The sequence below is a fragment of the Centroberyx affinis genome, unplaced genomic scaffold (genome assembly GCF_046629955.1).
Source record: "Centroberyx affinis isolate AG114_WGS23_722 - 3 ecotype Tasmania unplaced genomic scaffold, CSIRO-AGI_Caff_v1 ptg000233l_1, whole genome shotgun sequence".
Classification (NCBI taxonomy): domain Eukaryota; kingdom Metazoa; phylum Chordata; class Actinopteri; order Beryciformes; family Berycidae; genus Centroberyx; species Centroberyx affinis.
Window position 1 is genome coordinate 144,146 of NW_027278918.1, and position 107,647 is coordinate 251,792.

At 41.4% G+C, this 107,647-nt stretch overlaps 1 protein-coding gene and 1 pseudogene across 1 annotated transcript; one reads left to right on the forward strand and one right to left on the reverse strand.

The window, feature by feature from the left end:
- Positions 1–416: 416 nt before the first annotated feature.
- Positions 417–28,702, forward strand: LOC139664167 (E3 ubiquitin-protein ligase CBL-like; annotated as a pseudogene).
- Positions 28,703–36,679: 7,977 nt separating this feature from the next.
- Positions 36,680–102,071, reverse strand: mcama (melanoma cell adhesion molecule a). Its single transcript, XM_071542941.1, has 16 exons — positions 101,986–102,071; positions 59,339–59,469; positions 56,395–56,623; positions 55,001–55,071; positions 52,882–52,969; positions 51,846–52,025; positions 50,975–51,102; positions 49,610–49,754; positions 49,299–49,414; positions 47,263–47,404; positions 45,942–46,072; positions 45,008–45,149; positions 43,718–43,753; positions 40,305–40,434; positions 38,055–38,172; positions 36,680–36,910 (listed from the first exon to the last, which is right to left on the reverse strand). The coding sequence occupies exons 1-16, from the start codon at positions 102,047–102,049 to the stop codon at positions 36,890–36,892; spliced, it is 1,872 nt and encodes a 623-aa protein (XP_071399042.1). The 5' UTR covers positions 102,050–102,071; the 3' UTR covers positions 36,680–36,889.
- Between the last annotated feature and the right edge of the window lie 5,576 nt (positions 102,072–107,647).

Below are 107,647 nucleotides of genomic sequence, written 5' to 3' on the forward strand. Positions count from 1 at the left end.
CCACGCTATGACGTCTGCTAAACTCGTCACGACGTTAAAGCCCAGAGCTGCGTCAAGTCAGCTAGAATGAGATCGGAAATGTGACAACACGACCTTCAAAATAAAATCTCGTCACGGGAGGATGGAAATAATTCGTGTGCAGATAACAACAAAACGCGTATAAAAATAATATAATATACAATAATTAAGCCCATGCAAGATTTCATATATACAGGGCTGCCAAATATATACAAATAAATTCATATTACTCGCGTTCGTCAAGCAGGGTTTTATTTTGAAGGTTGTGACCGGATGCACTTTTTCATTCCAGCTGGCTTGACACTGGTAGAAGCAGCCAGCTATACAACCTGTGTGTTGATCGCTCGGTTTAGTTTATTAACACCCCAGAGTTTATTACAAGCCGTGTTCACTTCGTCGGGGCTCACATTTGACGTCGCCGGGAGGACACGGCTAGCTGACAGCGGACAACGACAACAACACAACGACGATGACCGGGCCGTGTGTAGTTTGCGACGCAAAGAAAACGAGAGAGGCTTTTCAAATTTAGCCTGTTAGCTAGCCGCATCGCGTACAGTGCACACACAAGCCTTTTTGTTCTGTTCTCGGACGCAAGGGCTCGCATGATAATTTGTCACAAGAATTAAACACAGGGAAGGTGCAAACACGGCGGTTGTCTGTGTTGAAATACGTGCCCGGAATAATCCCCTGGTTGTCGTCCCCCCAGCCCCGGGGCTGACCCCCGGTCGGCGATTGAAGCATGGCAGGAAATCCGAGGAGGGGCGCCGGTCTGATCGGCTTGATGAAGGACGCCTTTCAGCCCCACCAGCAGCCTCTCCAGCCTCACCAACCTGCCGTGGTCGATAAGAAAATGGTGGAGAAATGCTGGAAACTCATGGATAAGGTAAAGCACCCCGTGTCCATATTTTAATAAACATGTTGGGGTTTTTTTGTCAAATAACACGTCGAGCGGAAAATTCACAAGCGAATTTTCTTTTAGTTTTAAAGCAGAACATGTTATTCAGTGTCTCTGTCGCCTGTTCATTGCCAACGGAGTTGGGCGGAAATCTGTCATGGTGACAGTTTTATCAGTCAGTTAATTTACACTATATAGTATGTACTATACCAGGGGTTCTCAACATGGGGTCCGGGGACCACCAAGGGTCTTTGAGGGGGTTCCAGGGGGTCCCCAGCAAATTGATGAACTAAACTTAAGCATTATTACATTTACAAGTTAACACAATTGGAGAATATAGAAGAATGACTGTTTTGATCATAGTTTCTCTGTTTTCTCTCTACCTATAATTTACAGATAGTCATGGGATTCTGGACAAAATCATATCTAAGAATAAAAATATTCTCAGATTTGGGTCCGGGAGACAAAATCTCATCAAATAGTGGTCTGTGGCTCTAATGTGGACTAAATTAGAGGTCCTTGATATGAAAACGTTTGAGAATCACTGTACTATACTGTAGAGCATTGGATCCATGTGGAAGGATATTTTTTCATTCATTTAGTATTGAATTGTACAACTGTCTACACTTTACGTGGAGAGATAAGCAGTGAGGGTGAAACCTAGTATTACAATAGTGACATTTCTAGTGAATTACATTACAGTGACATTCAGCTCTTCCTCGTTTTGCTGGGGACCCCCTGATTCTTCCCCGAGGACCCCTGGGTGTCCTTGAACCCCACTTTGAGAACCACTGATGTAGAAGATATGTTAGATTGTGAGATGCCTCCGCTCCCAGGAAGAGTTCTATGTGGGTTCAGTCATAGACGAAAAGAAACCAACAAGAGCTTGTCCACTGACAACATAGGAAGAAATATATATATATAAAAAAAACTGATGCAACATAAGGACTGACATTTATTTAGATAAGGTGAAAAAATGACAAAAAAAAAGTGCACAACAGGAAATGTTGGGTCAGTAGACCATCAGAGTGTGAGTTTTCTGTTTGCATTTTTTTTATTTTATTTTTTTATTGGTGTGTGAGTTCTTGTTGGTTTCTATTTGGACGTTAGAAGAATCACGCGAATCCTATTTTAGGTTAAAGGAAACATCCACCCTAAAACACTTTTAACACTGTTTAGTGTTAAAAGTATTTTTGGCAGTGTATCCTGCATTCCTTGGTCCATCTTGTTCTTTGCTGGCGTATTTGGCCAAATGTAGACGACATGAAAGAAGAAGTAACGTCTGCACACTCGCTCCATGCCACAAAAGTTTAATAGTGACGACGTTTCGATCCTACTCGGGTCTTCGTCAGGTCAAAATGTTTGAAAAATGGAAACAGGGGCGGTCTTACCATTAGGCAAAGGTAGGCGACTGCCTTGGGCCCCGGTAGCCAGAGGGCCCCCAAAAAAAGACAAGAATAGAACTAATGTAAACTAATTTTTAATCAATATAAAATAAATGTACTTTTTGTTGCAATAAATTATTTCAATCTTCAGTCATGGTCACCCACTCTAATCAGTCAGGCTATAGTGGGTTATTCCACGTCTAGTGCGATTTTGCTACTTGTCTACTATTTTGTTACTATTTCGATACTTGAGCAAATTTTTCTTGCCACTGCATCAGTAGCTGAGAGAGAAGTAACACCCAAAACAAAAAAAAGCAAGCTACACAAATGTTGCAGAAAAACAACAAAAAGTGCCCTTGCATGCATAGTTTTCTCAGCCCCAACTTGATGGTAATATGTAGAAAGGATGGATTAAAAAGGGAGAGGGTTGGGATTCAGGGGGCCCCATGCTTGCCTTTGCCTAGGGCCCCCAAATCACTAAGTCCGCCCCTGAATGGAAACCACACCCATATTTATACATCATGCACATCCATAGGCTGACAAGCTCTATGATGGCAGGTGGGGTTAACCCTCCAAACCGCCCAGGGTGATAAACCTCTAAAAATAATTAGCAATTCAATAAAGTACATAGAAAACAGATACATAGAGAGAAAAAACAGTAGTAAAAAAGCCATACTTCAAAAATATCAAGCATACATGTATATCTTTATATATAAGCATAAACATGATATCAGATACAACATCCCATATATCAAAATCTACATCACCTACATTCAAAAATATTGTATTAAGTTAGAGGAAAAGAAGAAATCTTAAATTCATGTAAGAAATTGGGTCTTAACACCCTTCTATAAAAAGTCAGCTAGATTAGGGCTGGGCGATAATTCAATATTGTCGTTTATCATCTTTCAGTGGAATCATATCGTGATGATATGAAGATATTTTAATATCATGACACATTTCTGCAGTCTAAATTGATGATGACAAGCAAATTTTACTTAAAAACTCTCATAAAATGAGGTATGGTAGGAATATTATTTGAATATTTCTTTTTTGTTCGACATCACACCTAACATTACCATTCAGTTCAATGAGATGAACATTAATTTGATTATTTAACGTGATATTGCATACATGCACCATATTGTGATATATATATTGATATCAAGAAAAATCCTTATGATTATTGTAATATTGATTTCAACCATATCGCCCAGCCCTAATATGTAATATGTTATTGGTAATATTCAAACAGAAGTGACAAAAACACGAGCTTTCGTCACCAACTACACATGAACAACTTGATCACACTTAAAGAAATGTGATTAATATGATTCCATGTTCTGGCTGGTCTCTATGAATGGGCAGTAAAGTTATTGCCAGTAAAATCAGGAGAACTACATATATGTTACTGTGAATACTCTTACTCCCACAAAGAGCAGAATAGCACTAACATAATCAGTCTGGTATTTACATGGGTCCTGCCTTACTACTTATTGTCATAACGGCATTCCAGTTGAGGGTCTAGGCTAAACGCGCTCTCTGGCACCCCGTGTTTCCCCCCCATCCAGGTGGTGCGCCTGTGCCAGAACCCCAAGGTGGCGCTGAAGAACAGCCCCCCCTACATCCTGGACCTGCTGCCGGACACCTACCAGCACCTCCGCACCGTCCTGTCCCGGTACGAGGGCAAGATGGAGATCCTCGGGGAGAACGAGTACTTCCGCGTGGTGATGGAGAACCTGACCAACAAGATCAAGCAGACCATGAGCCTGTTCAAGGAGGCCAAAGAGAGGATGTTCGAGGAGAACTCGCAGCCGAGGTAGGCCTCATAGCGCGAGCGTAGGCTTGGGCCGATACTCGAATGTTCCGATATTTCACGAATATCGTGATATATCCCCCTATATCGAATTAAACGTCTTTTCCACTGAGAAACTCCGCTAGTGCATACTCTTGTTCTTGTTTAATTGTTGTTATTGAGTCGCAGTCCCTGATTGGCCCGGTTACATCATCAAATACGACTCAGTCCCTGATTGGCCCGGTTACGTCATCAAATACGAGTCAGTCCCTGATTGGCCCGGTTACGTCATCAAATACGACAGTCCCTGATTGGCCCGGTTACGTCATCAATACGACAGTCCCTGATTGGCCCGGTTACGTCATCAAATACGACAGTCCCTGATTGGCCCGGTTACGTCATCAAATACGAGTCAGTCCCTGATTGGCCCGGTTACGTCATCAAATACGACAGTCCCTGATTGGCCCGGTTACGTCATCAAATACGAGTCAGTCCCTGATTGGCCCGGTTACGTCATCAAATACGAGTCAGTCCCTGATTGGCCCGGTTACGTCATCAAATACGACTCAGTCCCTGATTGGCCCGGTTACGTCAGCAAATACGACGCAGTCCCTGATTGGCCCGGTTACGTTGTAATTTCAGGAAATCGATGTGGGCGGCTAGAAGGCCAGACTGATCCGTGGAGCGAAACAGAATGTGAGGTCACGTGATCAGGATGGTCTTACCAGGCTAGCTTTTCATCTTATAAACCTAATATAGTGTACTAGTGGTAGGATAGTAAAAAAACAAAAATAATCATACTTGAAATGAAAAATTTGTCTTTTTAATTCAAGTGGGTTCCCTTTTCCACAATCAGCCTGTTTTTCTGGAAGTAGCAGGAACGAGCAAATTACACTAAATGGCCGTGGTTTCAAAGAATTCTTTGAACAGAAAGTTCAAAGTTACTTTCAAAAAACGTAATAGTGTCTCAGTGATTCCAAACCTTTGAACGGTAGTGTAAATGTAACACTGTCAACAGGTATTTGTTATTAATTAGGGTAAAGGTAGGGTAAATAGGAAAGTTGAAAGCATCACTGGCAAAGTGTGCAACCAAAAGAAATGAAATGACAGTTGATGACAAAAGTAATTTTAGCACAAATCTATTGTTATTAGAACTTAGAGCAGTGGTTCTCAACCTTTTTCATATCAAGGACCCCTGATTTAGGCCACATTAGGGCCACGGACCCCCATTTGATGCGATTTTGTCCCTCGGACCCAAATCTGAGAATATTTTTTTTGTTCGATATGATTTTGTCCAGAACTCCATGACTATCTGTATTGTAGGGAGAGAGATAACAGTGAAACTATGATCAAAACAGTCAGTCTCCTACATTCTATAATTGTTCTTGTAAATTAAATAATGAAGTTTAACGCTTCATCAATTTGCTGGGGACCCCCCGGGATGCCCTCAAGGACCCCCGGTGGTCCCCGGACCCCACGTTGAGAACCACTGCCTTAGAGGATACCTCATGGTTATGTAAACTGAAATCTAGCCACAAACTTCCCTTCCCTGCAACTTCAGCGGAACCCTGCAGACTCTCTCTATTTCACTCCGTTTGACCCTCCATTTCAGAAAGAGATGAGTTTTTTTCCCCCCACCAAACAGTCCCGTGGCGTTCAGGCGCTTCGCTCCTGCGTCCATAACGGTCGTGTGCATCTTCACCGCCACGGACGCCGCACGGCCTCGGTCCCACACAGAATAGAAATGGCCGAAAGCGTCTCAGCTCGTGCGATCGACATTTCATCAAATTGTGTAATCGCAGCAGCAGCAGTAAAAATCGAGCAGAAACCCCGCTGCAGAAAGCCATGCACATGCACAGAAAGCATCACGGTGTGTCCATATATCGTCCCTATATTTACTATATATTCAATATATGTTGAATACAGCATATTCATTCTCTTATTGTTCTCATCAACGTCGCAACTTCCTATTAACACCGTCTTGAGAGACTTGACAGATGCTGGCCTGTCAGTGTTTAGAATCTTTTTTTTGTGGTTTCTTAAAAAGAACATCAGCATATGTTGGAGATAAGGCTTCGAAGAAATCACCCCACACCTCAGTGTTAAAAGTTCCATCCGTCTAGCGAAGTGTATCTAATGACATCTGGCAAGAGTACACTAGCAATGTGAAAGGAAGAAATAGCACAAATGTATGGTAAAGGCACGATACACTGTTGCAATCAGATCCACTTCCTCTTTTTCTCAGAAAGCCATTGCTAAGCTAAAGTCCATCCTTCCTGATTGCATATTTATCTGTGAAAGTCTGATTTTTATCAACCATTTCCTCATAGATGCTCTGCATCACGACTGTTGCAGGGTTAGTAAATCTCCCCGTTGTCAGGTCATTGCTAAGTTTAGTGCTGTTAGTTGCACTGGTAAAGTTTCCATTGCATGAGTATCTCAAGTTGATTATGGGGTGAGCGATTGTATTCTGGGTATTAATCAGATGCCAAGGTCTTACCAGGGAAATACCGGTATTACACACAAGGTTTTAATGTCAAATGCCAAGCACCTGAAAATGTGAATAAATATGGTATGGCCCTGGTATGATATGTATATGCTATGCATATGATGTAGTGTGTTATAGCCTATGTATAGTATGGTATATGACATGAGATGGTATGTACTGTAAAGCCCTTTGAGACATGCTTGTGATAAAGGGCTAGGCTATATAAATAAGCTTGACTTGAAATTAACTTTAGCTAAGCATGTTGGACTTTTCTGCATTATTTGCTGTAATCCGCCTTCTCTATTGTTTATAGCAGTCAGAAAACTTGAAGAAATAGCTGAATTTGAGCATGAGTCCAGATTGCGGTTTGCCTTAAGTTAATTTCAACTTTCCCAGTATGAGGAACTGCTGACTGTCTCATGTCGACATCTGTCTCCTTCTACCCACATTACCCTGCATCTCTGGGTAGTTTTCTGTATTTGGTTTCTCAGTCCCAGCAAGCTGCACCACAGTTCTCTTGGAAGATAACCGAGACTCGCATTTTCAGGTGTTTCATTGCAGTTATTTGGTGCCACCCAAGTTCCAATGGCATTGTTTTCACCTGGCCAAACGAACCCAACTGAAGGAGTAAATGCTCTAGAGTTGGAATAAACTGTTCCAAACATGCTTGACCTGAAGGCGCCCTAACGCCTCTTACATAACCGTCTCTGCATACATTTGATGTACGTCATTGTTGACGCAAGGATGGACCCTGTAGTCAAAACTACAGTGAAAGTGAAACTACAGTAAATAACACTTTAATAAGTGGAACAATCCCCTTCGAGGTGTAGGCTAATTAAGCTGATTTGCATCAGGTGGTGCATGGCCCATTTGTCATCCATTCTAATCAGAATGACTCAGATGTCTCAGAACTGTTCATTTTTCCTCAAATACATTCTTTAAGCAGCCATATGAATAAAGTAGTTCACAAGAAATAAAGGTTCAGTTAAGGTCCAGAGTAGCCACTTTTTATTGGGACAATCTTTTCAGATAGGAGCTTCTCTGGAAGTAATTGTAATAATAATTTAAATAATAATAATTTCAAAAGCAGAATTATGTGTGGGGGGTTGCTGGGTTAGCCACCAAGAACTTATACACAACTAAAAAATCAAGCTATTTATTTATTGAACCCATTATAAATGTTTTGTGGTATATCTTCAGTGGTGGAAAATCACATGTGGGTATAGAACTGAAATACATATTTCAGGTTCTAGTTATCGATCAGGTTATCGATCATCGATTTCCACCTATCTATGATAGATAGGACAATATTTTTTTTATCATGAAAGAATTTCATAAGGATGACAAAATGTTGTACACATTAACCATATACAATCATGCTTAAATTGTAAAAGATACAAGAGTATATGTCCCTGAAGATACACAAAAAATATTTTTAATACATCCTGTATCCATAGTTGCGTCAATACCTTGGTGATTATGTGTCCTATATGTTCTGTGTAATTACCACAATACAAATCACATTATTAATTCTTTAGTGCCTCAAATACACTCAAAAGTTTTGTCCCCCAAGATGATGGGAATTTTGGAGCTCATTTGGACCCCTTTATCTTTACAAGTATGTAGAATATCATAACAAAGTTCATCTTAATTCATTTGAGTACAAAGGATCGTGTGAAAACGACGTGAGGGCAATTTGAGACCTTTAATGACTCATAAACCCAGAAGGGTTTTATAACACATAATTTACAATATCCCTACATTTGTTTGTCCTTCTCTCCAGACCTCGCTGCGTTCTCAGTCCCTTCCTGTTCTTCCTGTCTCATTATTGGCTTCCTGGCTGTTGGTTCAGTTCTGTATCTGTCAGTGAACTTTGACTTTGACCACCACTGTTCCTCTTTGCTGAAGCGGCTTGTCTGTGTTTGTGACCAGTCCTATTTGGCCTCCCTGTAACTATATCAGTTGTCTCATGTTGCTTTGAAAACTCGCATATAGAATAGTGGTAATGGTCAGGGGCCGGATTCACAAAACCCTCTTAAGAAAAAAAATCTCCTCAAGTGCCATTTTTTTCTTAACTTTAGTCTTAAGAAAAAAAATAGGAAAAAATGCTATTCTCAAAAACAGTTCTTACATATTTTCTTAACTTTCTTCTTATGTTTCTTCCTAAGAAAAAACTTAGGAATAAATGGTATTCTTGAAATGAAAGAATCTCAAATTCTCAAATTTGTTCTTGATTTTTTTCTTAACTTTAAGACTACCCTTCACCTGTCTTAAAATTCCTATTCCTTCAACAAATCTATTCTGCCAAAACGGCATTGAAAAACCGTTGCACAAACGGTTCAAACTTTAGTCCTGCCCACAAAGGCGCTGATTGGCTCGACTGTTTCTCCGAGCGACAACAAGCCATTGCAAAAGGGATATTTTTGTCAAAACTGACCGACATTCTTGGTTAAGTCGGTAAATCTGCGGGCTAACCATGGGTGTAGAGGCTAACTGGATCAGCATCAGTGTAACTGAAGTAACATCAGAGCGGCCGAATACATCAGTCACTAGTGATTGGTTCGGGGAAAATCAACCCCTCCACACAGAAAACGGCTAGTGTGGAGGCAATCTCAGACTGAATAATGGAGTGGTAACGAAATAGGCTATTTGCAAAATAAACTTTATGATGAAGTAGTATCTGTGATGACCCAGTATGTAGCATAAGGTGAGTAAGTTCATGCACATCACTGAGGTACTGGGTAGTAAATTACCACCAGGTAAATGCAGGTACATTCTGAAAAGCTGCTTTTCCACCGCATGGTACCGGCTCGACTCGACTCGACTCTACTCGCCTTTTTTGGTTTTCCATTGGGCAAGTACCAGGTACCAGGTTCCATATTACCTGGTACCCGGTACTTTTTGTGGTAGCACCTCCGTCGAGGTCCCAAGCGAGCTGAGGCGATACCAAAAGGTGACGTGAAAACACTGCAGACTGCTGATTGGTCAGAGAGAATCGTCGTCATTGCGCGACATGGGACATCCCGCACAAACCCGCCATATTTAAGTAGCCAAGCTACTGTAGCGGCCGCAATTTTTTAACTTAACTTTTTGCTGCACATGGCTACCAAAGGACATTCCAACAGTGTAGGGAAAAGTAAAAAAAAAAAAAGCTATCAGGGACCACAACGAGAGGCTCAGTGGAGGCGAGTTGAGCCGGGACCATGCGGTGGAAAAGCGGCTATAGAATGCAAATTCTTTCAGCCCCAGTAAGCAGAGAAAGAGTAGAGCAACACCTGGGCCACTGAGGTGCCTGCCATACTTTGAGGTCTGTCTGACCCAGTTATCTGGCAAGGCCACCCGTCTAACTTCCTAAAAAAGAACCTACGCACAGAGTTTTGCAAATGATTTGTTGCGTTGTGGCAGATTTGCATGTTTCTTAGACTTGTTGCACGTTGAAGCCGTGACCTTCTCTGCCACGTTTCCTCCGTACGCTCAGGTGCTTGGAGATCCTGTATAGCTTCTTCGTTTGATTCTTTATCAAGATAAAAAAATAAAATAAAATCAAGGCCCTGGCCCAAGATTTCCTTGTGTTTTGTTGGAAAAATGGAGCTGTAGTATACTGTCCTTTTTTTAATTTCACTATTCTTTTAAATTTCTCTAGTGGCAATATTCTGATAGAAGCCTCTTAATGAATACAAAGAAAACACTGCTACCATTGTATTGAAATGAATTTGTGACATCAGTGTCAGTTCTATGCCTATCTGTAAACAGTCTCTGTGAATTTGTTGTAATTGATGGTTTTTTTTGTCCCTTTTAGTGTTGTCCAAACTCTGAAGAGGTGAATTATCTCTTGTAAGGTCTATGTAAGGTCATATCCGAGTGATATGACTTTTGGGAAGTATCCGATCTTGGTCCGGGTTTATAATGGCCCTTTATTGATTTGCATTCCATCTCTCCCTCTTCTCCTCCCCAGACGAAACCTGACCAAGCTGTCTCTGATCTTCAGCCACATGCTGGCTGAGCTAAAAGCCATCTTCCCCAACGGCCTGTTCCAGGGCGATAACTTCAGGATCACCAAAGCCGACGCCGCCGAATTCTGGAGGAGGTCCTTCGGGGACAAGTGAGTTTCTGTTTCACCCCCTCTCCCAAAGACACGGCCACTGCTACTCTGTTGTACACTCAAAGAATAAACACAAAGGCAGCGAGAGAGAGAAATGAATCGCCGTGATTAATTAAAGCTGTACTAGACAAAGTTTTTATAAATTTTGTAGTGGCTGTCTTTGCCCTTCGGCTTCAGGTTAGTTCTTGCAAACTTCACTACTGATTTTGATATTCATAGGTTTAAGGACCAAGCCCACTGCAATGCACATATAAGACTGAGCAGATGTCCTTTATCTATGACTACCTGTATTTGTGAATAATGATGGATGGTTAGGGCCCTATAACATCAGTTGTTTTTTTTTTGTGATCATATGTGTGTAAATCAAAGCAATGGTGGTTATCATCCACAACAACCCAGAACTCCAGTTAGGAACCGGAAACATGAAACAAGAAAATAACTTTTTTTTTTCAAATCGCAGGAGGCGCAATATTTGTTAAAGGTGAAATGTGTCAAAATAGCATTTTAAATGAAATATTGTGGTGCTGCAGAGATGTCCTGGCCTACACATCATATTCTACAGACTTAAGAAAACATCTTTGTTTGGTACAGATCCCCACAAAAATCACACCGTAATCATTTTAATATGTTTTACAATGAAAATGAGAATAATGATGTAAAAATGATCATTCCCTCCGATATTGCAAATCGTATCGCAATTGCAATATCAGTCAAAATAATCGCAATTAGATATTTTTTCAAAATCGTTCAGCCCTAGCAGAACGTCAGACTCCGCACACACTTCTTTCTTCGGGTGGATCTTTGACTTCACGTGATAGTCGCAAGTATCTTTGCATTTCCGGCTGATGAAGTCTGCAGAACAGTCGATAGATTTCGTAGATATTATTTGGGAATTGCTCTACTCTACATTTCGGAGTAAGTGCCATGCCTCTCATTTTTGTAGATGCTGTAAGTGTTGTTTCCTCTGACATTTTCCCCTCTTCCTCTTCGCCTGTGTGCACGCTGATGCACACATAGTACATGCACGTCAGTACGCGCTCAAGCGTGAGTATCCCACACAAGTTTCTGAAATCCTCAACATAATGAGGTAAATATTGCAGTTTTGGACCCACAGTGCAATTTAGCATTTTATGTAAATTTTTGAGGCCTTGAATTTCACCAAAAAAAAGATCTTGAAAGTCAGTGAAAAGAATTTATGATCCGTGGACCGTGATATGCTAAATGAACAACCGCAGTGGAAGAAGTAGTGGTTTCCGGTGACACATGCCAACAAGCATCTTAGCGCCCAACTTGTTTCTACTGGCTGCCGATTCCAGTTGACTGACCCCAGCTGCTAAGTACCTCTGTGTGACAGCTGGGTTGCAGTTGATCTTGGTCCTGGCTAAACGGAGGCTGAAATTGCTGAAATACCTCTCTTCATCCAAGTTCCGCAAGGGCAAAACCAGATAATTTTCCTCGTCTCGTGTTCTCGAACCTTCTTAAAAGGATGCATGTGCCATCTTCTTTTCAGCCTCGTGTTTTAGCGGCAAGTGAGTAGATATAAAAGTAGACATTCTTCTACAAGGACTATTTTTTGGCATCCCCCCCTACCCCAGGACCATAGTGCCGTGGAGGACCTTCCGTCAGGCTCTCCATGAATTCCACCCCATCAGCTCCGGGCTGGAGGCCATGGCCCTCAAGTCCACCATCGACCTCACCTGCAACGACTACATCTCTGTCTTTGAGTTTGACATCTTCACCAGGCTCTTCCAGGTAAGGCCTACAACAGCAGAGTATATGAGCCCAATGTAAGATTTTAAAAAGCACTAAAAATGTCTCATTAGTTATTAGACAGGGTTCCTACGCAGGTCTGGAAAGTCTGGAAAAGTATTAAAAATGAATTTGATCATTTCCAGGTCTTGAATAGTTTGGGAATTTTTAAAAATGTCTGGAAAAGTATGGAAAATGTTGCGGTTCAGGTCCTATACACACATAATTCTAGCTTTTATGTTGTTGTGGAGCCACTTTGAGTCCACAGTTTTTGTTGATGTGAAGAATAATGTTCAGATAGAGGGACGCTCTTATTACCCAGCCGCTGTCAGCATGCATTATATCAAATACCCACCAAAATCAAATCCGGTCAAGAACATAGGGTCTGGGAAAAATATGGAATTTTAAAATGGAAACCGTGTAGGAACCCTGCCAATCATCTCACATATAGTGATATTTGTCTCTGTGAAGAACAATCTTCATCTATACAGTGATATGACCTAGTTAGCAGGGGCAAGATGTCTATCTGCGTAAATCATATTGAACACCAGACAAAATCTTCAAAACAAATCCAGGCTTGGAAAAAGTATGGAATTTTTGAATTGAAAATGTGTAGGAACCCTGATTAGAGCTCTTAAAAAGGTTTAAAATGTAACTTGGAGAAACCTGTGGTCACCCTGTTTATGGGTGGCAGTTTTGTTTTTGTTTTCTCTCACGAATAAAAAGAGATATTTTTTTGTCTTCATTTAGATTTTGCTTAAAATATTCTTTGTACCATGAACCCACTATTGCATACTGAATGAACTGTGAATAAATTAGGTAGCATTTAACACCGACCCATATATGACAAAACAGAACGGAGTCGAATAAAGTTCTACCAGAATTTAACCTCCACTCAGTAAACACCAGTAACTCACTTTATGTAAAGAGTCATTTCCCGACTCCCGGGTCTGTCTCCGAACACGACGTTCACTTTGCCACACATTGTTGGCTAGGAACAGGGCAGTCGTACCACAGCGTGGGTGGTTAATTCCAGCCTTGGCTACCTTTTTTTTATTTTTTTTTTATTCCACTGGAGCACATGAGAACATGCAGCAGCAGAGGTGGAGTTTGGTCATTATTAAGGGCGTGGCGACCACAGCGGCTGCTGCTGCAACCCCCACCGACTGGCCCCCGGCTCTCCAGTGTTCACCAGTCAAATGAACCACAATGATATCATCAGATGAGTTGTGTTCCTCTGGAGATGCCGCATTAGAGTAGACCTTATAGTACAGCACATTATGAGGTGCGTTTCAGATAGGAGATGTTAGGGTATTTGATGAATTCTGTGGAGAAGCCGAGCAATATCAGGGAATTTTGCAACTGGGTCACTTTACAGGAATATACCCAAGTGCATAAACTTTTTCGGTAACACTTTACAATAAGGGTCACTAAGTAAAGGGTTAGTTAATGCTTAATAAGCATTAACTAACCCTTAATTAACAGTTAACTAATGTGTAATTTACTAATGGTGTTCATGTTAACTAAGGTATTCATTTATACATTATTCAATAGTTTATAAAGATGACTAATGTATAAATGAATACCTTAGTTAACATGAACACCATTAGTAAATGATTACCAGACACATTGGTTAACAGTTAATTAAGGGTTAGTTAATGCTTATTAAACATTTACTAACCCTTAACTTAGTGACCCTTATTGTAAAGTGTTACCCCTTTTTCTTTTCCTATTTTCCTATTTGAGTAGTTATTTTATTTTGGCTACACCCTCCTCATCTGTCATTCATCCAGTTTGAGGAGGGTAGAGTAAGATGGCTGATGTGTACCTTGGACACTTAAGCGTGTGTGTGTGTGTGTGTGTGTGTGTGTATGTGTAGCCCTGGTCCTCTCTCCTAAGGAACTGGAACAGTCTGGCAGTCACGCACTCCGGCTACATGGCCTTCCTCACCTACGACGAGGTCAAGGCCCGGCTGCACAGGTTCATCCACAAGCCTGGCAGGTGAGACACGAACATGCCCTTAACAACCACAGTTACCCATAGCAGAAATGTCCCAACATGTGCACATCAAATGTCTGATTAAATCTGATGGAACTGAGCCTGTCGATTACTTTTTTTTACCTCCAGTTCAGTTCACTAGAGCAGTGATTCTCAACCTTTTTCATATCAAGGACCGCTAATTTAGTCCACATTTGGGCCATGGACCCCCGTTTGATGAGATTCTGTCTCTCGGAACCCAAATCTGAGAATATTTTTATTGTTGGATATGATTTTGTCTCGAATTCCATGACTGTTGGTTTCCACATTGTTACGCATTACTAGTTACACCACGCGTTACACCACGCATTACACCACCACACACAGAAGTCTGCATTGTTTACACTGAATCTACCTAATGAAGAGGAATGGAAATACTAAAGTCAAAATGCTTATTTGTAATGTGAATTTTGTTGCACTTCACAAGTACATGGTGAAACTTTATCCATTGTATAAGTGAGTGACCAAGTTCTAACTTGACATACAGTACCTGATTGTGAATTTTTTGAACCTTTTTTGAACTTTTTTGAACACTTCTTGTGACTTTACTTTCGGACAGCGTGTGTGTCTTTTAGAGCAGTGGTTCTCAACGTGGGGTCCGGGGACCACCAGGGGTCCTTGATGGGGGTTCCAGGGGGTCCCCAGCAAACTGATGAATCGTTTACAAGAAGTTAACACAATTAGTGAATGTAGCAGAATGACTGTTTTGATCATAGTTTCTCTGTTATCTCTCTACCTACAATACAGATAGTCATTGAATTCTGGACAAAATCATATCTAACAATAAAAATATTCTCAGATTTGCGTCTGAGAGACAGAATCTCATCAAACGGGGGTCTGTGGCGCTAATGTGGACTAAATTAGACGTCCTGGATATGAAAAAGGTTGAGAATCACTGCTTTAGAGGGATGCTCCAAGGTTCAAATCCCTAATTGCACTCAGTGCACCGTGGAGATTGATGTGCTGTAACGTTCTCAGTGTCCGCTCTTGGCTGAGCTTCCTGTCTCCCTCTCAGCTACATCTTCAGGCTGAGCTGCACTCGGCTGGGCCAGTGGGCGATCGGCTACGTGACGGCCGACGGGAACATCCTGCAGACCATCCCCCATAACAAGCCACTCTTCCAGGCCCTCATCGACGGATACAGAGAGGGATTGTGAGTCGCGCTCCACACACCGTTTCAATGTATAGAGTTGTATTCCAGACAGGGAGTCAGGGAGTTTGATCAATTCTCTGGGGAAGTCTGGGGATTTACAAGCTTTGCTAGCTTTACAAGAATATGCTAGAATGTATTTTACAACTTTTTGACACTGGTGTAGAAGGTACAATAGGTCTTACATTCAATAAGAGGGTTCCAACCCCTTAAAGGAACCATTCACCCTAAAACTCTTAAACTCTTACATCTATTGCCGATGCGCCTTTACATTCCTGGGTCCATTATGTGGTTTGGTGGTGTATTTTTCTTATGTCCCTGGAGAACTGGCCAAAAGTAAATGACGTTCTTTCTAGAGCCACACTCCCTGTATGATCGTTGACCACCGTAGAAGAGGAAGAGAGAGCAATATCTCCACCAACAGTAGCCTCAATAGACCAGAACGCAATGCGTCCGCAAGACATGTTGCATTTTGCGTAGGAGGTGTGGGACCATGATCATAGACAAGCCCCAATTGGTCAGGATCTAGCTTTATTTAGACGCCCATACACCCACCTTTCTCGAAAAGCAAGTTCACGCCCCGTCTCTGGGGGTTTTTTCGAACGGCTTTCTGAGAAATGAAGCATAGACGAGGCAGGTTGAGGGAAAGTGGGTTCACCAAAAAAGTAAATTACAACACTTCATCACAAAATAACTCCCGGAATGCATTGCACATCACAGATTGGTGATATATAGCAGTGTAAGAGGATCTGAGGGGGGATTTTTCCTTTTAAAGACAACAGTCGGGAACATTACAGCATATAGTTTCACTGTATCTCCACAACTGTAGTGGAAACTGGACTGTTTACTCCTTTAGAACAACATTAACAAACCAGGAAGGAAGAATGTTTTCAGGAAAGAGTCATGGAAAAGTCATGCAATTTTACATTATGTCCATGGTGGGTACTCTGCATATATTATAGTGATATTTATCGAGGTGTGTGTGTGTGTGTGTGTGTGCGTGCGTGCATGTGTTTATTGTTTGTTTATTTGGATCCCCATTAGTTGTTACCAAGGTAACAGCTACTCTTCCTGGGGTCCACGTTAAGAACATAAATGTATACACATGCTTTCACATACATGCATACATTAATACAATTACAGCAATAATCTGGTCCACCTCACCCCACCCCACCCCAATTAAAACAGTATAAACATTACAAAAACCTAATACAATTTTATCAAAACCACGTGAAACTCTCTCTCTATAGTCTACATCTCTCTCTATATGTATACATATAAATGCATACACACACACACTTATATACACATACATACATACACACACACGCATACATACTATATAACAAGCAGTATGACCATGTTTACCAAATACTTTGAGCTACCAATTTAACAAATTTGACAGATTTAACAAAACCAAAGTTTTTTATTTATTTTTTTTTATTTTGCGGGCCTGTACCCAAGAATAACCTCTTTAGTTCCTTTTTAAAACTTTCTTTACTCATTGCTTGAGTAATAAAGTATGGTAAACTATTCCAATGAGAGATGGCTTTATACATAACAGTTTTTTTCATTGCATTGGTTCTAGGTTGAGGAATTGTAACATGACCCCTCCTCACTTGTCTTAATGTGTGATCTCTAGCTACTTGTTCCCAGACGGTCGTGCTCAGAACCCGGACCTGACGGGGCTTTGTGAACCCTCTCCACAGGACCACATCAAAGTTACTCAGGTTTGGCATCCTCCTTTTTACCGTCCCAAAATTCTATTGCTGTCCACTGTTAAGCCACAGTTAAGCTTACGAGACGAGACTCATTCTTATCAGCATATGTTGTGGAAATGAAATGAACCTGAATTGTCATGGCAGTACGCTTCACCTCGCATTATTTTGCAGGGAAAGCTCTGTATTCTCTGAAGTATTTTTCTTTAAATTGTATGAGGCAGTGCAAAAAAAATGATTTGACCAGTAGATGTTAGAAATACTACCAATTATGATCTGCATATAAACGGTCTCTATCTCCTCCTCCTTCACCCCTGTAGGAGCAGTATGAGCTGTACTGCGAGATGGGCTCCACCTTTCAGCTCTGCAAGATCTGCGCAGAGAACGACAAGGACGTGAAGATCGAGCCCTGCAGCCACCTCATGTGCACCTCCTGCCTGACCGCCTGGCAGGTAAGGCCACCGGTCGACCCTCTGTAAACTCGGGAAAAAGTTTTTGAAAAAATGAACAGATGACCGTGAAATTCATCAGCATGCCTCAGCTCTCTGGGTCTCTATGATATCTACGTAATGACCAATGTCATGTCTTAACCCAAAACATGCCAATTTTGAGTCCTTGAATTTGACCAAACAAGGCCTTGAAAGTCATTGAAAAGTCCTTGAAATGTTATGTGAGTGTGGGATAGGGCTGAACGATTTAGAAAAAATATCTAATTGCGATTATTTTGACTGATATTGCAATTGCGATATGATTTGCGATATTAGAGGGAATGATCATTTTTACATCATTATTCTCATTTTCATTGAAAAAACGTATTAAAATGATTATGGTGTGATTTTTGCGGGGATCTGTACTAAACAAAGATGTTTTCTTAAGTCTGTAGAATATGATGTGTAGGCCAGGACATCTCTGCAGCACCACAATATTTCATTTAAAATGGTATTTTGACACATTTCACCTTTAACAAATATTACGCCTCCTGCGATTTGAAAATTGCAGTAGGCCATATTGCGATTTCGATAAAATTTTGAGTTTCAACAATGCTATCCTCTTCTCTGAAAACGGCCTTATCCTGCTCTATTAATGCGTCCGTTTTGCTCCCTCTGTCAGGAGTCAGAGGGCCAAGGCTGCCCGTTTTGCCGCTGTGAGATTAAAGGCACGGAGCCCATTGTGGTGGACCCCTTCCACCCCAAGGCCAGCGGGGCTTCCTTCGCCGGCTTCCAGGGGCCCAGCAGGGCCGAGGCCGCCGGCAACGACGAGGAAGAGGACGACCGCCTGGAGGACCAGCACCTCGTCATGAGCAGGCTGGCCTGCACCAAGGTAGGAGTACAGGGCTTCTTATACATTCTCATGTCAAGGATCCCCAAACAGACCCAGATCGGGACAAACAGAGGTGCCAAGTGCTCAAAAATATCACAAACTTGGTAGATGTCAGGTGTTCTTAAAGGAAAAATATTGAGATTAGTGCCAGAACTAAGCCTTGTATGGATTCCGAAGGACCCACATAGGAAGATTTTAGCTGAATTGTAGAATTGTGAATTAGAGAAATTACACTATTCCTCATTTTACTGGGGATCCCCTGGAACCTCCCCAAGGACCTCTGGGGGGTCCCGGTACCCCCACTTTGAGAACCAGTGTTCCATCAGCATTGCTTTTGTGTGCACGTGCATGTGCAGGTGGAGCGCCCGCCATCTCCGGTGTCCCCGCTGCCTCCGGTGCCCCCCCGGCTGGACCTCCTGCAGCAGAGACCCCCCAGCTCTATCGGGGCGCTGGGCCAGGGAGCCACAGCCAAGGCAAGTGTGTGTGTGTGTGCTTGTGCGTCTGTGCTTGTGAGAACCTGTTTGAGTTTTACACCCTCAGAGTCGGGAATAAAAGATAGAGTTAAGAGTAGGATTAGGATTAGGTTTAGATAGTGAAATGGTTAAAGTTAGTAGGCTTGAAACTCTACAAAATGCTAACATTCTGTGCAAGAAAATGCATTCTTTTGAGCTGGATAACAGACAAAGTTCCATCTAAAACATATTGGCATAAGGTCATACTTGAATATGTATCATTGGACTATTTGACATGCATGTTACATCGCAAAGACAATGTATTTCATAGAACATGGGAGCCTTTTATGTCATATATTGGTTTAGATATCTCTGCTATTCTTACAATAGGGTTTATGTAGTATGGACCTGTGTGATACCTGCTATTTAGCTATTTGTTATTTTTGTTTTTATTTTATGTAATTCCTGAGTCACTTGCCTGTCTGAATGTGTGATTCTGTGAGCCGAGATGTTCTGTTTTGTTTTGATTTTGTCCCTCTTTTAATTGTTGTTTTTGTTGATGTGTTTTGCTTCAACGCAATCATAATGTTTTCTGAATCAAAAATCAATAAACACATATATATATATATATATATATATATAAAAAAAAATAAAAAAAAGCTCAAACCAGATTTGGATGCGATATTGCTTTCCATCTGGGTATAATAGCATTTTTATCCAATGAAGGAATAATTTTGTATAACTTTGCTATTTACATTTTACACTTTATAATATATTGTTAGTAAAGTTCTGGTATAGATTGTTTAAATAGGGATTTGTATGATGCCTTTAGCGCATATTCTATTAGGCTACAATCAAGGTCTGATACCTCAAGTTTTTTTTTTTTTTTTTTTTTTTTATTGAAATACACTGTATAGTCTTATATATGTAAACATTGACATGATGTGTTGTTACGTTATTTTGTATTTGTAATATTTATAATAATCAAGGTAATTTTGGGCGCAAAACAAAAAAAAAAAAGTTAGTAGGCTTGGGCCATTACTCGATATTACCGACATCGCGGGAAATATTGCGATATTTCCCACCATATCGAATATCCAGTTTTCCCACCTCTCCACCTATATTCTGCAGTAACACCACCCTCCACCTCTCCCCCAGATGCCGGCCCCTCACAGGGACAAGCCTCTGCCGCTGCCTCCGGCCCTGAGAGAGCTGCCCCCTCCCCCTCCTCCGGAGCGCCCCTCCCTGGCCGGCCAGGACTCCAGGCTCCAGAGGAGACCCCTGCCCTCCACCCCCGACCAGCCCGCCTGGGCCGCCAACTACATGGTCCCGCGGCCGGTAGCCAAGGCCCCGTCGGCCCTGGCCTCCGCCTCCCAGAGCAATGGGAATGGCGGCGGCGAGGGAGGCAAACCCCCGGTGGCCACCAACGCCGTCTACTGCCTGGCCGCAAGGTAGGAGGCTCTGTGCCCCGGGACGTTTAGAGGAGGGGAAGTGAGCAGTATGAAGGGACACGAAGTGGAAGAGCAAATGGCTTGATTGATGCGTTCAAAACAGCTTTGGGTAACACTTGAGAAGTGGAGCTGTCACATTATGAGAATTTTTGACGTTGATACCAGTACTAAGTTGAAAGAGATACTTCTATCAGTCTTTATCAAACTAAAGATAAATGACTCCTCTCAAGATGATATCTGCAGAGCCATGTTTACATTGATTAATGGAGGGCACTAATACAGTTATAATCTTCTTTTCTTGCTTTTCAACTATCATGAAACCTGCCCCTTTGTTTTGTTTCCCTATTCAAAAGTGGAAGTTGGCGTAGTGTTAAGATAATACTTGAAAGTACTTGTAAGATACCGTATTTCCTCTAATATTGGCCCAGGCCTTTATTTACCTCAACTGCAGAGAGTACCAGGCCTTTATTGGAGGCAGGCTTATATCAGAGACAGGCCTTTATTTCTAATTCCCTCTGATAAGTATATTTGCTCATATTTTAGTACGAAGCCTCCTTGTTTTCTGATCTGCTTCTGTTGGGGTTCGTTAGGTAGCCGTTTTTTTGTTACTGCAATGCATTACCGATAATTACGGTAATCGACGACGGCACGCTCCGGAGACTTCTGCCGGCCGAGCCGTCTTGTGGCATACTGCCATCTTGTGGCACTTGTACGTTACTACAAACTACAGTTACATTATATAACAGGCACCAGGAGTTTACCGGTATCCACCGTTGTTTTTTCCTTTGTTTTTTTCCCCGGCCTGTATTTGGGGCCGGCCTTTATTTGTTCGTGTCGACCACGGCCCCGGACATTATCAGAGACACGGCTTTTAATTGACTACCGGCCACTATTAGAGGAAATACGGTAATACATTTTGACGCTTCATTAAAGAGTAAATCAACACTAAATCACATAGTGCAGAAAACTCTCAGCATGCTGCCACAAGCATGTTGCCACACCCCAATTAGTGATGTCACAGCAGGTGTTTGGCATCATCTGTCAAAGGCGAAATACCTGACATCATTTGACATCACTGACTGGGGTGTGACCAGAGGTTGCAGCCCATAATGAGCAGTGCAGCAGCAGCTTTCTGCCCCATGGGACTTAGCATTGATTTATTCTTTAATGGAGAGCATTATAATGTTCTATAAAGCGGTTTCCCCTTGCAACCATAGGCTGCAGTATCACAATACTTCTCCCTTCAGTTATTTTCTCCTCAACAAAACTGTGACAGGAGTTTGGCAATATGGTTGCAATTAAATGATATTATTATCTCATTATCATCCCGGGTTTTAAATGAGTTTGTGCCCCCATGATGATCTAACTGCTGTTTCAGAGGTCTGGGGGGAAGCACTGAATGAAAGTTATTAAATATCAGCTCAGCCCTCAGCAAATCCAGTCCAAAAATATCTATCAGTATCTACTTTCAGTGACTCAAATCAGATGATAACGTATTTCCGTCCATCTATATCTTCCGTTTGTGACTGACCCACTCAACTGTCAAAACACCATTTCATATAGCCAAAATACAAACTACTGCTCCCTCAACAGTGGTCCCAGGCTGCTTTAACTGGTGCTTATATGTTTTTTTGGGGAATAAAAATAATTACAAAGAAAGAAAAATGGAGACGTTCTGTTCGGGACGTCCTCTGATTATCTCCACTCTCAAACACGGTATGCTTAAAAACGTATGTGCATCTTTCTTTCTGTTGTTACTCGAATGTGAGACGTCACGTCGCCGTTGAGATCTGGATCTGGATTAGACTGTCTGATTAATAAATCATAAATGAAAAAAAAAACAAAAAACTGCCTCTCTGTGTGTGCAGACCCCTCCCAGCTCCGGCGGCGTCGGCTGGCGAGAAGCCTTCGTCCGACTGCGAGGAGAACGAGTACATGAGCCCCACCTCCCTCCCGGCCTCCGGCGCCCCCTGGGTCGTAGCGGGGTCCCTGGTGCCCCCCCCGCCGGCCCAGGCCAGCCACCACAACGACATCGGGTAAGTAGCACCACCGGCTCCTCGTCCTCGTCTGGAATGTTCTTGGAAAATCACTATGACAAATTCCAGGGTCTGCCAAGTTATGGAGTATGGGAAAGCTATTGCCGCTCATTCCTGATGCACATAGAACTATGCGTTAAATCATGTTGTAGATCCACTGCCAGTTCACGTATTATGGTGTTAGTTTTTGTGAAAAATTCTTTTCTTCAGGGTGTCAGAAAAAAGTCTGAAAGTCTTAAAATACATTATCTAAATTTAAAGCCTTAGAAACTGTTAGAATGTCTTAAATCCAGTTATTATAGATCTTACTGTTTTCACCATGTGATGACAGGTTTCTTTCCGCTGCATGTCCACTCTGAGATGAATCCAGAACAGGGTTAGTAGTGCAACATGCATCCTATTTGCTTCACTAAACACTATTTTCTTGTTATAGTTTCAAAGTTCAGGAATTCTGAAAGGGAAACTGTGTAGAAACCCTGAGTGCTTGAATATGCAGCAAAAAATTAGGGCTGCAACTAATGATTATTTTCATTGTCGATTAATCTGTCGATTATTTTCTCGATTAATCCATTAGTTGTTTGGTCTATAAAATGTCAGAAAATGGTGAAAAATGTGGATCAGTGTTTCCCAAAGCCCAAGATGACGTCCTCAAATGTCTTGTTTTGTCCACAACCCAAAGATATTCAGTTTACTGTCATAGAGGAGGAAAGAAACCAGAAAATATTCACATTTAAGAAGCTGGAATCAGAGAATTTTGACTTATTTTTCTTAAAAAATTACTCAAACAGATTAATCGATTATCAAAATAGTTGGCAATTAATTTAATAGTTGACAACTAATCGATTAATCATTGCAGCTCTATAGAAAATTCCTTTTTCCAGTGTTTTACATTTGAGAATTCAAACTTACTCAAAGAGCGCTCAGTCAGAGAATATATGAACATGAGCAGTTCTCTCCCCATAGATAGACATGAAAATTAAGATCAAATATGTGATATTAACTAAATGGATGTGGAGCTTCTTAGGTTTTTGAAAGGTCAGGATGCGTTTAGGCCCAATAGTGTATAATCTGATTTTACTTTTCAGGAATTACAGTAAAATTTTCTGATTATTTGTAGAATATTGATATGAATTTCCTAAATTACACTACCAGTCAAAAGTTTGGACACACCAAATTTTTCTTTATTCTTACTATGTTCCACATTTTAGAATAACAGTAGTCATCAAAACTATTAAATGTCACAAATGGAATTATGCAGTGACCAAAAAATTGTTAAACAAATCAAAACTATCTTATATTTTAGATTCTTTAAAGTAGCCGCCCTTTGCCTTGACGGAAAGGCAAAGGCTTTGGAAAGAAATTCATACATAGGATCAACTTCACTATTTATATTTGTCTAAGAAACACATTTAAGCAGAAGCCTTAAGGTCAAAATGGAAAAACATAAGAGAATGAAAAACATGGTACATTCAATCAGGTGGGCCCTTTTTCATTATCTTAAAGCCATTTTGATCTAGGCAAAGGGCGGCTACTTTAAAATATAAGATATAAGATCTAAAATATAAGATAGTTTGGATTTGTTTAACACTTTTTTGCTCGCTGCATAATTCCATTTGTGTTATTTCATAGTTGTGATGTCTTTACTGTTATTCTAAAATGTGGAAAATAGTAAAAATAAAGAAAAATATGGTGTGTCCAAACTTTTGACTGGCAGTGTAGATTACCAACAACAACATATCTTTGGAATTGGTATTTGGAATAGCGATACTATATGTGAATATGTTCCTCAATTACCATGTTGCTTATGCAGGCTGTTAATTTCCTTATCTAAACGTTTGTCCACCAGGGGGCTCTGCAGCCTTAGCTTTTTCTCTCCACTTCCCCCATGCACTCATCACACTTCCTCTATTACAAACCTAAAAACTCCCTAGTTTCACTCCCTAGTTTTCTGCTCCTTTCTCCCTCTCCCCTCTAGTCACTAGCTTATAGGAAACGAGACAAAGGCAAATTGAGACAGCTTGTCTCACAGATGAAATGTTTGTGGAAACTGAATACATGTGTTATGAGAATCCCCATACCAAGCAAGAATCAATCAAAAAAAAAAAAAAAAAGACAGAAAACAGAAAGAGCTGCACTAACTTGAAAATGGAGAAATCAACTATGGAGATGTTAGGTGCTGTCTTCTTCTTTCTGCTTTTTTAATTCAAGGAATTTCTTTCAAAAGGTATAAAAACGCTGCTAAGCAAAGAATGACAAATCACCTTGCAACAATAAGAAGACTTTATAAAAGTAGGTGTATGGAAACAGTATGTAACAACAGCTGATGTACAGGAAATAAAGAAATAAAGTAAATGCCATGAATTTGATTTGAATCTGAAATATGTTGCATTACATTACTTCAATTCCACTCGTTTAATAAAGGACAGGGTTAATACAATATGAAAAACAGGCTTTATTTTCATCACATCTGCTTTAGAAAACACAGTTGAACATAATTTCCCCAAACATATAATTTGCTTCCTCTTATATTGCTTATTTTGTTTCAGAGCTTTCATGGAAGTGGGCTGTTTTTGTTTTATTTTGGTTGTTAAATTGGTCTTAAATTCAATTCCAGGGAGCATCGAAAAGGTCAAAAAAAAAATCTCTATTTGAATTTGAGTTTTTTTGCCTTTATGGTGTGGATTCGGTTTTGTGTAGCAACCAGACAAAAAAAGTTATTCTGTTCTTCCTCTCTTCCTTCCTCCCAGCGGTGAGGCGGGCGACGGGGACTTCGAGGACCCCCAGGTCTACGAGTCCATGTGTAACATCCAGGCTCAGGCTGGCACAGCAGAGGCGGCACAGGCCTCAGAGTCAGGTAACACATGCACCAGTCTGTCTTTGTCAAAGGGGAAATGCAAGGTGTACAGGTGTGTTAACTCAGTGATTCTCAACCTTTTTCATATCAAGGACCCGTAATTTAGTCCACATTAGAACCACGGACCCCCATTTGATGAGATTTTGTCTCATCTGAGAATATTTTTATTGTCAGATATGATTTTATCCAGAATTCCATCACTATCTGTATTGTAGGTAGAGAGATAACAGAAACTATGATCAAAACAGTCATTCTTCTACATTCTCTAATTGTGTTAACTTCTTGTAAATGAAATAATAGTGAAGTTTAACAATTCATCAATTTGCTGGGGACCCCCTGGAACCCCCTCAAGGACCCCTGGTGGTCCCCGGACCCCACGTTGAGAACCACTGGTGCCACATTTTATTACCCCCGCACATTTGTCACTGTCAAACTGATCGACTGACCTCTTAATAGTCAAGTCAAATTTATTCATAGAGGACATGTCATACGCACGATGCAACTCAAAGCTTTGCAAACATGATTGTAAAGCACAGGAGGGGCAGTGAATGGAAGGCAATCAGATCACTGTGCCTGTGTTCCATCTCTGCGACTGGTTAAAGCAGGGCTCTCACTACAGGATTTTAGTCCCAATTTTGGCCAGATTGGCAGCCCCAGACACATTATTTGAGATTGGGAGAAAACTGGCACATTGTGAGAGGCGATCTTGACGTTTTGTCAGGACAGTGGCTCTCACACTGTGAGCAGGTCAAGCACTCAGTGTCTTAGAGTGTCGGTCAACCCATCCAGGACTTCCAGATTTTATCAAAAAAAGTTAGATTTTCCCAGTACAGGTGCCTAGCAACAGCCAATGAAAAGTTTAGCTGGCATGGGAACGATATGTTGGAAACAATTCGCTGGTAGATGGGCCATTTGGGCAATTTAATATTATTATCCCCTGTTGTTGTTATTATTATTAATAGCACTTATGTTAAGATGTTGGCTAGTATTTTATGCATCTATGCATTAAAACAATGGAGAGGAAATTAAATGAAAAAATGAAATAAAATGAATTTTAAAGCATCTCAAACGAATAGTTATAGAACACCAAGTTGTGACAGCCAGAATGGTGTTATGCAATCAAGATATGTGAAAATCTAGCAAGTCTGAACTTCACCACTGGCCTGCGTGAGGTTTTCATAAACATATCTGTAAAAACAGGAATAAGAAATGAAACTTTATTTGTACAGCACATTTCAAAAGCAAAGTTACTAAGTGCTTCACAGTCAGCAAAATGAAAGGTGAATGCATAATGAAGACGTGGTCAATAAGGAAATTGTACACCTGTAGCATACATGACTGATTTTTTATGAATTTTTGAAGTTTTAAACTTTGGATTGTCACATTTTTGTATTGCAATATATTGAATTTCGATATATCGTGCCATCCCTATAAGCACTGTAGTAGTGGGAAGTATGGGAAAGAATGTGGATTACTTACATTTGGATTTACTTACAATCAGTATCAGTTCCTAACTTAAATATGGATGACACAACATGAAATATATGCTATATATTCACTATATATTCTTTCTTTATTTTTCAGAGCACCCTCACCACTCGGCTGTAGTTTCCCAGGTCAAGCTGGAGGAGGATGAGTTGGAGGATGTGTATGAGTATGACTACCCCAGACCGGTGGTGCCTCCCGCCCCCACCAGAAGAACCCTCTCAGATATCACCGGCACCTCGGCAGCTTTCAACAATCTCAACATGGACGGCTCAATAGAAGACTGTACGTACCGCAGGGATCCGGTCCACATTCTGGTTTTTAACTCAGGCACTTCATACCAACATTCAAAGCAATACACTCAGTTTTTGGTCAATTGTCCCGTTGGCCCACTTCCCCTGTGATAAGAACATTGACACCAAAATGGCTATTAAATGCCTTACTCTGACACTCTGACTCAGCATACACTATGTTTAGTGATAGTAGGCTCCATGCTAACGCTTTAGCATACACTATGTTGAGTGACAGTAGGCTCCAAGCTAACGCTTTAGCATACACTATGTTGAATGACAGTAGGCTCCATGCTAAGGCTTTAGCATACACTATGTTGAGTGACAGTAGGCTCCATGCTAACGCTTTAGCATACACTATGTTGAGTGACAGTAGGCTCCATGCTAACGCTTTAGCATACACTATGGTGAGTGACAGTAGGCTCCATGCTAACGCTTCAGCATACACTATGTTGAGTGATAGTAGGCTCCACACTAATGCTTTAGCATACACTATGGTGAGTGACAGTAGGCTCCATGCTAACGCTTCAGCATACACTATGTTGAGTGATAGTAGCTCCATGCTTAGCATACACAATGTTGAGTGATAGTAGGCTCCACGCTAACGCTTTAGCATACACTATGTTGAGTGATAGTAGCTCCATGCTAACACTTTAGCATACACTATGTGATAATAGGTCACCAGCATTATCTAAAATATGAGAAAATGAGAACTTGTAGCAGCTCTAAAGCTACGTGATGAGTTATCTTTAATAATATGTGGCTAAGTCTATAATAAAAATATAATTAAATATATATAACTTACACTAAAAACCACTAAAAACTTATTTATTTCCTAAAGGTCAGTCTTTGGATAATGCTAGTGGCCTACCACCAACATAGTGCTTATCAAACTGCCTATTAGAGTCCATCACTCAACATAGTGTATGCTAAAGTGTTAGCATGGAGCACCATGATTTTTGTGTCTGTAAGTTCTCATCACTTAACAGTTCCAACAGGGCAATCTCCCCAAAACTTTGTGTATCCCTCTAAGTCTCTTGAATCAGACGGTTCCTCCTGCTTGTTGTAGTAAACCGTGTCTCCTCCCTCTTCGTTCCCAGCCATGTTTGCTGCGGGCCTCGACCCCGAACACCCTCCCAAGCCTCTCCCGCGGCGGGCCAACTCCGACCGGCGGCACCGGCCCTTTAACCCGGAGGGTCGCGGCCCGTCGCCGAGCCTCCCGGGTCCCTCCTCCTCCTCCTCTTCCTCCTCTTCCGCCTCCGCCTCCGCCTCCGCCTCCACCCCCGGCCCCTCCCAGCCCTCCGCGGGCCCCGGCAGCCTGGCCATGAGCGGCGAGATCGAATGTCTGATGTCCCAGGGCTACTCCATCCAGGACATCCAGAAAGCCCTGATGATCGCCCAGAACAACCTGGAGACGGCCAAGAACATCCTGCGCGAGTTCGTCTCCGTCCCCTCCACGGCGCACATCGCCACGTAGTCTCTCCCCCCCCCCCCCCCCCCCACCCCTCTCCCGCCCCTCTCCGTCTCGTCTCCCTCTCTCTACACACTGTGCCATTATAACGGATAGCATTTATCTAAGCACTTTTCCTGAAGGTCCAGAAGTACCGCCAAACGGCTTTTACTTCGGGGGAGTAAACGCCACGTTCACGTCATATCGGAAGACGCGGCAGAACGGGACGGGATCTCATTACCGCAAACTCGAACTTCCGCATCCAAAATCGTTATTTATGAATTTAGGAATCGACAGTAAACGGACTCTTTCAGCGTGAATATAACGGATCCGTTTTTGAGTTTTCTTACCCCTCGAGACCGCCGACGTTGGCGGATTCGATATCGGAAGCCTGCAAAGAAATCCCACATCCTATTCGCAATCACCATTAGAAAGCTGAGCGTAGGCTTGGGCGATACCCCCCCCCCCCCCCCCGATTTTATATCGCGATACAGTCTCGCCAAAATATCGCGATATGTGATATTATCGCGTCCCCCTGGGTTTTTTTTTTTGGGGCGGTAGTATACATCCAATTTTTCGGTATCGCGCGGAATATCGCGGTGTCCGATAATAGCGGTTATCGGCCCAAGCCTAGCTGACCGGAACGTTCCCCCCCCCCCCTAGTCGGCAGCTCGTATTTCCGGTAAAATCCGATGTGACGTGAACGCAGCATAAGCGGAGTGTCTTAAGGGAGATTTGAAGCCTTTAATGTGAGCTCTATGTAGCCAAGCTTGTACTTTTTAAGGTCGACTCGTGCCGTGGCTAAGTGTCTCCTCAGTCCGAGCGCATTCTTTTTTTTTTTTTTTTTATTAAGCTAGATGTTTGACGACTTAAAATATTACGAGGCGGGGGGGGGGGGCCTGTCGATTTGGATAGTTGTTGTTTTTTTTTTTTGTTTTTTTTTTACGACTTCAGTTTTGCGCTTCACAGGCTTCGTGGCAAAATCGTGGCGTACGAACGTGTAGCTACACAAGCAAGGTTCGGAAAAAAAACCTAGCGGTCGGTTCTGTGGTCCGTGCTCACGCTGATGAACGTGAATGTTAAGTTGCATTGCAGTATCGCAGTATCGCACATTTCACTGTAGCTCGCTCTGTCTAGATGAAGTGACGGTGTTTGACAAGTTTAACAGATCCCCATTCAGCGGTTCTAGAATGAAATAACAAGTCTGAATAACGTGTAATTACTCCCATAACATGTCGTGCTGTGTGTAGTGCTAACAACGGCTGAATTGTCCCGATTTTTTTTTTTTTTTTTTCTCCACTCATATTTTTTGTCTTTTTTTTTTTTTTTATGATTTTACCGCCACCGTTCAAGCCTGGTTTATTCTGTGAATAGCTTCTATATATATTACGTTATAGTTTCTTACTAAAGAACGACAGAACTTAAATATGTCCGATTAGGTTTCTTCTCTCTGGGAGTCCGTGTGTTTTGTCGTTTATTTTGGATTAGCGTCACACATGTCCCTGAAAAAAAAAACTGCTTCTCGGGAGTTATAACTGAGAAATCTGAAGGTATTTACTTTGAGCTCAAAACCAACAATAAACTAGGTTGTGTCTTGTCATGTGGACTCAGGTACTCAAACATACTAAAGACTGCGGTATGCGCAGTAAGAAGCCAAGGTTGTTATGTGAAGAGTCAACAGATGTCGGGAGATATGTAGGGCTGACATGTTAAAGCCGCACTAGGCAGTTTGGCACAGGAGGGGCGGGGGGGTGGAGAGGTTCAGCTTTCTCTGGACGGACTCGCTGCTGTTTAGGAGAATGAAATGATTCTAAATTCCAGCAAGATTGGATTTTTTTTTTGCTCATGTTTTCCATTCATGTAATGTTAATTGTGACTGTGAAATCAGATTTGCCGGACCTCTCAGGCTCATTGACTCCCATTCAATTCCAAACGGCATAGAAAACAACTGTGGAGACTTCTAATTCAGTAGGTAAAGGTAATCCATCGCTGTGAATTTGCATTTTGCAAAGTCGCATCAAGCTAATGCTAAAAACTGTTACATTTGAAACTAGAAGGGCACTCGGAGAGCGCAGACCTCCGCCAAGGTTCGTGCTATTATTGCTCGTTCGTGAGTCGGATCCGGATCCGCTCCAAAATTTAATGGGTTCCTCCTTGGCCCATGCTACACCCTTCCACCAAGTTTCATGAAAATCGGGCCAGTAGTTTTTCCGTAATCCTGCTGACAGACAAACAAACAAACAAACAAACCGAAAACAGAACACGGCCGAAGTTTCTTGTTCCACCACATGTCCGACTTCTGCTTTTTATTTATACATTATTTAATAGTTTATAAAGATGACTATTAAATAATGTATAAATGAATACCTTAGTTATCATGAACACCATTAGTAAATGATTACCAGACACATTAGTTAACTGTTAATTAAGGGTTAGTTCATGCTCAATAAGCATTAACTTAGTGACCCTTATTGTCAAGTGTTACCCAGAAATTCTAGCTAAATCTTGACACAATTTACTTTAAAAAAACAACTAAAGGGAAACATATCATATACGATAATGTGATTAAAAACGTAAAAGTAAAGGGAATGCAGGAAATGAGCAAAAAAATTCATCATGCTGGAATGGTCCTGGAAGTTTTGATTTGTCACTACTTCTGTGCAGAGAACTGAATTTGGGCAAACAGTGGGAATCGACTCTTACTTCCCCCCCTAGTGCAGCTTTAATCCCACAAACCAAACTCTTTTAAAACACAAAGCGTCGTTTTTTTTCTATCCCTAAGACGCTATATATAGAGAATACCCCGTCAGTCCCTCCCCCCCTCCCCCCCCTTGGCTTCGTTTTCACTCGACCTCAACGGTACTGTTTGAACTTTGTAATACATACAGTAACTCCTTGACCATGAAAGTGCCACTCCATGCGAGAAATAAGACTTGAAGCTGACGGTCCTCGGACGTCACGTTGAATCACCGCTCCTGTCGCACATCACTTTACTGTCCCGAAACCCCCTCCGAATACGCAGAAGTTACTGGTGAACTGTAGCACAGCTGGTGTGTCGCTTGACGAGATCCATCGAAAAATTCTATGTACGATATAAATCATTGTTAACCTAGCCTTTTAAAAACATAAATAACTTGCCTACTAAAAAAAAAAGCTTTATTTCATTACCTTGTTATTGCATGTGTAAATAAGACTTTATTTATTGTTTTTTTTTTTTTTTTTTTTTTTTAATATCCTCAGCATTCATTGTGTTGCCATGTTTTCATGCCTAAGCCATTAAGATTTTCAATTAAACAGTATTTTCTTTAACATTTGATCTGTGTGTTTCATTGACAAATGACACTATAGGCTGTCATATATCCAAGTGAAAGGGAATCCACGCTTAAGAAGTCTGGGAAAGTCTCATTATCTAAATTTAAGGCATTAAAAAGTATGTAAAATGTCTTGGATTGGAGTAATACAGAACAGTGTTAATGCAATATGATGAACCGGTTTCATTTTGATTGCGTCTGCTTTAATAAACACAGTCGGACATGATTTCTCTGAACATTTAATTTCTAATGTCCTTTTTCTTATACTGCACCTTTACTGTTTCATGTAAATTGATATAATCGATTGGTAGATTGTCGCGCTTATCAGCTAGCTGTTATAAGTAATGAGAAAACAGATGCGAAAGTCATCCATGTGTTGTAGACCATTGGCTCCCATGCTACATGCTAACACTTTATCGTACACTATGTTGAGTGATAGTAGGCTCCATGCTAACACTTTAGCATACACTGTCGAGTGATTGTAGGCTCCATGCTAACGCTTTAACGTACACTATGTCGAGTGATAGTAGGCTTCATGCTAACGCTTTAGCATACACTATGTCGAGTGATAGTAGGCTCCATGCTAACACTTTAGCATACACTATGTCGAGTGATAGTAGGCTCCATGCTAACACTTTAGAATGCCATACACTATGACGACTAATAGTAGGCTACATGCTAACTGCAGCATACACTACACATACACTATCCAATAGAGTTCTAGATCCCCTTTCTTGCCTTCTGGCACCTGACTGAAAGATCTCTGAAAACAATTAGGTGCCTAGGCCATTTGATATTTAACCCTAGCCTTCCCCATTTTGATCTCCAGCCTAACCCTCCATAGCAATGGATGCGTACAATTTCCATACGGACGATAAAATTACTTGGAAAAGCTATAGAATACATTGCTAGGCTACAACTGTGAGAATGGCACGTTTATTTTCACGGCAACATGAAAAGAAAATGGAATGGTCTGCTCAAAACACAAACATTAGTCACTATTGATTGTGACTAGGTTTAGTAGTGACTATGTGATTAAAAGACACAAAGGAAGAATCCTCTTTGCTTTTTCTTAATAACATCCAGCTAAGAAACGTAAGAAATCTGCTTTTTATCATCTTTTAAAACGTGGCCTGAATGCATGTGGAGAACATCGAGCAGAACGAAGCGTGTTTTTTTAATGACTACAGCTCGACATGACTGATGCTCTGTTGGGTTTACCGACATCAAAAATACATTAACCCCAGTTTAGTCCACGTCTCCGCTGCCTGCCGCTCACCAGAACAAAGAGAACTCACATCTTCTGGGGGGGTTCAAAACAAACACTTCATCGGCTTCCCGGGAAAAAGTTCAGTCGATTTTAAAATCCTCCTCCTGTTCGTCTCCCGGCTCCCTCAGCGGCCTGGTATCCCTGCTTATTGGGCTTGTCTTTACATACCCGAGTAAGGCCTTTCATCATAGTCTTTTAGTTAACCAGCAAATCCCATAGAGAATTATCTTTCAGCGTTTATGATCCCGGCTGAGAACTTTCAACATATAATCTGTGACAGTCCCATGTAATTAAATGTTTGTTTTTGCTGCTATCGCCGATTGATGTAACGCAATAGTGATTCAACCTATAGCCGGTTTATGAAAGCTTTTCCATTTGCTGTTCTAAAACACCCGGGATCAGATGCAGGAAGTGATGGGTTGTACGTTTCCAGGGTTGTTTGGAATAAATAGAAGAAGAAGAACTGGGTCAGTGATTCTCAACCTTTTTCATATCAAGGAGCCTAATTTAGTCCACATTAGAGCCACGGACCCCCATTTGATGCAATTTTGTCTCTCGGACCCAAATCTGAGAATATGTTTTATTATTGTTAGATATGATTTTGTCCAGAATTCCATGACTATCTGTATTGTAGGTAGAGAGATAACAGAGAAACTATGTTCAGAATAGTCATTCTTCTACATTCTCTAACTGTGTTAACTTCTTGTAAATGTAATAATGCTGAATTTTAACAATAAATCAGTTTGCTGGGGACCCCCTGGAACCCCCTCAAGGACCCCTGGTGGTCCCCGGACCCCACGTTGAGAACCACTGAACAGACTAAAGAGAAGAGAAACTCAAAACACGCATCAACAGAAAATCCAAGCTCCGCCCACACCGTTTGATTGACAGGTGATCTCTGCAGAAAACACCACAGCGATGAGCGCTTGGCACCAAAGACGGAGAGAAAATTGCAGATTATCGCTTTAGCCTTTAAATTTCATGATCTTCTCTTTCTTTTTTATTGATGCAGTCACCTTAAGGTGCGGTTGCCCGTTTGGCGACGTGCTAAATCCAATAAAGGGTGATTGATTTGTTTTTGCGGGGAGAAGCTATGGGATAATGGTGGATGTGGATTCAATGCACGAGTCTGTTTTCTGTCCTTCCTCCTCCCACCTTCCAGGCCCTCGGTGGAAATCTGAGCTACTGTACAACTCATTCCCCAGATCCTGCTGACAGCGGTTTGGAAAGCGGCCTTCCTCCTCTCTTCCTCTTAACGCAGACCATATTGAGCTCCGGCAGAACGTCAGGAGAACATTTTGGAGTCGTTATGGCTTATACGTATTAGTCGGGGGGGCCCGGAGCCCAAAAGCAATAGAAAGCTCGTCCAACGGCACATCACATTTCGACACTAAACACCCCCGAAAAGAAATTATTCTCACTTCAAATGAAACATTTTTTTTTTATTTGGCATTATTTTCTTGCAAAAAAATTAGAAAAATGCAAGCATCAAAGAATCACATGTACAGTACTTAATTTATACAAAAAAAAAAAAAAAAATAGAACACAAAATTGAACTGTGCAGGTCCACGCTTGTCTTCCTGTTGGTGAAAAATCCAGAGCCATTAAAAAAAAAAAAAAAAAAAAAAAAAATCTGTCATATTAAATTAAAAAGATGGGGTGCAGATTTATGGATGGAGCCAGAAATGTTTTGAGCTGCACGTAGAAAAATGGTTTGCTTTTTTGGCTTTGTGCAGTCAGGCTGTTCCATATTAAATCTGCTCCAGTTTCAGTTTTCTTTGCTAGGTGGTCCTGTCTTTGTTACAGCTAAACACGTGTGAACTCCACAACACATATTTCCAAACGAAAAACAAAAAAAAGTCGCACAGTCTTTTCTCGATTCGCGAGCTAATGCTGCGTTCGTGTCGCATCGAAAGAAGCGGAAGAACGACATGGAGTTGATTTTTTTTAGAGTGAATAACCGATAATTTCGATTTTTACCACCTTGGACTGTCAAAAGTGGGACAAAAAAAAAAAAAAAACACCAGGAGGGAGACATGAGCGGTTTATCCCAGTCGGACGCTCATATTTACGATAAATCTGACGTGACCTGAACGCAGCATTATGTCTACTATGTGACATGGATCTGGAGAACAGAAAACAGGTTTCACACTGCACAAAGTAGAAATTTCTTACTTGAAGACATACCTGGATATTTCTGAACACAGTGAAAAGAAAAAAAAAAAAAACACTCAGAAAAACATCACTACTTTGTTAATGTGGCAAGTCATTGGGCAATTGAGCAACAAAATGCATCTTTTCACATAACCTACATAGTAAGCGATCAAACGGATCATATACACAAAATTGGCCTTGAGGCCTCCCTCGCCCCTCGACCCCGGGACACAAAGGAAATAATACACAGAGCAAACCAGAGAAAATCAAATTCAGTGTATGATGCATTCTCAAAACAAAACAAAAAAAAAATACAAGTTTCAACAGGCACTGCAGATTACTAACAGATGGCCTTTTTGCCTTCAGTAACAGTCCAAGGCCACCACTAGCCGTTCTTTACACTACACTTATTTACACACAGTACAAGAGCTTGACAGTAGTTTGCAGAAGAAGGCCTACAGTATGTCTGATTGCTCCGTTAGTAAGCTTTTTCACTCCACCGATTACGAAAAGAAATGAGGATGGTTTCAGATTTTATGCGACTTTCTCCACTTCCGTGTATCGCCCTCAGCTGAATACGACAAAGTCCAGGCTAGCTCTCTGGAGGTTGGAGAAAGTCATTCTGGGAAATGTAGGAAATCGCGAATTAAAGTAGAAGTAGACGAGGCGTGTTGAGGGGAAAGTGGATACGACAAAAAAAAAAAAAACGTAAAATATTGTCAAAAAACGACAAAAAAACGTCAAAAAAAATCGTAAAATAACTCGTGGAATGCATTGAAACCGTTGATGATATGGAACAGTGGGAGAGGATCTGAAGGTGGGATTTCTCCTTTAAGACTCAGTGGAGATGAGAGGAACTTTTGGCCTCAGAAAACATCGGACCTATGAACGCGGAAAACGTAAAATCCTCCGAAGCTCCGAAAAACCAGATCCTACCGTGAAATGTCACTATGAAAATCTGCGTGCCGAAGTATCTTAAATAACAAAATATATATAATATATACACTTTTATAAAGTTTATGATGCAGATAAGACGTGTCATCATACGCACACTCAAAAAACAGCAAACAGCTAAATAGATTTTGGGGGGGGGGGGGATAGTAAAAAAAAAAAAACGGAAGAAACAATGCAGTAGAACGATTCAAACATCCTCCAAAATCTGTACATACACACTTTGCCTGTGTGTGTGTGTGTGTGTGTGTGTGTGTGTGTGTGTGTGTGTGTGTATGGGGTGTTCACGTGCATGTATTCCTGCGTATGTATGTGTTTCCTGTGTAAATTTGGCCAAAATCTGGTGAATACTGCTAAATAGAAAAGGGAGAAATGTCCAGACTGTGAAGTGACGTTATGGGTCGGGTTCCACAGGGTTCCTCCGGGTTCCTCTGGGTTCCTCTGGGTTCCCCCGGGGTCCGACACACACACACACACTGACTGGCCTGTCTTGGTCCGGGCCCGTCACGGCTCAGTCTGCTGCACGGCTCACTTCTGCAGCTCCATGTACTTTACTCGATGGAGGAGGGGTGGAGGGGGGGGAAAAGAGGAGGAGATCACTATAACACCAGTTCCAGTTCATAAATGAGTAAATTGGTCTTGGCAAAGAGTAAAGAAAGCTTTTTATTTCAGAGCAAAACAGCATCACATCAAGCTGTTATGACTAAACTTGAGAAATCAGCAGTGATCTACAATGAATTAACCTGTGGGCTGCATACTGTTTGGTCAAGTGATTTATGATGTAAATTAAGCCACAATTGGTATTAAATATGAATTTTTAGAGCATTCACTTGCATCATGATAAAGAATTCACATTTTTATTTTCTTTTATTTTTATTTTTTATTGTTTTTAATTGATAGTTTTACAAACTATCAAAAGAGTCTTTTTCTAACTATGGTTTAGATACTCATTTTCTTGGAAAAAAAATAGGGAAAAGGCTCAGGAAAAGAACGGCCACACTGAAAGCTGATTGGTTCACGTTTTGTACCTCAGCGCCTACTCTGAAAGCTGATTGGTTTCCGTTTTGTACCTCAGCAACCAGACTGAAAGCTGATTGGTTCTCGTCTTGTACCTCAGCGACCAGACTGAAAGCTGATTGGTTCTCGTCTTGTACCTCAGCGACCAGACTGAAAGCTGATTGGTTCTTGTTTTGTACCTCAGCGGCTGCACTGAAATCTGATTGGTTCTCGTTTAGTTCTTAAGTGACCAGACTGAAAGCTGATTGGTTCTCGTTTTGTACCTCAGCGGCTACACTGAAAGCTGATTGGTTCTTGTTTTGTACCTCAGCACCTACTCTGAAAGCTGATTGGTTCTGGTTCTCGTTTTGTACCTCAGCAACCGCACTGAAAGCTGATTGGTTCTCATTTTGTACCTCAGCGACCGCACTGAAAGCTGATTGGTTCTCATTTTGTACCTCAGCGACCGCACTGAAAGCTGATTGGTTCTCGTTTTGTACCTCAGCGACCACGCTGAAAGCTGATTGGTTCGAAGTGACAGCTATTCTTCCTGCAATCCAAAATACATTTATTCCAAATTCCCCCCAAAAAAATGTGTTTCGAGTTAGTGAATGTGTGTGAAAGAAAAAAAAAAAGAAAAAACTGTCTCTTTTTCTATTGTGCCACATTGACTTGACACATTGACAGCCATAGTTACCTGGTCATTGGGGCCCTTCTTGTCTCCATTGACGCCCTTGAGGAGGACCGCTTCCTCCGTCTTCGTGTTGCTCTTCATCTCCACCACGATGTCATCTTTGGTGGTCTTCTCTTTGGTGCTGCAGACACAGGAGGATTAGGGCCGGCACATGTGGAACTGGACAGAACTAAAACAGGTGAGCAGATAGGTGCAGTGGGGCTGGGTGTTTAAATGTAACACTGGTCCAAGAGCTGTTTTTGGTGAACTATTCATTATTTATCGTGAATCTGTACATCGCATTTGCTTTTCTAAATATAATCACGCCATATTCAGTTGATCTTCTCAAAAACCCTTCGGTTGATAGACAACTCTCCGAACCAGTAATCCCTTAAAATACCCTTACATTTACATGAATTCACCCCTTAACTCATGCAAAATCCCCCTAAAATGAGTTAAGGGAGTTATTAATGGAGGAGACCCCATCAAAACTCTGTTAAACACCCCTTAGTGTTTGACTGCTTACTTTCTAATTTAATGTAAAATTCAGGGATACAGGGACTTTATATTAACTCATCAATAACCCTGTAAACCCTGCACAAAAGGCATAAAGAATCCCTTAATTTCTAGTGTCTCCACGAACCAACCCATGAATAAATCCCTTATAAACCCATAATGCTAACCTTACTTTTTAAAGTTGTTATTTTTAATGGATAATGAATGTTTATTTAATGGGAAATTAAGGACATTTCAGGAATGATTTCAGGTTTGGTTTCATAGTGAAAACTGAGTCCATTATTTTGAATTTGAATACCTTTTTAGCTCAATGTTCTTATTACTTTGGAAGCGAAACAACACGATAGCTTAAATGTGAAGGTATTTCTCACTATGTTGAATGAAGAGAACTGCAGCCTTTTCGTACATGATGTGCTTTTGCACTTGACCTTAGGAAAAAAAAAAGTTATTGTTCAGCCATAAATTGTTTTCAGACAATCAGGAACCACAGGCCATTAGATTTGGCTGAAGGGAAATGTGTAACTGTATATCATAAAGCACATCCAGCTAAAATGTTGTGGTCTGTTGTGTATGCTGCGCTCACATTTAAAACAAAGGAAACAATTCAACTATGGAGTGTTTTCTCATATATCAAGTTAATAGATGACAGAAAATGACATTTTGGGATGATACATATTGCCCTTTTGTCCCTCTTAATAGAGGCTTTGACTGAAATATCACTGGCTAGTCATAAATCACGAGAAACCTCTGGATAATGTCTTGAACTTGATGAACTGCTGTAGGATTAAGGCACAGCCAGTCTAACAGAGGGTCAACAGAATATGAGCACCAAAGATACCTGAGACTGTAAACCACTTGAAAACCAGAAACAGGGACTCTAAGAATAAGAGATGCAGTCTTTTCCATGCGGACAGCACAACAAAATATCTTTGAGTTCAATCCATTTCACTGTCCAGCAGAGTATCTACAGGGTGAACAATGCCAAATGTGATTATTTGAGACCTTTTTAATGCTACTTGGAATTGAGTTTTAGACCAGTGATTCTCTTTTTCATATCAAGGACCCCTAATTTAGTCCACATTACAGCCACAGACCTCCATTTGATGAGATTTTGTCTCTCGGACCCAAATCTGAGAACATTTTTTTATTGTTAGATATGATTTTGTCCAGAATCCCATGACTATCTGTACTGTAGGTAGAGACATAACAGTGAAACTATGATCAGAACAGTCATTCTTCTACATTCTCTGACTGTGTTCACTTCTGGTAAATGAAATAATGCTGAATTCTAACAATTCATTAATTTGCCGGGGACCGCCTGGAATCCCCTCAAGGACCCCTGGTGGTCCCCGGACCCCACGTTGAGAACCACTGTTTTAGACCAATTTACAAATCAAAGTAAGAATCGAATCGTTTCTTACTGAACACCGCTAATTAAAGTTTTGAAACTATAGATGGGCAGAATAAGAAAAAGGACACCAGGAAATGTATTGTTCAGGGACATGAAGTCCAGTTGTGTTTAGTAAAGAATATAGGATAGGAATTGTACTTCTAACACTGTTCTGCATGAATCTAAGAGTGGACATGTAGCACAAAGAAAAAATAAGACCTTGAATAAGTGGATTTAAGACACTTTTTAAGGCCTTAAGACCCATTTTCAGGCTTTTTTAAGGACTTCGAAGGTTCAAATCTGTTTCCATCACCATCCTCACATCACACGCCTACTATCAGAACCCAGTCGGAGGGCACGCTACTCACATCTCCTGCTTCCCCGAGCGTCCGCAGGGGATCTTCCCCTTCTTGTGGAGGAAGTAGAGGACGCTGCCCAGGATGGCCAGCAGCAGGATGCACAGTATGATCACCACGATGATCACCCCGCTGCCCTCGGCTGCACTCGCAACGGACACAGGGAGACAGAGAGGGTGACCCGGCGTTAATTATAGCGTTAATAACAGTATTCCTCAGTATTCCACAGGTGCTGCAAAGATTTCATCTTGTCCAGGCTGCTCACGTCTGCAGGTAAAAGTTACGTTTCAAAATGGCACTTTCCTTTCAAACCACACTGCTTTCGGTGATTTACAGTCATGTTTTCGGTCCAGATCTACTAATGTGGACGCAGTGCAGGAAACAATTGGGGCTGCAATTAGTCCTGCATGAGCAAGGTATTTACTAAGTCTAGACAAATGAACACAGGACAGATCATTCATTAGAACTGTGAACCTGCAAATATAAGGCCAACCAAAACCAACCAAAGCCTCAATAGCTCATAGATTAGCTGTTTATTGTCTCTACCATGGATGGGTGGGCTAGTTTTTCTTTTTTATTAATGCTGTTACCCAAGAGCACAAATGATAATAAAAAAAAAATATAAACCCAAATTGGTGTAACCTAAAAGTCAAAGGTTAGTGTGTGTATTATTTTCCGACAGTCAAAACATCCCAAACCTAACACTGTAATTGTTTCTGATTCCAAACTGACGTTTATTGCAACAATGTTATTTACTGGCCTATTAAAAAGTGAAGTAAGTTTAGACTATTTCCTTGAAACTTCCCTGAGCAAGAAGCTGACACCTTCCACCTAAGGAGCACCTTCAACCTCCGCCCCAGCACCCCAAGGTGCAACACAGAGCGCTTTAGTCTTTAGCCATCAGACTGTACAATGCTTCCTATCCAAGCTGAGGCAGGGTGCACTGTCTATATCGGTGATTCTCAACCTTTTTCATATTTAGGACCCCTAATTTACTCCACATTAGAGCCACAGACCCCCATTTGATGAGATTTTGTCTCTCAGACCCAAATCTGTGAATATTTTTATTGCTAGATATGATTTTGTCCAGAATTCCATGACTGTCTGTATTGTAGGTAGAGAAATAACAGAGAAACTATGATCAAACTGGTCATTCTTCTACATTCTGTAATTGTGTTAACTTCTTGTAAATGAAATAACGCTGAAGTTTAACAATTCATTTGCTGGGGACCCTCTGGAACCCCTCCAAGGAACCCAGGTGGTCCCCGGACCCCAGGTTGAGAACCACTGGTCTATATAACTATCCTGGACCACCTATGCTCTGGACTAATCTATACACCAGCGTACACAGTTTCCCATCTGTACCCATGTCTTTTCATCCTCTGTATATGGGTCAGAACATATCTCTGGCCACATTCATGTACATATGCTACCTCTATCAATAAATATGTTCCGATAATGAACATCAATAATCACTTTTTCTGTACATGGTGTTTGCTTCTGGAGTTTTGATATGGTGAACAGCCAGTGATGCATCCCTTGCCTTTGAAGACAAATTTGAAGACATGCTATTCCTAGTTCTTAAATCTGGTGTTTTACTACATCTGTTTCTGTGTGTTTTAAGACAGTGGTTCTCAACGTGGGGTCCGGGGACCACCAGGGGTCCTTGAGGGGGTTCCAGGGGGTCCCCAGCAAATTGATGAATTGTTAAACTTCAGCATTGTTTCATTTACAAGAAGTGAACACAAGTAGAGAATGTAGAAGAACGACTGTTTTGATCATAGTTTCTCTGTTATCTCTCTACCTACAATAGAGATAGTCATGGAATTCTGGACAAAATCATATCTAACAATAAAAAATATTCTCAGATTTGGGTCCGAGAGACAAAATCTCATCAAATGGGGGTCTGTGGCTCTAATGTGGACTAAAAAACCTTTTTCCTTGATATGAAAAAGGTTGAGAATCACTGTTTTAAGACATCATCCACTATGTTGATAAGTCACATCCACTGCCAATTTCAGGGGCAAACGCCCTGTGCACTGTGTCAGTAGATAAGATATTTGCATCAACTAATTGACTAGCAACCATAAGCAGATCTGTTCCATTTGAGCGATTCCGACTAATGCTTTTGATAACGACATACGAGTCTATTTTACATAAGTAGACAGTGGATGAGTTATCAGTAATGTTAAGATTCATTTGGAAAGGAAAATAGCAAATTAGGCTTATTCACATTCATAGACCGCAGTGTTTTTCTTCAAAATATCACCATAATAAACTTTCACGACAGCATCTCTCCATTATACTTGAGGCTGTGGCATTTTGCATTTTGATCATTCCACTGAGCTGTATTTACACAGCATGGCCTAAGTCTCGAGGTGATATCACTCAATTCCCTTTCATTAAAATCTGAACGGCTCCCAAAACGAACGAGTTTGTGCAAGGCTGCTGTTTACAGTTTTGCGACACTGGTGGGTATTATACAAATAATAAATCAGATTTTTTTCGGGGGGGGGGGGTGAAGTACTGCTTTTAAGACCGAGGACTGAATACCAATGCATGCAAAAAAAAAAAACCTCAGTAAATGTTTGGGAAAGCAAAGCAAGCATTTATTTATTTTTCTGTAGATGTATTCAAGTTGGGGTTTTTTTTGTTTTGTTTTTTTTGGCCGTCCCACATTTACCAGCGGTCGTGAAATGTGCTTTATGTATCCTTTTTTATTCCCCACAGGCCAGTGAAGGTTTTACTGGGATGGAGTGACTACTTTCACAGTGAGAAAAAGTCAAGATAAATTCCCCTTTGTCCCCTCCGTAATAATGCTCGTCTCCATACCCGGTGCAAATTGCCCTGCTATATAAAAAAAAAAAAAAAAAAAAAAAAAAAAATACACAGTAAAAGGCTAACATTTGTCTGGGAGAGTCAATAAAACAGAGACTCGTTTTTCACCATAATAACTTCACGTTTTTGCTTGTTTTTTGGGGGTTTCGTAACACAAAAAAAAAAAAAAAAAAGAAACTGGGGCGAGCAAATAATGTGTTTACCAGTGGAGAACATTGGGTGAGCATCTTTAACTATGGGAGCTGTGGTCTTGCTCCGTTTCGCTGGTGTTTTGATTTGCACTCCCCCCCCCCCCCCCCCCATCAAACGGAATATTTAATATACCCAAAGGCTATCCAGAAGAGCTGCCAGTGAGCCAAAGACACGGCGCTTATATATGAAAAAGCGTGAATAATTCAAATCGCCCCTTCATTGTCACAGACAGAACTTAAACAAAGAGGTGAAAGTTGAGGCAGAAAAAAAAAGGAGTTCTTTCTCGAAGTGTGTGGAATGAACTGATGTGAAAGTCAAAGGGGGGGCAAGAAGGGGAGAAGAGGTTGCTTAAGTAAAAAAAAAGAGACAGCGGCGTCGGAGGGCAACGGTCTTACCGGGAGAGAAGGGAGCTGCTGAGGTGACCATGGGAACTGCGAACAAGTAGAACAACACTTAGAAAACGGGAGCGCTTCCATGTCCACAAACACTAACCCAGATATAGACATAATATCTCATTTGATATCCGTGGATGGAGAAATCCTCCACATTCCCGTATGCCTCTAGAACTGTGAGGGGAGCAGCGTTTACTCTGTATGTCTAGTAGGGGATTTTGCAGCATATGTGTTCACATACACATAGCTTAGGGATGGGATGATATGCTTATCTCACACTATGATTCGATATGCGATTCACGATTCGATACGACCACGATACGATGTAATACATAAAAGTTCAGTGACAACAAAGTCTGACTGTGCAGAATTATTAGTTAGTTAGTTAGTTAGTTAGATGGCGTTGGCTCGCTAGAATGTAAACAACGATTTAAAAATGTCATTACAAAGTGCAAATAATATAACTTCCAGCAGAATAAAACGGAGCTAATATCGCGATTCATTTTTCTGCCCCGCGATACGTATTGTCGTACGCTTGCATTTAGATATATCGTCCCATCCCTAGTATAGCTATATTCACAAACTAACTTTTGTCCACCGGCCACAGTGGCTGGCAAATCCCAAAATTCACCAAACACTTTTTCGCTATGAAAGGCCGATTCTGGACACGCTCTTTGATACGGGTTCTAGGCTTCTAGCACAGTGGTTCTCAACGTGGGGTCCGGGGGACCACCAGGGGTCCTGGAGGGGGGATCCAGGGGGTCCCAAGCAAATTGATGACATGTTCGTCTTCAGCATTATTTCATTTGCAAGAAGTGAACACAATTAGAGGATGTAGAAGATTTGGGTCATCAAATGGGGTCCGTGGCCCAAATGTGGACTGAATTTGGGGTCCTTGATATGAAAAAGGTTGAGAATCACTGTTCTAGCACAAATTTGAGAAGATTTCCCGTCAAAAGGCACGTGACAAATCATACAAAAATCATTTGCGATGGTAAAAATTGAATTTCGCATCAAAGACTGTGTGTGTGGATTTGGGTCAAGAGTGTCCAGAATTGGCCATCTGTATGCTCCAGAACATTATATTCACACATTGTAGGATACAGTAGGACCTCTCAATCTCAAGCTCAATAACCCAAGTCAAACTTTACAGCCTCGGTCAAAACGTGTCCGGTGACAGGTGGCTGGCGGTAACCTCTGACCCCCGAATCTGGGTTCCCGCCCCAAACCCCCGAGTCTATAATCCAGTGCAGATGGGCTTTCCCCTCTAAAAAGTGAGAGAACGGCTCTTACTGGCTTTGATGCTGAAAGCCTTGATCTCGGTGCCCATGTCGTTGGACGCGTTGCACAGGGCGCTGATGTCCGAGGTTACTTTGACTGACACCACGCTGTGAGCTGTGTGTTCGTTTGCCTTGCTCACCACCTCGTGCCAGCTCTGTGGAGACACACACACACACACACACACACACACACACACTTATTCCCAGCACACACCCTGCATATTGCTGTCGTTTCAGATAACTGCCTCTTCAGTTTTCACATCTCTCTCTCTCATCTCTCTGTTATATTCTGCATACACTAATGATATTTTCGTAACAGTTCAACTATTATATGTTATTATGGAAATTCTTTAAACATAATTAGACAAAACATTTAACAAAACAAAAACAAAAAAATACAATAAATATCAAATAAGACATACAAAATCAGGAGATCATACTCCAAGCTGAGCATGAAAATTATAGAACAGTATTAAAGTATTAATTAATTACATATTGTATACATACAAACATTTTTATATTTTCATTTTGTTATGTTTTGTCTATCCATATATTTATGAATGACACATATTTATACATACCTATATGTACACACTGCACATGTTGTAGTTTATTAAGTAAGCAGTTGCAACTACTGATAACATCTGTAGGCAACAACTCTATTTACCAACCCTCACCATCATTTATAACCAATACTTGCTTACAATACTACTTTTGTTAGGTTATGGTTCTGTTTCAACTATAAAGGTCTTGAATAGCAACAAATGTATGCTTAATTATGTCATCAAGTGTCATTTTATTGCTTTAATTGCCACATTTACTGTATCTGCTCTGACACCATCATCTTGACCCTCCCCCCCAATCTTAACATCCACAGCTCAAAACACAATCTGAGACTAGGGTCTGAGTTAATAATGACTAATAGAAGTGAGTCTGGCTGTTGGTACCTGGCTGCCGACGATGTTCCAGGAGATGCTGGGCAGTGGATGACCGTGGGCCTCACAGCTCAGGTTGACCAGCCTGCCTGCTGCCTCCTCCAGCTCCACCTCCCGGTCCTCATCGTTCAGCTGCGGGGCACCTGGACCACGGACACACTCAGTGTTTAGAATAGGGGAAGGATCTACAGAAGGATCTACAGAAAACAGCATTCCATCCCCCCTACTTGAGATTCCATAGATTCACCCTGCTGCCCCAAATGAAACTCTGGTGTCAGGTATGATCATTGGTGGGAATGGTGTACTGTATTCATTTTATTGGGGGTGTTTTTGTGTCCCACATTTACCAGCAGATATGGAATGTACATTATGTATCTAGTTAACTTTCCATAGACTATTAATGGCATGAAGTACCGTAAAACTTCAATTAACAACCCGGGCTTTTATTTGCTTCAAACACTGAACTCAACCAGCGTCTATATGGGACAGGCCTTTAATTCCTTTCGCACAAAACTCTTGCTCAGCAAAGATGGGAAATAGGATCAAATTGTTTATTTAAACCGGTATGAATATTACTTGTATAAAAATTAGGCTATCGAATGACATATCAATTACGAGTCATTCATTTGATCTCGCTCCGAGAGAAAGTGCATCTAGGCCAGCCTCATGCACTGAGAGAGAGAGAGAGAGAGAGAGAGAGACCCTTATCAAAATACTGGTAGCCTACTTTAGAAAGGATGGAAGCCGAAAAAAGTTTATGGCAGCGAGAGGTTGTACTTTTCATTTGTGCCGCCATGGCGATCAGCAAATGTGACTGACGTTTGAATGCAAGTAAAAAAAATAAAAAAAAAATAAAAAAAAAGTAAAAAAATTTGCAGCATCAATGCCGTTTAATTGGGACTCAGCTTTTCTTTTTTTTTTGATCAGGGTCTTTTTATTGTAATTTTTCACATTATATCATAGATCCAAACAGGTCCAACAGAAAAAGAAAAAGAAACTTAATCGAATCCCCCACCCACCACCCCCCAAATACCAGACAAACACATATAAACACTACACATAGCCAGACATCCACAAAAGGAAAATAAATAACACAAATAGAATGAAATGACAGAAAAAATGGTTACATTATCATGCTGTCAGCCTCCATATCCTCTGGGACTCGGCTTTTAATTGAAGTTTTACGGTAACTAAACTTCTACTGGACAACTGGCGGTGAGTAGATAATGACCGAATTTCCATTTTGCGGTGAACTGTTAATGCCAAAGAGTATGTTATTTGGAAGTACATTATGGGCACTGCAAATAAAACCAGAAGCTGGTGAGTGGCTGACCTTGGACGATGATGTGCACGGAGCCACTGGTGCGCAGGCCGGGCAGAGAGGGAACGGTCACCTCACACACGTACTCTCCTGTCGTGTCATAGGTGGCGTCCCGCAGGAGCAGCGTGTTCCCCTTGCCCACCTGCTTCCCTTTCTACACACACACACACACACACACACACACAAGCACACACACAAATTGTATTGTACCTATTGACTGATTCTTTGTCTTTGTCTATATACAAAATGAGACTCAAAAGTGCTTTGTTATTTATAGCAGCCTATATTATTCTAGTTTTTACAATGTGATTAAGCATGTATAAGATATGCATGCGAATTGATACTTTTATTTTGTATCATTATTTTTTTCTATTTCATTTTATAGATATATATATTTTTTCTCTTTTTTAGGTGAGGTTTTTAGATAAGCCCATAGAGTTTCTATCTCACCTGCACATGTAATTTTATTTTTTGTCTGGTTTTTTTCTGTTTCAAAAAATGTGCAAATAAACATAAACATAAACATAAACATAAATGACTACAAACTACGCACACAATACTAAAAAGATATACTGTATATTGGATATTGTTTGTGTCAGTTCAGTAATTATACTGCATATCATATTGATAAAGTGGGAAGTCCTGTATCGTATCATATCGTTTAATATCATATTGTATCATATCATGAGTCATAGTTATGGATATCCAATTGCATTGTGAGGTTGTTGACAATACCCAGCCCTATTGGACATAATGTTGAAATGAATCTACTGACTGACTGAATCTTGTATTACTATTATAGAGCCATACAGTCCATCGCTATGTACTGAACAAGCAATCCAGATTTCAAGTTTGGTTATGTTTATGTATTGATGCATTGGTTTGAAGACATTTTTTCACATGAAACATGATATTTTGAAGTAGCAAATGGTTGGTTTATAGTTGTATTATTTGCACATGGTCACTTTCATGATCAACATCTGTAAAGTCAAGTGAATACATCTGGAAAGTGTATAGATCTACACACCTAGTAGTCACTTCTGTACACATATACAGCCTCCTGTAGAACATTGCTGCACATCCTGTATATCTGCTGGAATCATTCAAACTGTCTTTTCGCAGCAGATGTTAAACAGCTGCTGGCTTGAACAGCTTCAAGTTTGGCATTGCAATGTACCTAAGTGCACTTTGTTGTATTGTTGTAAATTTATGAATTCATGTACTGTGTCATGTAGAACTAGTGCGGGGTGGGAGGGGAGGGAACTGGCCGCCACATGGGTGGGAGGGAGGGAGGGAGGACCTTTCTTGGTTCTAGTCGGGGAAAATATACTCTGATATAGGGCTGGGCGATATGGACAGAATCAAATATCATGATATTTTTGACCGAATACCTGGATATCGATATTGCGACAATATTGTAGGGATGACTATTGGTGCTTTCACAAAATATTTACACAATGAGATTTTTGATAAATAATCATCAGTAATGTGGATATAATGACTAAGTGGGTAAAGGCAAATAATAGAACAGCTAGAACAGTCTGGTAAGTTCAGAAAATGACATCACTTTACTGTAATGCAGCCTTTAAAACCAGGAAAAGACACTTATGCCATATCACCATATTACCATATCCAAAATCTAAGACGATATCTAGTCTCATATCACGATATCGATATAATATTGATATATTGCCCAGGCCTACTCTGATACTTTGTGTTTGTCATTGCAATGACAATTGCTTTACTTTTTGAAATAAAAACAATTGATAACAAAACAAAAAAAAAAGTCTTTTCGCATATAATACTCATATGCACAAATCTCACATCTTTCTGTCTTAGCAAGTTCTGCTGCTACTGATACTGCTGCTCCTATTTTACACATCTTATTAATGCTGGAATCCAGACTTTTTTGTACATCTTAATTTATCAATATGTCCAAGTGTTGGAAATGTCGGTTGCATATGTTTATATTAGGGTTAGCAAAGTTTCACATAATCCAACCTACTGATGTAGTCAAAAACAAAAGGTCCATCTCGGAGCTTGCCTACCTTGTACCAGACGGTGGAGGTTTTCAGAGAGGACAGGGCGTTGCAGGTTGCGGTCAGACTCTCTCCTTTAAACATGACCTCTGAGTCTTTAGGGACCACTACCGCCGGGTCCAGGTCTGAACACAGGACCAGCAAAACGACAAAGGACAAACAAGGAGAAGGCACAATGTCACGAGACTGGCTACTGAAAGGCTTAGAAACTGTGACAAAAGACTCAATTTGAAATCCTGTATCAATTAACCCCTGTCCATGGATGAAGTATGTGCATGTGCAAGTGTGTGTGTGTGTGTGTGTGTGTGCTCATTCCTCACAATGCACGGTGAGCTGCATGTCTCCTGTGACCTCGGTGTGGGGCTCGGTGTCCAGCGGGTGGCACCGGTAGACGCCGCTGTCTTTTCGCGACACTCCCGGCAAGACCAGCACATCGCCGCTGCTGTCCAGGTCCACGTCCGGCTCCTGCAACAACAAAACACTTCAGGTTTGAGTCCATGATACGATCGTTTCAAAGAACAGAGGTCGTGTTAAAAAAAAGAAATCTGTGATGTTTTTATCGGTCGGAATTTAGATTTACGCCTACTAGTGCGGCGTGAGGTCAAGTAAGATGTGCTGTTTTCTATATCAGTGATTCTCAACCTTTTTCATATCAAAGACCCCCTAATTTAGTCCACATCAGGGCCACAGACCCCCCATTTGATGAGATTTTGTCTCTCGGACCCACATCTGAGAATAGTTTTATTGCTAGATATGATTTTGCCCAGAACTCCATGACTATCTGTATTGTAGGTAGAGAGATAACAGTGAAACTATGATCAAAACAGTAATTCTTCTACATTCTCTAATTGTGTTGTAAATGAAATAATGCTGAAGTTAATTCATCAATTTGCTGGGGACCCCCTGGAACCCCCCTCAAGGACCCCTGGTGGTCCCCGGACCCCGCGTTGAGAACCACCGGTCTATATCTACTATAAGGGACTTCGGATAGAAGCGTCTGCCAAATGGCATTTGTCATGTTATGTAGGCCCACCGATGGTCATAATTGGCTATTCAGCATATATTGTGCTACACTGGCCTCTTGGCACACTGTATGGTTGTGAGGTCCTGTTGTCCTTACAAAGCCTGTGTCAGTATGCAATGTGAATTTTGTATACGTTGTCAATGTGTTTGAACCAGTGTACACCAGTATAAAATGGGTGCGTTAACAGGCGCATCAATATCCCGTTGTTAGTTGACATACTCGAGGTGGTGAATAATTCTGGACTTCCCTGCCCCCCTCCCTCCTACACACACACACACACACACTATTACCCAAGAGCCCCAGACGGGACAGTTAGGAAAAGCTCAAACCACAGTCAGCTGAGCTTGATTTTGCATTGTGCGCACACACAATGCGTATGTGTGTCTGACATGGGAACGAGGCCCTACCCATGAGCCTTGTCAGTTTGATCTCCGGGCCTCGGAGGCCTCCGCAGATCTGGATCCGCGGAGGTCAGAGATGCTGACAGCGCCCTCCGGAGACCCCGCACACTCATTTCTGCGTGGGGCTCCTATGAGCTCTGCATATCAAAAACATTCCCTACATGTCTCCCCGTTTGTCACCCATTCTCTCTCGGGGATTTTTTTTTTTTTTTTTTTTTTAGGGCCCGGGTCCACGGAGAGAAAAGGCTTCCCATTCTTACTTGTTCTCTGTTGAAAATGAAGGGCGGCGGGGGGTTGCCGTCGCCCTGGCAACGCAGCTCCACGGTGTCCCCCTCTTTGACCAAGCCCTGGGGCGACTCCTTCCACAGCTCCACCATGGTGGTGGGGTCTGGAGACACACACACACACACACACACACACACAAGGTCAAATTAAGCAGGCTTATTCAGAAGGCTGGTAAAGTCACTTTACGAGGCCAGCCATTTACTTAGTGCTGACAGCAGAGACTGTGCTTTGGCACTGGCTGTCACAGTATACTAAATGGGTTTAAACAACAATAGACTGATTGAGAAAACATTGTGGCTATTTAGAAAAGTCCTTATGGATGGTGGGAGTTTGAAATCACATAGTTTTACTGACAGTAGCATGGTTCAAACAGAGAATGTTTTTATAGTCATTTAATCAACGGCAATGAAAATGTGACGACTACAGCTGCAACGATTAATCGATTAATCGATTAGTTGTCAACTATTAAATGAATCGCCAACTATTTTGATAATCGATTAATCGGTTTGAGTAATTTTTTAAGAAAAATACGTCAAAATTCTCTGATTCCAGCTTCTTAAATGTGAATATTTTCTGGTTTCTTTTCAATTTAATACGTGGGAATTTTTTGCAGGCTCCGATATCTCTCAAAAATCTCTCAGTCTCACTCAAAAAGTGAGTGATATCTGCTGCAGTTCATTTATTTTCATAAATATTTTTTTTTTGGTATTTTGGATTTGGGCGTTCCAGTGAGTTAAATATGTGAATACTTCCGAGTTAAAGCAACGATATGTCATCCCATTCTTCCACTTCTTCTGATATGATGTAAACGCAGCAATAGGACAAATAGGCTCAAGGTTAACTTACAGTAAATGGTGATGTTGATGCCCTTGGACTCGGCTGTCCTGATGGCTCCAGGGACAGAGAAGCTGACCTCACAGGAGAAGCGGGCATCCTTGTCCTCCTTCACCACCTTGTACTCCAGCTTGCTCTGGACTGAGTAGAAGCCGTTGGACTCCCTGGTCACCAGGGTCAACACATTCACATCTGGAGCAGGGACAGAGGCAGTGTAGATATGTAAGAACATATCAATACAACACTGGGATCAGATTTAAAGCTGCACTAAGCATGTTTAAAGGAATAGTTCACCCAAAAATGAAAATTCTGTCATCATCTCCTCACCCTCATGCCAGTTGAAACACAGGTGAAGTTTGTCCATATAACACACAGGGAGGCTGCAGCACAACTCCATAGCAGCCTTCTCCAAAACAACTGAAGTCAGTGGGGACCAGTTCTTCAGAGTTCCAAAAAGACCTACAGTATATTTACACCATCATTTAGTGCAAATCTGAACTACAGCTGATTGATCTGCAACAAATAATGGTGTATAGGTCTTTCTATTCACAGTGTGATTGTTTGGCTGTTTTTGTTTTGGAACTCTAAAGAACAGGTCCCCATTGACTTCAGTTGTTTTGGAGAAGGCTGCTACCAAGTTGTGCTGCAGCCTCCCTGTGTGTTATATGGACTAACAAATTTCACCTGTGTTTCATTTGGCATGAGGGTGAGTAGATGATGACAGAAGTTTCATTTTTGGGTGAACTATTCCTTTAACACATTAGAAACCCCCAACTTTTCTCCAATTTGAATACTATGTACTTGACATTGAATTGAAGACAACTGGGATGCTTATTAGATCATGGCCATTCTGCAAAGTGGTGAGATTTGAAATAACGTTCCAACAAACTGAGAGAAAGCATAAAAGCTAAAGAGGACATACATATTAATTATCAACAATGTACTTTGAATACCTTTAGCGCCTCTTCTGGCCATGTTTTGTCAAACTGTTCTGGGTAGAATGAAGGTATACATTATGTTGTTGTTCTTGTCTGCTGATTTTACTTACGTCCTTGTGCAGACACCAGTGGCATGCTGTTCCTGTACCAGGTAATGTTGGGTTTAGGGAAGCCGTTCCTGGCCTCGCATGATGCAACCTGGATGGAGATACACATTGACAAATCTTGATTATCGTACATTTGGGCACTGCAGCAGTACATGGGAAACAGAACTAGACAAATGGATAAGGTCTCAATAAATATCTGATCTATACTGAAAGTGATATTTCACTTTGGTAGACATGAACTCTGAAGAACTGGTCCCCACTGACTTCAGTTGTTTTGGAGAAGGCTGCTATGGAGTTGTGCTGGCAACCTCCCTGTGTGTTATATGGACAAACTTCACCTGTGTTTCAACTGGCATCACAGGGTCTACAGGGTCAGTAGATGATGACAGAATTTTCATTTTTGGGTGAACTATTCCTTTAAAGTTATAGTACTTTCAAGAAAGTCGTTTTTTCCTCATTAGTATACACATGTGTGCAGCAAGGTGCTCCAAAATGCTCCAAGGTGCTCCAGACAGACAGACACAGACAGACAGAGAGTGTACAGAATGCAAGTGCAAAGTGTTCTTTAGGAATGAGAAGGCAATCCGAAACAACCCCAAAATGCAAGGTTTCATGGGTGTGAGGAGATTTCATTAAATTTTTAGTAAGTTAGAAAATACGTAAAATATAGAATACAACATAGAAACAAAGTTATAAAGAAAATAAAAGGAAAGAAAAAGACGTTTAGAATAGCACAGATCAATCAATCAATAAATAACTAAGTGGGTAAAGCTATGATAAAAAATCATATGTAACCCCAACTGCTGTTATTCTGTCTTTTCTCTCTTTTTTTAAATCGACCAAAGAGGGGAAAAAAATAAAAACACATCCACATATATATATATACACATACATATGTATAAAAATGTAAAACCCATGCCATACATTAAAAACCTTGAACATGAAAACACTGATCTACTACATACTAATAAGGTTGCGGATGTACTGTACATTCACGATGACCATGTGCAGAAATGTCAATTACAAATTCTACATCCGACATTTGACTAATTCAGCTGGATCTGCAAGTACTTCAACAGTTTGCATGTTTGCACCGTTTGCACGTCCCATCAGTGATTCAAAAACAAGAACCCTTTGAAGTAGAGCCATCCACTGATCTAGTTTTAGAACGTGTGGTGGTTTCCATCTCATTATTAACAGCTACTTAACCTTCACTAACACATTTTCTGTGGGAAACCATGAGACTGAAAGTCGATTTAAAATGTATTTTGTGTCTCAACACGCCTGACTTTTCCCAGAGCCTTCCAGTGCTGGTTCTGTCTCATATGCGTGTTTTGTACTTAGTGGCGGAAGAAGTACTCAGATCTTTTACTTGAGTAAAAGTAGAAATACCACAGTATAAAAATACTCTGTTACAAGTAAAAGTCCTGCATTCAAAATGATACTTAAGTCAAAGTACAAAAGTATTAGCATCAAAATGTACTTAAAGCAACAAAAGTAAAAGTACTCATTATGCAGAATGGCCCATTTCAGAATAATACAGTATATATTATATTACTGAATTATAATTATTGATGCATTAATGTGTAAGCATCACTTTAATGTTGCAGCTGGAAAAGGTGGGTCTGATTTCCACTACTTTATATACTGCTGGTTAGCTTACAGTAATCTATTACATCACAATTTATTAGTTGATTATATTTTGTATTAATAATGTGAATCTGCAAAGTAACTAGTAACTTAAGTTATCAAATAAAGGTACTGGAGTAAAAAGTACAATATTTCCCTCTGAAATGTGGTAGAGTAGAAGTATAAAGTAGCATAAAATGGTAATACTCAAGTAAAGTACAAGTACCTCAAAATTGTACTTCAGTACAGTATTCGAGTAAATGTACTTAGTTACTTTCCACCTCTGCTTGTACTACTGCTTCCTACTGGGAACGCAAAGATCAGCCAATAGCAGATGGCAATTGCAATAGCACACTTTTAAGCATTAGATGGCAGCAAACCCACAAAAAGTGGTCTAGGGTTTAGTTATTTTCTACAAAAGTGAAAATTCACTTTCAGATTTTTTTACGATATATTAGCTGGCCCGTGATAGGCTAAGCTAAAGTGCGCTCACCTTCGACGGCACCTCATTGGTCACAGAGATTCCAGTAAGGACGCCCTCAATCACTGGAGCCTCTGGAGGAGCTGGATCAGGAGACAAATCAATGCATTCAATGATAATAAATAACCATATCATTAACCGTGAAACCTCAACCAATAATCCTGTGGTTTCTTACACAGGACACGTTACCTCAGATAAACATGGTGTGTGAGTGAGGGAAAGAAGAAGAACATATTACTAGTAATGTGTTTTTTCAGCAGTGTTTCTCCTTTTAAGGAATACATTTTGGTAGATTGGTCAACTCAGCCATTAAGTGATGAGAACATAGACACCAAAGTCATCCATGGGTTAGGGTTAGAGGTTAGGGTAGATCATGTGCTCTGGTGCGCAATGCAAACACTTTAGCGTACACTATGTTTAGTGATAGTTGGCCACTAGCATTATCTCAGAAGTGAGAAAATGAGTATATGAGTATAGTAGCGCTACAGCTAAATGCTAAATAATGTTCAATGATATGTGGCTAAGTCTAGCAGGTCTGTGCAGGAGATTGGTAATACTGTATTTCCTCTAATATTGGCCCGGACCTTTATTTACCTCAACTGCAGAGGGTACCAGGCCTTTATTGGAAGACAGGCCTTAGAGACAGGCCTTTATTTCTAATTCCCTCTGTTTGATAAGTATATTTGCTCATATTTTAGTACGAAGCCTCCTTGTTTTCTGATCTGCTTCTGTTGGGGTTCGTTAGGTAGCCGTTTTTTTGTTACTGCAATGCATTACCGATAATTACGGTAATCGACGACGGCACGCTCCAGAGACTTCCGCCGGCCGAGCCGTCTTGTGGCATACTGCCATCTTGTGGCGCTTGTACGTTACTACAAACTACAGTTACATTATATAACAGGCACCAGGAGTTTACCGGTATCCACCGTTGTTTTTTCCTTTGTTTTTTTCCCCGGCCTGTATTTGGGGCCGGCCTTTATTTGTTCGTGTCGACCACGGGCCCGGACATTATCGGAGACCCGGCTTTTAATTGACTACCGGCCACTATTAGAGGATATACAGTATGTACATGAAAAATTCTATCAAAATAACATACTGTTTTGAACCAGCCAGGACTAATTTCCCTGTTTCCATAGGTGAAGTGAAGGTGGAGGGTGGAGGATGACGGGAGACTGCGTACAGCGAAAAATCACTGTGCTGTGGATGAATATATGTTTTTTTGACTTGACTTGATGATATTTAATTTTTGAAACTGATGAATCTACAAGTCACATAATAAAAACCACTTACTTTTTATTAGTAAAAGGACAGTCTTAACATTTTGGGTATTCCTTTAAGGCCTGAGGCAAAGAGACAGGAACAGTTACTCCGAGCCTGAGCTCAAAGTGTTCAGGGAGCTTCCTTACCAAACACCCTCAGGTGGGTCTTGCCTTCAGCGTTGCCGGCGGCCAGCCCGTTAACCTGGCAGAAAAACTCTCTCTCGTCGGAAAGCCGGACGTCCTGGACGGTGAGTAGGGTTCCCTGCTGGTCTGAGGTCACCTCGATGCGGCCGCTGTAGTCCGTGTTGTCGTCCACCATCTGCTGGCTGTCGTCCCCGTAGAAAATCCGCCTCCGTGTGCTGTTACCTACGGCTCTCTGGAGGAGGCGGACATAGATTTGAGCTTATTTTAGGGTTAGACCGATACACGACTTTTATTCAAAACCAGATATCGGTCGGTCAGTGTTGTTTACTGCTGACGTGGTGGAAGTTCCTCACGTTGGCCATGACATTGAGGAACTATTCTCCCAAATTCACACTGCCCAGGCCTGCCCAAGTATAACCTTTCTCGCCAAGACTGTGCGACTGTTCGATGAGCTGTCTGGGAATTAGGGCTGGGCAATATATCGATATTATATCGATATCGTGATATGAGACTAGATATCGTCTTAGAGTTTGGATATCGTATGGCATAAGTGTCTTCTCCTGGTTTTAAAGGCTGCATTACAGTAAAGTGATGTCATTTTCTGAACTTACCAGACTGTTCTAGCTGTTCTATTATTTGCCTTTACCCACTTAGTCGTTATATCCACATTACTGATGATTATTTATCAAAAATCTCATTCTGTAAATATTTTGTGAAAGCACCAATAGTCATCCCTACAATATTGTCGCAATATCGATATCGAGGTATTTGGTCAAAAATATTGTGATATTTGATTTTGTCCATATCGCCCAGCCCTACTTACAACTGAACATTTAGCCCACTTCGTAGAAAATACCGAGATATATATCGTGTATCGCCATTCAGCCTAAAAATACCGAGATATGATTTTTGGTCCATATCGCCCAGCCCTACTGGGAATGATAACATCATTATACAAGCTGCAGACAAAGGGGGTGCCATAGTGCTACCTGACCAGTGTTGGGGGGTAGAGCTGAACAATTACAGTTTTTTTTCGATCGCTAACATGCCTCGGTCAAAACTGAAGTCACGTTGTCAAAACTCTTCACACAGTCAGCGGAACAGAAGTCTATGTGGACCGAACTGTGAATCATTTTTCATTGCTTTCACATGAAATGCATTCAATGAGCACATTTTGCAAAATCCATGAACTCTTTTCTCATTCATACTCCACCACCTGCAAAACACTAAAGTGGCTTCAGTATTGACCGATGCTTGTTAGCAATTGAAAAAAACTGTAATGTTTTTTTTTTGTAATTACTGTATTATTGCAGCCCTGGAATTTCAGGAAATTGTTTTTTTTTGTTTCAACTTTTTATTGAGTAAATAAGTAAATTACTATATGCAAAGATATAGAAAAAATAAAGGATATTTAAGTAAATTGCTGCATTTCTGATTCATTGTTGTTACATATACTTTAGTACAGTCAATAAAGTGAAAAGGTGTGATTCTTATGCTATAATGAAATACTGATTTATGTGAAAAATCATTCAAACTTCAAAGATAAAAGTTCATCATTTATGTAATGCTCCCTGTTGTTAGTGTTTTTGAAGTCAGTGACAATGTGCTTTCTGAGTGAGAATTGTTGCCAGTGTTATGGTCGAACAAGCTTATTTTGAGACATGTATGAAGTGTTTTGGTGGTTTGAGTTGAGTTTTGAGAGTTTTGGAGGTGAGATGAACTGTTTGGCCAAGATGCATGTTGGTAATGCAGACTGTATGAAGAGTTTTGAAAAAGTGGCTTCAGCATTGACCGATGCTTGTTAGCAATTGAAAGAAAACTGTAATCGCAAAAAAAAGTCGCAATATGAACTTCTGCAATATCCAAATCGCAGAGGCTGCAATTCATTTCTTACGAGAGAGGAGCGTCCAAACCTTCTGAACAAGATGATTTAGAGCTGCAGGTAATCTTTGGATCCATGGATCAAGTGCAATATTGGTGAAAACCTTTCATCACACTCAAACTCAGTAAATCTATTTTTCACAAAATCACTTTTCTTTAAGCAATTTTGAAGTTCTAAAAACTTTGACAAGAAAAACTTGTGATCATAATTGCAATATTCTGTCAGATAATCGCAATTACATTTTTTGTCAATATCTTTCAGCACTAGTTGGGGGTACTGTTCTCAAACTTACATTTCAGTACTTTTTATTTTCCTTTCAAATAGTTATATTTTTAGTTTAGTTTTTAGTTAGTAGTATTCACAAACATGGCTGACGTACCTTCCTTAGGGTATAAATCACTTCTCACCATTGCCAGCAGTGTTAAGAAGCCAACTTTCTGTTGCCTATGTTTCAGCATAGCATATAACACACTACAGGTGTTGTCATTGACATCTTTCTGTTTCTGTTGTCAGATGACTGCACCACTATAAAAAAGTGATTGGATGGAGGGTCACGGATCCTGAAGGCGACACTATCTTCTTCCTCCCCCATTTGAAGAACAACGTCCCATATACAGTCTCAGTGCCTCAGAGGGGAATTTGTGACCTGGACAATCACTCCACAGTGCAATCAGACTTCACGACCAAAAGATTCACAAAAAACGCTCCTACAAAACCTCATCTCATTTCACAAACACACCATAAACCCCTTTTAGATATTCAAAAGTGCCTCAAGTAGCTAAACTCTGATATAACAAAAACATCGTTGATTAGGTTATTATTTCAGTTCAACACAATTCATGTTTTGCCAGGTTGTTATCTCGGTTACACTCAGTTGAATCTGTTAATGGTTTTGTTCTCTGAAAAAAAAACAACAGATCATCATGAGCATTGAAAAGTGTTTTAAAAAGCTTCGGGAAGACGGATACCAGCGAACATGAGGTGTAAAAGTAGCCAAAAAACAATAGCTGAGCAGAGGATAGATAGATAGATAGATAGATAGATAGATAGATAGATAGTACTCACCACAAACCACTGGATCATGACGAGGCTGGGCTTGTTGGCATCAGAGAAGTTGTACTGGCAGGGGATTTGGGCCAAGTCACCCAGGTAAACCTCCACACTCTCACCCATAGTCAGCTCCACTTTGGCCCATGCTGGAAGACAAACACACACACACACACACACACACATCAACTCAATGCTTTTTCCATGTGTTGAAATATTGGAATGGAGACAAGAAAGTCAGCTGAACTTGTCCTTATATCGGTTTAAAGGATTAATACGCAAAACACACACACATCGACTGCATTCCTTCCTTGACCCCTAACCTTAAACTAACCCTAGCTCTTACCCTAACCTAAACCTATTTCTGATTCTGGTCTTAACCCTCAACCCAAATCATAATCCCAAACTAATTTAAATCCTTAACCCAAATGTAATCTTAAAGGAATAGTTCAGGTTTGGTAATGCGGAAGCTTAATACAATGGAGGAAGACTCGATTTGCATGAAATAATGCAGTGGTTCTCAACCTTTTTCATATCAAGGACCCCAAATTTAGTCCACATTAGGGCCATGGACCCCCATTTGATGAGATTTTGTCTCTCGGACCCAAATCTGAGAATATTTTTTATTGTTAAATATGATTTTGTCCAGAATTTCATGACTATCTGTATTGTAGGTAGAGAGATAACAGAGAAACTATGATCAAAATAGCCATTCTTCTACATTCTATAATTGTTCTTATAAATGAAATAATGAAGTTTAACAATTCATCAATTTATAGGGGACCCCTTGGAATGCCCTCAAGGACCCCTGGTGGTCCCCGGACCCCACGTTGAGAACCACTGAAATAATTGATAAAATTTCGTTTCCTCTCACAAGCAATCGCATGGCGTCAGAAGCCTTGGATTATGCTTCATGAGCTGTATGGAGTCATTTTTGTGTTATTTTTGTGTTATTTTTTGGAACTCTTTAAATATCGGTCCCCAAAGGCTTCAGTTGTTTTGGAGAAGGCTGCTACTAAGTCTTGCTGGGAAGCTCCGGGAGTATTATATAGACTAACAAACTTCACTAGAGTTGGCATGGGATGGGGGGGGTGAATAGATAACAACTGCCTTTTCATTTTTGGGTGAACTATTCTTTTAAACCCTAAACCCAAATCCTAATTCTAAACCAAATTTAGCCCTTATCCTAATTCTCAATCCGAAATAAAAATCCTAATCCTAATCCAAAATCCCCTCCCCTCCGCCCCAAACATACACACACACACACACACACACACAGATAGAGTCAATTCAAGTCTAGCCATCTCCTGAGTGTCTACCTTCGAGCCAGGCTGCCATGTTAGCGGAGGGGAAAGAAGAAAAGGCTTCTTGTACACATGGCACCATTTCCCCCCTCCCTCTCTCTCTCTCTCTCTCTCTCTTGCCCTGCCAACTGTAACCACCGCACCAAGTCTTGGCCAGCAAAACCAGTTCCCTAGGCATCCGTCGCGGGAATGCAGACACGGGGGAAAGGCTAGCCAGTTTGACACTGAGCTGTCCGTGTGGAAGCGCCAACCGCTTTCTCAGGCCGTGTTGGACTTGGCCGGCTGTTCCCGGGGTGGCCGGCTCGCAAAATGACAAAGGAAAAACGAGTTATGTGTCTTGGCACGTAAACGTCTATTCTCTGTGTTCAGTGGGTTGAACTTTGGAGGGTTTTTTTTTGCATGACGTTAAAGGTATAATATGTGACATTTCCGCATTTAAATATCTAAAAACGACTAGATATGTTATATATTTTTTTGAGTTGTGTACTTCAAACCCAGAGAAATCCGTAATTTTATTCAAGGTAACGGTGGATTTCATTTGGTCGCCTGTCAATGGCGTCATATCCCCTTCCAGAGTTTTCCGGACGTTAAAACATTTCCAGCCGACTACTTTCTTACTGTTTCAAGTCACGTCACCGTCACTTTTTAGATCTTGGTCGTTTTTAGCTATATCTTTCAACCGGATGAAGGGTTTTAGTCATCGGACGTCTGGATCTTAAGTTATCAGAGAAACAAGCTGCCGTCCTGTGTCCGCCGAAGAGCATCGGAGAAACACTGATTTTTTAAAATGAAACTACTTTATTCAATGTTTTTACCGGTTTTAATTACCGGGTCTGTTTGTTTTGGAGAGGAGGATAATTCGGCTTGAGGTAAAAACCTCCTGAACGATGAACACTGAAGGAATCCTAACCTCAAAATAAAACGGCAATGATGGTTGTTTAACAATGAAGACAACAACTCCCATGATCCCACGCTACTTCACCACGTCATCAAACTCCGTCTTTTGTTATTGTTTTGATTGAGAGACCCCTAGCGGCAGAAAATTACATATTGTGCGTTTAAAGGAAAAATCCCCCCCTCGGATTCTCTTACACTGTCAGATATCAATCTGAGATGTTCAATGCGTTCCGGGAGTTATTTTGCGATGAAATTCTGTGATTCACTTGTTTGGTGTCCCCACTTTTCCCAAAATGACTTCCGTCCTTTACGCAAAACAACAAGGCGTCTTCTGGCTGCATTGCATTCTGGTCTATTGAGGCTAGGCTATTGTAGCTGGAGAAATTGGTATCTCTTCCTCTTCTACGATGGGTTTCTCCCTGTGTGATTGTTGAACGTTGGTGCAAAAGGTAAGTCTAGAAAGAAGCCCTCGCTCTTTGATGATGAGGGACTGACACCAAAACCTGATGCTTCTATCTAACATTTTCCCACTCCGATGTAGCTGCGGTTGGAAATATCTCAACATGACATCACATTATAAGAAAAATACACCACCAAACGAGAAAATGGGTCCAGAAATTCAAAGTGCGTTGCATTTCGTTAACAGAGTTGAAGTGTTTTAGGGTGGATTCTTCCTTAAATGGCTTTGTCAACTGACATAGAGGTACGATTGGCTACATTTACATGCACACAATAACACAACAATTGCCAAAGGTAAAAAAACTAAAAAGTGACTCCTCTTCTAATAATCTGTTTTATATGTGATATAGGCTTATTTGGAGTATTCAAGCGGAAATGCCAAAAAAAAGGTCACCAAATACACAAAATCACACTTGATAAAATATGGTGGCGTATGGTGTAAACATGGTCAATGTTAACTGCGTTGGCTATTCAGGGTGTTTGCACCACATAGCTGCATAGCAAAGACTCCAATGACAAGTGTCAAGTGGTCAGTAACCCAACCCTGTCCAGTTTACTGACCCTCCACACCACTGCGTTCTTTTTCCGATGTTGCTTTTCAGTCCGGTTTACTCAAGACTTGGGCTGGAAACGACTGGGAAATACATTCTGCTGTATTCCTGTACATTGACGCGTTTGTAAAATTCCTATATTCCCCGACTTCCCCGGAGAATTGATCAAATTCCCTGACTTTCCCTGTCTGGAATGCGGCTCTCAAAATTCCATGATGTTCTAGAAATTCCACGATCGGCGGGAATGCTCGTGACCTTTAATCCCAGTAAACAATTTCTGTAGCCAAACAAGACATGTGATCTGGGAGTGTGGTGTTCACAAAACAGGAAACCAAAGGAAGCCGAACTGCCAAGCAAACTGAAAAGTAAACCGTGAGTGTTTGAAATGTTCACGTGCAAAATTACTGACAAATTGTTTTCCAGTTCAACTTGACAGGTTGAGATCAGGGGCCGGTTGCACAAAACACCCTTAAGTCTTCTCCTTAAGGGTTCCTTAAAATGTTCACTTAAGTATTTAAGGTGTTCTCCTTATCTTGGTCTTATGCTTAAGGAGTCCCTTAAAGTTAGTGAAACCGTTGCACAAAAGACCTTAGCAACCAAAGTCAGGAAAAAAACTTAAGGTACCTCTGACTCTATCTTAACCTCAACATGGCCGAGTTTATGGAGATAAATGAAGAAAATGAATGCATCCCGAGATATGGGATGGTATGTATACTTCAACATACAGTACATATATACATATACAGTATAATATCATATATACTTCAACATACTACTTCTTGAATTAATTTTCGTTGCAATTTCCTCCCACATTCCTTGTTTTCAGTTTGCTGTTATTTGCGGATCAAATTTACTTTTTAGTATGTGCTTTCTTTTATTGTATTCCTCCAGAGGTATAATCTTTTCCTCCTCTGACCAATTTGGTTTTCTTGTCTTCTTTTCTTCTGCCATTTTTTACTATCTATAGGCCAACTTTGTGAGACGGTAACAGGTGAGGCGATAACAGGTATCACAAGCACAAGTGCAAGCAAACAAACGGTCTCCATGGAAACTAGAATTTTACCGCTGTAAAATCTCTTTCAATGCAGTAAATGCTTTAACGTTTTTCCTTAACTAAGGAAACCTTTTAAGGGATTCTGTGCAACACCCTTAAGTAAGTCCCTCAGCTAAGGAGAAATTAAGCCTTAAGTGTCATACTTAAGGTGTTTTGTGCAACCGGCCCCTGGGTTTTAGCCAGACCAACATTTTTAGTGAGGTCAAAAAATCTAAACACTTATCAGGGGGGCTAGAGCTCCCCCAAATGTTACAGTAGATTTGCAAAATGATGTCCAAGATAAAGATGAATTAAAAAGAAGATCATTTTAATCGAATTAATTAATGCAATTAAGATGCATTTTAATAGGGCCATTGCTGGAGTGATTCTGGCCTGATGTCGGTACTCGGGCCGATTCCAGCACGTCATTCACACCGAGTCTGGCCCGAGCTTTGCTAGCTTTCGGCCCAGTAATTAATTGGGCTGCAGTAGTGCCAAATCCTTTTTCCTACCTGAGACCTGAGCACAATTTGCATTCCAATTTGACATGAATTCTGGAAGTTATTTATGTTTTGAACACGCTTTGAAAGTTTTTATGTATGCTAGCTTGCCTATCATACGCCTATCACGTTAGCCAGGCAAGCTAGCAAACTAAAGGTTGCATTGTGTTGTGTGAACTAGGGCTGAACGATTTTGAAAAAATATCGAATTGCGAGTATTTTGACTGATATTGCAATTGCGATGGGAATGATAATTTTTACATCATTATTCTCATTGTCATTGAAAAACGTATCAAAATGATTATGGTGTGATTTTTGCGGGGATCTGTACCAAACAAAGATGTTTTCTTAAGTCTGTAGAATATGATGTGTAGGCCAGGACATCTCTGCAGCACCACAATATTTCATTTAAAATGGTGTTTTGACACATTTCACCTTTCCCCACAGTTCAGCCTTAGTGTGAACATAGCTTTGCTAGTGCTTGTAGCTGAGTGACAATTTCCAACTAGACAGGAAATATAATGCGAGGTCTGGACCTCACTGTCCTCATATGTGGCTTCAGCGTTGGTTGAAACAGACCAAGCATGAAAACAGCTTTAAGAGTCCCGTTGCCACCCTGCTGCTCCCATTCAGCTGGCCGGCCCCCCCATTATCAGCCCGTCTCCCTCCCTCCCTCAGCACCGAGACGGGAGCTCCACTCCTCTTTTTCTCAGGCCATATTTTTTTTTCTTCTTTCTCGTCTCTCCCCTCCTTCGCCTCGGCCCTATGCTCAGCCAGCCGTGCCGCTAAGACGACGGGCACGCCATTGTTCCCCCACCTGGGTGGACCAGACGCCCCTTCACCCCCCCCCCCCCCCCCCCCCCGCCCCGTCTTCACCCCGTCAGCCCAAAAAAAAAAAGATGCTTTTTCTCCCCCATCCCCGGAATCTAAAGGTTAAAGACAGTTTGTTGTGCGCTGAAGTCGTTGTTTACTGTTGCGCGCGCGGGATGAGGTGAGACGGCTTTCACACACAGAGGCAGGTTGGTAGTGGGGGGGGGGGGGGGGGGGCAGGTGGAGTCAGTGGGAGAGCTGAAATGTCACAGAAGTCGGTGTAAAAAAAAAAAAAAAAAAAATTTTTGCGTCTCCTCGGGGGCCCGCGCTGGTAACTTTTCAGCTAATCCGATTAGCGCTGGGGGGGGGGGGGGGCGGGGTTGGTGGGGATTTGACTTCCAAAGCCAACCTGCGGGCCGGTCTTACTGCTCCTGTTTTGACTCTATGCAGCACGGGGGACAAAAAGCACAAACACACATATGACCCCCTCTTGATCTATGCATCTCGACAAACCAGATCTCCCGCCTGTGTGTGTGTGTGTGTGTGTGTGTGTGTGTGTGTGTTTAACTGGCCGTCCCGTCTTGTGTCTGGCTGCCACAGAACTAATACATTCTGCAAAAAAAAAACAAAAAAAAAAAAAAACACTGGTGAATATTTGGATGTGTTGACAAGGGCCCCCGGGGGCCCTGCGACTGGGCAACGAGACTCCACGTTTATTGGCTTGTCACAGGGACGACAGACACGGGGAGAGACAGAGGGAGAGAGAAAGAGATTTCAGAGAGAAAACACACTTTCACGTCATGATTCAGACACAGTGAACCACTGCACAGGTTAGGTTGCTGTGGGATATATCTGGGGCTGGTTATTTTGCCATATGCTGAGGAACTGTCCTATTTCAGAATGGGTCCGAATGAAGCCACATTTTTCTCTTAACTCATGCACATTACACCTAAACTTAAAGGTAGGGCTGGGCGATATGGTTGAAATCAATATCATGATAATCATAAGGATTTTTCTCGATATCGATATATATCACGATATGGTTCATGTATGCAAAATCACGTTAAACAATCGAATGAATGTTCATCTCATTGAACCGAATGGTAATGTTAGGTGTGATGTCAAACAAAACAGAAATATTCAAATAATATTCCTACCATACCTCATTTTGTGAGCGTTTTTAAGTAAAATTTGCTAGTCATCATCAATTCAGACAGCAGAAATGTGTCACGATATTAAAATATCTTCATATCATCACGATATGATTCCACTGAAAGACGATAAACGATAATATTGAATTATCCCCCAGACCTACATTAAAGATTTATGTCTTTTGTGCTTGCTTCATTCATTTAATGGCTCCATTCTCACAAGTCAACACAGAACATATATCACAGATACTGTATGTCTTGACATGACAAATTAACTTCAACTAACTTCAACATTACACCTAAACTTAAAGGTACTAGGTGTAGCATTTTTAAACATCAATAATTGTCAAACTAATTGTGATACCTTTGTATTATTACCATAAAGCAGAGTAGGGGTTTCTGGCACAACTTCACCTACTTCCAAGGTGCATGGAGTGTCAGCCTCTATCTCATGCCAGTGGCATTGTTAGTGCTGGTGTTTCTCAAAATGAATGTGGTAATTATATATTACGGAGCAGCTTTCACACTTCTGTACCATTTCTAGAAAAGGCAAAACATGTGAAAGGGGAAGCAGACAGAGTTATCTGGTAGAGAGAGGCAACACATGACTTGCTCCTGTCCTTCCCAAGAACCTAGCCACTGTTCCCATCAGAGGGACAGAGCCCAGTGATAACAGAGTTGAGACAAACAGCAGTCCTGAGCAGAAGTGAGGGGGGGGGGGCTCCTTCCAGGGCGGTCTCTGCATACAGTTGCTCATTATGCACCTAATACACAAACAATAGCCTCAGACGCTAAACCCCAAGTCGTCACAACACCGGCTTCCCCGTTTGATAAAGCCTGTCAGCCGGGGTCTCCAGTAGACCTCCAGCTCCACCACCGATAACAGCACAAAATCACCTCTGACTCGACAAACCGGCCTCATTTACTCGGCCTAATCCTTCACATGCCCGGCCAGCCGTGAAATGAGACTGAATACCGGTGAGCATATAAACATATCCGAAGACCTTCTTCCTTCCTTTCACACCAGACAATCAATGGTGGCCTCCAGTCAAGTATTAGATAATCAGGTGTTTGCAAGTGTCATCAAGTTACATTTCTGACTTTTTAAGACCTTTCAAATGCAAGTTAGAATGTATGGAAACACATTTCCACCAGTGATGGTCCTGTAAGTCATTATAATGAGAAAGTTTCTCAAAATAATGAGTTAGTATCTCGAATAATGACTTAGTATCTCAAAATAATGAGTTAGTATCTCAAAATAATGAGTTAGTATCTCAAAATAATGAGTTAGTATCTCAAAATAATGAGTTAGTATCTCAAAACAATGAGTTAGTATCTCAAAATAATGAGAAACTTTCTCAAAATAATGAGTTAGTATCCCAAAATAATTACTTAGTATCTCAAAATCTTGACTTAGTATCTCAAAATAGTGAGAAACTCTCAATATTTTGACTTAGTATCTCAAAATAATGACTTAGTATCTCAAAATAATGACTTAGTATCTCAAAACCTAACCTCTAACCCTAACCCTAAATAATGAGAAACTTTCTAAGTCATTATTTTGAGATGCGAAGGCATTATTTTGAGATCATTATTTTGATAAAGTTTCTCATTATAATGACTTAGAGGATTTTTCTTTTTCATCACACTGGCGGAAATGGGCTTCCACAAGAATGTAATATCAGACCAACTGAAAGTCAAAATGAAACCAACTGGATTTACTGTAAGAATATAACATTAGGTCTGCATGACTGGGCTGCCTTCTCACTGGAGATTGAAAAAAACAGTTTTAAGACCCCTGAAACTGCATTTAACACTTGAAACACTCTAACAGCATTCAAGACATTTTAACACCTCGAGTTTAGATAATATAACAGAAGACATTGTAAGACTTTTTTTTAACACCTGCAAAACACCCTGTATAAGACTTTTGTGTGTGTGTGTGTGTGTGGGGGGGGGGGGTGTTGAAAGGATCCCTAAGAGGGCGGAGGGTGTAAAGAGCCGGCATGTAAGCGTGGATGACAAGAGAGGAGGGCTTCTCAATACACACCTGGGGGACGCTGTGTGTGACCTGACATCAAAGACCACACCACACACACACACACACACACACACACACACACTGAACACACACAGCTCTACAGTGGAAGATGAGAGCTCCTTGCCCCTTACTGATGTGGTCGGGCTTTGTGAAGCAGCGTCTGGCACAAATCTCCCCCCCCCCCAGCAAGCCTGTTCCCTGGGTGACGGTGAAGGGGTCCGGGGCCTTTTATTCTTTCACCGCGGAGAGAGATAAGGAAGTGGTGCAAATCTCCTCAAAGCCACGTCTTGTGCATCAGAGACTGTCTATATGCAGCGGGGCGGATCGCAGTCCCCCGGGGGTCAGGACCCAGCACACACAGCTCCCCGGGACCGGTGCTGGGAGTAGTTTCACTTAGGGTTAGACTGATGCCAATAAATGGGGCCGATTATATAAAAAAACGTCCACCTCTGATATGATGGATAAGATGTTTTTGATTGATTACATATTCATTGTAGAGTTAACCAACGCTACACTGGTTGTCTTTGGCAGTGGTTCTCAACGTGGGGTCCGGGGACCACCAGGGGTCCTCGAGGGGGTTCCAGGGGGTCCCCAGCAAACTGATGAACTGTTAAAGTTCAGCATTATTTCATTTACAAGAAGTGAACACAGTTAGAGAATGTAGAAGAATGACTGTTCTGATCATAGTTTCTCTGTTATCTCTCTACCTACAATACAGACAGTCATGGAATTCTAGACAAAATCATATCTGGCAATAAAAATATTTGGGTCAAATGGGGGTCCGTGGCTCTAATGTGGACTATATTAGGGGTCCTTGATATGAAAAAGGTTGAGAATCACTGGTCTATGGGAAGCCGTTAACCTGAACTGATTCTAATGAGACGTTTTGATCAGATTCCAAGTGGGCCATTCTACAGAAGTTGTGCAAATTTTGGAACAGTCAGTAAAATTATACTGTGCATCTAGTGGATTTGTGTCTTTCAGATAGAGTGTAACACATATTATAAAAGATCTTTGGAAAAAGAAGACAAATTTCAACTTTTTTCCAACACTCAATTTGCACAACTTCTGCAGAATGGTCCATTCTTCTTCTTATTATTGTTATTATTATTGTCATCCTAGATCAGCGATTCTCAACCTTTTTCATATCAAGGACCCCGCGGACCCCCATTTGATGAGATTTTGTCTCTCGGACCCAAATCTGAGAATATTTGTATTGCTAGATATGTTTTTGTTCAGAATTCCATAACTATCTGTATTGCAGGTAGAGAGACAACAGTGAAACTATGATCATAACAGTCATTCTTCTACATTCTCTAATTGTGTTAACTTCTTGAAATAATGATGAAGTTTAACAATTCATCAATTTGCTGGGGACCCCCTGGAAGCCCTTCAAGGACCCCTGGTGGTCCCCGGACCCCACGTTGAGAACCACTGTCCTAGATTTCAGTGGAGAGTTTTAGTGTCCCATGATGGCCTACATGCTGTTTCACAGGCTTTTCCGCCCTGACAAGAACAAAACTAGGGGAAGCACTGAATACTTGCATGTTGACACAAGATATCGTCTATCTGCAGCTTCAATCCAAAATTGTTTCAGCATCGGCCATCATCATCATCATCATCATCATCATCGTCAAAAACCCAGACCAGTCACACCCTAGTTTCACTGCATGGAATTAAACTAGTAACAGTAGCTTGGTGGCAGCTCAATTAAACTCAAATTTGGATAGTGTTTTTAGTAGTTTAGTATTTCTTTATAATTTTGAGCCGTAGTTAACTACAGCAGTGAGTTGGGGTCAAGTCCCAACTCAGCAGCAGACGTTTCCTACTGTGAGTTTTCATTTTCAGCCGGTTTTGCTTATTGAACCATGACCAACACCTTACCCTGACCTTAACCAAACGGATTTACTTGCCTAAACTTAAAGGGATAGTTCACCCACAAATGAAAATCCTGTCATCGTCTCCTCCCCCTCATGCCAGTTGAAACACAGGTGAAGTTTGTCCATATAACACACAGGGAGGTTGCCGGCACAACTCCATAGCAGCCTTCTCCAAAACAACTGAAGTCAGTGGGGACCAGTTCTTCAGAGTTCCAAAAAGACCTACAGTATATTTACACCATCATTTAGTGCAAATCTTAACTACAGCTGATTGATTTGCAACAAATAATGGTGTATAGGTCTTTCTATTCACAGTGTGATTGTTTGGCTGTTTTTGTTTCGGAACTCTAAAGCAGTGGTTCTCAAACTTTTTCACGTCAAGGACCCCTAAACTGACACAAATTAGACCATGGACCCCCATGTGATAAGATTTTGTCCCAGGGTCCCCCATCTGATAAGATTAGGGCTGCAACTAACGATTATTTTCATTGTCGATTAATCTGTCGATTATTTTCTCGATTAATCCATTAGTTGTTTGGTCTATAAAATGTAAGAAAATGGTGAAAAATGTGGATCAGTGTTTCCCAAAGCCCAAGATGACGTCCTCAAATGTCTTGTTTTGTCCACAACCCAAAGATATTCAGTTTACTGTCATAGAGGAGGAAAGAAAGCAGAAAATATTCACATTTAAGAAGCTGGAATCAGAGAATTTTTACTTATTTTTCTTAAAAGATTACTCAAACAGATTAATCGATTATCAAAATAGTTGGCGATTAATTTAATAGTTGACAACTAACTGATTAATCGATTAATCGTTGAAGCTCTAGATACGATTTTTGCTTTTAGATGTTTTACTACAGAAAGTGTATGAAACCCATGACCAAAATAGTCATACATTCTGTCATTGTGTTACTTATGGATGGAATTATAGTGAAAATAAATTATTCCCCTTTTTGCTGGGGACCCCCTGGAACCCCCTCAAGGACCCCTGGGGGTCCCCGGACCCCACTTTGAGAACCACCGCTCTAAAGAACAGGTCCCCATTGACTTCAGTTGTTGTTTGGAGAAGGCTGCTACCAAGTTGTGCTGGCAAACCTCCCTGTGTGTTATATGGACTAACACATTTCACCTGTGTTTCATTTGACATGAGGGGGAGTAGATGATGACAGGATTTTCATTTTTGGGTGAACTATTCCTTTAAAAATTTGTGTAACTGTCACATAATCCGATTTGCGGTATTGTCGCGTGATCCTTTCACAGTGGAGGAACGATATCTCCTCTGTGTTTCGGAGTTCGTGCTCGTTACGGGGAAAAAAAAAAACTCCTCGGTGGCGGTCTTGACTGCCGTGTCGGGGGATGTTCTCCGACTTGTTACACGGCTTTCCATGTGTCTTCCAACCTCTAACAAACAGTCCCCCCCTCCCCATGGCTTTTTTTAAAGAAGTGCTAATTATTCCCGCTGGGTTAGCAACTTCTTAAGCCGCGGCATTAATTTTTCAGCGTCGTACCCCCGTGGCTGAGGCTTCGTTAAAGGAGCAGAAAAGGAATGTTTTATTTATATATATGCTTGTATCTGACGCTCAGCAGTTGGGCGTCGGTTGCTCCTCTGCGCCCGATACCCATCAATAGATAGACCCCCCCCCCCCCCTCCCCTCCAGAGCTCCACAGCCAGAGGATGGCTAATTAAAGGTCAACAGGCTAAACACTGTGTCTACATCAGAGGGAGGGGTTTTGTTTAGCTATGAACTAAACAAAGCTAAATTTTGAGTATAAGCCTACAGTAATGAATTCCTGAATACTCTGGAAAATTAACCCCAGAGCTAAAAACATAGAACTACAATGAAAATGTATCATGGAGTCTTACCGCTTTACCAAAAAAGTGCAAGAGAGGATAAATCATCATCATATAGCATCTGAATTCTTTTAAACTGCAACAGCCGCTGGAACTACTGCTGGAACGGAGGGGGGTGGGGGTGGGGGGGGTGGGGGGGGTGGTACAAGAAGGAGGAACGCGCTTCCAAGAAACAAAATGACTCCTGACCACACCGCTGCGATCCTGGAGGGGAAAACCGCTGAGTAAGTACGATTCCGTCGGTAAGGCTCCCGCGGTTTTTCATGTATTCATTTTTTCAAAAAAAAAAAAAAAAAAAACGAAAAACCCTGAAAAACATAAATATCAATTTTCGGTGAGACGTAATTGGATTTCCTCCTTCCAAAACGGACTGGCACTGCGCGGACTAAATGCTTAACCGCAAGCATGGAAGCGCGCCCCCCCCCCCCCCCCCGACCTGCCAAGAAGTGGATGATTAAAAAAAAAAGAAAAAAAAAAAAAAGACTAAATATATGAAACCTGGGAGCCTGTCCCACTAATTAACCTAATGTTCAAAAAAAAAAACGTGTGAAGTGATACCAGTTTGCCCGGGGGGTGGGGTGGGGGGGAGACAAAAAATGACATTCAAGCAAATTTCAAGGTAGAAAGAATCTGGAAATGGCGGTGATTACTTCTTGGCCTCATATTAAACCGGGTGAAAGACGAGACATTAAGGTAAGAAGGGGGCCAGGTATGAGGCCTAAGCTGTTATTCCAACACTATAAATAGAAGACCTTTTTTTCCCATCAAACCTCTGACGACAGCGCACCGACTCGCTGGTGGATTCGGACAAAGGCTCTCCTTATCCCGGCCCTGCAGTCATCACAGTAATGAATATAAGCTGGAGGGGGGGGGACCAAATCAGCTTTTCCTCAACCCAAACAGCAGAATCGGCTGGATTTTAACTGTCCCGCGGCACAATGACCAAAATACTGTATATCTGCAGGGGGTTGATAGAGTTGTTGATCAATACCAATGACTCAGTGATGACCACCTTCCACCTCCTGGAGTTTTCAACTGCTTAATGCTTCAAGACACATTTCAGCAGAGGTGGAAAGTAACTCTGTACATTTACTCAAGTACTGTACTTAAGGACAATTTTGAGGTACTTGTACTTTACTTGAGTATTTCCATTTGATGCTACTTTATACTTCTACTGCACTACATTTCAGAGGGAAATATTGTACTTTCTACTTTGACACAATGGATAATATAACAAGCTTTTAAAATACAACACATTGTTAAAGATGAAACCAGTGGTTTCCAACCTTTTTGGCTTTTGACGTCTTACAAAAAGCAGTGTGTAGTCGGGTCACATTTCAGATGTCTATGAGTTGTTAACAGCTCCACCAAATAGTGATTTTTCCCTCTAAACCTCACATGGTTTCATTTCAATAAATGTTCAAATGATCCAATATTTCAGCAAAAATCAAAGATTAGAGAAAAAGTCCAAAAACTGAAAACAGATTTGTGTATCAGAACTTTGTTTTTTCTTCTTTCCTCTCCCATTAATCATCTCACGACCCCTCAGATTTATCCGGTGACCCTTTGGAGGGGCCCGACCCCTAGGTTGGGAACCACTGGACTAAACTAGCTGACTGTATATAAAGTAGTTCAAACTAGCTCCACCTCCAGCAGCTACAACAGTAACATGCTGCTTACACACTGATGCTTCAGTATTAATAATCTAATGATGTCATATATAATAAAATATCAGTCAGAGGGACCAAACCACTACTTTTACTTTAATACTTTAACTACATTTTGCTGCTAATACTTATGTACTTTTACTTAAGTAGGATTTTTCATGCAGGACTTTTACTTGTAATGGAGTATTTTTACATTGCTGTATTGGTACTTTTACTTAAGGATCAGACTTCTTCCACCACTGCATTTCAGATACGAAGGTTAAAAGCCTCGTTCTCAAGCCAAAAAAGCAAAAGACAAAGCAGTATTGTTATTCCAATATTAAGCAGAGTAATAACCTCTTCATTAGACTTCACTGCCTCTTCACTAATTAGCTAGTTCACTCGTTTCTATCGTGAAAACGTGACTTTATTCATTCAGTGTCTTTGCGTGCTTATTCCTATCCGGGGTCATGGGTCACAATCGCATTCATGCCTACGTGCAATTTACAGTCTCCCATCCACTGCGGGAAGGAAACCCAAGAGAACTTAATTAATGAATAATTAATAACTTGGGGCAAAGCGTGTGAATTTATGGGATGCCGCTCTCTGCTGCAGCCTCGCTTTGTGATCGAGGCTGATCAGACGGCTGGGTTCTCACATAGAGATCTAACATTAACGCCGCTTTGAAGGTGATGACAGGCTAGGGCCGCGGCACCCCCCCCCAACCCCGCCCCGCCCCGCCCCACTCCACCCCCCCCCCCCCCACACACACACACACACACATCCTCGCAGATCACAAACGTCTCGGCGGCTTTGAACCAGACGTTGCCGATAATCTGATTTACGACCTCTTTCCCACGTTTTCCCGAACATTCCGATCCCTCGGCGGAATGGTGTGTGTCAGTGTGTGTCCGTGTTTGTATGTATGTGTGTGTGTGTGTGTCTGTTTGCGTTGGTGCATTGTGGGTCTGTGTCTCTGTCTGTGTTAGCGTTAAGCGTGCGATGTACAGCGTCTGTCTGTCTGTCTGTCTGTAGCACCCTGTCCCACAACAAAGGCCCGTCTGTGTGCTCCCCTCTCGCATCTATCAGACGTCAGGCGAGCTGTCGGGGGGGGGGGGCGAGAGGGTGCCACGCCCGATTCACCGGGATCAAACCGGTGATATACCCCCCCCCCCCCCCAACCCCCCCCTCACCCCCCATCGAGAAGGCTTAATGCTCTCAAAGAGAATAACAGAGTGATCACAGGTGCACTGCTGTGTTAATGAGGAGGAGAGGCTACTCCCTGAACCCGGTCCAGCCCTACTCCCCTCCCCCCCCCCTCCATACATACACACACACACTCACTGAGACCCCTGCCTGAGCTCAGTCTGAATTCATTCGTTCAGTTTCTCTACCCGCTTAATCCGTCTCAGGACGGCAGGGGGGGCTGGAGCCTATCCCAGCATGCATTGGGGGGGGGACACCCCGGGCGGGCTCGCCGGTCCGGTCGCAGGGCGGTCGGAGGGGAGATGCGATCCGACCCTGATGCCACCCGACTACAGGAAACACTGTGTATTATGGCTTCTCAATATACAAATATACACAGTTAGACTAGATGCTTCATGGACAAAGTCATCATTATACAAGGAGTGACCCCTTAATATGCATAATGGCAGTGTCAGCGGCCACTGTTGGGATTCAATGCCTTGATTACCACAGATTGACTTGTTTTCAATGCCTCCAGGTAGGGCTGGGCGATATGGACCAAAAATCATATCTCGGTATTTTTAGGCTGAATGGCGATACTCGATATATATCTCGGTATTTTCTAAGAAGTGGGCTAAATGTTCAGTTATAAGTAGGGCTGGGGGATATGGACAAAATCAAATATCACAATATTTTTGACCAAATACCTCGATATCGATATTGTGACAATATTGTAGGGATGACTATCGGTGCTTTCACAAAATATTTACACAATGAGATTTTTGATAAATAATCATCAGTAATGTGGATATAATGACTAAGTGGGTAAAGGCAAATAATAGAACAGCTAGAACAGTCTGGTAAGTTCAGAAAATGACATCACTTTACTGTAATGCAGCCTTTAAAACCAGGAAAAGACACTTATGCCATATCACCATATTACGATATCCAAAATCTAAGACGATATCTAGTCTCATATCACGATATCGATATAATATTGATATATTGCCCAGCCCTACCTCCAGGCTAATTTTCTTATAGACTGCAGTCGTGCATTTTGGCAAAAATATATAATTTAACAAGATGCATGTACTGTAGGGCTGAACAATTAATCGAAATTTTATCGAAATCGCAATATGGCCTACTGCAATTTTCAAATCGCAGGAGGTGCAATATTTGTTAAAGGTGAAATGTGTCAAAATAGCATTTTAAATGAAATATTGTGGTGCTGCAGAGATGTCCTGGCCTACACATCATATTCTACAGACTTAAGAAAACATCTTTGTTTGGTACAGATCCCCGCAAAAGTCACACCATAATCATTTTAATACGCTTTTCAATGAAAATGACATTAATGACGTAAAAATTACCATACCCTCTAATATCGCAAATCATATTGCAATTGCAATATCAGCCAAAATAATCGCAATTAGATATTTTTTCTAAATCGTTCAGCCCTACTGTACTCTAGCTGTGGTCAAGCCTTTTCATTCTTTTGTCTGCTTGCCAGTTATCCGCAAAAGCAGGACCATCCACTTGAGAGAGACCGACTGCTTCTACTTCCTTAGACCTAAAAAGTCTGCTGTCTGAATAGCTTTATCATCTTTTGAGCAATATTAGCATTGGGTTGACATGTGAGCAGCTGTTTGAAGGAAGATGGAATGTGTTGATAGGAGGGAGGAAGGAGGAGGGGCAGCTTCTGAAACTTATCTACTGAAATCTTATCAGAAAAATCTCCACGACCTAGCTCACCCAGCTGCTAGCAGGCTATAGCACCTAAGACCAAAGCAGGGCCACGGATTCACATCAAGGGCTTTATGTACAAAGTCTGAATCAGATTAGACTGTTGGAGGCCATTATTTTGTCTAGTAAATCAGTAAATCATTCTTTGGTTAGCTTCTGTGGGACTGCGGGTGGGTGAATGGGAACTACTTGCAGGTGGAGAGATAAATGTCGGGCAGCGGGGGGGGGGGGAGACAACTGCCGGGAGCTGGAGGAAAAGTCGGTGATGGATGACTGGAATCTGACCCGGTGCTCAGACAGGATGTTTCGAGTGTGACAACAGTCCAGCTATTATGGTTAGTGGTTAGTGATGTAGATTAATTTGAAACTATCGTGCTGCATTTGAATCCCACCAGTGTCTTGGTTGGGAAATCTAGCTTTTAGCAGCTTTTTATTCAGATGTCACTGGTCACAAATACCCAATGGATATTTTATCTGATGTAACTACTAGGCAGGGGGAGAAATGTACAGGAGTCCTGCTTGAAGGTGATTGGCTTTTGCTTTTTACTCTCAATTGAAATCCACCTCCTTCAATTGACTTTGCATGCATTTCCACTGCCTCTAATGATTTTTTTTTTTACACACTGTCTGAATGAAGGATGAAGACTAGGTCTCAAAGGTTTAAAGGAATAGTTCACCCAAAACATGAAAATCCTGTCATCGTCTCCTCCACCCTCATGCCAGTTGAAACACAGGTGAAGTTTGTCCATATAACACACAGGGAGGTTTGCCAGCACAACTCCATAGCAGCCTTCTCCAAAACAACTGAAGTCAGTGGGGACCAGTTCTTCAGAGTTCCAAAAAGACCTACAGTATATTTACACCATCATTTAGTGCAAATCTGAACTACAGCTGATTGATTTGCAACAAATAATGGTGTATAGGTCTTTCTATTCACAGTTAGGGTTGGGTATCGTTTTTACGATTTTAACGATTCTGATTCCGATTCCGATTCTGCTTATCGATTCCGGTTCTTAACGATTCTCAATTACGATTCTTTGAGGGGCGGGGTCAAAATAGGTCACATGCTTATTTCACAGATTTTTTTTTTTTTTTTTTTTTTTTTTTTTTTTTTTTTAAAATATGTCTTTACACAAGTCATATTCAGAAACTTCTAACTTGTGTGCACATAAAAAACCCCCAATAAAGATCTCTGAAGAACAGGTCCCCATTGACTTCAGCTGTTTTGGAGAAGGCTGCTACCAAGTTGTGCTGGCAAACCTCCCTGTGTGTTATATGGACTAACATGAGGGTGAGTAGATGATGACAGAAGTTTCATTTTTGGGTGAACTCTTCCTTTAAGTGGAAAAAACGCTTTCACCCTTCACAGCAGCCTCAAGCCTCATTCCCAATGACAAAAAATCTTAAAAGCTCTTCGGCGACACGTGTTTTCACAACAAACTTCCCCTGTATTTCACATCGAAACATTGAGTCCTCACCTCCAGTGGAAGGAGTAAACAGTCGGTCAGGCAAAGTCAAACACAATGACATCTCTGTTTTCAGAAGCCAGTAACCAGCTGCATAGTTTGATATGAGAGCAGTGAGCCCTCGCCGCCTACTTTATCTTGATCTCTAGACTGTGGGACTCCGGTTCTCATCGCTCCACAGACAATATCAACCTCTTGTTTTATCCATTCGGCTACGATGTCCCAAGACCTTGAGCGAGAGACACTGTGTGGTCATGACTGGATTCCCGGAAAAACCTCGGGGTGGCACTGTGTCCTGCCGGGGGCGGAAAGGGGATGGAGATGGAGATGGAGGGGGAGGTGGGTTAACAACTGTTAACAATGGGAACGTCACCCCCCCCATTCCCATGCTATGGGGGGGGGGGGGGGGGGGGAGATAGGGGCAGCTGGGGGGGCGGGGGGGGGATGGGAACTCTCCAATAACACCTGTGGGCAGGCCCGTTTGTCGAGTGATTTGTGGGAAGTGGTGTAGCGGTAGTGGAGAAGAGAGGGAGGGGAGGAGGAGGAGGAAGAGGGGGGGGGCTTAGCTGAGCAGCGGCACCGGACCACACACAATGAAATGAGTGTTGATTTCTCTCTCTCTCTCTCTCACGACTAACACACCTGTGCGGCCATAAAAAAATCTCGCACCTCCCCTATCAACCCCCCCCCCACCCCCGCTCCCGATAGTACTTATGCTGTGTTCCAGAGATGTTGGAAAGTCAGGAATTCTGTCTTACTAAGGAAAATGCAACGGAACGGGCCTTGAAGTCAAAATTCCAAGAGGGCAAGATACATACATACATACACTGTACGCACTACACAGCATTACTTTTAATATTTAGTTTACAATGCTCAAAATACACTAGAGTTCAACTTTCATGACCTTAAATCTATCAAAACACCTATTTGGAACATGTTTATCTTGAGAAACTACAGATTTTACAGAAGAAAGTTATAGGTGCCATATCATGGTCCGAGGTAAATGCTCCCACTGACCCTCTTTTCCACAGCTACAGTCTTCTGAAGCTTACTGAGTGTAATATCTTTCACAATGCTTGCATAATGTGTAACGTTGTATATATGCTCAACGACAGACTTTGTGAGCTTATTCCCACTTACCTTCCCTCGCATACATATAAGACTAGAAAAAAGCATCTTATAAAGGGTAAGAAAGGTAAATTTAAATGTCATTATCTGTGTCTGTTTTCAAAAAGGCTGGGGACTTCTAAACTAGTTCCTCTACTCGGAAATCCATTCAAATTGTGCTGTTATTTCCACTTGTCTCTACTTATTGTATTCCCTATTTAATCAATGTTTAAACTGATGGAATAAATGTCTCAGGACCATTTAGTAGTACTTTTTAGGGTCTTAGGTTAGTCTTAGGTGTTTTGTAGGTTGTAAATGTTACTGTATAATACATGAACCTTTTCAAATCTAGACGTGCTAGTAAACATATACTTTAAATACTATCTGCTTAGTGTCTGGGCCCCTGTTCTCAAGCTTCAGATAGCTTATCAGGGTGTCCCATTTCACATATCTCCATCATGTCATATGATTGTACTTGTATTTTAACTGATTTGTGAATAAACGGAACTGGACTGAACTGAACACACTAAACAGAGGTTGTAACCGCGACCTACCGGCTGGGACTTTCCCTCTTCTGGCTTCGGCATCAGTTCTTGCAAGTTGCATTTGGGAAGTTAGTGAGCAGATGGCTGAGGTTAAACCCTGGCTGGGTTGTTGACAGCAGCAACAGCAAGTGCTCCGCAGGTTATTTTAGCTGGATGGAGAGCCTCTAATTGGCTCCTAATCACCTTTGTGGGATGTTGTCTTGATAGCATACTGAGTGTTTGCTTACAATAACTAAGAGTCTGCATTACGCTACAACTGGAAGACCTTAGCCTACTTATATTTTCGCATCTACAGAGGGACTCAACATATATCATGGGCAGGTTAAAGGAACCGTCCTCTTACTCCTTCTAGGGCTGGGCGATATGGACCAAAAATCATATCTCGGTATTTTTAGGCTGAATGGCGATACACGATATATATCTCGGTATTTTCTAAGAAGTGGGCTAAATGTTCAGTTGTAAGTAGGGCTGGGCGATATGGACAAAATCAAATATCACAATATTTTTGACCAAATACCTCGATATCGATATTGCGACAATATTGTAGGGATGACTATTGGTGCTTTCACAAAATATTTACACAATGAGTAAGTGGGTAAAGGCAAATAATAGAACAGCTAGAACAGTCTGGTAAGTTCAGAAAATGACATCACTTTACTGTAATGCAGCCTTTAAAACCAGGAAAAGACACTTATGCCATATCACCATATTACGATATCCAAAATATAAGACGATATCTAGTCTCATATCACGATATCGATATAATATCGATATATTGCCCAGCCCTAACTCCTTCTATTCTCACTAAACATCAAGCAAAAAAAGGAGCCTTTGTACCTGAAGCAGTGTGGAAATTTAAAAGAAAAACACTGCCTCTTAGCCAGGGTCGACACATCATACACCACAGGCAGCAGCTTGGTAGAATACACACAAAACCCATTTTTTTAATATGCTGAAACCGGTATAAATGAACTCATACAGACAAGCACACCAGCAAGATACTGCGGAGAACGCTCCTCTTTGATTAGGGTGGGTGATCTTTTAACAGCGTCCAATATCAGGGGAGAGAGAGAGAGGGGGGAGGATTTGATATTTAAGTATCTCTTTATCCTCTCTCTTTTGAAATGTCAGGTTCAAAGATACGGACCGATCGCCTTGATCCGCGAGCCGGGACGACCCGGAGAAATTACCGAGCGACTCTTTAAACCTTTGTTGGTAGTTGCGAGAGAGAGAGAGCACACAAGTGCAGTGTAATTAACTGTGATCATATTCGAGAGCGGGGTGTACATATTTCATTTGATGTGTGCAGTGTTCCCGGTGTAATGAAATGCTTTCGTTGTATGTCTGAGCCTGTTCTAATCGAATCCACGTTATTCAATTAGGACACTTTCCAAAGCAGACTCACACACGAGGTTTGAGTGTGGAAGTCCTTGTGATTTGGGTTTTAAAAAGTATACAAACAGACAAAATATACAAACTTAACTCTATATTACAGCAAAACAGCATGCCGTAAATATCAAAATTAAAATAATTGATGGGATATGCCGCCCCACAAATTTGAGCAGAGTGTCAGTGTCAGCGAGTGAAGTCCTGCCAGTTTATTTAGGTTCCAGCGTTAATCGTGCCAAACGGAGCCTGATGTCCTGCTGAACTGGAGCCAAGCCAGGCAGCGAGCCGGGAAAAGAAACAAAAAAAAAAACCCATTGATATGCCAAAAACAGTGCATAGACAATATTCTGTCTGAGTTTCTCCCATCAGAATCCCATTGTAGTGCTTTGACAGTGAACTGGTGTATGCGTTTTCATGTGTGGTCTGTTATATGTCATCCTTTCCCCGGAAGGATAAAGGATCCGAAAGTTTGCTGGATGGTGGGACGAGTATCGCTTGCTGTTGAAGATTAAGAAAGCTACGGAGATGATTTTTTTGACCTCAAGTCTGGTGACCATAGTTCCAGAATTATGAAAAATGACTGCACTTTCAATAGGGCAGGGCACTCCACTATCCTATCGCAACAGATACAAGCGTTCCCTGGTCCCACTGTTAGAGAATCTACTTACCAGCAAGCACTAATGTTGGAACTGTGCCTGCATGGACTTTGATTTTATGCACTATGTGTTATTCAGCAGCAGTGCTTTTTATGCAGGAGAGAAATTTCCCTCCAAGGACTAATAAAGGTTATCTTATCTTATCAGAACAAGTAGAGAATGGTTAAACACAGATGGAACAGTCACTATCGTTAACAAAACAAATATCGCGTAAATAAGACAATCTCATATTTTATCCAGTACCAATAGTTTTTCCTGTTGAATTCCTGAGCTGATACAAAACATTGAGTTCTGAAACTGAACTGATAGGTGTGACAATAAATCCTGGACTGGTAGACAGCAGGGAATGTAAGGTTACAGGCAAGGCAGATCATATAAACAGCTTGCATTTTCTGCTTAATAAAATGGGATATGCACATCGGAGAAGGTCGACCACCAGTAGGTTGATCACCAGTCTCATAGAGTAAATATCTGCTAATTCTGATCAGTGGAGGCTCTATCAGAACGTCTGGAGTCTTGACAGCATGGATCCCCTTACAGTCAGTGGTGGAAGAAGTACTCAGATCTTTTACTTAAGTAAAAGTAGAAATACCACAGTATAAAAATAGTAAAAGTCCTGCATTCAAACTGTTACTTAAGTAAAAGTACAAAGGTATTAGCATCAAAATGTACTTAAAGCAACAAAAGTAAAAGTACTCATTATGCAGAATGGCCCATTTCAGAATTATACAGTATATATTATATTATTGAATTATAATTATTGATGCATTCATGTGTAAGCATCACTTTAATGTTGCAGCTGGAAAAGGTGGGGCTGATTTCCACTACTTTATATACTGCTGGGTAGCTTACAGTAATCTATAATAATACATCACAATTTATTAGTTGATTATATTTTGTATTAATAATCTGAATCTGCAAAGTAACTAGTAACTTAAGTTATCAAATAAAGGTAGTGGAGTAAAAAGTACAATATTTCCCTCTGAAATGTAGTGGAGTAGAAGTATAAAGTAGCATAAAATGGTAATACTCAAGTAAAGTACAAGTACCTCAAAATTGTACTTAAGTACAGTATTCGAGTAAATGTACTTAGTTACTTTCCATCTCTGCTTACAGTACAGGCAAACTGAGTTACCACGCTCAACTGCTATTGCCACCTATGTAGCCTAAATGATAATGCTAGTAGATGGTGGACTAAAGAACTCCACCACCTACATAGTAAAGAATTCTATGCTCCTGCACTCAGGAACATAGAACAGCATGGTCTTAATGAATGAACTACAGTCATCTTGCAGTAAGTGAGACATTTCCCCCTCTCTGTTATTCCTTTGTCGTAATTGGGCCGCGCGGCATTTGCCCTCTGACGCGGATCGATGTGTTTTCTCGGGCTTGTCGATACCAGCGTTCCTGCTCTCCGCTGGGCAGCAGATGCCAAGCTGGCTGGAGGTGGAGGAAGCCCACGGTGTCATGACTCCTCCGGCCCTGCGGGGGGGCTTTGCAGAGTCAGAGCTTTCTAAACGGGGGCCCCGCTGGCCGTCGAGCATACTTGGGGGTTTTTTTTTTTTCGGATTTGGTTTCAATAAAACCAGTTGAGGTTAAGCTTTGAGTCGTCGGCTTCATTTCGTAAACAAACCCGTTTATCTAGCATGCTGACATGTGACGCGTCTTGAGGAACGGAATTGAGCCGCTAGTGGCTGTGCAGCACTTCAGGAGCCATCATTTATTAAGTGGGACTTGGGATGGGGTCTGTTGGATCGATATGACTGCATATTAGATAAGTGTAACCATATGGGGCAACTTAAACACGGGGCTAATCCTTCCTCCACCGGGTTCTTAAAGCTTTAGGAACCCACTGTATGCAGCGGGTACTGGTATAATCTCAACCCCGTACCTAGCTTACTGCAAAAATATTACCTTTAGCAACATTAGCAACATCTAACATTCAATAATCGGTATACTATTTATGAATGTGTCATGTATCCCATCCCATGTCATGCCTGTCCTGGGTCTAGCCCAGGATCTCCTCCCAGTCAGTTGTTCAGAGGAAGGCAAGGAAAGTGGCTACTGGCTGGCCAAAGAGTTGCTAGAAGTCACCAGATGACATCACACGCTAATTTGCATAGCAATATATATGCTGTCTCGTCTCGGGAAGGGGGGCGGGAAAGCTGTGATCATAAGACCTCCGAATTACCCCGATACTTAATCAATCACAACAGTTTCAATGTCAGTTTGGTGCATGGTGGTACAGCCGCAACGATTAATCGATTAATCGATTAGTTGTCAACTATTAAATTAATCGCCAACTATTTTGATAATCGATTAATCGGTTTGAGCAATTTTGAAAGAAAAATAAGTCAAAATTCTCTGATTCCAGCTTCTTAAATGTGAATATTTTCTGGTTTCTTTCCTCCTCTATGACAGTAAACTGAATATCTTTGGGTTGTGGACAAAACAAGACATTTGAGGACGTCATCTTGGGCTTTGGGAAACACTGATCCACATTTTTCACCATTTTCTGACATTTTATAGACCGAACAACTAATGGATTAATCGAGAAAATAATTGACAGATTAATCGACAATGAAAATAATTGTTAGTCGCAGCCCTAGAAGGGGGGGAAGAGCTGCAATCACCAGACCTCCGAACTACCCAGATATTTGTAGTATTTCACCAACTCAGTCACACCGGTTTCAATGTCAATGTGGTGCATGGTGGTGACTTTCTTGAGCCCATAAGCTTTGTTTATATTGAACTGGAGGATGGATTCTTTGTACCATGAAACGACGTCGACTACAGGCTCATGCACTTCAGAGCAAAATCCAAACGTGTCTCCTAAGAGTATGAAAACCGGCTTCCACAGAGAAATATCATCGATCACAGTAAACACGAAACCTTACTTTGGTCGTGTCAGTTTGTTTTATTGTTATTTCACTGTGCCTGATTAGTACGTGTATTATGTTACGCTCTGTTTACTGTCAATCCCCTGACGCCCACAGAAAGAAATGGAAGCCTCCGCCAAGAAATAATCCCTCAAACACATGTTGCCTCACATCTCTTTATTCTGGGGGTTGACAGTCTGTGATAGCTAAACCAAAGTTCGTAATAGGATCTGAAACTGCACAATGTCTGTTTACAGTTGTATTCTTTGTAACATTATAGTAAATCAGATCAGAAGTTTTGGCACGGGATTTCTAACCATAACCACCGACTGATACAAAAAAATTCAGAAATTGGGGCTTAAGATTGTTATACGGTCAAATATATCATGTTGCACACAGAACCTAACCACAAACATTGCATCATAAAACTTTCCATCAAATATACCTTGACTCTTGTGAGATGTAAGCGGAGTCTGACAGATTGCAGTTGCGCACGAAGCCCTGCGGGGCGGGTTCCAGGCTCTGAACCTGAGCTACAGAAGCAGCTCACGTTACACCTTTCGCCAGGCAAGTGATGTGTCTGGTAGCCACACAGATAGCCCAAGTCGAGTCTGTACTCTGACTCCTTAATACATCCCATCTGTGACTTCCGCATCACCCTCCAGTGTCTTATTCTTATCTGTTAACAAAGCCTGACTCTTGACTGTTATCACATTTCCAGGGGATTTCAAGCAACGATTCATGGAAGGAACTGTGACATTTAACAACAAATAGGTCTCTCCATCCCCACCCAATGTGAAAATACACAGTCAAAAGAGTTTCCAGGGGTTCCCAGTTAGTTCGCTTCTTCTCATCTCACTTCAAGCTGCAAGGGGAGTCGTCTTCTTCCCACACATCTTATGACTTCCCATAGTTGAGTGGAAAGGATGACAGAATGCGTCCAGAAAAGCACTAAATGGATGCTCTGTCAAACCGTCGATATGTAATAAATTTAATTGAAGTTCAGTCCTACGTGGAAATCCTAAAGCAAAAGTCTAAAACAGAAGAATTCCAAAAACTAATCACACCCACATTGCCGATTTAGGCCCAACGCGTGTGTTTGGAGGATACGGGGGGAAACATACAAACAGGCAATACTGCAGATAAATTCCACTGTCTGATCAACAGCTGCTGCTGGTATTCCTATCTTCTCCCTCTCTCGGTACCCCGGAGATACACTTAAACAAAGAGATCTGTCCTGTGGGGCGTTTGGCAAAAAAAAAAACACCCCGCAAACCACTCACCGAACGTCAGGAAAAGACAAAAAATAATTAGGCCTCCCCTATGAGCCAGCTGCAGGGTAAAAAAAAATCCCACACAAGGCCTAAAACGGTAGTTTAATTTTGCCCTCTGTCATTGTGGTGATCATTGAGCCTCGGGGGTAGTAATAACATTTACAGACAGCACCGCTGCTATGTTTCCACTTCCTTCTTCTGGTAGGCTTTCACACAGACCACGACTAACCAGGGTGGACACAAGGCTCTATGGATAATATCACAGACACACACATAACCCTCCACTCTTTCAGGATGCTATTCACACAATCTCTAAAGTTAGTTTTGGAAAGGTGCCATGTGCCTGGGTGTGTAGTCTACTCAGAAGATGAAGTGCTTCCAGTGTAAAACAAAGACTTATGGGACAATTGCAGGGTAACTATTCTTTTTTTTTGCATTCCCTTACTGTTTTACATCATCAGCCTAGTCATCACACTGTTCATAACTTGATATTAGTGTTCTGATGCAACTTTTCAAAACGTCATTGTCGGCCTCTCACTCACAGTGATGGATTACCTTTAATGACCGAATTAGAAGTCTCCGGAGTTGTTTTCTACGCTGTTGGGAATTGAATGGGAGTGAATGAGCGTATGAGAGGTATTCACACATTAACATTAAAGGGAAGGGAAAAAACTAAAATCACGCTGGAATTGTCCTTTAAAAGGTCCATTGAAGAAAGGACCGTTCCAGCTCTCTGTGTGGTTATGACACATTTGGGCTGTAAATTAGGGCTTGAACGATTTTGAAAAAATATCTAATTGCGATTATTTTGACTGATATTGCGATTGCGATATGATTTGCGATGTTAGAGGGAATGATCATTTTTACATCATTATTCTCATTTTCATTGAAAAACATATTAAAATGATTATGGTGTGATTTTTGCGGGGATCTGTACCAAACAAAGATGTTTTCTTAAGTCTGTAGAATATGATGTTTAGGCCAGGACATCTCTGCAGCACCACAATATTTCATTTAAAATGGTATTTTGACACATTTCACCTTTAACAAATATTGTGCCTCCTGCGATATGAAAATTGCAGTAGGCCATATTGCAATTTCAATCAAATTCCGATTAATTGTTCAGCCCTACTGTAAATTGGCGTGAACGGACACTGAAAATCAGGTTTTGTGATTTGAAAATAAACATTGACCCAAAATATCAACTTGCTCCTCCTGGTTTCAAAATCGCTTAGAATTGGATTGGACATTTTTTGGCGTATTTTACGCCAAGAATTACGGTAAATTTCATCGGTCCCACCTTTCCTAGTCCCAGAAAACACACTACCCTCCTCACTGGGAGTGTAAACCATCAGTTGTGAATGCAAGCCACATTGTGAGAAGCTACTGACTTTGTGTGCTGCCAACATCACTAATCAAACATGGCAGATTGTCGTTGTATAATACCACAGTGTCAGCCTGCACAAAGCCATACAGGGAAATTTACAGTGAGCTTGGGCTGCTTTATTGGCAAGTATCGATTTACTCTGAACTCTGCTTAGATTTAACGTCCCTATGCAGTGGACTCCACTCTGGACTTTCAACAATGTCCTTCATACAATTAAACAGTCCTACACCTTCCATATGCAACCCAACTGCCTTGCTGGCAGTCTTTGAAGCACGCCCTTTTAGACATCCACTAAAATTCACAAAAATGCATTCAATTTGCAGTTAACAGACAGATTCTATCCTTCAAGGTGAAGAACCGATGGAGATGGAAAACACGAGCGGATATTCCATCATCATACCACGCCATCACACGGCTATAGCTGCAGCTCATTGTCTCCCTGCGGGACGCCGATGAACATTTCACCGCATCGTTCGCGAAGAGAGCCTGAAGAAAGCTGCCAGACGCGAGCCATATCATCGATGGCACGGCCCATTAGCGAGGGAGGCAAACATCATGAGAGACGCTTTCGTCAGCCCCGGGGTCAGCATGAATATTCATCCGCACATGTGGAGGCTGTACGCGCAACTGCCTTTTTCACCATCAAAGCCATTCCGGATTCATCCTGAACTAGTTTTTAATTAGGCAGCACATGTGGATGTACTGGTGTGGGAGGTTGACGTGGCAGGTGACTGGCGCGGTGCCAGAGACGTTGTGTGCTCCGCCATTTTCGGGTGGGCTATTCCTTTAACAAAGACCATCAGGTTTGGTCAAGGGAGGGACGGAGTTCTAGTTTCAAAAGGTTAACAAGTATGACTAAGTACGAATAAGTATGAATATCCCTTAAATTGCTCATCGAGGCAAAACATTGTACTTGCATCTTGTTGTTGGCCTGCTATTTTCTGGCTGCATTTTAAGTGTTAATGTTAATTATTAATGGGAATGACATGTGCATTGTGGGCTACTGTGATATATGTCCTCAATCAACCTGTGAAGGCAAATCGTGACAAACTTTTAACGCACAACAACGTCAGATCGCCCCACCGCTATCGAAAACTTTACTCTGCAGAGTAAAGTCACTTCCACTGGTTTATACATATTTATTTGAAAGGAACATTGCCTCCAGAGAACAGGAAGAGAAACACCACTGTTATATTAGCATCAAATATTAATTTAGTACTAATTTTGCACTTTAGTACTTAAGTTTACACCTGCAACTACTCTAACATGTACAGAACTCTTTTTAGAGAAACATTTGCAGTTTGTGCAACTTAAAGGTGGCTGAGGAGCCAAATACTAAAGGTATTTTTGAAGCTGTTTCTAAGTGAGCCACTTATAGCGTCATCCTTTCTGGGGGCAAAGTTGTACAGCAGTGCAATTGGCTGCCAATCGACGAATCAGAGCCCACATTCTCCACTGTACATCTCTCCAGCTTCATGCAGAAAAACCAACTGATAAATGACTGACCCTACTCCCCAAAAGGAGTCATTCCTATGTTCCCAGGGTCCTTTGTTCCCCAGATTTATATGGCACATAATGGGAACATGACAAAGGGTCCTATGTTCCCAAGGTCCTATGTTCCCAGGGTCCTATGTTCCCCAGTTCTAGGGTTAGGGTTAGGGTTAGGGTTAGGGTTAGAGACCTTCAAAATCAAATAAAATGATAACCATCGTTTTTGTTGTGTTTATATAGCTGTTTTGAAGCCTTGTTCCAATAAAAAAATGGATAATATTTATGAAATATTTTAACTTGAAACGGGTCAAATTTGACCCGAACACAATAGGAGGGTTAATGTGTGGTAACAGAATATTGAACTGGGGAACATAGGACCCTGGGAACATAGGACCTTGGGAACATAGGACCTTGGGAACATAGGACCATGGGAACATAGGACCTTGGGAACATAGGACCCTGGGACATAGGACCTTGGGAACATAGGACCTTGGGAACATAGGACCTTGGGAACATAGGACCCTGGAAACATAGGACCTTGGGAACTTAGGACCCTGGGAACATAGGACCTTGGGAACATAGGACCCTGGGAACATAGGACCTTGGGAACATAGGACCCTGGGAACATAGGACCTTGGGAACTTAGGACCTTGGGAACATAGGACCTTGGAAACATAGGACCCTGAGAACATAGGACCTTGGGAACATAGGACCTAGGGAACATAGGACCCTGGGAACATAGGACATTGGGAACTTAGGACCTTGGGAACATAGGACCTTGGAAACATAGGACCCTGGGAACATAGGACCCTGGGAACATAGGACCTTGGGAACATAGGACCCTGGGAACATAGGACCCTGGGAACATAGGACCTTGGGAACTTAGGACCCTGGGAACATAGGACCTTGGGAACTTCGGACCCTGGGAACATAGGACCTTGGGAACTTAGGACCCTCGGAACATAGGACCTTGGGAACATAGGACCTTGGGAACATAGGACCTCGGGAACACAGGACCCTGGTAACATAGATATGCTCCCCTTTCAAAATGGTTTGAACATTTTATTTCTTGTCTTAATGTCCATCCAGTTAATTTAACTTCAGCAGCTGGGGCTATGTGGAGAGGCTGGGTAATTGTTGCTCCAGCTCTAGCCGGAGACACTGCAGGCTCTCTGCCTGGAGAGAAGCCAAAGACTGGGCCAAAAAAAGGACTCCCCGCGGCGGCTCCGGCTAGAGTCGAAGCAACAATTACACAGCCTTTCCACATAGGAGTCGAAGCAACAATTAACACTAGCCGCCAACACTAGCCATTACACAACCTCTCTCCCCTGAGTGTGTTGCTAAGAGGAACGATTTATTTACGATTTTAGTTTATGTCCTTTCTCCAATTTTCTACCTATAAATAGGGCTGGGCGATATGGACCAAAAAACATATCTCAGTATTTTTAGGCTGAATGGCGATACACGATATATATCTCGGTATTTTTTTACGAAGTGGGCTAAATGTTCAGTTGTAAGTCAAAGCCACATGTGAGATGTCACAAGCACTTTTATTAAAACAAGACTGTGATCAAAATAAAATGTAAAGACAGGGTTTCCTTCCCTGTTTTAAAATATACTGCAACTGGAAACCCTTTCAGAAGGGGAACTGGTGGCTGGTACGCAAAGACACTTCTTTGCCAGGTGGCTCAGTGCTGGAAAGACAACTTCATGTTCTTCCACCATCTGAGAGGATCTGTATCACTCTACACTAACTGACTGTAAGTAGCTTGAAATAGGACTGGGCGGTATGGACAAATCAAATATCACGATATTTTTGACCAAATACCTCAATATCGATATTGCGACAACATTGTAGGGATGACTATTGGTGCTTTTACAAAATATTTACACAATGGTGGTTTCTCTATTACCTTCTTTTAACCCCCCCACCCCCTTTATAAAAATGGCCACCTTTGTCAGGCTAAGTGTTGTGAGGATTATGGTCTGGTCTCATGGCGTGAGCACAGAATCATGATGCAATCAAGCAGTATGCAATCCAGAATTTTGTCTTATTATTGTCATTTTTGTTCTTGTTTTATTTTATTTTTATTTCTTTGTTGTTTTTGTTTTGGTTTCTCTCCTCCTGAATACCCAACTATATTCAATTTTGTGTAATTGAGCGTATTTATTTTTATCTAACAGTTCTATTGAAACTCAGTGTATATGTCACCATATTGTTATGCTTGTAGTTACTTTAATTAGAATTTTTTATACATGTAGTTTGGGTTATGGGTGGAAAACCTGATGTGAGGGGAGGGAAGGGAAAAAAAAAAAAGAGAGACGAAACATCTGTAACTACATCTGTCCATTGTCATGCTGGTCCCTACTAATAAAAATAATTATAAAATAAATAAATAAACAATTTTCCTTGGCCATACTGCACAGGTGGCTACTGAAAACAACTCGGCGAGCCTGAAACCAGCACTAAGCTCGTTTTCGCTCGTTAGAAAATGATAGTCTAAAATCACAGGTGACAGTGAGTCATCGGTTGGACTGGCAGTTTGACATAACTCCCAAGAACAAAAGAAACCAGAAGACTTGAGATTCCTCAGGACAATGAGACGGTCGGAGGGGACGCTCCGAGCAAACACCGAAGCCGAGAGGCTGGCATTTGCATTGTTCTACCAAGAAACACATATCATATCCATTACGAGAGAAGAGATCTTAAAGATAGAAGTGAAACCTCCAACTAATGACATACTGCTAAGGTCAGGTTACACACACCCCACAACCCCTTAGGCTTTACTGGGGAGCTCCAGTTCTTTGACACAGGACATCTTTTTCACCTATCAGAGGTAAATAAGAGCTCATTCCAGACCGTTTTTACAGCGATATTTTTTAGTTTTGAGCAAGTTAGGGTTCGAAAGCAGTTAAAAAAAAAACCTAGGTGACTTTGGTCTGACAATGCTATACTCGTTCATTCAGTTTCTTATATCTTCATAATAGGGCTGAACGATTTTGAAAAAATATCTAATTGCGATTATTTTGACTGATATTGCAACTGCGATATGATTTGCGATATTAGAGGGAATGATCATTTTTACATCATTATTCTCGTTTTCACTGAAAAACGTATTAAAATGATTATGGTGTGATTTTTGCGGGGATCTGTACCAAACAAAGATGTTTTCTTAAGTCTGTTGAATATGATGTGTAGGCCAGGACATCTCTGCAGCACCACAATATTTCATTTAAAATGCTATTTTGACACATTTCACCTTTAACAAATATTGCGCCTCCTGCGATTTGAAAATTGCAGTAGGCCATATTGTAATTTCAATAAAATTTAAATTAATTGTTCAGCCTTATATTATATCATAATTTTTTATTTTAATTTTCGCTGGTTTCCAGAATTTCCACATTGCCTTTCTGTCTTTCTGGGTAGCACATTGCATGCTGATATGGGATATGGGTATATGAGATGTGGGCTGCAGGCCAGGTAGGTGAAAAAACAAGTTCAGTGCCCAAAAAAAAAATAAAAAAACACATACACTAGCTTAAACCTAGTCATTATTTTTTAAAAATGGTCTGAAATCCAAATTGCCAGGATCCCCCGTTCTTGCCACCTTGGAGCGTTTGGAGGGATTCCAATCTCGAAAAAATGATCCTTGAAAGATAGGAATTCCAGGTGGGTGGTATGTTGCGTAGTGCCAGGTTTATGTGCCAAAGCCTGTTACACTGATAAAGCTGACCTTAATTAAAATCTTAAGGAATCTTTCCTCGCAGAGATCATAGGAGTTTGAAAAAAAAAAAAAAAAAAACCCCAAAAAAAACTAAGTACGATGAGCTCTGTGTCTTTGTGCTCAATATTTGGCCCGGGCAGCGATCCAGCACCCCATCCCACATTTGCAGAGTTAATCCCCCCCCCCCCCCCACCCACCCCCCCTTTTATCTGCACACAACTCTTCCTTATGTGTTATCGCTATTTCAGTCTTAGTCAATACTGTTTACGACGACGAAAAAAGCAACGTGTCAGGGAGTAAACGTCCTCGGGCTTTTTACGCGTTGGGACATGGCGGGGGGGGGGGGGGGGGAGAAAGAAAAGAGTCGAAAAAAGCGAGGGTAAATGAGGGTGGAGAGGGCATGAGAGAGGTATATGTGGACACAGGATGGAGGGGGGTGGGGGTGGGGGGGCAAGAGTGAGAAAAGGCGGGAAGGAGGGGAAGACCATTGTGGTGTACGGTTTCTCTGTAACTTGAGCTGTGTACACCGAACCCCCCCCCCCCCGCCCCGCCCCCCCCCGAAAACCCAAAATGTGCCTTGTGCGATGAATCGGGGCGTCAGGTGTGTGCAGCTGCTGGTTAAGCTCTGTTTGCGGACGGAGAGGGAGAAAGAGCCGGAGAAAGGAAAGAAGGAAAGGGCCTTTTTTCAATGAAGGCGACATCAGAGAGGGTTTTTTTTTTTTTTTTGTCCGTCCCTCTGGCATTGATGGGACGGGTGCCAAGGCCCTTGGATTTTGGCCCAAGAGAGTGCCATGTGTCCCACAGATGGGGCTTCTAAATATGAAGGGACATCGTGTACAGATGGCCAATTTGTGCCTTGTGCACAGTTCAGACACTGATGCCCAAATTCGCTAAAGACTGCAATATTACGTACAGAGGAACATCTCCATTTAAAAAACACAAAACCAGAACTATTGTCATTGATTTCTTAAACTTCACTATTATATCTAGCAAAAGATAACTGCTGCTATTAAAGGTCAACAGAGAGAGTTTTCGAGAAAATGGAATTTACTCTCTGCATGATGAATAGTCTTTTTGATTGTTATATTTCCATATGTGGTTACCTTTGCAAGGGTGCATACATTCATATGCTGGACACACATGGATGCTGTTATGTACCTGTATTCAGCCTAATTAATGAATGACAATATAGGAAGTGCAACAATAAATCTCCATAAGTACTATTAATGTTATATGAGAAAACTAAATATAGCCTATAATCTAGGTTTATGAATTAGTTATTCCTTCCTCTTGGTTGCTTTAGACAGTGACTTTTGAGTAAAATACAGTTGCACTAACAAAGAAAAGATAAGGTTTAGTTAAGGGTTAGTTAATGCTTAATAAGCATTAACTAACCCTTAATTAATGTACCCTTATTGTAAAGTGTTACCAGTAATACTATATTGCAATAGATTTTTTGCCCTTTTTGTCTACCACTTGACTGAAGCAACTGAGTTTGGGCGTGAGTTTATGTAATCACATTAATAGACATTTATGAGCACCATACCCACGGTCTGTACCACAACAAAACCCCCCAAAAAACCAAAAACACCTGCTAGTGCAATAATCAATCCAGTGCGAGCAGCCGAATCCAGAATTTGGAATTCAAAGAAGCTTTCTCACAAACAAACCTCTCAGCCCTCTTCCAGCACGGTGTGAAAAACCAGACGAGCAGAACCCTGCAGCACTTTCTCTTGAGTTTAAACAATAAAATATAAAAAAAAATAAAAAAAAATAAAAAATCTGTGTGGCACTGCAGGCATTGTGTGGTTTTCTGACAAGAGTGTGAGGTTTGCCCTGGCATTATTCCATGATGAATTCTTCACTCCCCCTGAACGCACATGGATGTTCTTCCCTCTCACGGGTAATTACCGCCATTCGTCTCCCTGACTGACTTTGCTTAAACAACCATCTCCAATTCCTAAAAAAAAAAAAAAAAAAAACCTCTCTATCTTCTCCAGGGCAAATCTCTCGCTGTATAGATTCCCTTCTGTTGAGAGACATGCCCTGAATAAAAAAAACACCTAAAACTCCAGGATTTTTTTTTTTTTTTTTTTTTTTTTTGGCAGTTCTCTGGCAAAGGAGAGATAGTCGATGCGGAGGAAATTCCCTCCAAGACGGTAGGGGATGAAGCCTACAGAGGCAGCTGTTTGATATAAAATCCCACTCAGACAGACATCAACGATCCGCAGACTGGAGATCCGCTGTGTGTGCGTGGCAAAGCCCTTGAAAAAACCCTTCAAGTTTAGGCTTTAGGGGATGGATGTCGGCTCCATCCCTGCCAGCTAAACAGCCACGGCTTTGATTTTCCAAAACGTGTCTGGGATCTTCGGAGCATGCCAAACACTTCAAGCCAACACCGAAAACAAGCTTTTTTTCTCTGAGTCGAGTCACTTTTGATGAGCTGAAATCTGAATCCGAAGAAACATTTTTTTTTTTGTCATTTTCAGTCAGTGGGCAGCACCTGTCTTAGCTATTCTCTATCATCAGCTGAAGCCATACGATAGTGATTCAAGCTCATGCATATTTGTGAACTCTCATTACAGAGTGAGCATCAATATGGTGAAAAAGACTGCTTTGGGTGTTTTCGGGCTAGATTTTTTTAGAATCCGTTGGCCCGTTAGGACTGTATTGGAGAGCCGCACCCTGGCAAGCAAGATGTAAGCAGCTCTACAGTGAAGCATTTGACGAGATTTTGGGAATCAATGGGTCAAAAATGGACGTAGAGTACCTTAGATCAGTGATTTTCAACCTTTTTCATCTCATAAGGACCCCTAATTTAGTCCACATTAGAGCCACGGACCCCCATTTGGACAGTCCACCATTGAGATTTTGCCTCTCGGACCCAAATCTGAGAATATTGTTATTGTCAGATATGATTTTGTCCAGAATTCCATGACTATCTGTATTGTAGGTAGAGAGATAACAGCGAAACTATGATCAAAACAGTCATTCTTCTACTTTCTCTAATTGTGTTTCTTGTAAATGAAGTTTAACGATTCATCAATTTGCTGGGGACCCCCTGGGACCCCCTCAAGGACCCCTGGACTCCACGTTGAGAACCACTGCCTTCGATACTTACCCCTCTATCCTCCACCAAAGCCCTCATGGAACAAACCCAGGGCCATTAGGAGCCGCTGCTTGTTGTTTTGGTCCACCCTTCAGTGGGTGACTTCAAATGGGACAAGGGGGGACATGAAGGGCTTTGGCACTAAACTTTATCCCCCATGTTCCTGTCTCAACTCATTACTGCACAGTGAGGCTTGAAGCCTAATGATATAGACTTAGAGCCTCCAGAAGGAGCTCGCTGTTAGCTGAACGAATATAGACATCAGGAAGGTGAGGGTCTTGGTTCAGTCGCAGCAAAAAAGATTGCAAGAGGCCGAATGGGCCGTAAATGTAATGAAAAGGGTTAAATCAAAAGGAGGCGTTTGATTTTTTTTTCTCTCCAGCGTGACATTCAACACGATGTTTGCTTTAGTTCTCCTACCTAATCAATGCCCGCATCACAACTGCCTATAATGCTAGACCACGGCACCATTACAATACCGCAGGGATCAAACGGCACACTCTCTTTAATGAAAACAATGAGTCAGTACGCTAGATTATGTGGTTGTCATGCCTGGCTGTCACTCAAGCTAATGCACTAATCCGCCGTGAACAACTGGAGCCGACAGCTGCACACTTCCCTGCTTCCTCTAGACAATCCTAGCGGCAAAAAGGCATTCCCCCCCCCCCCCCTATACCCGCGGAGACAGATGAAGAAAAGGTCAGGGAGATGGATGAATCTGCATCTTCTCAACTTTTCCACAGAGAGAGAAGTGGCTGTCTTGGATAGGATAAACACTGTTCGGGTTGGGAACCAGGGTTGGGAACTTTGTCCGGAATAGTTAAATTCCTCGGAAGCCATGTATTTCCCCACTGGCCTCGGATTGAATCCGACCACAGCTTTCTCTCCTGTGTCTCCCTCTCTGCTTTCCAAAATGTCTTCATACTTAAAAAAAAATAGGCTACTAAAGAAGGTGAGTGGACTGAACCCCCAACTACTCCAGTGGGACTGCTGGGAAGACTGTGGTTGTACTGGGCAGCTGTGAGCAAGAGTGTTCAGTCTACTTTCCCTGGACAAATAAAGGTTAAAATGAGATGAACAAAATAATAATAATCCAATTCCTTAACGCTTCCCTTATCCGTGTCTTTCTTCTATAGCGCTTTACTGGCATGACGGTTTGTACTGAACTGATTAAGATTCTGCTATCAACCCCAAAAACATTACCGACTGTTCAAGCCATACTGTTTTATTAGCGCGTTAAAAGCAGCAGGAAAAAAAACTGGGACTCGTTAACAGGAGTCAATGAGGCAAACATATTTCAATCCAGTCAGCAAACATGCAACAGTTCCTAAGTGGTTCCCCTCGGTTTCCCAGACCTACACTTCATTTTTGGTGTAAAAAAGGAACCACTTATTTTGTCATTACGCGAAGAAAGACATGCCTCGGATGGTGTGTCACGCGAAAAAAAAAAAAAAAAGCATTACTGCATGTCTAAAGTATTGTTAAGAGGTCTAACAAATTGCTTTAAGCTCAAGTGTGTTTATCTTTGGAAAAGTGCATCCAGGATCATACTACAACAACATAAGACTTAGTGATGATAAACAGTTTGTTCCTGTACATTGTAATGAAAGCTCCCCATCAGCGAGTGAAAGGTCATCAAGTTAATGATGGATGGATCTAGGTCTTTGTGTGAGAAACCCAAAAGCGACTGTGTGTCGGGTTTCAATGTCACAACTGTTTATATCAACAAAACAGGATAGACAAAACAGAATAGAGATTTGCCAGGGATTCAGATAAGAGTTGAGTTGGTCTGCTTGGAGCGTTTGAAATATCTTGGAGGCCTTGGAGACTTGAGTCCCAGAGTTGGATATCTTTTTGTGTGAGAATTCATATCAAGGCATTAAAGGAATAGTTCACCCAAAAACATGAAAATTCTGTCATCATCTACTCACCCTCATGCCAGTTGAAACACAGGTGAAGTTTGTCCATATAACACACAGGGAGGCTGCCAGCACAACTCCATAGCAGTCTGTTTGCAGTCATAGAAGGCTGCTACCAAGCTGTGCTGGCAACCTCCCTGTGTGTTATATGGACTAACAAATTTCACCTGTGTTTCATTTGGCATGAGGGTGGGTAGATGATGACAGAAGTTTCATTTTTGGGTGAGCTACTCCTTTAAACCCTTTGCATGGCAGAACTACTACTGACAGAAACTGGTAATCAACAATGGCTGAGACATTGCAACGTGAAAGACGATATTTTATGTAAATGTGACATAGTGTATAAGCAATAGCCGTTGGATACCGTATCAGAATTAGCTGTCCACACCTTTAACAGACTTTTATAGGCTATAACAGCCATATGAAAATAAAGTAACAATGTAACTGTTTCACACATTCTGACTTCCCACTTGTGCTATACAACTGCAGATGAGAACCAACTGTGATGCCATGGTCTTATCTAAGATCAAAGACATTGTCCAAGTTGGTATGAAGCGTGCACTTTCCAGGTTTAAATAGTTGCGATAGCCTAGCTGTAAGCTAATGTGTAATGTACATTTTAGAATGTAAAATAGCCATGACAAATATATCTAAGTTACATGTTTCATAAGTACATGTGTACACTGACTATATTAAACTTAATTGTGTCCAAAGGTTTGTGGTCAAGGACACTACATCAGTCAGAGAATATAGTTTGGAACTGCAGGAAATGTGATTTCAAAATGTTAAAGTTTTCTGGGGGACTTCAAACTTGTGCCAAACTTGCACCCTTGAACTGTGCATTAAGTCTATTAATAATGAACTGCCTAATCTGTGCAGAGAATTTAAGAATCCATTCTCCAAAGTGTTACTCTGGGCTAATTTAGGGGCTTATCACATAGCCCAGCACTCCCAGCACTTGATAAGAATAAGCCAAAGTGGTTTCTGTCAGAAGAAGTCAGGTAGCTCTCCATCAGGAAGGAAGTGGCTTGTTTCTCACTGGGTTTGCTGAAGAGAGTGGTGAGCCACAACACCCCTAGGCTCTAAAACAGCTCACGCCCATCCATCCAATGCTGCTGACATGTCTCTGTATCACCATATGAGTTGCTAGAGTCTATTCGCAATTTGTCCCATACATCAAGAACAATAGATAGGGGTGAGAAAAATGTTCCAAATTCATAAATAATTGCAACACACATTGACAGCAACTGGAGTGTCAAATTGGCTATAATTTCTTAGTTTATTTTTGAATATGTCTGCCAAAACAGCATTAGAAAATGTCAACCCACCCCCCCCAAGTCAACTCGCGTGATTAAATGGCCTGAGGAGCTGTACAGGCACTTAGGGGTGTAGCAGTATACTCACAACACAGGCTGCAGAGCTTGACATTATTGTCATATCAGTCCTATTAATTGGAGAACATCATGGCAATGGACCTTTCCCAAAGTGTTTTTGATGAAAAAATGATTGTTATGTTGCCGCCTCAAACCACTTTTGTTTTTGTTTTCTATAGCTCTTGTGAAGTCCAATGATGTTTATGACCTTGCGTAACCTTGGTGTATACGAATACTGTCCCGACTCATCCTCTGAGACGAATGCTCTCGCTTGTGTGTGATGCTTTCCTCTGCAGTAGTATGTGTCTGTTGATTGATTGGACCAACTAAGGACCCTAACACCCATAAACAAGACTAAGAGTCTAACATCCCCATTTTGCATTTTGTGGAAGCGTCTCTGCCAGGAATCGAACACGGGTCTACCAATTGAGAGTCTGCAATCTAACTCCCTGTGGCACACTTTCACCCACGGGACCGAAAGTGGTGAACAGACCGACCGACCGACAAAGCGATCCATAAAGCCCCTGCTGTCTCGAGGCTAAAAATGATGGCTTAGTTGGCTAAGGCGCGTACCATGTAACCGTGATGTCCTGGGTTAGAATCCAGCCTGGGACCTTTGTTGCATGTCATCCCCCTCTCTTCCGCCTACTCCCTACTGTCTACTAACAAAATAAAGGCAGAAAAGGCCAAAAAAAAACCAGAAACATCATGCTGCAGGTAGAAACGTTATGGGTAGAAACCTCAACCCACCACATCCCCTACTTAAAGGAAAAGTAAGTCCGGGCGATCCGATCACAATACGGACAAAGTGCAAACAACACTCCTATAAATATCAGGTGTGAACTGTTCATTATCTGGACAGCATATCCAGATGCAGATCACATCACCCCCCCCCCCCCTAAATGTAACTGAAGTAGAGGGACAGCCAGGCGTTGTTTTTTCTTTCTTGCCCACTTTTCTGTTCTGCACATTTTACCATAAAAGCCCCTGCCACTGTTCTGATTTATTGCACAACCACACTGCTCTTAGCACTTTGCCCATTCCCGTAACACCACACGACCATCACACAGATGAACACAATGCTGTCATACAGACCGACCGTCTCTGAAATCAATAGAAGTTGGTGTACATCAACTGAACAACATGTTTGGATTCCTTCTCATACTCAGGACGGGTTGATCTCCATGCAGGAGAAATGCTTTTAGCCGCAAATCGTATTTGAGTGAGTGCCTTCAAGGGCCATTAGGGTGGAGGTCAATTTTAACAGTGACTGGTTTAGAGGGTCCTTAGAGCAGTGGTTCTCAATGTGGGGTCTGGGGACCACTGGGGGTCCTTGAGGGGGTTCCAGGGGGTCCCCAGCCAACTGGCGAGGTGTTAAACTTCAGCATTATTTCATTTACAAGAAGTGAACACAATTAGAGAATGTAGAAGAATGACTGTTTTGATCATAGTTTCTCTGTTATCTCTCTACCTACAATAGAGTCTGGAATGGAGTCATGGAATTCTGGACAAAATCATACCATGGGTTTGAGAGACAAAATCTCATCAAATGGGGGTCCGTGGCCCTAATGTGGTCTAAATTAGGGGTCCTTGATATGGAAAAAGTTTGAGAATCACTGCCTTAGAGGGCCAGGGTCTCTATCACTAGTCAATGGCCCTAATCCAAAAACAGACAGCTTTACTCCGTCTCCAAAGGAGGTAAAGGGGAGATGAGGATTAAATAGCGGTAACCCAATTAAGACAAGGCTAGCGGAGTACAAAAACAGGGATTTAAGAGAAAAAAGAGGGATAAGGTCAGGCCAGAGTGAGTGTTGTCCTGTTGTGAGATGCTATGTTGAGAAGGAGGGAGAAGGATGGATGGGTAGAAGGGTGGGGCGGGCATAAGGACCCATGTGACTTCTGCTAAGTCTATAATGCAGGATATTAATTAGTCTCCGCAATCTACTGGCATTCTAATTAACATACGAGGCAGGTGGATGAGGACTGTGATCAGTTCCTTTGTCGATTTAGTCATCGGAAACCAAACATTCTGGTCATAAATATGATTGCTATTGATTCGTTTAGTTAATTGGTTTCTGTTATTATGCAAAAACTCCCTTAAAATGGAAGACTTGAATGATTTTAAAGCCAATGATATCTTTATAGCTTCCATTTTCTATCATTTTTGTGTGTCCCTGTATGTTGCTGACCGTTTGACTGAATCGTACTGTTTTCTTTGTCATCTTCGTGAATGCTATTTGCTCTTGGATCTCAATGAGACTAGCTGATTAAAGCGTAAACGACAAACTTCCAAAAAAAAAAATGCAGAAAGGACTACAAAAGTCCCCCGGCTCCTCATTTCATGTCAACTTCAAAAGGCTGCGAGGAAGCTGAGACCATCAGGGTGAATATGAAAGGTAACACACACACACACACATACACACACACACACACTTGCCAGTACTGCTCTGTCCTGTGTCTGAGGTCTGAGACAAGCCTGTTTCAATCAAAATGGTGCTATTACTGTCTGGTGTGACTGGTGAAAAAAAACACATCACCCAGACTCAAAATTGTCCAAGAGTCTGTCCTGCCTGGGAACTGGGGTTTTCTTATGAGTCTTCTGTGGTCTAAGTAAAGTCGTGTGGTTCTTTAGATGTTTAATAGCAGTAGTATTAACCCTTAAATAACCTATTCCGACCTTGTCGCCCAGTAGTATAGTTTATGACACACTGTTAGCCTTTAAGCAACATCCAGTGAATGCCAATTTAGGCTATGTTTTTGTTCTTCGTAGGCTTTATCGGTTAACCGCGTCAATTAACTACATTGTAATTAATCACAGCTATAAATATCTTACACTTTCGACGGCAGGGCATTCAAGTTTTAGGTAGAAAATCACCAAAAACAAAGAAAGAAGGAAATTATAGAAGAAGTTGAACGGCTAGTAGCCTGAAATGAAATGTTTAAATTGATGAAGCCCACCAAATTCAACGTGCGCTCGTTCCACTGTATGTAAATTAGACTGCACGTTCAAATTCACTAACAGAGCAAAATAACAACTAACAGGCATGTTAGTTATAATTGACCCCCAAAAAAAGACCTCACTTTGTTACTACAACATTACAACATTCGAGCAAGCTATACTTGAGTTCAGCAACACCAACAAAACATCTTTAAATTCAACAGAAAGGCTTCTCGGGTTAGTCGCAGCATCCACGAAAACCCACACCGCATCTCATTGAAACTCTTTGTACACCTAACATATCATGAACTAAACTTCACAGTGAAAAAGCGAGGAGCACGTTTGCTTTACTCACCGTTCCAGCTCAGGGAACAAATATGAAGAAACACCAGTATAAAGGACTTGTGTAGGAGAGCCATGTTTCTGCTGCGGTCGTATCCAGTCCGGACTGAAGCGGTGTGTGTGGAGGCGAAGTTCGGCAGTGTGGTTGAGGCTGGAGGGAGGGGAGAGGAGGGGAGAGGAGAGGAGAGGGGAGGGAGGAGAGTTCAATTAAAGTCTCAGTCTGGCGGGTTTCTGTTGGAGGCTGCTTACTGCCTGTTAGTAGCAGCAAATTATCTTTTATTCTGTTCCAACCTCCGTCCCCCATTCACTTTGTAGGAAGTCCTCAAGGACACGGCTATAAGCTACCTTATCACACACACACACACACACACACACACACACACACACACACACACACACAGTAGCTAATAATGTAGCATAAGTGGGAAATTTTTTGTACTTCAATGTTTATCGACCTTTACCGCTCTTTCTTTTGCCGGTCCTACTTCTTAGAAACTTGTAGGCTACTTTACTTCCCAGCTAACACATAACGTTCCCATAACATTCCCGGAACGTTCCTTCCAGGTTTCTATTTGGTAACCCTCCTACAACGTTCTAAGAATGTTGTGCAAATGTTTTTGTTCGACGTAACATTCCCAAAACGTTCTAATAACCACATGAAGTAACGTTTTTTGGGGGTAATTTTAATAACGTACCCCTGAGGTTCCCTACTGGTAGCCTTTTAGGTAACCCTCCCACAACGTTCTAAACGTTGAGGGGGAACGTTCAAGTAACCTTACTGGAACATTGAACTAACCTTGCCACAATATTCTGGGAATGTAACAATAACGTTGGTTTTACGTCAGAAAAACTTGCGGTTTTAACATCTAGGGAACGTTATGCAGGAACGTTCAATAAACGTTCCCAGAACCAAAAACAAATGTTCCCAGAACGTTTTGGGAACCAAATTTTGCTAGCTGGTTACATTGGCAATAATAGTAGGCTACTATGAAAAACTTTGTTTTTTTAACACTATGCTAGCTGTAGCTACTACTTGCAATGCTAAAGCATTCTATCAAACTGCCCAACATAGGCCTACTAGCCCACACATTTGGTCAAGATGTTGCCTAAACAAATAAGAGGGATGTTGTATATTGAGCCATACAGGAGGCATGACACACCCATTTGTTTACAGGCAGCCCACAGCCAAATTTCATTCATTTCATTCAGCAGGATAAATAAAGTGGGACACTCTTCTATACTTTACTATAGTAGACTACTAGCCTACTTAAGTGCTATAATTCCACCTGTATTTGTAGACCACAATATTAAAATATATGAATTAATACACAAGAGTACACTATGTTAATGTGTTATTATGTTAATAACACACAGCTTAGAGGGAACATTACTTCTGGATTCTCGGTAACACTTTACAATAAGGGTATATTAATTAAGGGTTATTTAATGCTTAATAAGCATTAACTAACCCTTAATTAACAGTTAACTAATGTGTCTGGTAATCATTTACTAATGGTGTTCATGTTAACTAAGGTATTCATTTATACATTATTTAATAGTCATCTTTATAAACTATTAAATAATGTATAAATTAATACCTTAGTTAACATGAACACCATTAGTAAATTACACATTAGTTAACTGTTAATTAAGGGTTAGTTAATGCTTATTAAGCATCAACTAACCCTTAACTTAGTGACCCTTATTGTAAAGTGTTACCGGATTCTCTCCTGATATGAGCTTTAGATATAGATTATAGATATGGCTTTTCTTGATCTGTGCTCTCCCTTATAATAATAAAAACTAGATTCAGTGTGGACTCAATTAGGCAAAGGTATGGCAGGTGCTACATGCAACTGACATCTATGTATATGAGGACTTGCATAGTATCAATTTACATTAGCTCATCTTGGTACAGATGGGTTGGTTCAGAACTAATTTAAAATAACAGGACTTCCAGAACCAGAGCCTGGCCTGGCTTAAGTACAGATGGTCCTCTAATGCAAACTGGCTTTCTTACATCCATTGCAAAAGCCTAAAAGACTCCCACTTTATCTAAAACATGCTGTCCCACATTATCTAGCTGGGTCTGACAAAGTGGGACAACTCAACAAAGACTGACTTTTAATTTTCAAAAATCATATTCAAACTTTTTTTTTTCTCTCTCATTTTTGATTCATAAGGAAGTATTATGCACTTTTCTAACAAAATTTGGCACAGTGCAATATTGATGATGGTTTTATAAGCTCAACATCAAAACTGAAAATAGTTACATTACAGGAAATGTACCCAAAAACCTTAAGGTGTCCCACTTTTGCTGAGCTCACACTAGTGCAAAGACATACATGAAAATGATTATTCTTCTGATTAATAGGCTGTCAGGGCAATATTAACCTACGGATCTTGGGACATGGGACTAATTCGTAGACTGAAGGATACAACCACAATAAAAGTAATGCAGCTTTAAGCCTCAGGAGTGAGCAGAAGATAAACTTGTCTTCTCCCAGTGAACTGAGCTTGCTAGTGGCCTCTGCTGTTTTCATCATTGACTTTACCGTCACCTTGGCTAACAGCTGCAGGAGAAAAGCTCCCTGTAGTGGAGTCGGTCACTCAGCTGTCCAACCCCCCCCCTCCATACATCAGCCTGCAGTTGTGGAGACAGTGCGGGCGTTACACATATAGGGGGGAAATCCTGCGGTCACGGAGTGCTCTACTCTTACAAGAAAGTGTGGTGGCCACAACAGTGAGAGCACTCGTGTTGTGAAACTGCAAAATGTAGTGATGAAAAAAAAACCAAGGGTAAAGCTATGATGTCCAGTCCAGTTTTTATGGATGTGGTAATATTACAAGTGAAGTAATGGAAATAGATTCGACAGTAGGGTTAGAGAAAATCAATGTTGACAATCTGAACTGAATTTTTGTGCCATAAAGCGATCTCCCTTTGTTTGTTTATTTAGATCCCCATTAGCTACTGTACTGTAACAGTAGCTACTCTTCCTGGGGTCTCCATTAGCATTTGTAACAATACTTCAATAACAGAAAATACATCAATACTGTACACATCTGTAACAACAACAAACACCAACTCAAAGCCTGTCTAATACATACGATAGCTCTATATAATACTTTCACCTCTTGAGTAATTGAGAAAAAGAAATCAAGCAACTCATCCACTAAAATCACAAATAAAAGTGGGATGGATAGCTCAAAAACAAAGTCATATAATATTCCGCACTATTCCTTGTGTAAACAAATACAATCTTAACTTTTTGTTAAAACATGTCGTATTACTTTCTGAAATCACAAAACTTGGTAATGAATTCCATGCCACCATTGCTCGATAATGAACTGTTCTCTGTATGAAACTAGTTCTTCATGGAGGCAACAGAAAACGACCCTCTGATGACTGCCGAGTAGAATAATGATGTCTATCTGGAAAAAAAATGATAGTTTACTATAAAGTATTTCTGGGGTTTTAGTTATGATTATATTTTTAATAAAGCACACTAGAGAATAATCCAGCCTGCTTTTTACACTTAACCAAGCCCTTTGTGCTGTAAAGCAATACAGCAGATTGCCAAAAAAATGCAGTGTATAGAGGCTGACAGTCTTCCTGCCGATGGTCTTGTTTGTGGACTCTTTGTTTTATTAAATTTTCTAAATGATTGATGTTAAAACGCAACATGTAGCACCTCTAACTTTCTTGTAATTCAGAATGGTGTGATAATGACGTAAAAATCTATCTTTCTCCCTTTAATTCACTGCCCCTTGGAAATGAGGTCTGTTATACGGAACAGCGGAAAGAAAATCTAAAGCCATTATGAAAAAGTCTTTGAAGTGGGCAGAGATCCCAGAACCCATCTGAAATCCCTTCTCTCTCCCCCCCCCCCGTAATGGAGAGAGAGAGAAAAAGACGAGTCCATTCTGCCAAATACATTTTCTACTTCTATCTCTTTATTCCAGCCGTCTCTTGCGCTGTCGTGTCCCTGGAGAGCAAACAGAGAGGGAGGGTGCGAGGAGAAACAAAGGTGTCGCACTGAGGATTTAATGGTCAGACTCCATTAAAACACACACATGCTATGTACACAAACACTCGCGCTTTACTTTACGAGGAGACAGATGTCTGTTGACAAGATCTTCATGCTCCTGCTAACCAAGTTGACCGAGTTGGAGTTTTATTGACTAAAGAGCAAGTCTAACCCGTTGTGTCTTAACATTGTGTGTTAAACCCATGGGCCTAAATTTGGGGGGATAGGTCCCCCTTAATAATGGCAAGTGCCTAACGTGTCCTCACACCCCCCACCCCAATTATTTCTGTTCAAATAAATATATGTGTGACATTTTTGAAGCATATACAAATGTAGACTTAACTGGTTTGGTTTGTCACAAGCTAACACTACGAGAAATCAACATTTTTTGTCAGATTCTGAGAGCATATCTGTGCAATTTCTAACCAGCATGATTTATCTGTGGCCAGTATTAGCAAATTTGACCATTTAGCCAATCAGTCTTGGTATTTAATTGTCACTGCATGGCACTTCATAGAGAGGATGTAGTACAATAAGAGTAAGCTAGCTCATAATCAACCACTTTTGAGTGACTGGCATTTTGCTTATAGCATTGTGAAACAAGCAAATAGTAAACATGTTGTCCTCCACCAGTGATGTAGTTCCACCCTTGGGTCAGTCAGTGATTGCTGAGTGGACTTGAAATATGAGTGAAATTGTATAAGTATTTTCGTATGGGACAATGAAAGGACAGATTGACCATATATTTCTGTTGCCTACTCTCCTCAGAATTAGGCTTACAAGTTATATCTTGAAATGTAGTAACTGTAATTGTCCTGTTTTTACTCAATACAGTACAAAATATAAGAACTACGATACGCAATAAATACAATCCGTACATTACACAATGTACACTACAATACAATTTATAATACAATATACAATATAACATACAACACCAGAAGCGTGAGTGTTATGAATAATATAAATGCTAAATGATAAGTGATATATGGTATTGCACAGTAGGTAAGTGGTAATATGATATAAGTAGTCAACACTGAAGCACAGTGGTAGTGCAGTGATGATGCAATAACAGTACAACAGTCCAACAACTGTACAATAACTACAGAAAAATTCTCCATTGACTCTCACTTCAACACATCAACCCAATCTGATGTCTACAAGTGTGTAGCGTGTGTAGACTATTTTACCACTGAGTCCCCATTCATTGTCCCCCACATTGTATGATAACTTTAACTGTATGACCTGCTTTACCACTGAGTCCCCATTCATTGTCAATGCCGCCCCGTAGCAGCACAAAGTCAACGTTACAGTGTGACTAACTAACAAACTAACTAACTAACTAACGGATGGAGACCGATCCATAGTCCCCCCTTTGGTGGGGGACAATCATTGGTAGATAAATGGCTCCGGTGCTAAGACTTTAGCATACACTATGTTGATGTATGCTATGTTGCATTTTTAACATGAACCCTATTTATTGAGCATACACTATGTTGAGTGATAGTATGCTAACACTTTAGCATACACTATGTTGAGTGATAGCAGGCTCCATGCTAACACTTTAGCATACACTATGTTGAGTGATAGCAGGCTCCATGCTAACACTTTAGTATACACTAAAGTGTTATACACACTGATAGTAGG

Coding starts and splice junctions, on each gene's coding strand:
- mcama (XM_071542941.1), bottom strand. CDS start 102,049: ATGGCTCTCCTACACAAGTCCTTTATACTGGTGTTTCTTCATATTTGT. Junction 45,150..45,941: donor GGAACATCGTCGGCAGCCAG/GTACCAACAGCC, acceptor GTGTCTCCACAG/AGCTGGCACGAGGTGGTGAG. Junction 36,911..38,054: donor AGAAGGGCCCCAATGACCAG/GTAACTATGGCT, acceptor CATCGAGTAAAG/TACATGGAGCTGCAGAAGTG.